The 144,179-nt window shown below is 40.8% G+C and overlaps 1 protein-coding gene across 1 annotated transcript; it reads left to right on the forward strand.

Moving 5' to 3' along the window:
- Positions 1–10,064: 10,064 nt before the first annotated feature.
- On the forward strand, positions 10,065–95,041 carry ARHGEF28 (Rho guanine nucleotide exchange factor 28). The gene is made up of 32 exons (XM_058044442.1): positions 10,065–10,231; positions 11,461–11,643; positions 14,680–14,750; positions 18,439–18,485; positions 20,614–20,674; positions 40,784–40,914; positions 43,368–43,669; positions 46,150–46,294; positions 47,587–47,698; positions 51,979–52,018; positions 52,558–52,681; positions 54,023–54,155; positions 54,533–54,588; positions 56,081–56,132; positions 56,661–56,808; positions 56,918–57,039; positions 57,916–58,056; positions 58,520–58,770; positions 59,668–59,790; positions 60,184–60,301; positions 61,181–61,435; positions 62,318–62,394; positions 63,033–63,211; positions 64,488–64,582; positions 65,474–65,656; positions 68,234–68,365; positions 68,991–69,073; positions 72,380–72,418; positions 72,508–72,555; positions 74,369–74,848; positions 76,998–77,298; positions 93,734–95,041. The coding sequence occupies exons 1-32, from the start codon at positions 10,083–10,085 to the stop codon at positions 93,892–93,894; spliced, it is 4,542 nt and encodes a 1,513-aa protein (XP_057900425.1). The 5' UTR covers positions 10,065–10,082; the 3' UTR covers positions 93,895–95,041.
- The last annotated feature ends 49,138 nt before the right edge of the window (positions 95,042–144,179 follow it).

Here is a 144,179-nt window from a genome sequence, read left to right on the forward strand (position 1 = left end):
GCCTGGGTAAATGCAAAATTGGTTTTAATAAATAGATGTATTACTCAGAATTAATTTTGCAGGCCACAACCCCACTCTTTTCAAGAGCATCTAATTTTTCTTAATGCTTTATTTCTTTCTACTGTGGTTGAAGAACCCTCACCTAAAAAGACTGGTTCTAGAATTAATCAAGTTGGTATAATTGGGAGGACTATCAGTTCAAGTCTAGTTGAATCCAAGTTCATCAGTATAAATTCTTGGTGGATGTCTAAGACGAATCAGTGTAATGAAAGGGAAGAACAAAATAATTCTGAATGAGCAGCCACAGCTCTTAGATAAGGATGAGATGAAAAATAACTGATGTATTTTCTGAACACAGATGATGTTAGTGATTAATTTACATTATAATTACAGGCCACGGATACCAAGAAGCAGTTTCTGTGCCTTGTCAAAGTACACAGTGGGTTTCTCACCTGTGGTCCTCAGCAGCTGTCCCATCACTTACAGAGAGAATCTGTCATGCAAGTTGTCTCGCTTTCTGGTTGATCATGCAGAATGTGTCACTGCCGGTAGTCACAAGATGTTGCTGGATAAGTTTGGGCTAAGGATGAAAGATCTGCAATCACTGGATAATGACTTGATGATGGCTGTTGCTTATGAAAAGTTGCCTTCAACTTGGAACATCCTTGGAAGCTGTCCAGAAGGTGGTAGAGTTTTATTTGAAGTTAGAAAGCTTTTATCAGTGGTTTGGTGCACGGTTCAGAGCAGAATATTTCACTGTTTGGTCCAAATTCTCTACTCTTGTGCTTTATTTTGAGGTTAATGTGAAAAATTGTTCAAGTGCAAGAGGGGTAATCAGAGATTTGGTTTATGCCCAGAGAGTTAAAAAGGATGGTTGTTGTACCTCTGTCTCCCTAGAAGGTTTTTCTGCCTTGACTCACTGTGAACGCAGTTCTTATTTATAATTAGAGCTGTTTAAAAGAAGCAAGAACTGTATCATGAAACTTTGCAGCCATAATTCTAACCAAGTGAGATATTTTGTCTTGGGAGTAAAAGGTGATAGAGGAGAGTATGTTACTGTAGGCATTCCAGTGTGCAGAATGAACATAGTTTTTGCCATTGTTCTGTCAATGTTTATCCTTCATTTATGACTGTGGTCATTCTTTGGGGAAATACCATTAAATAAGTTTCTAAGTGGTTTTTATTTTTTTGTTTTTAGCTGCAGAGGAAGTGGAATGAAAATACCTGTGAAACATTATGTTAGGGTATGCTACTGAAAAACTTCATAACAAAATCAGGTGGGATTTTCCGAGTTTCAGGTTTCATTGCAAACAAAGAACCGTAGATAGGGTTTGCTGAAGAGTTTATTTTTCTTTTGCAGAGTCAGCTGATTTATAGCTGAGGGTGGAAACTGTGTTATACTTGATAGCTTCACATGTTTTTCACCAAAAATTTGGTAGTTTTGGCTGTTTTTCTTTTAGTACTTTAAATTGCTGAAAATTAGAAGACAGGCAGTTTCCATGTCAGCCAAATTGAAAGAGATGCATGCAAGCTTTTGGGAAATAAAAACATGTCAGTTAAGCTCATTTCTTTGGGTAAGGGCTTTTTTCACATCTTAAATCTTTCTAATTCTAAATGACAGATAACTTAAAGTCTGAAGAATGTTTTTTGTCTGTCTGTTGCAAACAGTTGTAAAACCAAATATCAAGTCTCATTCAAATTGGCTAGACAGGAGAGGATAAAAAAGGCTGTTAGTTGTTTCATTTTGTGTGGAGTAAATATTTGCTCAGCTTCTGGAAAAACTGTTGTATTTTAGCAGTGAGGACTTTGTATCAAAACCTGAAGAAATCAGCTGTAGTTTTGTTCACAGGCTTATCTAAGCATTTAATCAGCTGAAACCCAACCCAGAAGCATCAGCAGGATGCCAGGGGTACTGAGAGATGCTTGGGCATAGCCAGCTGGGTACCTGCTTGCTTGAAACATGGGGAAAGGTTATCCTGGTTGTGTTGTGGGCCCAGAGAGTCAGAGATCATCTCAGCCGGTATCTCAGAGTAAGCTCTGCCAGGGCAACTGCTATCCACATAGCAAAATTGTTTAATTTTCAGTTGTCCTAATTGTTAATTTTCAGGTGTACTGCAATGTTTATATGGAAAAAGAATATGCTGCCCTTGCAAGACTTTTATAGATCTTGTATTTTTTGTTTCTATGTATTTTTCATACTTTGTTCACTTTTCAGAATTAAATACTATACATAAATGAAATTTCATTGCAGCCAAAAAAGTTGGGATATGTGCCCCTATTGCTATACAGAGTCTCTGAACATCTGAAGTGTTAGACAAGCATGTCTTCAGCATACTGTGGTGGGGTTGCCTCATGGGCACAGTTGCACTTGAAGAAGTGACATCTCTTTTTGTGCAACAGATGCTGCGCTTAAATGAAACCAGGGTCTTTTGCCTGGTTTCTGAATAAACTAATTCCAGGGACCTGGTAGCAATGCTTATTTACAGTGGGATCTGTCAGTGCATTCCTGCCTGGGCAGTGCTTGGGCCCACCTCCTTTCAGGGGGACTCCTGAAAGCTTTTGGACAGCTTTTCCTTCAGCCCAAGGGAGGCTACTCCTTCCCGTGTCTCTCTCTGAGGTCCAGGCTTGGGCTGGGCCTCATATCTATTTTGCTCTCCTCTAGACAGTTTGTATAATATTTCTTAAACTTCTGTATCCTTTCTTTTTCCTTTTGGAAAGTATAGTTTTGATCCTCTCTCCTGGGTCTGAGAAGCACCGACTGGAGTTGCATCCTTGTGCTGTCCCCATCCCTGTATTTTTGTCCCCAAAGCCAAGAAAGCCCAGCAAAGCCAAGAAAGCCAAGCAAAGCTGAGGGCTGTCTGTGGCTGAGGGAGGCCTGTGCACAGAGGGGAAGGAAGGGGAGGGAGAAGGGGATGGACTGAGTCTGGAGAGCTTCATGCTCAGCACATGAGGAGAAGTCCTTCATTTTCAACAGTGAGCTAATCAAAGGTTATCCCTGTGCTTTTCTACATGCTCTGAAAGTTCAAAATGGGTGAGAAATAGGATCAAGAAATTTATGAGTATTTAGAAGTAGAATGAGAACTTTCCCTACCTGCTGTACCTACGATTCCTCTTACCAAAGATTGGAGATACCTTGACACTTGACATTGTCAGGACGTTCTTTTTAATATGCATGTTATAAAATATATGGGTGCTATCATCCAGCATTACTTAGGGCATAATACTTTTGTGATTCAGTCAGTTTTCAGAGCTGCAGGGCTATTTTTGTTGGAAAAAATACTTTTGAGTGACATGTTGCTGGAGAAAACTATTGCACTATCTGCTGTTTTTTGACCTCATTGATTTTTATGAGGATTTAAAAATGTAAGGGTTGATGGAAAGATAGAGGAACTCTTTGGTCATAGGAGTTTTGGTATTCAGGAAAAATGTTTGAATTCCTTTATAAGGTATAAGAAGGATTGGATAAAGAGAGCCAAAAGATTATCTCGAGAGCATTGCAAATAATTCAGGAATTTAGTGTAGTTGCACAGGTCAGGAGTTGTTTGCCACATTATAGGAAGCCGGACAAAAGAAACAAGAAAGCATGACCCTCTTTGTAATCCTTCCCCTTTTCTTTGTAATTAATGCTACTCTTTTCACTTGGTAGTCTTTCTAAAGTGCATAAGCTCAAACCTGACTGATGCATGTCAGGATTGTATTGTAAATTAAAGAAAATTCTGTCTGTGTCTCCTTTCAGCTGGTATTTTAGATTACTTTTTTTTTCCATTGGAGGAAATGGAAAGGAGTGCAAAGTGCTTGTTCTCCTTCACAGAATTAGAAAAACACTGGGAACAGTGGATAAGTGTGTCTGGGTCTGGTGAGATTTGTGAGGAGAGGTAATTGTATTATGGTCAAAGAATTCAGGAAGTTAGAGAAACAGATAAATCTTTGTCCCAGTTGGTGTTTTCCTTTTGGAAACTGTGCCTGGCAGAGGGAGGAGGATGCTAGCCTGTGCGTTGTGAAGCAGATGTGTGTCTTCTAGGGCCTGCTGCTGACCCAGAAACCTGCATGGGGCAAGATATTGTCAAGCACATTATGATTCTCATCTCCTGGTCAGTGGAAACAATGGCAGAGAGGAGGCATTTGGGGTCCCTTTGATCATGAGGAGGCTTTTCTGGGAAAAGTACTGAGCACTTGGAGATACACAGAATGACAGGAGAGTGACTACTCTAAGAGATACAGAAGATAAAGTTTCCCATTGAGGGCAGTAGAGAGAAGTGGGGCTCTGAAGCCACTCTGCTGCTGAAGATACAAAGCTGTGCTCTGACCCAGACCACAGCCTTCAATCAGCACTGGGCTGGGGAGCCCTGCTCTTCTCCTGGCTGAAAAGGGGTCCCAGCTGGTACTCTGCGCTTGAATGGTGCTCAGCAAACAAGTGTCTTACACCAGACACCTCAGGGCAGTGTTTGGCTGCAGTACTAGAGGACGAGGACTGTCCCTCCCAGCAGCAGACACCATCTCCTGTGGTGTTTTGCATCCTAGCTGGGGTCACCCAATCTGTAGAGTCAGGTGGAACTCCATCTGAGGCGTAGGTGTGGCTCCATGATGCGTGGGGCTGGTGGATGGGAGCCTTTTCTGGCGCCCCTGCTGCTAAAACTGCTGGGGCAAGACTCCCTTTGCAGTGGACTCCCTTTATCTTTCCTTTCTTCTGTAGGATTGATGCCAGTCTCTGGGAGTTGGTTCACGTGGGTATGCTCTCAGATGGTCTGTCACGTACCTGACTTCAAGCATTGTAGCCTGATGTCCCTCAACAGAACCACTTGTGTGGGTTTTTGCAGAAGTGGGCTGCACTGGAGACAACTTTATAAATAATCTTATTCCTAATGGAGCAATGAAAAAAAACAGCAGTCATGTATAAAAGTATGAAGCCAGGAAAAAATTCAATTTGTTAGCCAGTTTTGATGTCAGCCCCTGCTTTTCAGTCTTGGAGTTTTTAGTCTCCTTCCAGTAAATGAATGAGATTCAGAGCCCAGAAGGGGCTTAGTCATTTCTGTCAGAGAGAAATATTTGGTTTTAGTTTGTTTTTTTGGACAGAGGAAGGGATTCAGGTGCAAGGAAGAACAAAAGGATTTTTTTTAATGTTGAAAACAGACTGTTTGAGTCAGCTCTGCGTAACCCAAACAGAATGTTTTGGCTGGAAAACAGGGATGCAATGCAAAACAGTCTTGATAGTGCCTGTCATTTACAGCCCCACTACGGCTACTTGCAGTAGCTGACCCTGTCGGAATCAGCCAGCAGGAGTGGTTTTGTTTGTGCATTGATGGAAAATGGCATTTTATACCATTGAAATTAAATAGCATTTTATACCATTTAAATATGAATATGTTGAAGAAGTCTTGTGCTTTCCTTCTTTTCCTTATTTTGTTCTTTCTTGCCACAGAATGCAGCTGAATTATGTTGGGTTTTTTCCACAATATTGGTCTATGTGTATGTTTATTTCTGGAGAGTTTTCTTTCTGTTGTGTTTTCTTTGTGGTTCCCCTCACCCTGCCTTTATGCCACACTTGAATTCTTCCCCAGAGGTATGGGAAAATAAAGTGAGAAATGTACGAAAATGCCATTTGTTCTGCCACGGTGGCAGAAGAGAAGAGAAGGTGGTAAGAGTAAGGTGGTAAAAGTAAGAGAAGGTGGTAAAAGTAGAGAAGGTGGTAAAAGTAGAGAACTGAAACTAGAAATTGTTCCTAAGGGAAAGGATTGCTAACCTCCTGTTGTTTCAGAACTTTACCATCTTTTAATGAAAATATTTTCTTTATAGGCAGGTCTGTTTAAAAAGCTTATTTTCAGTCATCATGTCTTTTTTTTTTTTTTTTTTTTTTTTTTTTTTTTTTTGTTTTGTTTTGTTTTGTTTTGTTTTGTTTTGCTTTGGTATTGCTGATTCTGGAATAGGACAACAGCAGATTTTGGATGTAAGTGTCCCTGGAGGTGGCCAAGCCCAGTGTTCCTGGAGGTGATCTGGTCCTACCCTCCACTTGGAGCAGGGCTGGCTTTGGAGTTGTATCAGGTTGCTGAGGATCAGGTTTTGAACGCCTCCAAGGACAGACAGTCTGTAACCTCTCTGGGCCACCTGTCCCAGTGCTTCACCCTCCTTGTGGTGAAAAATCCTTGTACTGGAGAGCATACTTACCTTTCCATTTATCCTTCAGAGTAGACAGCTCAAATTTCAGATTTTCCTTTTGTGAAGGTATTAGTAATTGCTTTATGTCATCGGTTTCTGTTCACTTCTGGGCAAGCCATGTGAGACTAGTAAGAAGAAAGTAGCCTAGCAAACATATTATCTAGAGAGATAAAGGATGGGGAGATATCTGAGTGTTGTTTCCTACTAAGTATATCAGGGCTGAGAGCAGACACTGAACCTGCAGGGTGGTTCGGCTACCATGTGCATTCAAGCTGGCCATGAACAAATTTAGCATGAGGTTAGATGGAGGTTGTTAGGTTAGGCAGATAAAGATCAGTTACTAGACTATTTGTGGCAAGATAGTAGAACTTATTGTTTCAGATGGCGGTTTCAGAAGACAAAGATTAATTACTGTTATTTTTAAAACTTGTTCTTTTGCAGCAGACTTATTCATACTGCATTGTTTGTAAGATTTGGCTGCCAGAAGAGTAACTTTAATTGCTGCAGTGTTGGAGCAGAGAGAAGGCTATTCCTCATCAGGGCTATCTAAGGGCTCCCTTTTTTGCTGAGTGAGAAAGCGCTAATCTTATCATCCTCAGAGCAAGCTTATCTGGCTTTTTTTTGCATTGTTATAGTGGCCACCGGCCAATGTTCAGAGTAAAGTTTACCTTTTTGTTTCAATGCATTTAGTCTGAGGATTAGGGTTACATCTACAGATATTTGGCATGCTTAATATTGAATGATGTATTTGCATGTGTTTTAATTAGATTAGTGTGTCTGCTGTCTTGTTACTAACTGTGTAGTGTAGTGTAGTATGGTCTACTAGAAGCATCTGAAGAACACAGCTTGATGTCTAAAGTGTTAGCACTTTACACATCAAGACTTTAGCAGAGTTTCAGTATGCCAGAACAAGAAGTGATTCTGAAATTATTTTTTTTTTCCTGTGAATGCATAATATTTGTTCAGGGCCTGCATTTTGGACCACATAATTTTCTGTGTATTTAAACATGAACTCCCTGGTGTACATATAAACACTCCAGACCAGGTTTTCTGCTGGGCTCCAGATGGGTAGCACAGCCTTGAGTCTGCTGAAATCCTTTCAGGGGAGACTCTGAAGTACAGAAATAGCACTGGGGCCAGTGCTGAATATGCAAAGCACACATGATGTTATCAATCTGTATTCAGATATACAGCTAGGGAAAGGGAAGATACTGGCACACATTTTCATACTGCGACTGAATTGTTAGGTCATTCTCTGAGTGAGTGAGAGATCCGGGTTTTGAGCATTGTTTTTCACTTCTGACAACAGTATAATGAGAAAGGCATCCACGTCTAAACAGCAGAGACTTCTAGCTGATTGTTGCATTGTAGTCAGTCTGCTGTTTTCTTGCTTTTGTGCCCTGCATCCCCTGGATTTCCCTCTGCACCATGCCCTATTTTCAATTACTCTGCAATGGAGGGACCATGATATGCTTCCATCAGATGAAAACAGGCTATTTTTTTGGAAGAAATTTGAAGATGTGTATGTTCAAATCACATCTGCCTGGGGGGAAATTGTACTGTGGTCTCTCATTTTTCAAGTAGCACATCATCCACAGGTTTTGAGAAGCCGCCTTAACTGTGCTTATTTAAATGTCCTCCATAGAAGAAGGTCTCAGGTCCAAGCAGACCACGGTGTTTGATGAGGAGTGTTTGACTGGGCTTCGAAACAGTGAGTAGCAGTCAGATCTTTTGGGCTGCGTTGGTCACGGCCAGGTTAGATGGTGCTTTGAGAAACTTCCTGTAGTAGAAGCTGTCCCTGTCCATGGCAGGGTCTTTTGGAGTAGGTGGTCTTTGAAGTTTACTTCCGATCCAGGCCTTTCTGTGGTTCCATGTTGCTTGTGGTTCTGTTTAGCAAAGCAGTCTGCAAGGGCTTCAGTTGGATTCAGTGTTGTAAAGATTGCACATGCTCAAAAACTTTGAAACATCTGTGCTGTCTTGTTTCATAGATGTGTAAACGCTATAGATCATATTAGTGTTGGTAACTAAAATGTAGCAATGATCATCCTTTCCAAAGACTAAAATAAGAAACGTTTTGTAGACCTCGGAGGGAAAAAACTCCCCATGATTCATTACTTTCCTCTGTGGCTCTGGATCCTACAGCAGATCCTGTGCCCAGATGGACATATATTTTCCTATAATCTGAAATGGGGAGACCAAGAAAAAATTTTAAAGACTGAAACCTGTGGAGAAAATTGTTGCATAGGCAGGCTAGCAGGTCACATATTGGCTAGCCACAGTGAGATGAACTTTAAAAAATAGTGGTGTGATATTTTATATGTGTGTTCCACAAATACTTAGGTACATATTATGTAAATGTTTAGTGATATTCTGTTATAAAGAATTCTCTCTGTGTCTTGTTAATGTGTACACTTCTGTTAGAACTGCAATAAAAATTGTTTTCAGACACTACATTCAAGTGTGCTGGCTGTTAAAGTGCTCAAGTGCCTGGAATTTCTTTCATTTATTGAAGGAAGCCTGGTGTCTTTTTCTGGGATTTGACTGTCTGGAAGTTTTGATTCCATCTGAAATGGAAGGGTAAAAAGTCTGGAGGGGTTGCCACCAAATACTCAATACCAAATACTCAGGTAAAAAACTGTATTACCAGAGGAGATCCAACAGTGATTTTCCCTCTGTAGTGGTAGGGAAAGTTTCTTAAGTTCCTTGCAATTCTAGCTCTAGATAAAGGATTTTTTGGAATATAATAACACTCTTAAGTCCAACATTTTTGAAAGAGGCTAATGGCTTTCCCCCCATTGCCTCCAGAGAAGACATTCGGCTTTGTAGAACACAACTCTTCTGTTAGAATGTCCAGAGAGGATGTATTTGGCTGAGACATGACAGCAGCCTTCAGTTATGCAAAAGGAAGCTGTGAAGGGAAAGAAATGGAAATTTCAGTGACATTTATTAAATCACTGGAAACCTAACACATTTTAGCTGATTGTTCTGAAATCTGTAGAGCAATGGTCCCTAAATACTTGACCCTCGTGGAGGAACACTTATGTTTAACTTCATACCAAAATATCAGTGTAATAAACTGGTTGAGTGGCACTTGAGAATAATTTATTTATTGCCTTTATACTGCAGAGACCTTTTGTTTGAGAATATATGTATTGAGGCAAATAAATCCTTCCTTGAAGAGCGGCCAGGGAATGGTGTGAATAATGATTCAGCATCTAGTGACTAAGTCATGGTTGTGTACTCCTTTATTTTAAACTTCATCCCATTGAACTTGATGATTATGTGCTAAAAAAGTGGAGAGGAGAGGAAGGATTGACACATGCAGTTAGCTTTTTAGAAGAGAGAAGCAGGAATTATCCAGCATATTCTATGTATGTGTGTGTTATTTTATAGATTTCTTACTGTCCTGATAAGCAGCCTGCCTTGAGAAATTATATCCCTTTTTAAAATATTTTAAAATTTTTTTTAGTTTAGATACTTGGCTCTGCCGCTGGATGTTTTGTGTTGCTGAGGCAAGGCAGATTGCAGGAAAATTGTTTTTTAACTATCTTCTCCATTGGGACATTTACTGGTGCTGAGTGCTATATTACATACAGAGAATGAGAGAGATAATAATTATTTAACAGCTGGAATTATCTAATTTCAGCTGATTTCTTTGATGGAAGAAATTATATAGCATTTAGCTATTCTTTAGCTCTGCATATGCAATTAAGTATGTAACTGGTGTTTTCAGTCAAAGACCTAAAATCTTCTGCCAAAAGGATTTTGTAGGTCTGAACTTGAGCTATATTATTTCTGCAGATGATAATAAGTGTCTTTTGATGCTTCCCAGCAAGTAAAATGCTGGGGTTTGTTACTGATGATTTTGATCTGCTTGCTGTGTTTCTTTTTAAGAGCCTGAACAAAGAGAAACTCTTCTCCACCTTGTGATGGAGTTGGGCTTGGTTAAGCTTTCCCTGTTCTTGGCAGCCCAGCCTGGAGGGTCATCAGCCTTAGCATTACCTAATGAGGATGGAGCAGCACCTTTAGATTTGGCATTGCAGATTGGACACTGCAAACTTGTTGAGATCTTTACAAAGTGTGTATAATGCTTTCTTTGCTCTTTTCTTTGAAATGGTCTTGTCATTTAAGGGATGTACTGTTATTTATCTGGAGAGAGTTGCCTATTTTGTGCTGGTTTCTGCTGCTTTTTGCCCGTATTATAATTTTAAATGGTAAATTTGCATTTACAATTGTAGGAAGTTTATTATTTGTGTCCTTCATTACATTTGAAGTCAATTAATAGTTAAATGATAGAGGACCAGCTGCACCATCAGGTACCTCTCTCAGCACTGTATCAGCTGAATCCTGACACACTAAAAACATGCAAAGACCTTCCTTAAAATATATATAAAGAAATATTTATATACGAACAGAACCATAGGAAAGCTCAAGTTTGGACAACAAATAAGGGAGAATTAGCAACGAAGACAGTGCTGCAGTTATGACTCTGTTTTGCCAGAGAGCTGCCACACTGACAAATAACTCAAAGGACAAGTGCTTTCTGGCACCTTTCAGCTGTCTGGAGCTCTGTCTGTACAGTCCTGAGGAGCTGCATGGGGTGTATGTATGTGTCTTGGGATACCAAATGGTAAGCATCAGACACGCCTTCTTACTCTTGGCTTTTCTTTGCAAATAGAAACACACGAGAATTAGGGTGCATTTTTATTTTGGTATGTGGTTCTTTCAGTTTTGGCTCCATGCAGCCTGTAGTTTATGTGAGACTTATCTGTACTTCAGCTTAAAAAAAAATACAGCATGGGTTCAGTACATTATGTTATGACTGTCTCATTTACTTGTTATGTCCAAACAATACTGTATTCCCTTGAGATACTTTCTGTTTTTCACTCTTGTGGGATAATAAATCTGCTAGCTGCCAGTTGTGTCCTACTGCTATATATGGCAACATTGACAGGAAAAGGTACTTTTTTGCTCATTTACAGCAATAAGGAGAAATAGGTATTGTCACAGCTTGTTCGTTCTGGCTTCCTTAAGTAGTAACTGTCTAGAGCTAACATTGTTTTTTCCCAGTTGATAGCTAGAAGTAGCTCTGTGTTCTTAAGGCTGAAAAGAGTCATTGGTAGGTTTTTGCTTGCCCAGCTGTGTTTTCAGTGGCTGTTTCAGATTTTCTGACTCTGGTTTTTGCGGTGGGTGTGTTGGGGTCCTGACGGGCTGTGCTGGAGGCGAGCCGGATGCTCCCTGTGGCAGCGCTCTCATTCTGCCTGTGCAGAGGGCATCTGCTGTGGCTAAAAGGGTTTGTCATTTCAGCTTCCAGGGCAGTCAGTTGCTTGACATTTCAAGAGCGGAGATCAGCGAGGGTGCCTGCATACAGTTTGTTCATTCATCTGGAGCTCTGGCGCTGACGTTCAGTCGCACTGCACAGCACTTGCTGGAGTCAGACAGTAAGCTCTTCAGAAAATACTTCTGGGACAGAGACCTCTTCTTTACCAGGTACCACGGATTTTCTTCATGATTTCCAGCTGTAGACTTTTCAGGCTGGATTTGTTTTCATTGAGTAGCCTTTTAATTTAAGCTGTCGTGTCACTGATCGCCAGTATAACTTTTTGATTACTGGTTTGGGTTTCTACTTTGTGTAGGTGCAGCACTTTGTATGTCTGAAGCTGGAGCATAAGAGGCGTTGAGAACTTTGTAAAAGCCTCTTTTGCCTCCCAAGTTGTTTTTCGATCATGGTGGACTCTAAAGGGAGTATCTTTCCCTGAAATCTCTGTGTCTTCAATTGCATTGCCATTGTATTCATGTTTGTACTTGAAATATTTAATTTAGTTCCATTCTTCTGGTAGTGTAATGCCTGGGAGCCTTTATCAAGAGCCAACCCTGGTCTGTTATTTTCAGCAGAAATACAGAGTACAGACTTTTTCTATGGAGTTTAGTTTAGTTTTTCTTATTTTAATGTAAAATGTCTGAAGCACTGTTGACTTATGCTTCAGGACATCTCTTGATTCAGTAAAATAAAGAGAATGCTTGAATGTATAAGTTCTTTAATAGCAATGCAAATGCTTACCTGTATTTTTAGACTGAGACTGCACAACATGTATAAAACTAGTTAACACACTAAAAGTTGGCTTTTTTCCTGGTCTTGAAATTCAGCTTTTCTTTTCCATTCTTAGCTTTGGGTTTCCTCATTTGGGCACTGATTTTCCTTGTGTTACCTTTATTTCATGCTGCATTTTTTTAAACTTAGAAAATTATTTAGATGTTATGTTTAATACAGAAATTTAAGGCGCAGCGTACTGTAATATCCTTATGTATATTCTTACATAACTACATTATTGAGATTTTGATTTGTTTCCATACAAAAATGTTATTCTCTGTAGTTTGCAGAATCCCTGCAATTTGTGTGTGGCTTTTCCATTAACAATAATGAACTCAAAAGGAAAACCAAAACTATAATCAAGAATGCATTGTTATTTATATGATTGCCTTTTTCTTGCACACACAAAGTCCTTGTTTTGCATTCAGTCTTTGAAATGGAAAAAGAAAGTGGCAAGTGGCATGTTAGGTATTCTCAAAGACTCTGAAAAGCTAGACAATTCTGCATTTGGTATTTTCAGGAAAGAGCCTACTGCCCTGGATTTGTAGGTTCCCCTTTTGCCATTCCTCTAGTTGCAGCAGTCTAAGTTCTGTTGTGGGGACCTTCTTCCCCTCCTGCTCAGCATCAGTGTTGCAGCACAGCTCTTTGGTTGTATCCAAAGCATTGGGAGGCAATTATAAATCTTGGGTAGGTATTAGAGATTTCACAGTACATAGTCTTTTAAAAAAAGAAATAGAATTTACTGCTGTCCTAGAGTATTCATTTAGTTTATAGAAGACTAAGGCTGTACATCTGCTGTCTTGAGACTGTACAAATGACCAACATTGCTACTTTATGCTTGAGTCAGAAAACCATGAACTGAAGAAAGGGAGCTTTGTCTCAGTTATGGTGGCATGTAGTGTTGGATTTGTGTGAGATGATTGCCTCAGACAGCAGCACATCTATTCATGCAAGAAAAGCATGAATTTTTCCCAAGTATATTCTTCGCTCTTTGCTGTGTCAGTTCTTTCAGTTAAAATGGTAATGGAGAAGTTAAAACAAGCTGCCAGTAAGCTAAAGTCACTTGTGTGGGAGCCATGCCTTCATTCAGCAGTTCAAAAAGTGGCCACTCTAGGCAACAGAGATGGGGGAGATAGCTGCAATTGCTGGAAAAGAATGTGAAGTTGCAAAATTCTGTGCGACCTCCTTGGGGCAGAGATTGCTGTGTGGTAGTGGTGTGTGTGCCAGTGGGACGATGTGGTTGGCTCCTTGTGCACCTCCAGTGGAGACCTAGGCAGCAGGAGATCCACGGGCAGTCTGAGCTGCGGCCGGCAGCACAGCCAGGGCAGGGCCCGGGGCTCTGTGGGAGCAAGTGAGATCTGGGGACTGATGGATACATTTGAAATGTGTCAGAGTAATAAAAGAAGCCAGAATTGGCAAGCCGGGCTAATAATCCAAAATGATTACTATAGTTTATGGTCATTTAAGTAATTTTTTTTGCCTGGTGATGGACAGATTTAATAGTTTCCCAACTTTCTTTTGACTTTTTCTGCCTGACAGGTGTTCAAATGGGAAACTGCCTAGCACAGCAAGAGATGAGCAGAGAGAAATGTAACTTGCCCCACTGAGGTGGGACTTCATGGCTTTCAAATTAGTTTGGCTGCAGTATTCAGCCCAGGGTCATCCCTGGCTTTTTCTTTTGTGTTCAGGTTACCATGTCTTTTCTCTGTTTGCAGCTCTTGGTAGTTGGCAAATAGACAGACAGTCTACTAGAGGGAAAGACTAGAAGCAAGCAGAGTAGTAGATGAAAGGACACAAAAGAATCCATTCTTTCTTCCTCCTACTTTGTTTTTAATTTCTGAGAGTAATTTCTAAAATAGGAGACTGTATCCCAGCCCCCTCTTCCTTTTGAGCAGGAGTTGGTGTGTATCTGAGTGAGGGAGCAGCCTGGCCAGAGGCTACAGACACGGGGACTGGAATGTCTCCTGGCCTCCCGACTGGATCTGTCATGTAGTTAGTGTTTAGTCCCAGTTTATTCTCTTTGTATTACCTATCCCTCAAAATTGCTTGCTTTACAGGATGCTTTTAATGTAAACTAGAATTCTGAATGGAGCTGTTGTGCAAAGCTGTTGTGCTGCTTTTCTCATAGAGAAGAAGGCTGTAAGCAGTGAAATGCAAATGGCAAATCTGTTCCTTTAGATCTTTCATGTATTGTAAGCAGGAGGTGACTTCTCTCTGTGGTTAAAAATATTTTATTTCTTTTCCTCTTGAGGGATTGCTGTCAGTTTCCTCTGGAAGGTAGCCAATAAAATATTCTTTGTGGAATTTCTCTCAGTCATCTTAGTATTGCTCATAACATAAGTGTTTGTCAGTCTTCGATACTGTTCTTGAGTTTTCAGATAAATGTCATGGGCATCAAATACAATTACTGTAATTTTGATTTTTTTTTAATAGAGTATTAATTCAAATGAAGTTGAGACAGTGGAAGGTCCAAAAATGCCCTGCAATACAACACACTTTGTAGAAGGTACAGTGTTTTTATTCCATAATGTTGCAATCTTTCAAAGCTCTAGAAAGTTGACACAGATTCATTCATTATTTATTTATTCAGAAAGACTGTGTTTCATATGGTTTTAGAGACCTGTTAGTACAGAACAGTGGAATAGGTAAGTCATACATTACAAGAGTTTTGTAAATCATGATACTCCCCACAGAGCTTGGTTTTCCAATGTCAGACTGAAACTGTTCACAAAATATTATGACGTTTATAGTGACTGGAAAAGCCTTAACTGATTCCATTTTAAGAGCTAGAAAAATGTCAGGTGGTTCCAGGAGAGGGCAGTGTTTAACTGAATGAACTCTTGCAAATTCCAGTAAAGCCTAATAAGTTAATAAAGATAGGAGCAGAGTAATGATTTGTACGGATAGTTCTGGGATCTGGCCTAAACTTCTTAATGTGGCAAAATCCTCATTTGTTTCCATTAGATGTTCACTATTTTGGTGAGCAGTTTACCTCTGCAAGGATTGTGGGACTGTTCTTGCGGGTGAGAATGCTCTTTCATTACCAAAATACCTCCCTGTGTACCTCAGAGCAAGCAGGTCTTAGAGTTGAAGAGAAAATCACAAAAAAGTATCATTCTTCAGCATCAGAAGCACGAGGCTTGGGGATATATGATTCTTAGGAATGAATTAAAAGTTTTTATCAGTTATCCATCAACCTTCCTTGAGGGCAGCAGAAATCTGAGCATCTGCACAAACTGCTGACAGGACCAGGACCTGATGCAGGGAAAGAAAGGACGGGCACTAGTTTGAGGGGCATCAGCAAGTAACTTCAAGTGAATGGGTAAAATAGGGACAAAGTCATGAATTTAAATGTATATGCTGCCATTGCTAGTGCTGAAAAACAGCTTTATACCCAGTTTCTCTGTCCATCTTCAGGCAACAAGTATTCTGCCATTAGAAGTTAAATTTGCAGAGAAATAATAAACAGTTGTTAACAGTTACAAGCTACATATCTGTTATTGTGAGTGCAAGTGAGAATTTATTGTACGGGTTTTGTGAACGACCTTGCTGATACAGTGTGAAAATGCATTTACTCTGGGTGTTCACCTGAGCACTCCACTCTGATCAGGGTGGTCTTTATGCTGCTGCTTGGGGATAGAAAGTGAATGGCCTTCATTGGCAGTCTATATGTGGCAGTCTCTTGGCCAATGTGACTTGTAGGTGGTGATTACTTCTATATTTTTCACAAAAAAGCAGCTTTAACTTGGTCTGACTTGCACAAGCAGAATGCAAACATCAATGGGTATTCATAGCCCAGAGAGAGAGCGAGAGAGTCTCCAGTTCAGGACATCTACTCTCATTTTGGATTCTGATAAGCACCAGAAATATTTGGCATAGCTATATGTGTTTTCAGTGGAAGCTGTATACTTTTGTACCTTCATGCATCAGAGTTACTTTGCACATGTTAAAAAAAAAAAATCATTTCAACACCTTGAAAAGCAGTTTGTAAGTATTGTAAGTACATTTTGTAAGTATTCAGGACCAACACAAACAGATTGTAGTAAACATGTTGCATGTTCTATGCTCTGTGATATCTGCTTGTAGACAGGAGAAGTCTATAACTACTGTTTGTATGGTGTTAGTCAACAAAGTTTTTTCATCTTCTGGTATTTTAATATTTAATCGGTTACCATATTTCTGCAAGGCAGACTGTTTTCTAACCACCAAGTAAAAAAAAAATTAAAAATCACTGAATGGTGGTTACTGGTGTCTAGTGGCTTGTCTTAAAATTACCATTTGCCAGCACTCAGGAGATCAAAAGAACTTTGTTCCAGATTGAGTTAAAATTGTTGCTGCTGAAAGCAAAATTATATGAAATTATCGTACTTTTTTACTACTTTCTGAGTTGCATGCACTGAACTCCTTTATAAACTGTCTGTTAAGTTCAGGATTTTATTTTGGCAGACTCATGTCATGAAAGTATCCCCCTCAGATTTTAAAACTGCTGCTGTTCCAAGAAGGAGTAGCTACTCGCTCCTAAAGTCAAGATCAATAGGCCTTTAAAACCCCATGCTATCAGAACCCCTCAGCTGTTAATGAGAGGAGGCTGATATAGCCAACCTTCTCCATTTCTTGTGAAATGCCATCATATGAAAGCAGTGGGCCAGTGTAAGGTGATGCTGCTATCTTGATCTCCAATAGCAACTTAAATTCAAATATATGGAGTGATACATTCTCCTGACAGGATGCAGAACAAAAAGTGAAGTAGGAAGTTTTTTGGCTAATTTTGTACTTTGTGCTTTTCTTTTCTCTTTTCCGAGTTTGAAATTCCGTAGCTGTGAGTTGACTGAACACTGTTACTAAGAATATAAGCCAATTGTTGCAACTGTATATATTGTACAGAGAAAATGGCTTTTTATTTCTGACAGTTGTGGAACTGAATAATAATAATAATGACAAGTGCATGTCAATACTGTAGAAAAATCTCGTGGAAGCTTTAAAGTAGGTGTCTGCACTAACAGAAGAAATGGTCTGTTCCTACTAACTGAAAGGTGGAGTCTGGAATGTTTAGTTTGACAGCACCAGGGATTTTGTGTTCTGTGGTTGTGCTGTATTAGAATCCAAGGGGAGATGTATTCGTGAGTGCTGCAGGAGTTTAATTAAAGAGGGTGGATTAATTCAAAATGAATCACTTGGGTACTGATCAGCATGGACCCAGTCCTAACTCCTGCCAGTGTCCAGGTGCCCTGCCGAGGTCAGGGACAGCATCTTGTAATGGGCACATAACTGCATCTCAGAACTTGTGTGATTTAGGTAATGGGCAGCATTCTTTGAATGTTTTTTTCCAAGATTATTGATAGAACTCTTTTTTTTAAAACCTTGAGTGTATACTTTGTTCAATGCCAGTAAAGGCCCCCAGGCTCCATATACCTCAAGGCATCCTATGCTGCCTGCTGAAGCATGCTTAGTTTAACTGTTTGCTGGAGCTGGAGAAATGAAGAGGATGTCTGAAAACAGATATGAACCTAGAGTTGAAAGATGCAGTATAAAATGAAGCATATCTACCGTGATGACTCTATCTATATGATTTCAGTATCATTTGATGTTAAAATATGTTTGCTAAACAATAATGTTCCTGGATGCATGAATGAGGCTTGTGTCCATTTACATTCCTGTATCTTTGCTGTTTCACAGTAGTCCTTCAGGCTGCATTTGTGCAAAACTTGAAAAGTGTGGGAGGTGTTTTTTTTGGTGTTGCTGTCTCCTTCTCCACATCCCTTGGAAGAAAATATAAACCAAAACCCAAACAAACAAAAAAAAAGAGCAACAGTGAAGTGAAGATATTTTTTTACTTTTTGGGTTAAAAATGCAAAGTCTAATTTCAGAAGATGCATGACATCCCTGCAAAAGAAAAGCATTGGTGTGAGGCACAGTCCTGGAGCTGTTGATTTTCTGAGTGTGTGGGGGTTAATCAGCCCAAACATAACCGTGACAATAAAATAGCGTTTGTTGTGAATCCAGCTTGCATGCTGCCCACGGGATCGCTGCTGCGGGGAGATGCATGGGCTGCCCATGTCCATTGTTCTGGCTTGCCTGCGTGCTTCTTGTGTCCCCTTTCCTATCTGAAAAAAGAGAGAGACCAGCAGCAGAAACCGAAGCAGACCCAGACTGAATTTCCTTGTTATGAAAGGCAGCAATCTTTGCTCTTGCAGGTCCTCTGAGCTTGGCTTCTGATGAGTTGTCCCAGGATGATACAAAGGTACAGATTTCTCTTTTTACCAATAGCTAAGCTTTATTTAGGGTGAGAAGCAGCAACCTCTGCATGCCTATCTGAGCTAAGAAATAAGATCTAGCCTGCCAGGCAACACTTCCTGCTATTTCTAGGCTGCAGGAGCAGTTATGTATGTGGATTATAATTATTTGAAATAACCTATTATGTAGTTGTGGGTTGGAATGCTAGGTTACAGAAGCAAGCCCTGCTTTTGGACCAGAAAGCTCTTGTGTTTATGGTGAAGCTTAGTGCCTTTAGGGAGCTGGCAGCTGCCAGTTTGGGGTCAGCACCAGACCTGCGTCCAGCATAAGTTTCATCCTTCAGACAGCGTGGTTCCTTACATCTGAGGAGTTAGTCTCTGAGGGAGACTTTGTGGGTAGCTGTGAGTCCTTAACAGGATGCAAATGGCAATAATGCTTGATGCAAAAAAATACTGCAAGTTCCCATTGTCATCTAGTTGGAGGTATCTAAACAGCTTAGGGGAGAGACCAAAATATGTGAGAAATGTCATTACATCTGTATTTGTGTCAGTTGTACTTGATCTCTAGTCTTATATTCTGCTTTTTATTTATATGTATTTGTTTACAAAACTAGAAAATCTTTGTCTTGGTATTTGTTAAGTACCTTTAAATCAGGAGCTTGATTAGTACCTCAGTGGGTATGAAGCTAAAATAGTAATTTAGATTAAGAGAAACAAAATCTGGTCAAACCAGGTAAATCTAGTAAAAGTGATATCCATACCAAGTGACTACTGTTGTTTTAGGTTCTTTTCATAACATTTGAATGTAGTGGAATGTTGCTGAGCTGACATGTTAGGTAATTTTTATAAGTGTGATGACCTCTTTAGGCTTTTTTTGTTTGGTGTCTTGGATTTTTTAAATTTTTATTGCCAGCTGTGAGGGAGATTGACCATTTGTTTGGAACTCACATTTTGGTATTGTAATCTGTGACATCTCAGAATTAAATTTGCAGTATGCACACATTTTGGAGTCTATACTGAAAGTGTGTGTTGGAGCACAGTGTTGCAGCTCATGAGTCTTGTTGGGGGGAAAATATTCTGGTCCCATACTGATTGTCTCTTGTTTTGATCTAGCAGAAAGAATTTCATGAAACTCTAATTAGTGAACTGAACTGTGACATTTCTATAGGTATGAACAGCTCAGGCATTAGAAATATTTCTAATCTTAGAAAATACTGCTGTTTTCTCCATAGCACTGTATATTGGCTATAAGCCAATAAACTTCGTAAGAGGCTGAAAATCAAGTTTGTATAGGTGTCGGTTTCTCGGCTGTTTAGGTGGCCTGGAAAGGCCCAGGGTGGCCTTGGACAGCCCGTGCTTCAAAGGACGAGAAGAGGCTTCAGATCTTTTCTCGGTCTCGGTGCTTATTAATTGTTTATCTAAAAGATTTTCTCTTGGCCCAACAGAGGTCTGCACAGCAAGTCAGCCATGAGCACACTGAGAGCCCCTGGGGCGGTCACCTATCTTTATACTCAAAATTACATATACAATATTTATCATTTTTCCCCAATACCTTTTACCCCTATTAACCAGTGCACTTTTAGTAATAACGAATCCCAAAGTGCCAACATCACCACAGAAGATGGAGGCCAAGAAGAAGAAGAAGAAGGACAGGACACGCCCCAATTCCTCCATCTTACTTCTTTAGACCCCCCTGTACAGAAATCCTAAACCCTGTGTTTCACTCTAACTAACTTATCCCTTCACCATTCACCCCAGTGAAATCCTCCCATCCTCATACAGGTGACGTCTCCTGTGTAGGATCAAAGTCCTGTCACCAGACACTTCTGGCAACATTCCAGGACTCCCGAGCCCCCCAAGGGTGGTCTCGGTCACTCTGCACCTCAGTCCTGAGGTGTTGAGATCCCACACATAGGAAGTAAGATATGATTTGGTCTCTCCTTTGATTATGGTTAGGATTTCAGTCCTTGGAGTTTATTTGCATATGGAAGTAGTGTACTGTATCAATCGCATTGATGAGAATGCCTAAATTGAATAGTACTTGAACTGAATTATGAAGGCCTGTAGCACAGTTTGCAACTGAGCTTAAATACAGTGTTTGTCTTCAGAAATATAGCTCACTTTTTCTGTTTCTAGCCTTTCCAAGACTCTGGGGTTCCTTCTAAAGAAAATGAAGATAGTGTCTTGGTAGCCTTAGGTAAGAAAGAATTAAAAATTTTTACTTCCCGAAAACTGCTGATAGGTAGTGTTATGTCAGTTACACACAAGACAGTTTCTTTTAAAGAGGTGAAGGTAATTGACATTGCAGAGTAACTTGCTGAAAATCAGCCAGTTGTATCTATGTCAAAGAGGAAACCTCTTTTGTCCCTGGCTTACATAGATGGTGTATCTAACAGTACTGTGATTCCAGGACTTTTCAGTAATGTGTTAGGTGTTGTAGGAACAACCACCTTGAAAACAATATCTGATGGAGCAAACATATGTGACTGAAGCCATATAGGTGACTGAAGGCGAAATAAAGTCTGTAGAAATATTTAAATGACACAGCGAGTTGTAGGCCTGGTAGGATAATATAGCCAGCTGTGCTAGACAGCACATTTATAGGCTGAAACTCCACTGGAAAGGTTTTTTCAAACCTTGTGGAAAGCTACAAGAGCAATAGACAAACACGGGCTGGTGGAAAGCACAGCAAGTTGGAAAATATAATAAAATAAAAAATATAACTAAGCTCTGCAAGTGGGAGCTGCCACTCTGATGTCACTGCTTTGTGGTCCCGTGCTGAGCTCAGAAAGAGCAGCCCAAATGGAGGCATTCTGTATGCAGATTTTGGTGCTGCAAAGTGAATATCCACTTGGTGTGTGCCGAACAGAAGGGGATAGATGTGCATGCATAGGGGGGATATATGTTGGAGGGAAATGAGCTGACATAAACTCAGAGACAGTTCTAAGATAAGAAGCTGGCAGAGTGTTTTATTGCCTCTCCCTAAATCAGCATTTAGTTATCTATTGTTTTAGTTACTGTTATGCCAAATACCTGTACTTCAACTATTTGATGATGATTTTCTCACTGTCCCATACAGGGAATACGAGAGCACCATGAGGGATTCAGGACTAGTAGCAAAAGCCCTAATATTCACAGTCATTCTAACTTTAGTACTTTTGAGAATAGGACACCGTACCATTCTTTGCCTTGCTCAAAAATGCAAGGTATGTGTGATGTTAGTGCCCATGGGTTCAAATCTGTTTTGTCAAGCAAGACTTAAGTATTGGACTGTATCTCAGTGTAGGAGTGTGTGGAGCCACTGGGGAGTGATTATGGTTTGTTAATATGAAAGCCACATTTGCTTTGGTCTTTGTTCCAGCTATACCATCTGGACAGAACATAAAGTAATTTAGAAGCTGACAAAGTAGAAGTTCTCCACCCTGAAATGATAGCTGATATTTCTTTTTCTTACTTCTGAAATGCTTTTTCCTTCTAAGGCATCATTTGCGCAGAATTGCTTGTGACAGCTGAAACAGAAGCCAGGCCCTCTGGTTTCAGACCTGCTCATTCTGTTGTGCTTGCTTGGGCAGATGCATCAGATCCTGAGTCCTCTTGGAGGAACAAGCAAGTGACTTTGGCCATGGTTCATACTGTTAGGAGGGGTAGTGCAGATTTTTAGAGGAGCTAAGCGGGTAAAAAGAGTGGTGAATTTGAGTATGATTTGAACAAGTTTTAGGTGCTTCAAATTTGATTTAAATAAATTTTATTAGGCATCTTATTTGCATAAAAGTAAAATTATTATGTGTAGATATACCTATACGTGTTCATACATGTGTGTACATCAAATGTGTCCTCAGCACAGGATTATCTTGTATTAAACTAAGAAAACCTCCTTGTTGTAATACCTATATGAGAAAGAAGCAGCCCTCTGTCACCCTCTTTATCTTAATTACTTTAGAGTGTATTTAAGGAGTTGACTTGTTTGTGTAAAAACTGCAGTGAAATCAGTTCTACTCATTTTAGAAGTCTCTGTAACTGAGAGTTTGACTGCCCTGTGTAAGGACTGGAGCATGGACTTGCTGCTGGCCCTACTGTGAGCTGTCCTTGCCCATCTCCGGGTTGTGCTCTCAAGTTGGCCAAAACACTCATTATGTAGACATCCAGTGGGATTTTGCCATTGACCTCAGTGGGGCCTGAAAGGCTTCCAGTGAGCACTGTGCATGAGATCTGATGGGGCTGGATTGCAGGCTAGGGAATGAGTGGACTATTGGGTGTGCAATAAAAAGTGGATGCAGAGAGGGATGAAGAAGGATGGAAATAGTTTGATGACAGCCAGAAATTTTTAAGTTTACCGAAGCTGTGTTTACTGGTTTATGTGAATGTAAAAATCAGCATATGTTCTAACCTGACTCATTTAACCATATTGCTGAATATCATAGTTTTCTTACCCTGAATTGTTTCAAACTATTCTTAAAAAAAAGTTTGCTTGGCAGTGCTGTTAAATGGCAGTGGTTTTGGCAGGAGAAGCACACAGTGGGGGATAAGAAGAGAAATTCAAATAGTTGTCAGTGGGGGAGAGGGAAACAGCTAAAGGGGATTGAATGAAAAAGAATGAATAGAAACAAACAAACTCTGGCATCTCACTAGTAGCTGAATGTGCAAATCAGAGAGTACTTGTAAAAGTGAGAATGTGAGTGCTCTTTGAATGGGGGTACAAAGTCCCCCACTTCTGTTTCTCACTCCTTTTCCTATGTGGTTCTTGCTTTAGAGATCTTCACCAAAAAATCAATGTTGTCATGGAATGGTTTTCATTGGAAGGGACCTTTGAAGTGACTACTGGAAGGGCTGTCCTGTTCCTGCTCTCTGTGTTCTTTCTCAACAACCCTTTCAAGCATGTTGTTCATTATGGCACTTTCTCCACAGAGTTTGGGAAGTGCCTTTGCAGAAGTGCTATCAACGTTTGGTTGGGCGCTAAAAGGGCACCAACACTCCCTTCTCCCTGTTTTCTTCATCTTTGGATTGGGACCTGGGCTGCCTTAGGCATCAGGTCTAGTAGTGAGTCTTGTAGTTTGGTTTTGAGAATTGTAGTTCAATTTTTGTTACGCAAAATATTTCTCCTCCTCCAGGATCTCTGAAGAGCCCCAGGGATATCAGTCCAGGGGGTGATGGGCCAATAAGAAGCCAAGAAAATGATGAGTTTTGGGTTTGCACTATTTAAGAATGGAAGGAGCAGGAGTAGGGCACAACAGGATGCTAGACCATACTTAAGGAGAGGCTGTAGGGAGATGCTTCAGTGCTAGTCACGCCTGCCCGTGTTTTTTCCTCTCTTTCTGTCTCCTTTGGAAATTGTTAGATATCTGTTTTATGTATACAAGAGAAAAAATTGCTAAACAAAACCCAAAACCAACCAACCAAACCTCACCACCCCACCCCCCCAAATGGACTTTTTTCCTTTTTATCATTTAAGGTAAATGTGCTGGCAACACTGTGAGAAAACCAATATCTGTTGGGAAGAATGAATAAAAGAAATAAATGGAAAGCAACAAAAAAAGGATTTTTTCCCCCCTCTCAATATTATACATGTGTTTTATTGCCAGGCATTATCATCCTTAGAATCAGCAACCCTGTATGTACATTTTGGGAAAAGTCTAGGAGGTGACAGCTGTATGCTGTCCCTGCTGGGCATGTAACAGTGTGAGCAGAGCATGGGTTTTTAAACATTTTTAATTCCTTACTGTTCTTCATAGCTGGTTGGGAAAGATAATGTTCACAGGGCCATTTATAAAGCTGCAAAAGTTTCTCTTTCCCATTAAGAAAAAGTGACCCAAACATCCAGTTTTTCTTCCAAGGAAATAAAGCTTTCCCCCACATCTCCCCTAAACTTCAGGAAGGGATGATGATGACAATTTTTCAAAATAATTTCCATAATCTCCACGTTACATTGCCAAAAACTTAGTAGTGTCTGTCTCTCCTATTCTGTTTGCTCTGCCAGTGATGAAAAACTCCTGGAAGCCATGTTTTGCCAGAGATGAAATTACTGATGCCAAATTTTTGGCAGTTCACTGTGTTACCAGGCAGCTACAAAATATTTTTAGTAGAGTCTGCCCTTTGATTTTCATGATTCCACAGAAATTCTCATTTAACCACGGATCAGTTTAAGGAACAGAACATAATTGCCATAATGATCTTCTTTTCTGTATACCAGTGGGCCTGTACTGAAATATGCAGAAAAATCTGGTTTCAGTGTTGCTGTTTTGTTGCTGTTTTGTTCTTTTCTTTGATTAGATTTCCTCACCATGGTGGGTAACACTTAAAAGTGGTAATTTTTTTTCTTTTAAGATAGAAAAAAGCATGTTCCTGCTATCTGGAATTCTACCTTTGTGCACTTTTTGTTATGCCTGTATATTTATTATATTTTGTACTTAGTACTTACTGCAGTAATATATTTTGCTCCTTTTTTTTTTTTTTTTTTTTTTTTTTTTTTTTTTTTTTTTTTTTTTTTTTTTTTTTTTTTTTCCTTCTGGGGTTTTTAGGGCAGAATGTTTGCATTTGGAAGTGTTTGGAGTCAAGTGTGCCTGTTTTGACATTGGAACTACAGGAAATAATTTTATGGTTACTGATAGGTAAGAGTGAAAGTTAGTGTGTTAAGTGTTGCCTATTTGAGACAGTTTCAGGAGTTCTCTGATTCAGCCTGTGCAGATCTTTTCTGTTTGCAGTCCTTTTTATGTTCTTCTGGCAGCTTTCCATCCTATCTTTGCTTTATGTATGCTTTGAGAGAGGTGGAGCGATCCAGAATAGCATTTCTAGTCCAGGACCTGCAGCCTTCTGCTTCAGTTTCTCTCCTTAACAGATTTCTCACAGGACTTTGGGCATAGCGCTTATCTTTTCTCTGCAACTCATTTTTTCCTGAAAGTAAGAGGACTATAGAGAGCAAGCTGATAAAAAGGCACTACAGTACTTGGATGATTGGAGATATGCAAATACTCAGATTGGTTGTGCCAAAGATGTTCAGTGTGTGGTAAAGGAAGATTTAAACCGCCTAATTTTTAGTCAAAAGGTAGATGATTTGTAAGTTGCAGAGAGAAACATCAACTGAAGAAAATTTCACAGTTACCACTGCAGCTAATGACAACTGCACTCTGGCATTTTGGGCTGCAGCTGTGCTGCTTCTTCCACTTTGCAAAATCTTTGCATGGTTCCTCACATTAGAGGCATACCTTGGGGTTAGTCTGTCACAGTACTGCCAGCACCACCAGCCTTTGAACAGCATTTAAACATGACAGTAACGTATTTCTGTAGATAAAAATATTCACATTTGTTTGGAGTGTCTATAAACAATGCTATATTGAAAACTGCAGAATAGTTAAGAGCTGCAGAAGATACAGGAAGTCACATTTTCCTGGGAAAATGTTCCACAGTTCAGGCTGTGAGCCTGAACTGAGTTTAATTAAAAAGCTAGGGAGAAATCTGGAAGAAGCAACATTAGGCATTGAAACAAGCTTGTTCTTGTTGCTTGGAATTTCCTCCACTCTTGATTTTCTGAGGCAGTATAATTCAAGCTAACCTCAAAAGGAAGAAATAAAGGAAGAAAGAAAAATCAACACACTACAAACATATGGTTTCTGGCCTCCCAGAACTTGTTCTATTCCTCTGCCTAAAATCCCAAAAAAATTGGCTCAACAAAATAACCCTCCATAAAGGCGCTTTTTAAAAATGGATGTTTTAATTACCTTTTTTTCAGCCTGTCTTCTACCCAGTTTCATTTCATGCTAACATAAATGAGCAATCTGGGATGTATCTAATGTCAAATTACTCTGTAAATGTGAAATATAACCCAAAAATATATTATGAAGTAAACAGTTGTAGTCTTGAGAGTGCACACAAGAAAACATTTCTCAGCTTTCTTCCTCCTCAAGAGGCAACCTTCCCTTGAAGTCTTCCCTGAAACATTGAAAAATTGATTTTTAATGAGGTGGGTGTTTGGTGAACTTTTTGGCATCACAGTCTGCCCGTGTGAGTGTAGACTCAATACCCAAGTCACTGCCAAGCTTCAGTAGATGCGAGGTCCAAGTCAAACTTCGGTTTGCTTTCACATGAGGCAATATGCATATTCCCCGTTCCTGCTCTCACAGGCCTCCATGGACCTGAAACAAGGAAGACTAATCCCTTAGTCCTCCTGCTTTTGCAAATAATCTCTTATTTTCATCAGGGAGCTTTTCATCAGGATACTGAACAAAAAAGTGACGAGCTTTCCACCCACATTTGTTCTGTGTTTCCCAGCTAGTCTTTTGATCTGAACAGATACTGGACAAGGAGATCATTTAGGCAAATTATCTCTATATGTGCTGTGCTTACTGGTTGTTTCAAGAGTCAGGGCATGCTGACCGCTGCCATGTGAAAGTAGTATTTATGTGCTTCTTATCCTTAACCGAGCTTGCTTGCTACCCTGCAGTGATACTGGTGTTTTATAAAAAGGATATAAAAAAGAAAATATCTGCCATCAGCCATGAACCAGACATCAGAAAGGTCTGGGTTGGAGGAATGCTGTGAAATCCTAGCAGCATGTGAGTGAACTGGGCAACACAAAGATTTTGAGACAAACCCCAAGATTTTGTGTGTGCCCATGGGCTTTTTGGAGCTATGTTGAGTCAGTACTAGGCACAGGTCATGTTCTTGCCTAAGTTTTGTAAAAATATTGAGCCCTTCTCTATCCCAGTCTGGCCAGTGTTTTCCAAGGATCTTGGAGTACTAGTACAGTTTGTGCAAAGCTATTTTTTTTTAATTTGTGAAGGTATATTGCTTTTTAGTTTATCAAAGAAAGCCTGAAGTCCCACCACTTACAAACTGCTGCTTTTCAAAAGAGGTACCTATGGCTAAGACCTCTTTGTAGGAGAATGCATCATTCATTGAATATCACGAACATAATATTTTTATCATTTATAACAGTGTTATTCTTATTATAGGTGTTCTAAGTGTAGTTGTCACCCTGCTTTCAAAGAAAGCAGTAAAAAAGTAGCCTCAACAATTAATTTAGTAATTCACATTAAAATTAGAAATGTATCTGCTGGGGAATAGTAAGGAAGTCGATGGAAATTTAGATAGTATGGTCTTCTCTCAGTCTGGATGATTTGCTGCAACACAGTGATTCCATATGCCTTGTCTGGGAATGATAAAAAGATATCACTACCTTTGGAAGTGGATATATAACTACCTTTGGAAGTAAATGCAATTAAGTACAAATACTTCTGGACTGGAAGTCCAGCTTAAAGCAATCCAGAAAGCAGTGTGCACAAATTGTCTCTGCTTTTTCTGCAGCCTGCCATGATTGCAGAGTGTTTCAGTGAACTTGCTGTGTCTTAGAACAGTGCTTTTGGAGATGGATAGGATGCTCTCAGCAGAGTGTCTGTGAAGGCAGCAGCTACTCTGTATTCTTTCCAGGCTAGTGTCCAAAAATTGTTCAAATAAGTAAATGAAAACTTGACCCAATTTCTAGTGCTGTATTGTTATCTTATGTTTTTCCTTATTCTTTCTGTTATCTGTCTACACAAGATCTACAGAAGATCTACTTGTTACAGTAAGAGGTCCCAAATGGGTATGAGTTTTATCTTCAGCTGTTTGAATGGAAGAGTGATGAACAGAACATGAGGGGGACATGTGAGCAGGAGGTTTATGGGCTGGCCATTTAATCTCATGTCAGAATGTGGCTGGCTTTGATACCTAAGTCACCCAGGACTGTGCTTTTCTGGGAGTGCAAATTCTGCTGCTTTAAACTTGTAGTAGGAGGAGCAGGCTCTGTGATGATGAGTGGCTATGATCCTCCACCCTGTTGAAACCTGTGGCTTCATCAGGGTTGAAAGCATGGAAAACAGGCATATACCCCGTTAATGTGTATAAATTATGAAAGGGTGGGTGTCAAGAGGCTCTTCTCAGTGGTGACAGGCAATAGGACTAGAGGCAGTGAGCAGAAACTGATGCATAGGAAGTTCTACCTGAATTTGAGGAAGGAGTTCTTTACTGTGTGGGTGACTGGGCACTGAACAGATTGCCCAGAGGGTGTGGAGTCTCCTTCACTGCAGATACTCAAGAACCGTCTGTGCTCAGTCCTGTGCCATGTGCTCTGGCATGACTCTGCCTGAGCAGGGAGATTGGACCACCTGACCATTGTGGTCCCTCCCATCCTGGGGTTCTGTGATTCTGTTTGCAAGGAAAGCATGCAGTGCAAGAAATTCTGTGTTCTTCCTTCCCCTGCCCTTCCCAGCTCTGATCCCCTCTGGGTCATGCCGTGTGGGTGGGCTGCCACAGGGTGCTGGAGAGGGAGAGGGAGATGGAATCCACCAAATACTGCCATGACATTGAGTAGTGGTGATGGACAGAGACTGCCTGCATGGACCATTTGAAATCCACTGCTGAACAGTTTAAATCCCAAACTGCTTTGTTACTTGTGGGAGACCTCTGCTTGCAAAATAAGAAAATAATGGGTCAGTTCCCTAAAAAAATGCCTGAATCTCCCATCAGAAACTTAGCAGTAAGGACCATCATAAAGAATAGGTGAATGAGGTTATCAACTAAGATCTCAAGGATCTGGACTTGGTCCTTTTTTCTTTAGTGATTGGTTCATCAATGATTTGGGAAAGGGAGAGGGAGAGAATAGTGATGTGGTGAAGCTTTTCTAACTATTCTTGTATAGACTTCCATAAGAAAGACCCTGGTCTTTACTAGAGAAGAGAAATGGTAAAACTCTTGTCTGTGACAAGCCATCTTTCGAGACATATGAAGATGTTGTCAGCCACAGTCTGCATAGCCATTGTGTCATTTTTGTGGGCTAATAGTGTTACAGTTGGCAGTTGCTTGGTGCCTGGCATCTGGTTGGTAATGTTTTCCTTTAGTTGCCTTTTTGCTGAGTCTTTTTAAGTCTAATGTAGGGTAAAGCAGATAGTTTGTGTAGGTGCATTGTCTGATCCTCTCTGTGGGAAGATATGCTCTAATTAGTAAGAACAATGGAGTGAAGAAGGTAGGGAAGCGATGTGTGTCTGTGGATCACAGAGACCAGTGGTGGAGATCACCTAACCCTTTCTACTCCATTTTATTTGTCAGATGCTTTGATGTACTTTGGGAAAGGATTGCAGGCTCCACTGGGTCTAGGACAGAATCAAGCTGGGGGAAATAAATTTCATTGCTGATACCAGAGGAGACTATTCCCAGAGCAAAGTGAACAGGGTGGTTTTGGCAGAGCTTTTGTTTAGGTGGCTCTCATTCTACCAAAAGTGTCCAAAAGTGACCCCCTCCTGCTCTGTTTGTGGTTGTTAACCACATTTTCCATCCTGTATATGTCCCTTCTCCGTCTGGGGAGGGGGTGGTGGCTCAGGGTTGTCCCCTTCTGCTCTGCCTGAGAGAGAGAACTGCCAGCTGTGGTTTAGCAGTGTGTGGGGACAGGCAGCCCACCCACTTGGTACCACAGTGCTGTTCACTGCACGTGCAGGGAGGCAACAGTGCTCTTGCACGGAGTCTGCGGATGTGGTGACATTCCTTTCCTTCCTTCCGTCTTGCCGTGAACCACAGGAATGGTATGACAATAGACAATACACTGTACTATCTCTGAAAAACATTTAGATTTTATGAATGTATTTAGGTAAGCAATGGTTGAAAGAATTTAAGGCATTACATAATTTATCAAAAGTGTTAGCTCTAGATAATACACATGTTTATGTGTATTATAGTTGTTCTTTATCTTCCCATCTGTGTCTTGGTATATACTATGAAAAATATTTTGTCAGTGGAAAGAGAGGCTAATATTTTCCAGCTAAAAGCACCTTTTATCTCATAAGCGGTCAGATCTCTTCAGTAGCTGCCTGCAAATGCCACTACTTTGGAAGGAAGGAGTGGCAGGTGAAAAGTGGGTTGGATCACCCTACAAAGTGCAAGAAACTAAATATTTTTAGTCAAAGACTGTACGGCAAAGCCCTTCTTTGTAGCAAAGAACAGCATGACATCTTTCATGGTTGCATAAAGGAGTTTTACAAATAAGAAAAAAGAAGCCTTTCACAAGGCCCAAACAGAGCAAGTAATGTGAGTGATATTCTATTAACCCTTCAAAAGTAGGGGTTAAGGTTGACAATTTATCTTCAGAGTGGCATTGACAAATTCTCGTGCAAGATCCTGTTCAGGAGAGGTTGCGGTGTACAGGTGAAAAGCCCAAGAACTTGGACAAAAAAGAGATGATAAACAGCAGGAGTGCATGTTCAGGGTTTTATCACTGCTGAAATTTAGTTGTTGGATTTTCTGAGAATTATGTAATAGGGCTGCTGTTGAAAAATTATTTAACAATCTTAATTACTTGTTTTTGTTAGAATGTTAAATGAACACGGCTTGCTTAAGGAAGGTAGGGCAGGCAGTAACTGAGCAGTCAGTGCAAACATTTATGCAGTGTACAGAGGTCATTCAGGAAAGTAAATGTCTAGGCATGTAAAATATTTTAATGCCATTAAATACATTGGCTGCATTTCCTCATGGTGAGTGTTTTGTTCAGCTCTAGTCACCCCTCCCTAAATTGAACAGAAGTCTAGAAAGGCCAATGAGAGTGAGTTCTTTTAGCTGAATCTGTAAGTGAAAAAAGCCAGATTTGCAGAAAACATTCACAAATGGAGGTATCACAGAAGTAAGCAAATTTTACCATTTCTTGTAAAACAGAACAAAAGAATAATTGATGAAATTGAAAGGTGAGAAATTTTACAACAGCTCTCTACATTTAAACTGCCCTTTGTCCATGGAACACTGCCATTTGTGCATGTCTGAAACGAAAACTTTTATTCTGGTTGGCGTGAAATATATCCAATGAGCCAGACAGCACACTTGTGTAGAGAAAGTTACTGTGTAGAGGGGAAATCTTCTCTGTTGGAGCAGTTAGGAAGGCTTTCCTTGATATGTTTTGTGCTATCCATTTCTCAAACTGTGGCCATGGTGGGAGGCAGGCGAGTGCCCTGGGTGGTGTGCAGGTGGGAAGGGCTACGTCAGTGCCTGCGTTCCTGTATGCCCAGGGGAGTTATCAGTGCAATTTGAACCTGACATTCCAGGGAGTGGAGATATTTTGAAGTGGATGCTTAAAGCATGGATTTATATCCTCCCTGTATTTTCCATTGTCTGTTGTAATTCCCTGGGGCTGTTAATTATACATATAAATCAAACAAAGTCTCTGAGAGTGTCTAATATTTAAAGTGAAAGTCTAAGGCTTCCAGTGTCTGGGGTGAATTATTCTTTTCAGGCCTAACAAAGCTGGCAGAACTTCAGTTAAGGGAAGGGCAGAACAATGATGTGTTTCAACTGTGTTTTATGTAATTTGTGCACTTTATGAAGGGTTTGTATAATTATTTTATCCCTGAAAATATGATGGATATTTTTCTAATGGGTTTTGAATTAAATTTGCATTTGAATTGCATTATTTCCTTCAACAAATACATTGTTATCTCTGACTGAAATGTGGATCAAAGAATCAGTTGAAACATAATACAGGAGTAGCGCGGCCGACCCTAGCAGCCTGAAAAATAATTGAAGTGAAGTAAGGAATGTTAACAAGCTCAAATGTCATCATCTTCCAAAACCTGACATTTAAGCTGATCTACATTCCCTCTCCTTCTTTATGTGGAATACAAAACCACATGCATTGTGGGGTAACTAAAAGAAATGTTTGCTGGAGTTGGTTAAGAAACAGTGGACATGTTATTTTTGTATTAGCTCTTGTATAGCCACATATAAGCCTGTTTGAAAAAAATGTAGTTTGTGTAGCGTAAAGATGTTGGGGGAAGGGATAATGAGTTCCTACTGAATACTAATTGCCTGTGAGTTGTTCGGGGAGACTGTATAAGAATGGAAGATTTGTTGTAAATTAGTCACTAGCTGTATTGTGCATTGCAGTGAGGTTAGACCAGAGCTGTAAAGGTGCCAGCTCTACAAAATCCTGATGATTCACTGTCTAACTTGGTGATTGTGTGAAGGAGAAATTAGTGTGCAGACTAAATATTATTGGAAAAAATGCTCCTCTAATGACAGTGTAATCTTTCTTCAGGACACTTAAGTTTTAAGATCATTTGAGCTAGAAAGATGGGAGTGACAGATTTTGAGTGAGTTATCACTGCTTTTCCAGCTGCAACATCCCAAGATCTGCCAAAATGATAAACGCTGAGAGGAGGGGTATTGCTCTGGAGTGATATAGAGCTCAGCAGATTGATTAGTCCTCATAGCTTGGTGTTCATTTTTGGCTACCTTAGTTCCAGCATTTTGCCTGACCTTAATTTGAGATCTTCTAACCCCCACTTTTAACATGGAAACAAAGCTTTGCAATAGTTTATTTGCTTTTGAGAAGTATTTTCTCATTCCTTACTTGGCTTCTATTGTTTTCATTTGCATCGAAATGGAAAGGTGAGTTAATGATTCATTGGCACACAGTGACCTTTCAAATAGTTCTGGACCACGATGCAGCAGCTCAGCTCAAAGCTCTCATACTTCAACCTTCTTGCTTCTGCTTTAATATTTGCAGCCCGATCTGTCTTCATGCCTGGACGCCTGAAGAGAGCAAACATTTACAGCTTCTCCCTCCCCTGTGTTTAGTGGGCAATTTGATCCTTCTTTGTCCATTCGTTTATTCCACATTACTCTTAGGCTTGACTTGCTGTTGAGAACAACAAAGTACAACTTTGGGAACCTGCTCTCTGTTTATTTAGCACAAAAATGGACTCAGACTCTGATTCACCTTTTAATTACTCTTGGCCTTCCTTACCTAAAATGAGGATTCGAAGAAGGGCATCCAAACCAGGTAGAAAAAGCTATCTTCTTTTAAATGACTCTTGCTTTACAGCTCTGACTCCTTTTCATTTTCTGCTTCTGTGAAGGTGGCTCTATAAACTGCTTGTGTGAGGTAGATTTTTTTCCTATCAAAAGTCCATCTCACTGTTTTTAATGCCTTTTTAGATAATGGAGTTGCAATTCTTTAAGAAAAAAGAAAGTATTTTTTCTCCAGATTATGTACTGTTCTTTATGATTGTTTTTATTTCTTTACTCTCTTGAAGCTTTTTTTTCACTTCTTGATGTATATGTAGCTCTAACTGAACAATTCTGACACCCTGGAGCTGCACGGGATGGCAGCAGCTGAAAAAGTTCTGCTGGTTGCAGTTATTTTCACTTAGGGAGAATTTGGCAATTCAGTTATGCCTCAACAGCTAACAGGTTTTTGGGTTTTTAAAAATAATTATGAGAAAAAGCATACCAGAATGAAGAGAAAAATGAAATGGATCAGTTACTGTCTTTGCACAGTTAGACATTATCCTTCTTTGTGGAGAAATCTTTGGGAGGTAGGGATTACAAATGCTGTCAGTATGGGAAAGGGGGGTTTTAAGGAGGCTCAAAGACACTGACTGGTAAGTTTATGTAAGGAAAAGCTATGATTGGAAGTTTTAATGAGGAAAGAAAAATTTTTACTACATATAAAAGGAAAAGAATGAAGAAAAGAGTGGCAAAAATATGATTTATGCTTCCTTTCTTAGAATTGGGAGGGTTTTTCTGTTTCAGAAAGGGAAAAAAACAAATCAGAGAAGTAAGATGCATCAGTGTCATTAAATACAGTAAGCCAAGAGACTCATTTTTACACAGACTGAGACTTTGACCTAGTTTAGAGTGGAAAATGTGTACAGAATTCATGTTTTAATGTGCAAGGCACTTCCTCAACTTTTTCCTTCTTTTCATGAGGAAATCCAGTATTTCCCAGCTGCACAGGAGTTTGTGCTGTGTGTATGAATGCACATGCAATTTGCAGAGACAAAATGAGTTGCAAGTTGCAGAGTATGTGTTTACTCCATCTCAAAAGAGGGCTTGCTTTATCTGTAAATGCTGTAGCTGTGCGCTTAACCGTCACTCACCTTTGTTTAGACAGATCTTTTTAAAATATTTGACCAGTTGTAAAGCACTGGATACAGATGTGGTGTTTGTGTGTTACAGTATTGCACCTTATTTTCCACCCCTGCTAATAGTATACCAACACAGTATATACACTGCTGACCTTATATGTGGGGTTGTTGGAGCAAGAAGGTGCTTTTGGGTACCTGTGCATATTTCAGTGGCAAAGTTCAAGGGTTTGTTTGTGCTTGGCTGATTGAAATTCTGTGTGTTGATGTGGTGGGAGAAGTGCCTTTGCAAGGGGAGAGCAGGCTCGTGATCTAAGCACGTGATCTGTGTTATTTTCTGCAAGTGTTTGAACGTGACCAGTTGATCCTGGCGTGTAGGTGTGGGGCACCTAGCTTATGCCTGCATTTCATTCCTGCAGGGCTTCAGGTCTCAGTGAACAAGAGACTTGCAGTGCCTGGCAGGAAACAGTGCAGGGTTCTTCCAGACACTCCACAAATCATGAAATCTGTGCTGGGTGCTCCAGCTGTTCTGGACCATGGCATTTCAATGGCCACCCTTCCCATCTGGAACATCAGGCTGTTGGTATCCTGACCTAGGGCTGCTCCTCTTGAGAGGCCGGGGTGCTGCACAGACTGTCCCACTCTTCGGAATGGAGAGTCAAAGTTATCACACATCACTTCCCATCATGTACATCAGCGTTTTCACGTTTTAAGGCCCAAAATTTCATCGCTGCTCAGGAACCTTCAGACTGTGTGTTCAGCTCCTGCCCTTCCCCTGAACTCCTGGAGTTGTCAGGAGCCAAGTGCAGACTTATCTCCTTTGGGACATGCATTGCAGATTGCCCCCTCCTGCTGAAGTTGCTGGGCATGGAATATTTAAAGGGTAATTAGGCTATACAGAGAATGTGAACATGACTCTGTCTTAGTGATTGGACTGGGGAGAGGATCTAGGATTTTCTCCTTGTTGCAAGACACCAAAGATATTTATTTTGTTTTTTTATGTGAAATTGTCACCAGGCATAGTCCTTGCTCTGCACAGTCCTACCTGCTCAGAGACAGTGACTCTCTCAGGCTTTTTGTGAGCTTTAAAAACCTTCAGTGGTGCTGAGAGTATCTGTCTCTGATAAGTCTGTCCTACCGCACTGAGAGGTGGGAGTTACACACTGAGTTCACTCATGCAGAGGTGTGAAGTGAAACCAAACATCCCATATCATGGGAAAGTTTGTTGGGTTTTTTTGTATACTGTTCTGTAAAATGAGACACGAACTTATTTCTGTTTGCATATTCATTTGTGTAGTAGGTAAGGTGCCTTCTTCAGGGAGGGAGTCAAGACTGTGAATCTCATGTTGAAAACAGCCCACATTTAGGTGAGCCCACATTTAGATGAGCAAGACCAAAAGTCAGATTGACAAGTGATTTTATTCTTAGTGGCTACTTTGGGATTACATTTTGAACATGTTGGCATTATTTTCCAGCATCTATGTGCCTGATCCTCCTTGTTTAGTATACAGGTAACACAGTGCTTTAGTTCCTACTCTGTAGATTTAAGACAGTTAAATGTTCATCCATGACAATAGCACTTCAAAGCCTACCTCATTTTTCCTCCATGTAGGCTTATTCTCAAGTACTTGCTTAATTTTGCTGTCAGAAGTTGTGCTGTCTGAATGAAGGCCTAAGAAACCTCAAATAAGAGTGCAGTTCTCCCCCTGAAACTGATTGTATGGTTCATTCTGTAGATGTGCATGTTTCTTCAGTTGGACCTCTGCTAGGAACTTCTTTTTAAAAATTCGGGTGACCTGTTTTTAGAGCAGTAGTTCTGCAGTCCTACATGACCCATGCACTTAGCTGTCTGTATTTTTCCCTGACTTCCAATGATACATTAACCCCTGTTCAGATTGCTGGGGGTAAATGTGATGAGCTGTCGGAAAACTGTTCATGGTATTTAGAGAAGGGAATTCCTATTTTCTTTCCTGGCTCTTGGCTTGGTCATGTTGATGTATTTAAATGCTCTTTTACTGTGTGTTCTCCCATGAAACAGGTTAAGTTTTGATTTTTGTGAAAAAAAATCAGTGTTGTATTCTTGCCATTTTCTGACACAGGCCATTCAAGGCTATGTGTTTTCTTTCACCAACATAAACCATGTTTTTAATTACTGCTATGATGATCTTTAAAGTTACAGTATTTGTATAAACGTTGTGGCTGGCAGAATACACAGACCTTGCTGTGTAACTCTACAATACTAGACAAGATGTAGAGAAGAGAAATTGTGCTTAGTTAGTCTTTGATCAAGGTCTTTTATTTTACCCATGTTTGGAGATTATTCTTTCCAGCATGACATCTAAATAACACGTACATCTATCTTGACTGTTTATCAGGCAGATGGCAGAGAGCCACAGGGTCTTCTAAAGAAGGCATGTCTTTATTCTTTTTCTGTGATCACAGTGTAGAGCCAGAGGGTGTTCAGTTCTGGCAGAAGGATTAGCTTGTTGAGCTGTGCTTGCTAGGTTGTTTCGGCAGCAAAGGTAATTCTCCTCTGTTCTATTCAGGTAATTCTTACTGTAGTAAGCATCTTGAAATCCATTTCCAGTACCTTACAGAACTTAAACCCTTCTGGGGGCACCTTTGCCAGTTTGCTTTGGCAGTTCTGTCTTTTCGCAAATGATGCTGAATTTTTGCATCTTCAATGTGAATAACTTCATTGAATGCTCAGGGAAGATTTTTGAGGCATTTTATTTGAAAATGGATTTTGTTGATATGCTTCATATTTCAGGCAAGTTCAGCCTTGCTGCATATTACTGCTGGCGCCCAGTACACTGAGCTGTTACCTGCTGCCATGTTAACCTGGAGGGAAAGGTGGGCTGATGGTCCCTGTAAGATCAAGAGCACTTGTAGCCAGCAAGGCAGGCCGGAGGCAGTTAGCAAAGCTGTAGGAATGCAGTGTGTGATTTGGACATTTGCATTGTCACTTTTTAAACTATGTGGGCCTTTCCAGTGGAAATAAGTTACTAGCACAGTCAATGTGTAATTAATATTGCTCTCCCCCACATTCAGCAAGGCTTTAAACTTCTCATGTTACAAAGTTAGTTTGATGTTGTCATTCCTTCACATGTTTGAAATTGAGGGGGCGAGGCGGCAGAGTGGGAGTAAAGAGGTACAGTGGGGTCATACTGCCATTGCACTCAATGATCTTGAAGAACTTTTCCAACATACATAATTCTATCATTATATGAAGCCTGAAATAATTTGTTACCATTTAAAACTCCAATGAATATTAATTTAGTCATCTCACATTTAACCACAGGCTAACTGGGGCATCTCCAGGAAAACATATGACATTTAATGTGGATAATTGATACAGGTTTACAGACTGAAGATACTGCAGGTAGCATATTGTGCTATAGCTTGTACTTGCAGCATCTTTCTCCAGAATTTGTTACTTAGGTTTTTACTCTTGTACAGAATTTTAAAATAATGTAACATATTATTAGAAGGGGGATGGCTTTCTGGCTTGGGATGTTGCAGTCCACTAAGTGACTGTGAAGACCCAATGTGACATCCCACCCTGAAGGGGAAGAGATCACCCAAGATGCTCATAGATGGTCAAAATGAATGGCAAAAGCCCATAAAAGCTTACAAAATTTTAGTAGTAAATTACAATGTGGCATGGAAGATGTTATAAGGTAGTTCCTGGTGTCATCCTGTGTAAGCACACAGCAGTGGGTTTTTGATAAAGAGGTGGGTTGAAAAGGGAGATCACAGTCCTGGCTTCTATGTCAGTCCAGGCAGTGGGCTGTCCAGAGTCCTGGGGCTCATGTACAACCCAGGTTTAGAGAAGTATGTTTATTTATATAATTTTTTTCACACCCAGGAGCTGAGTTTCTTGCTTTCTATATAAATGAGTTATCACGCACAGTCCATTTTTCTAGGTCTTTCTTGACCTGGGTAAGAGGGCTTTGGCGGTCTTGGGATGTCTTGACCTTTCTCCTACAGTCCATGCCTACTTCTTTACCTCTTTCCTGCACTTGAGCTGTATTGTGTTGTGCTTATCTCCAGGATCCAGAAGAAGGATATTTGTCTCAGAAAAGTGCTGCCCTACCTCTTGAGCCACATCCTGTTCCTTCTCACAGCGTGTCATTATGGACAATCCTTGGCTGGCTCCACAGCTGTGTGTCTGTTGGTGTTTGAGACATACACATCAGCCCCCTTATCTTTGAGGTTTCTGCACCCAGCAGTAGGGACTATTGCCGAAATCAAGAAACTGACTTCTTAGGGTGAGGTTTACGCTCTGGTGTGGGAATCCCTTAATGCCTGGGCTGTTTTTCGGGGTATGTGTTGAACCTTTGCCAGCCTAACACTGGAGGCGTACACCACCCTTGCCTCTTGTACCCCATGGGTTTATATACGAGAGGGAGTGCAGGCTGGAGGCAGCATTAGGCATACAAGAAGCGATGGAGACTGACACTTTTTTGCCTCGTTGTTGGTTTAAGACCAACCCTTGGAAAGCTTTATACGCCACAAGAAAGTACTGTCAATTTTGCCAAATCACATTTCCTTATGATGTGAGCTGCCAGAGTTTGATGAGCTGCTGTAGAAAACAATGCTTTTATATTATTTATAAACAAAGGCTTTGGGATCTTGTCAGACACAAGGAAATGGTTTGCAGCTTTAGCAGTTCTCAATATGAGAGTCACTAAAATCATGTTAAAATTCTTGCATTGACGGAGAAACAAAATGAGATGTGTAAGGATGTTTTAATGGTATGAGATCCCACAAGGCCTGCCAGGACTTGAAACCAAAAATTCATATTGTGCCATTTCTAAATGGGAATTGCCATCTTTCTCTAAGTATAGAAGTTACTGTTCTTAGGCTTTATGAGATAGAATCTTAAAATTAAATAAAAGCTGTGGTGTATCATTGCAGCTTTGGCAGTGGTCTTGGTTTTTTATTTTTCAAAGCAACAAATGCACCAGATCTTAATAAGTGTTGTTTCTAATCCAATTCTATTTTTTTTTATTATGAATTTTCTTGCAATCTGATTCCTATAAGCATCTTGGATGGGCTTTGAGCAACCTGATCTAATGAAAGATGTCCCTGGGCATGTCTAGGGGGTTGGATTAGATAAACTTTAAACTTCTCTTTCAACCCAAACCATGCTATATGGCTCTGTGACCTTCCAAAAGCAGTTACATTGCTATATTAATATAGTGTGAGGAAAGTCTTTAGTGGTATCTTTTCCTTTACATTTCAGTAGAAAATAAATTTCTGATGCAGCATAAAAAATATTTTAAAATTATATTCAATAAAAGACAAACTCAAATTAAATTTATTGAGTGGTTTGATTTTGGATATTTTACTGTGTGGAATAGTTTCCTCTATCACATCATTCTTATGCTAGTGTGTCTCCATTCACTTCCAATGGCAATGCTTGCCTTACAGCGTTTTAAGGAAAACGGTATTATGAACTGTATTTTTTTTAGCCCATTTTCACACAGTCTGTAGCAGCCTGGTTTTGTGCTTTGTTAAATTTTACTTGTTTTACATTCGGAAGATAACCCAGCTCAAATGGTGGACCCTTCATTCTTATAGCCAGTTTTAAGAGAAATGGGCCTGTAGGACAAGATTTCTGCTGCTCAAAGGCATAAAATACACAGCCTGTCCAGCTTTTTTTAATATTTGTAGTCACGAGCACACTTTCAAAAACTAAACTCTGGCTTTCTGTTAATAATTTCTGGTGAAACTGTTCAAAAGCAGATCAGATGCAGTATTCATCCTAAACATCCTCTTAATGGATCAAGTCTTGCTTGATTGCTGTCACTCTGTATAGGCAGTATTAGTGATATTTTATTTATATCTCTTTTGAAATTTTATTGTGTTTTTCTAAATTTTGTTTTTTTGTTTGTTGGTTTGGTTTTGTTTTAAGAACATGAATTTGATTCTTTGGTCTAAGATTAATATTTATGTAGGTAGAATACTTTAGTAGAATCATTATTTGATTGCAGTTGATCAGTATTTCATTTATTTAATGTATCAAGTGTCAGGCATTTAATGTATAGGCAGAATCATGCATAATTCTTCCCAGCCCATAAATCTTGTCCTGTGTTCTTCTGCAACCACAAATCTCTGCAAAGTTCTACTTAGGTGTAAAATAGTAGCTTTTGCTAGCCAATACACAGGAACGTTTATTTTTTATTTATGTGAATTATTCTGTGGTACCCTTGAGAATCTTCAGCTGTAAGCTTCCTGGAACATATAGCAAATGTTGGGCAGTTGTGAAATGAGCACATTTTGCTGTGGTAGCACAAGTATTACTCAAATTGTAATGCTAAGATTTGGTTCTTAATGCTTAACTTTGCATTTTTTATGGTAGTACATATACATGAGAAGGAAATGGTTTGAGATTTAATGGAAAATTTCCCATACTTTTTATTTTCCAGAGCACAGACACTCTACCCTTGATGTTCTTAGGAAATTGAAGTCTGCCCCTACTTTCTTTGCTGCAACCAGACTTTCTCCCATGCTGAGTGGAAGTGATGAAGTATATGCAAACTGCATGGTAGTAGACCAAGTAAGCTTATATTTGAACTTCTGGCTAATTTTTCTTCATTTTTGTTTAATTTAGTTGCATAATAGTAGGATCTTCTGGATCTGTCAGCAGTGCTGCCAATTAATAAAATTTTAAATTAAAACCAGTAATATCTTACTCTTCTCCGCTATATTTTGTAACCTTTGTATGAGGTCTCTTTTAACAGATTCAGTCAATTATAGGAATTACTCTCCCTAGACTGCAAGAAGAACTCTTAAGGCAGGCTGTCTCTTCTGTGTGTTTGTGAGCTAAACAACATGTGCTTCTCAACAATATTACTTGTTTGTGTGCATTTCAGATTTCTGAATTCTGTGTACATTCACAGTACAGATGAATTTGCTGGATAATTTTCAGAAGTTAATTATAAGCTCACAGTGAGGCCTATAGGCTCAACAAAAACAAGACATTGGTGAAAAGGTGAAGTTGATGTCCTAAAGCTCTCATTCTGATATTGGAGGTCCTCATTAGAATTCCCATTTCTGATTTGTCACCAACACTGGAGATGACCTAAAGTGACATTTTACATCACTGTGTTGCACCTGGAACCTTTCTTTCATGTCGCACTCAGATACCATAATTTAGAATGTAGGCATGAGTCTGACTAGTCACAACTTGTGTGTGGTGGCTTGGTCTAGCTAAAGAGATGTCAGATTCTGGTGGTGTGTAGCTATTTTTCAGTGATGGTTTAAGATATTTATGTATTTGTAACCTGCTTTGAGCTCTCCCTTGCCCGAATGTTGGAATATAGGAGTAAGAAATTATCAGATAATGTTAGAAGTCTAAGATGTTGCAAGTGTGATTTTCCCCCCTTTTTTTGCCTCCTGCCCACCCCTACCCCATTGCCTGAAACACTTCGCCCAGTGCATTCACTGCAGATCCAGTTCATGTGACAGCTGAGATGGAAGTTTGAGTCAGAGGCTTTTTTGTGTTCAAAATGCACAGAAGATTACATATATATGTATAGTATATCTATATATTTATCTATATAAACATATCTATATATCTGTAATATATATTACAGATGAATGTAAGAGATGAATGTATGTAATAATGATGTGCATAAGTGAACATCTGTCAGGGGACTATAAAGTGCAGTCTTTGAACCCTTGATTTGAACAATATTGAGTTTGGAAGGACAGAGCTGCATCTCCATTACAGATGGAGATGTTACCCAAGTGTATTGCTCAGGGGGCCTTCAGCTTGGGTTGCTAACCTTTGCTTGCCATGTGGCCACATTCTGCTTTTTAAAATTACTGACTGGGGCCAAATTCTCCCTTAAGCACCACTCAGCAGGAGCCAGAGTGGCTGCTGGAGAAGATCCCTCTGGTGCTGAGGAGGAACATTGCCCAGACAGGAATAACTTTTCAGGGGGAAACAGCTGCATAAGACCTGGGAAAAGCATTTTACCTTCGTGCATGTCATGTGCACAGCGCAACAGAAGTATTTCCAGACTTGCATGTGCTGTAGCTTTGAATGCATATGTGGGCTGCTGTAAAAAGGCCAGCAGTTCTTCCTGTCTTTTACTAAGAGAAGCATAATTAAGATGGGAATGAAAGCACATCTCAAGAGGAACTCGAAAAGAGGAAGTAGCAATCAGAAACAGCGGGGCTTTAGAGATGCTTGCAGTCCTTCCTTTATTCTTGCCTTGATACAGGTGCTTTTTGTAGATTGAGTGTTTTAACTGGCAATGTGACTTTTCAGTATTATTCAGTATCTAATTACATGACTGTTGCCTCAAGCTAAAAGACTAACAGTGAACTGTATTTTAGTATCTTCTGCAGAGTCAACAGGGAATTATTTGTGACTAGAGTCTAAATCCTGATCCCTGTACCTGAGAAAATAGAATTTCCAAATCCATTCCTGTCTTTTTGCAAAAGGAGAGGTGCTTCAGGGCCCAAATTGCTTAATGGCAAAAAATAAGAGTAATTTCCCTTCCTTCCCTGGAGAAACTGTGTTCCAGGTCATGTATATTTATCTCAAAGCTTAGGAAACTGGTGCTGAAAAATTAAAAGTGCATGATGTGTAGGCTGATTTTTCCAAATTAAATTGCACAATGTTTGAATTCTCTTCCATATGTCTCCCACATGAATGTATTATGCATATTTTTTGCTCAACTTAAGGATAGTTTTTAAATAAAATCTATAAATATTTGTATCAGTACATTTAATAAAATGTATGAATATGAGTGATAAATTCAGAAGACTTGGAAATACTAATTAATTGCTGCTCTAATTAGGAAAAAAAAGTAATGCAAAGTCCAGAATCCCTTAGTCATATGAATTGCCTTAAATTCATGTGGTGTAGAAAGTAATAGGGAAAAAACCCACAAAACATACAGCCATAAATAAAATGGCAAACTTCTCAGGTCCTTGCTTCCTGACAATATGTCAACAATATGTTGTTGCCTCTTACCAGCACTCATTTTTTACCTGCAGGCTGGAGACTTAAAGCCTAACTACATTCATGGAGAAGGTGTCAGCAGTGAAATGTGTCTGAACCCTACCAGCTCAGTCCCGATGGATGTGAGCTCTTCGTCTCCCTCCCTTGAGGAGAATGATCAATTTATGTATCTCCCAAATGAAGAACGTCAAAGGACAGTAAAGAGAGAAGAAAACACGGTATTAAGACATGGCATTTCATCTTCTCATCTGTATGTAGCAGATTCATATCTTCCATTCAAGACCCATGGATTTATTAAGGATCGGAGCCAACTTTATGCTGACATGAAAAGAAGAAGGTATGGAATTGACTTGATGGTATGGCCAGAATAAGCATTATTTATTACCACCTTTTGTTTGAAAAGGTGGAGCAGAATCTGAAGTGATAACTACTATTATTGGGGTGAAATCTCTGTTTTTCTTCACTAATATTTATTGTCCTAATAATCTGTTTTCATAAAATAGCTGTGAAGACCTTTTTAGTAAATGTATCTTGAATGCAAATGGATACTTTTATACCTTTATTTCTTGTATATAGAATAGTCTTAATAAATAAAATAGTCTTAATAAATAAAAAAAAAAGAATCAGCTCTTCACTGTCACTGCCATTGTGGCATTTTTGACAGATAACAGAATTTCACTGTGGTTTTCCTCAGTTATATGTTCCATTCAGAAAATTATTAAAAAATCTGTTGAAGTCTCTGGGAATCTTTCAAGTCTTTAAATAGGCCTGTAGAAGGCCTCCTGATTCCATAGGTATTTATCTCAAAAGACACAGTGCAGAGTATATCTGCTGTTAGGTTCAGACTGTTTTCTTCTCCATTGCTGGTACACAAGGTTTGCTGCCATTTGTCTGAAGACCCTCCTCCAAACGGCTTCAGAAATGCAGAGAGCTTTGAAGATGGAACTATAATTTTGGTCATAAAATGTGGATTTTTAACAATTAATTTAAAATTAAACAATAATAAATTTTCTTGATGAACAAGCTTTATTACTTCTCTGAATAGAAGAGATTCCTTCTTATGCAGGAGGAAATCTGAATCTTGCTCCCACCTTCTGGGGAGTATTAGGATTAGTTGGAAGTAGAGCATCAGATCTATGTAAAAACAGCAAGGAAGAGAAGGGCCAGCCAATTATTATTTAAAATGGGCAATAGGATTTTCTCTACCTTAATTCTGAGTTTCTTATGCAACTATGAAGTGCCACTAGCAGGAATATTTAACACAGATAATATAATAAATGTCAGGCAGAGGTTTTCTTTCACACTCCTTTTTTGGTGTTTGTTGTTGTTTGGGTTTTTTTTTTTGTTTGCTTTTTCTTGCTAGCTATAGGAATGTCATGTAGAATACTATAATCTTCCTGTGCCTCTAGTCAGAACCATTTTTATCCTATGTATTTTTAAACAGCCCCACCCTTTTTAAGACCTTGGTTAGGTTCCTGTATGAGAACTGTATATAAATATATACACCTGTATGAGAGTGTATATAAATTTTCAGAGACATGTGATTTGCCTTAACATGTCATATGACATATGTAATTGATCCAAATATTAGGCATAAAATAAGACCAGTAATATGTTATTCTGTTTTTAAAACAACTGCTTATGTCAGAGAATTTCCCTAGAGAAGTTACCACAGTAAGTCATGGACACTTGTCTGTTGACACAGAGATGTACTGCTTTTTCAATTTTAACATGTGACAGTAACTGATAATGCATTTATATAAGTTGCTTCTGATATGTCGTGTGGGCTGTTATTCAGAAACATTGCAAAATATTGTCCCCAGAATTGTAATAAGGAAGCAGTTTCAGACAGTAGTGATAGATTTGTGCTTCAAAAAAGTAGTGGTGTGTGAAGGAATTTTTGTGCGATTATCCGTGGTAGGAACTCTGGCTATTTAGAAATACCACACATAATTTAAAGTTTTATGTTGTAAGGCTGGAATGCCGTTGCAAGCAGTCAACCATTCCTTTCAGACACTCTGATGAAGAGACCATGAACTTGCTCTTGCAGGTAACAGGCCTGATCCTGGAAAACTCTGATACTGCTGAGCAGCTTTGGTGCACTCCCCTGTTCAGGAATCTTTTCCAATAAAGTAGTCTCTATGTGTTTGACATATTGATTTAGCCAGAGATTTTTCAGTCTGCTTGTTGCTCTCTATGTTTTTTGAAGTCTATCTTTTGAACTGAACCTCATAAACTATCTCAAGACCCTCCTTAATCTCTTCTTTGTGTTTTTCTCTTCCATCTTCTGTCATGAAGTCACAGATGTAGATAAAAATGTCTGTTAACAGCCATGTCATATCTTCCAAATACACACACATACATAGTATCCATCTATACTCACGTATACTAAAATCTAAGGTAGTTCTCTCAGTTCCCCTTACTGTCTCAGCTCTCCTTATCTTCTTTGATGTGAGACAGGTTTATGCCTGGAACAAAAAATCTCATTTTTTGGGAGATGCTGAGCATGTGTCTAAAACTCATGATCCAGAGGTGGCTGGCTGTGGTGGGAGTGTGTGTGATCCTGGGTGATGCAGATACCTGCACTGTAGATCCGTGAGACTGCGTCAGAGGGTCCTGGACAGGGAAACTGACTGCCTTGACCAGGTGGCTGTGGACCTGAGAGACACATCAGGACATGGTTTACCTGACATAGTCATGGTGCTTTGGGCTGTCATTGGTCAGAGGATTCAGCCAGAACTTTGCTTAATGCATTAAGGTTGAAGTAAATTGCTGTGAGGAACTCAGGGAAGTTAAAGACTTTGTTGTCTTCTTCAGTTCAAGTCTCGATGACCTTGAAGTAGACAATGCAAGTGGAGGTGTGTCGGACAGATCCCATGTTCACTACCATCCCCTCAGCTCTTCAGTGGCCATGGCTTCTAGCAGAGATGGATTGGACTTAACTACCAGTCTGCAGCCCAAGGTATTTGACCCTGTCTTGGTTTGAATTGTTTTCCTTTTAAGTAAATCACTGAAACTATGCGAGAAACATCTGAATCTGAAGGAGAAAGATGAATACCCAGCTGGCAGTCCTAGTCTCTCCAGGGACCACTCACATTGAGTTGTGAAGCTGAAACTGGCTGTGGCTGAGCTGGGCACCTGCCATGGGAAGAAAGTGTCCATCAGAGATTTACCTCAGCTTTAAAAAACACACCATCTAATGGAAATGTTTCAGAGGAAATATTTCAGGTTCAGTGAATCAGCATTTTTTTAACCAAAATATATTTAGCGAGAAAATGTTTAACCAGCTCTAGTTATGTGAGAGAGTAATGGTTTGTAAAGAGTAAAACTAGCCTGCTGCCTGTTTTACAACAATTTTTACACTCAGGGAAATTCAGTTGGGGTGTCCACTGATTGATGTGAATCTCTTTGTTATGGTTTTCTGAAGTATCCTATCTACATTAATTTTCATTAGACCATGGTATCATTTCTGAGGTCTTCAGACACGTACATAGAGTTATTTCTTGTTTGCAGAGATTCTTTATGATTTTTTTAGATGCACTTTCTGCCACTATAGAACTTTATCTGACCTTCAGCAAATGACTTCATGAAGGGAGAAAAAGAGTTTAGCAAAAAAATTAATTATGATAGGGCTTCTTTAAAAACCAATAAGGTAAGCATTTTACAGGAGTTTTAGTAATAGTCTCTATTTAAGTATAAATGATGTATCAAAAATTAGGGGATTTCCTTTCAGGTTTTGTTGTTGAGATATTTGGTAAGTGGAAAATGTTTTCAAATATGATAATGATTAAAAAAGCAAAAAACAACGTAGAGAAAAGAAAAAGAGGTCAGCTCCTTTCTTTGGAAACTCTGACATCAGTAATTACTAAGGCATGGCCAAAGTCTCCATGAAATGTTGTTCAAGTATTAAAGTAAGATCAGTGCCTTCCTTGGTAAAAGGAGATAGCTTGGTCATCAGAAATAATGGCCAGCAATACTGTGTGGATGTCATCGGTTACCAAATTGGAGAAGAATGTAAGCTTTCTTTTTTTTTCTTAGTCAAACTTGCACCCACAACTTATTTCCTGTAGCGTACAAAAATTTGTCATGGTGAAAGTATGGCAGACTTCCTAGGAATTCACATGAAGTTGTCAAAAATTCAACTTGAAGCCAAGAAAATTGATGCGACTGGTCAGTTGTTCCTGATTTATTTTGGTTTTGTTGCTGATGCAGTTCAAAATGACACAAGATTTCATTTGCTGCAATTTCTCATAGGAATGCACAGTGTTTGGAGTTCGGTCACGCTCCTATTCCTACTCCTCATCCAAAGGTGTGGTGGGAAGACCTCGCATTCCTCGTGATTTTGGAGCTGGGGATTCAAATGGAGGTCAGTTCTCTGGCTTTACATTATTCAATACCTGCCTACTTCAGGCCCAATGCTGATGTTACTTTACAGAGCTCACCAGTGTGTATGTTTGGTAGCTCCTTCAGGGCTAGTAGTAGCTACTAGATGGTATCTAGTAGCTACACCATCATCCCTCCATTTTCTCCCATCTGCAGTCCCATCATGCCCCCATGATACAGCAATTGTCCTTGACAGGGCATACAAATGGAGAGAGCAATAGCCACAGAAATGAATATAGACAAGGGCAATAATCCTCTCATTGGAAGATCCTTACCCTAGCCTCCTGCTAAGTGTCTGACAGAGACCAGGAGGAAGCCCGGAATGATACAGAAGAGGCATCAAAGAGGACAAATGGTTCCAGCTTCCCACAGATCCTAAGCAATCTCTGAAACACAGGTGGGCTGTGGTACCTTTACAGGCTGGGAAGTAAAACCCACCCACTTCATCAAGTAGAGTCAGAGATGTCTCTGAAAGAAGTTTGTAATTTTTTATGACTTGTGTCTGACATGCTTTATTTCCAGACACATAGTTTCATGTTTAGAAGACAACACACACTTTTCTCAGTAAGGATATGGGTTATATTTAAAAAAAGCCTGTCCATTGCCATACTTCCAGCTTGTTTCTCACTCCATTATACCCTCAGTTTTTCGCTAGAGACAGGACATGTAAGCCACAGTGGACAACTGGAGAAGTTTTGGATGCTGTACAATTGGACGTGTTCAAGGCCAGGTTGAACAGGGCTTTGAGCTGCCTTGTCTAATGGTGACCTCTCTGCCTGTGGCAGAGGGGTTGGAACTAGATAGAATAATCTAATTAAGATTGGAAATTACTCCAAGGTCTACCCATTCAATGAGGAAATTCTTCCTTCAGGATGTCCAACCTGAACCTCCCTTGAAGCAGTTTGAGGCCTTTTCTCTTGTGCTGTCACTTGTTGACTTGGAGAGCAGGCCGACCCCCACCTGGCTGCATGCTCCTTTCAGGCAGCTGTAGAGAGTGAGGTCACCCCTGAGCCTCCTTTTCTCCAGCCTAAACAGTCCCAGCTCCCTCAGCTGCTCCTCATATGACTTACTCTGTAGAATCGTCACCAGCTCTGTTGCCCTTCTCTGGACATGCTCCAGCCCTTCAATGTCCTTGGACTGAAGGGCCTAAAACTCAACACAGGATTCCAGGTGTGGCCTCACCAGTGCTGAGTGCAGGGGGTCAATCCCTGCCCTGCTCCTGCTGGCCACAGCATTGCTGATCCAGGCCAGGATGCCATTGCCCTTCTTGGCCACCTGGGCACAGCCTGGCTCATGTTCAGCTGCTGTCACCAGCACCCCCAGGTCCTTCCCAGCCACTCTGCCCCAGCCTGTGGCACTGCCTGGGGTTGCTGTGACCCAAGGGCAGGACCCAGCACTGGGCCTTGTTGAACCGCACACCACTGGGCTCAGCCCATGATCCAGCCTGCCCAGATCCCTCTTCAGAGCCTTCCTGCCCTCCAGCAGATCAGCACTCCCATCCAGCTCAGTGTCTTCTGTGAACTGACTGAGAGTGCATTTGATGTCCTCATCAGATCAGTGTTAAAGATACAAAACACAATTGGCCTCAGTGCTGTCCCCCTAAGGAACAGTGTTGCTGACAGACTCAAAACTGGATATAACTCCACTCACCACCAGTCTCTGGGCCCAGCCGTTCAGACAGTTTTTTATCCAGCAGAGTGCACCTGTCCAAGCCATGAACTGCCAGCTTTTTCAGTTGGCTGGGCCTGATGACCTGGTTGTTGTGTATGTGCCTGTCATCACTCTCAAGATACTCTGTTCCATAACCTTCCCCAGCACTGAGGTCACCAAGGTCAGGCTGACAAGGCTGTAGTTCCCCAGATCCCATTTCTGACTCTTCTTGTAGATGGGCACCACACTTGCAAACCTCCAGTTATCTGTGGTGTCCCTGGTTAAACTAGGATTGATCATAAGTGATATAGAGTGGCCTTTCTAACCCTAACCACTCTGATTCTTTGACATTCAATGTGAATGAAACATACAAAAAGTGTGAAAATGTTGTCATTAACTTTGAAAGCATTTAACAACTTCAAAAACTGTTGGAGGGGGTGAGATACACAATGTCTGCAGGCTTCTTTTTTCCTAAGAAACTGAATTAAGCAGTGCAGCAAATAACTTCTATCATGTTACTCAAACTCACGGTATGATTTCATGTCACCTTGTAAGGAGGAGCAAGTATTGCAGCCTGCAGGATGCAGCTATGTTGTATTTTCATCCATCTCCTAAAGTATTTGTAAGTATTTATATTCAACGCTTTAGGTGAAAAGTCTTTGAAAAAGACTAGAAGAAAAAGATAGAAGCTCACAGAATTAAAAGCTAGCAGAATAGTAAAGCCCTGTGTCATGCTTAAAGTTAAAACAGAATTCCTTTGACACCGCAGCTGAGGGACTTTCTTGGTGTCACAACCCCTTAAGTTTCACCCAGACATCATTACTTGCCCTGATTTGATATGGGCTTGAGTCCATTTTCTTTTCATTCTTTCTCATCTTCCTTCTGGGACTGTCATTGTTGGAGAAGGTGGAAGCCCATTCTTGTCCAGACTTTGGAAGCAGGGTGTTCTACGCCTGCACCACAGATGCAGTATAATGCTGGGAGGGAGGGTGGTGGTTTGCTGAGCTTCCTGCTGGCACTTCCTTCCACCAGCACCTCCTGCACTGTGCCTCTTTTTGTCAGCATTTTCCAAGTATGGGAGCATTGAACACAGTGTTTGGCAGCTGGCAGTGGTGATTACTGTGTGAGGCAGGCACACCTGTGCTCACTTTGAGCAGTTTTATCTGGGTGTGTAACTAGCCTGGGAACTTGGTCCAAGAAGCTGGCTTAGATAGTTCATCCTGATCTCTGTAGACTGTAGCAGGATTATGTCTGGGCCTGTGCAGGAGTCTGCACGTGGAAGACCTCCCCCTTCACCTCTGCCTAGCTGCCAACACTTTGGACATCTTGCTTAGGGCTTAGCTATGCAAGAAGGAGATGCAGCTGCCCTTGCACATTGCAAAAAAATCTAAGCTAAAGCAGATGAATTCAGAATGACAACAGGACCTTTTTTTCCACACAATATATGAGGAAAAAAGAGGCAAACCACCATCCTTTTCTTGTGCAAACTTTAAAACATGCTCAGGTTTAAAACATATTACCTGCCTTTATTTGAGAGGGTTTTACCAGGCTGTAACAGTAAAGGATTTGTGCCTGCTCTGTAGATGGTGTGCTCATGAACAGAGGTTCATTCCTCCTCCAGGCCCTTACACTCTCCAAGTCTCAGCTCCACGGTGCTGTTTTGCATGAGACATCTCCTATGATTATGTGGTGTTGGTTTCTTACAGAAACTTCCTGTGGTATAGATTGTGCCTGACAGCTAACTGAAATGCCCATTTTGTTTTGCTGCCTCTTTGGTAAATATTCTAGCTCTTGCTAACCTGATGTCTGCATTTCTCTGAAGAGATGTGGATTCAGCAAAGAGTGTTTAAGCCTGTATCTAACTTCAAAGAAAGCACAGTCTGGTGCTTTGACTTAGGCAAGCATGTATCTTTCTGAACTGTACCTGTGGTAGCTTTGCTAAAAACATCTGCAAAAGGGAAGTGGCTTTTAATTTGAAAATGGTAGTGTTCTCTACAGTTTTGGGCTTATTTTTGTCCAAAACAACCCAACTGAGTTGTTTTTCTTTTATTTTGCTTTTTAGAGAGCTTGTGAAAAGTATTGCCTTGGGTCATGTGTTTATAGGATTGTAGAATTGTAGAAGACACAAATTTGTAGAACATTGAACATCCTAGGCAGTACCTAAGGTAGTAGTATTCCTCTTTGTGTAGAAGGATTTTTTTTTAAATAAAGCTGCATAAGATATGTAGCTGCAAATGATAGAATAATGTCATTAAGATATTTTATAACAAATTATATGAAAAGCAAAATGAAGGGAGAGTCATTCAAGTCTATGTTGTTAAGAAAAACAAAAGAAATAATTTATGCTGTTCTTAAAAACAGCATAAATTGTTTGCAGGGACTGGCATTCAGTGATACCCTTCTCAGTTCTGTCAGAGCCTGTCATCTAAAAGCTTAGTAGGAAGTGGTCTTAACCTAGAAAAAGGTGTTTCTAATGTATGTATGCTTTTGCCTTCCTGATTTTCAAATGACATTGCAAACCCTCCACGGTAGCCTTATGGTGGAGGTTGTGAGTTTGAAATGAGCCAGATGAGCTTGCAGTGTGAGTGCCCTGTGGCTGTTTGTGTCTTGCAGAGCGTGTGTACAGCCTGCCCGAGCAGTGCCGGGAGCAAAGGTACGGGTGCGTGTCACGGAGAGCCGGCAGCAGGTCTGTGCCAGAATGCCATCTAGGGAGCCCTTGGGCAAGAGGCCTTCCTTCCACATGGGCTTTGAGCAGTGGGGTAGAGGCCCCTGGCTTCTGTGAACTCATGCTTAAACCGTGTGCCAAGCTCAACCCAGCTCTCACCGCACGCGTCCTGCAGCAGGGATTTACTGGGATGTGCAAAGCAGGGATGGGCTGCTGCCTGCTGCTGGGGCTCCTGTCCACTGTTGGAATGTCCAAACCACTGCAGTAAAAGCTGGGCGGCTTTTGATACCAGCTGTAACATAGGCAAGCTTGTTACACATTGCACAGGCAGAGTGCTTATTGGCAAGTGTTACTTCTTTTTGTATAGGAAGAGCAATCTTTTTCATAATACGTTAAACCCACAACAAAGCATGTAATTGTAAATGTTAGGTGAAACAAGCACTGTCTGGATTCTGCTATATGTTAATTAAAGGAGTGTTGCTGTTAATTAAAAGAGTGAGGAACATCTTTTCACTGGTCTGTTTTAGGATACAGGAAGAGGGATGGAATAAATATGTTGTACCCTCAAAAAATGAGTCTGAAAAATATAAAGTGAGTCGGACTTTCAGCTTTCTGATGAACAGGATGACCAGCACACGGAATAAAGGCAAGGTAATTTGGGATTCATGTCCATATTATTACATATGATTATGTCACTGTAATTAAGTGTATTATAGATGGAAGCTGATTTTTCATGTAAAGATAAATTGTTTATTACAAAACCACAAAAGTCATAGGAAGACTCTTTTCACTTTTCTTTTTTTAAATTTAAAACACGTGCAGGTTACCCTGAAATGGCATTTGTATTAAAAACCAACTTTGCTTTGATGTCATTAGGAATTCTGTGTAGTGATTTAGCAAATATTTAAATGTATGAGTTACATTTAAGAAATATTTTCTTTCTTAAATAAAATTAAGAGATATGGGCCTGTTCTTGGAATTGCTCTCAAGACATAATTGAGTATGTAAAATTCTACATTAGGATGTAATTAGTTGAATTTGCCTTATTTGAAGTTAATGCGAATTCTTGTATAAGTAAACAATGAATAGTGTTAAAGAGTTTGAGAATTGAGGCCTGCACAGGCGAACAGTCCTACTATAGAAGGTAGATTACAACACTGTAACTTAGTTCTAAGGCATATTAATTTTAGATTAATGACATCAGTCAGCAGCTCGAAAGACAGGCTTGGCCTCCAGGCTCTTTCTGGGTGGCCTTTTGATGGCTTTGCAGGCTCCCTAGTATGCCCTCCTGTGCCCCAGGACAACCTAACAAACACAGATGTGAAGGTGTTTGTCTGAGGCAGTGCCTTCAGGAGTGTCAGGGCTGACCATGAACATGTGAACATATATGTCTGGTTGTGCAGCTTGTGTCTGAGGGTTCTCCTAAGGTATAACAGTCAGTAACTAGAAGTATAAGCTGTATACCAACTAGGGTAGTGGAAAAATAGGCAGAATTTATTAAATTTTTTACCACTCATTAAAAATAAGTTGTTTCTAATGTCTTCTAAGATCTAAAGATAACTTTTCTAAATTTGCATAACTGCACCTCTATCTGCAGAGGCATGAGCTATATACATGTGGAAGATATATACAGTGCGTACAGTGAATGATCAGCACTTCTAAAATTTTGTTTCCTGTCCCTCCTCTCTTTTTAGATTTCTAAATGTATTTCTGCCAGTCTTCCTTGATAATGCTTCCAGGCCTAGCTGCCAGTAAAAACAAGGCCTATGTGATTTTAGAGCTTTAGCAGTATTGGGTATAAGAGTACAGTATGCTGTTGCAAGTCTTCCAGGACAGGGACTAAATATTCTATTATCATTTGGTTAGATAAGGGAATATTTTTTTTTTATTTTTAAGATTGAATAATTTTTATTTAAATATTTATTTATTTATTTATTTATTTATTTATTTATTTATTTATCTATTTTCCTGCCTCTGTTTTTGGGGATGAAGACAAAAAGTAAAGATACCAAAGATAAGGAGAAAACAACCAGGCACAATTTTACAAATGGGACTTTCCCAGGAGTTATCCCATGTATGGTCTGCGAAAAGGCCCTTCTAGGAAAGGAGTCACTGCAGTGTTCTTGTAAGTAGCTGCTGGCTTTTACTTGTGCATTTACAGTGCTCTAAGTGCTGTTCTGACATCCTGGTTCAGTGTGATGTTTGAAACCTTGTCATCATTTGGATGTACCTGCTTTATGTAATGAGCTGAGGTTGACAAGGGAGAGGGAGGAAGGACAGCAGGTAACAGATTCAGAAAGACGTGTTGATCTCCTAGCCCTAGCACATTAGGCAGAAACTTCCTTCTAGCCTATATCTGTACTCAAAGAATCCTGAGGATCATTTTAATAAGTGAATATCGAGTTTTCTCTGAAAAAGGGAAAACTGAAGCCTCAGAGTACATTTTCTGCAGACTGGGGACCTTGTTTGGTGCCAGGCTTTGAAACATACCTTCTCTTTCAGATTGCAGTGTGATTGTGCATAAAAGCTGCAAGGAGTGCGCTCCTGTGTGCACCAAGGTAACATCCTACACTGATCTTACTAGAGGATACTTGCTTTCCAAGGGGCTGGAAACAATGAAGGAAAAAAGAAAATACACTTAGGCTGCCCAGACCAAGCGTCTGTGTGTGAAGGGCTGCAAGGATGCTAGAATGGCTAATGTGAGCAAGAGAGCAAGCACTGTTTGCTCTGTGTGCTTGAATAACAATTTTTACTAGGGGGTCGAAAAACAGTTTCACAAAGTGTTTGTATTTTTGAAGCTCAGACTGTGAAACGGTGTGCCTGGATGGTTACAGAACTGGTTGAAAAGAAAGGCTTCTCAAAACCTCGGAGAGAAAGTGCCCTTGTGTAGGGGGGGGATTTCACATGTTTGGAATAATGGAAAGCAGAGATGGAAGGGGCTCTGGCCGGTGACCTCATCTAGCTCCCCACCCTTGGGCTGGCTCACTTCTTGGTAACAATTTGGGCAGACGTTTGCTCTAGGTAGCAATTTGGGCAGATGTTTGTTTCACCCATTCTGGGAAATCTCTGGGGGAGGAGACTCCACAGCTGCCTGCCTAGGCAATTGCTCCCAGTGTTCAGCTGCTTCTGAGCAGGGCAAAACCAGCACTGGAGCTGATGGATACTACCTTAACAGTTAAGAAGGAATGCATGCATGGTGAAGTTATCATAACAAAGGCATAATCTTGAAAACCAGGTGTAAGGCTACTGCCCTCAAGCAATAAAATGGGACTCAAAGAGAAATGTGCCACAATGATGCAGGTCATTTTTCACATTTGTGGAGCATGTCTTTCTGGTGTAGCTGGGTTTTGCATCATGGTGGCTTTCAAGGAGAGCATGATTCCATACTGATTCTACAAGCCTTAAACTGTACGTAAATCAAGCAGGTTTAATTTTGTTTATAATTTTCATGTCATGGTCTTGCACTAATTTCTGGGAAACTTTAGGCATTAAGACTGCTGAACTGACAGCTTTGGTTCCTGGGGATGGTGGGTTACTTGCAAGATGACACAAGAGCCCACAACTCATCTCAGCAAGAATGCAGTGCAGGAAATGTTCACTGACACACCTGAAGTGAAGTATATGCCCAAGTACAGCAGGCTTTTAGTACAGATTTTGCAAAAGTCCCCTTTGGAAGGGGGAACGGTTCTGCTTTTGGTACCCATGCTTCAGATAGTGTACTACCCAAATACTTTGATCTTATTTGAGTATGAAGCCCTGAATGTGCACTTTTCTTGCAGCCTTTGCAGCCAATACTCATATAGAGAAAGTAGAATGTTGTAACTCAGTCTGCTTAGCAGAAATAGTTATGTATTGTAGTACAAATAATATCCTACTTTGAATATTATTATCTATCAGTGACTAATAAAATTAGTTATTGGAATTAATTAATACCATAATTTAGGACCACTTTCTTGTAGCCCTTTGTGTGATGGTGTATCTGAATGAGTTACTGACTTGACTGTTAAATATATTATCAGCTATGTGATTTCAAAAAATTCTTTTTTTCAGAAATCCCAGGAGAAATACCATAGTAGAAACAAGGTCCAAGTTGGTGTAACAAGTAGGTATAAACCTAGCATTTCTAAGGTAGGCCTTGATTAAAAATCGTGGGACTGACAGCATGAACTTTCCCATGTAATTTCTCTGTTTCTAATTTTTCTTTCAATATCTGTAAGAAAGGGCACATCCTTTCTTCTACTAAAGACACACTCGTCTTCTATTAAAATGAGTATGAATTTACTATACCTTCAGTGAAAACAACAAAAAAAGTAGCCAGTTCTGTCTACGTCATTTATCTTGTGCACAAGTATTCATACACCTATAGAGGATGTATGATTTGAGATTATTTCTTTATCAAGTGATAGTCACTCTGGGGCTATTCCATATTGCCTACAGGCTTATTTTTATATTGTGTGATAGAACATTGAGGTCATGTACCTTGGCAAGTGGGCATTCTTGATGTCTGATGTAGGTCAATGTGAACACCAGATAGCATCTCTCAGTATAAGTGTGCTGTTGGTGACATACGCTGTCAAACAATGACAAACTCAATGTTTCTCAAAATGTTGCATTGTGCTTTGCCTCGCAGATTCCCTGCCTGGAGACATTTCACAGATGGTGCTGTCCTCAGTGCATCCTTCTTTCTCAGTGCCTATTGGACTGTCTCCTGGAAAGAGGGAAGCCTCACAACAGCCCTACCTCTTGTCCAAAAGTGTCCCCAGTGCCAGTTTGGAAAGGTAGAGGGGCAGATGCCAATGGACTATGCTAAATACATCCTTCAGGATTTCTAGGAAGATTTAAACCATGAAATAAATGTGGGTTTTTGTAATTTTATTTCTGGTCTAGAAGAGCTACACAATTTTCTGGACAAGACTCTGAGACTAGCACCTGGAAGTCCAAGTCACAGTCTGAAGAGATGTTACAAGCATTAGGGACCTTTTCTTCAATGGATGCTTTTATGATGGAAGGTGAGAATATTGCACAGATGTTGCACCTTATAGCTAGTATTGGAAAGTGAAAACCAGAAACACTCCTTAGCTGATTTAGGAAGACACTTCATCTTCTAAAAGAAGAGCACTTACTTTTGATAATTACATTTGCATCCCTCTTTACAATGATGAAATCAAACACATTAATCTTAAAAATGAACTTTTCCTTTCTTTCTTGTAACTAACTATTTTATAACTTTTGGAATATTTTAGTATGCTATTACCATTTTAAAGTAATAGGGATAAATGTACTGGCATCCTTTCAGAAACAGAACAGTAATACACTTTTCTTTTGCACTCATCCAGATAACTCTGTTGACAGTGTCCATTGCAAATTGTAAACCTGCAACACTTGTATTTCCTCAGTAGCCCAAATTCTTAACTCCTGATAATAAGCTGTGCTGTTACAATAGCTGCATAGCCTTATGAAGCAAATAGAAATTGATTTTTTGTGTAGCTAGGTGTGAGACTGAATTTGAAAGCTGAAGGGCTTTCACTCACGTAGGATGGTGCACATACCACTCACTGGACATCTGGTATTGGAAATGTTGAATTTTATTTTTAAATTTTAAAAGGTTTATGCAAGCAAAGAGTTATAAAAATGATTTGAGGAAAGAAGAGTGTTTTTTACCTATTCTCCTCCCCTTCTGTCGCAAAAGCAATTCAACACTTTGGTAATAGTATTCACATCTGGCAAACTTTGCTGTAGTAAAGACAATGCCAGCATTTGCAGAAGTCTTACCTGTGATGTTCATCTGTGTGATGTGTTCCCTATATGAATAGATCTACATGTGCCAAGGGACTTCCCTTACTCTTTGTACGTGTGGTGTTAAAGAAATACAAATTTTGTCATAGATGATGTGGATTTGTCTCAGTGGACTGATCTCTGCACAGATGCAGAAGAGTTTGAGGCAGACTCCTGGAGTCTTGTTGTGGATCCAATGTTCTGTAGCAAGCAAGAAAAGGATGTCGTCAAGCGGCAGGATGTCATATTTGGTCAGTATTTCAAAGCTGTGTGTAAGTTTAAATGCTATTTGGTGTATCAAATAGAGAGGGAACCTACATGGTTTATGGCCAGAAGAATGAGTGCTTCAACTCAAAACAATATGAAGGTTCAAAGAACATTTTTATCGCAAAGTATGTCTCCTAAACTAAGGAAATTTATAGTAGTGGCTACCAGAGACATACCTAGCCTGTTCACAGAATGGTTGAAATTAGAAGGGGCCTCATCTGATCCTCAGCTCAAGCTATTAAAACCACAGCATGTTCAGTGGGATACAGAGAGAATTGTGTCAGAGCCAGATAAATTAAGTCTTCCTGCTGACATAATTGATTAGGTTTGAGGCTCACACCCAAAAAGGAGTTATGACTGTGTATTTGATAGAGTAAATTCTGTCTTATAAGGTGTGCAGAATATTCAGGGGATTACTACACTATCCTTTTTTCTTTTATACCACAGAGCTGATGCAAACAGAAGTACATCACATCCATACCCTGTTCATTATGTCTGAAATATTCAGGAAGGGGATGAAGGAAGAACTGCAGCTTGACCACAGCATAGTGGACAGAATATTCCCCTGCTTAGATGAGCTACTGGAGGTGCACAGGCAATTCTTCTGCAGAATGAAGGACAGGCGGCAGGAATCATGTACGGCAGGGAGCGAGCGTAATTTTGTCATCAGCAGAATTGGAGACATCCTTGTGCAGCAGGTAGAAGCATCAGTTCTGTTAATCCTTTAAGTGCTCAGAGTTCCAAATTTAAACAGTTTTTTTACTCCAAAACTTCTGTGGGCAAGTAGACAATTATGGTTGCTCAAAAAGATTCAAAACCTGTCCTCCCCTGATTATTTCAGGGTGAAAGAACAATGCGAAAAGATATCATTATTGTGACGTAGCTGTGTGAACTTGGGGTGAGTGGCAAGGGAAGTGATGAACTTGGTCATGTTTGCAGTAGAAGGCTTCTGTCATACTACGGACTGCAAAAAATGGAAGTAATGGATTCACTTTATCAGCTGAGGAGAAATGTGAAGAACTGATGATGGAAACTACCCATAAATTTCGTGCAGTAATCTGGCATCCCAGATCAGTTACATCCCAGGATACTGCTCAGTAAGGAAGGTGTGGTTGCAGGGTGTTTCCTGTGGCTGAAAAATAGCTAACTGATGGCTTGGCATTCACACCTCAGTTCCTTGTGAAAGGGAGGTGTCGCTTTTCACCTTCTGTCAGTCTTTTTTAACTCAGCTAAATAAAGAGCTGAGATGTTAGTTTATCGAGGAACAATGTGGAGATGGGACAAAAGTAAATGAACCTCAGAGGGTTGTGTTTGAAAAGAGGTGAAGGAAATGATGTTATAATGTTCTGGCTGTTTCTGGCAAGAGTACAGTGTAGGTTGCTTGTGCTCTCTCCAGCCTGCGTTCCTCTTCTTGCTCCTAAAAACAGCTAGCATATTTTCATTCTGTAGTGACAGGCCTACAGACAGGTTAGTGAAATTCAGAGAACTTGATAAACCCTTAATGTAAAAGTTCCCAATTTGTACAAAATTCACTAGTTAAAAATCTATCCTGTTAGATAGAATGTTGAGCACAATCCACTTATGAATTTCTTCAGTTTTCAGAGGAAAATGGAACTAAAATGGAGAAAATATATGGAGAGTTTTGTAGCCATCAGAAAGAAGCTGTTAATCTCTTCAAAGAGCTGCAACAAAACAAGAAGTTCCAGAATTTTATTAAAGTAAGTTAATGTGGAATCATGAGCACTACTGACAAAGTGCTTATGAAAAAGTTGCATAGCTATTACTTAGATTTAGGGTTGGAATTATATTCAGTAACTCACTTTAAATGGCTAATAAAAATGGCAAAAGTTTTTTTTCTCCTTAACTAGTGAGCTGATAAATCATGGTTTTCTTTCAAATTTTAGAATGCTTTGGCATCCAGTGTGTATTACACACCTGTTCCTGTTACAGTATGCCTCATCCCTCAGCACAGCAACTGTTCCTTGGGGATGGTTCCAATTACCCAGCATTTGTTTTAACTTATTCTAATGCTTTTAGATCATATTTCTTATTAGTCAATTGGTGGTTTAATATGCATTTACTACCTAAGGTATATATTTACATTTGTGCAGCTGAGAAATAGCAACCTGTTGGCACGACGCCGAGGAATCCCTGAATGCATTTTGCTCGTCACCCAGCGAATCACCAAATACCCTGTTCTGGTTGAAAGGATATTGCAATACTCAAAAGGTAAATAAAAGCTAAAGTGTAGCTTCATGTCTGAAATCCTAGCAGAATTCTAACATAAGGAATTTGCACAGCTACAATATCAAAAAAGATTAAATTTACTGCTCTGTAGAGATACAACCAGGGCAACATAAATACCTATTGTTCAGGCAAATGTCACCTGAACAGGGCTGTCTGGTCTATATAGGTCTTGTCAATCTTCTAGGTGAAGATTTCTGATATTCCAGCCAGGTAGGCCATAGAAGTCCAGAAGAGCATACTTGTTTTAGGAAAAGACCTTGACTGAAGTATGTGAACTAGCTCAGATACATGTGTACCTTTGGAATTTATTCTGGAGGAGCTTTTTCTAAGTAGGGCTGGGCAAACATTTTGTAAATTACTCTCTGTTTTTTCAGGCAAAGCTTGAATGCCCTCTGGAACTTAGTATAACTTTTTACAATTACTATTAACTTACAGATATTGCCCCCTAAATGGGCAGTAAATACGCATTGTAGAAAGTTGCATATACAATGCAAATCCTTTGTACTTGCAATCCTGTTTCAAAGGTACTTTGTTTAGCCAGAAAAATAATATGCTATATGATTTACTTGGCCACTGATTTATTTCTTGAGCGCTCGCCTCTCATAAATATGTCAGAAACTATTCAACGTGGTTTTTTGGCTAATGAATAAATCTGAGGTACTGGCCATCTTTTAATAGGTGAGTAAAAGGTATATACCTCTAATAATTCTAGTAAAATGGTTGCAAGGTTCAAATTTAAATTGATAAATTTATCAATTGAGTTTTGCATCATGCTGATTGTTTCTAGAAATCAAGGAATTATATCTTCTCTTGAACATGGTGACTAGTGTCACGTTGTTTATTTTTTTTTGTTTCATACAGAAGGAACAGAAGAACATAAAGACTTGTGCAAAGCCCTTAATCTAATTAAGGATATAATAGCAACAGTGGATTTGAAAGTGAATGAGTATGAGAAAAAGCAAAAGCTGTTGGAAATTCTCTGTAGAACTGAAAGCAAAACATACACAAAGCTGAAAAATGGCCATGTTTTTAGGAAGCAAGACTTGATGAGGAAAGAGAGGATACTTCTTCATGAAGGCTTAGTGTATTGGAAGACAGCGACTGGTCGATTCAAAGGTATTTCATTTGAGCAGTAAAGTCCTTTAACTCTTTATTTGCAAATAACATTCAAAGACTGGTTGAAGAGTGAAAATACTTTCTTGTGCTGTATTGAAAATAAGAATGTTTGAGGTAATGGTATTGCCAATTCTGGATGATCAGTTCCAGAAGCTGTGAGTAAACTGTGTAAGAACACAAATTCACATACAATACCATTTGCATTTCTTCTTCCAATCCCCTCCTTCAAGTTTTTTGTTTTTCAATTTCATTTCATAATATAATGTTTTCACTTGTACATTTTATTGTTCGCAGTATTTGCCATTGAAAATAGCTTATTAACAATTCAGTGGTAATGAGACATCCGTAGTAGAAAAGAAATTCTGAAGCCACAATTGGCTGGAGCACAATTTTTACATGCGAGCTCAGATTTTGATTTTTGGTGTTAATCTTGTATTAGGGTTTGGGCTTTTTTTTAGGAAAAAACACTAGTACAGTTTTTGCTGTACAACTTTATAAAGCTGTCTGTTGATCATTATTCTAGAAATGCTTTTACCAGTGTAATACTGTGCTGTGAGTTACAGCACAGACAAAGCAAGGTTATGTAAGAAAGTCTTTGTCAGGCTTAGGGAAGTTGTACTGCTGGTGGTGCAAGGATTTATTTTTTCCCTGGGCCTGTTGCAGCATGGTGCACTGTCCTGGGAGATATCAAGCAGGGATGTGCAAGTGCTTCATGCAGACCATGGGCTAATTCAGATATTTCCTGTTTAGTTTGCTGTAGGATTCTACAAGATATTTCTTCATCAGGGCTTCTCCCTTTATTTTAAAAAGATAAAGTAAGAATTTAACACTGATTGCACTAATTTTAATTAAAAGCCATTATTTTCCATTTCTCATTTTAAGACACCTTAGCTCTGCTTCTCACTGATGTACTACTGTTCTTACAAGAAAAGGATCAAAAATACATCTTTGCAGCTGTTGTGAGTATATTATCAGATATTTTAACACACATGTTGCACATTTACTTGTATCTTTCTCAAAACTTAGGTCGTTATCCAGCTCATTCCCACATAACTTATGTTTTTTCTAAAATCCTGGTATTGTATGTCAGTATATAGAAAATTTAATTTCTTTTTAAAAGTAAATTTTTTGTGGAGAAGGATAAAAATAACAGAAGTTTATCTTTAATATTGTGCCTTACATGACTGTGAAGGTGGGAAGTAATGCAGGCTCTTTCAGTTGTCTAATACAAATTTTAATTTTTTTGTAAAACAAACAGAAGAACAGTTTTTACTGAAAATATAGTAGTAAACACACATAAAAGACATGAAAAGTCATGGAAAGAAGTTTCCAAACTATATAAATACAAACATTATATGAATATTGTGTCTCAGTATCAGTGAGCCTCTGAGATTTTCTTTTGAGCACATATCTAGCGCTTAATTTGTTTGTTGACAGTGTAACATATTTTAAAGAATAGTTTAAAAGAATGTCTGATTACTCAAAACTTTCAGTAGTCTGACTATACCAGAACTAGTGAAAACTCATGTTTTTCCTAGAATGTGGTGTTTTATAAGAAAGTAATTTATTATGTGTGTGCTTTGACTGTTTCCTGCAGGACCAGAAACCCTCAGTTATCTCCCTTCAGAAGCTCATTGTAAGAGAGGTAGCCAATGAAGAAAGGGGGATGTTTCTAATCAGTGCTTCATCTGTGGGGCCTGAGATGTATGAGGTTCATACCAGCTCCAAAGAAGAACGTAACAACTGGATGAGGCATATTCAAGAGGCAGTGGAAAGGTAGGGAAAAAGGAGTTTGGTTTTCATGCTGGTAGTCCAAAGCAGATGGGAGGTTGGTTGGATATTCATGGCAGGATGTTCTTTGTTCTCCATTGTACTGGGTCTGTCTGTGAATTTGGGTTTTCCTTTGAGCTCAAGGTGCTAAAACCTCTTAATCACCCCTGCCATACTTCCCATATTCCTCCTGGTTTCCCACTGAATCAACAGACCCTTTCTGTTCCTCATTAGACATCCTTACCAGCCATTTTACCAGCCTTCCCCCACCTTTGCCTTTGGCACTGTCTGCCTTCCAGGGTCCTGCACGTGTGCATACAACCATTTTGAGAAAATCACAATTCATGCCTGTTATCTTGGCATCAGCTCATTAAGAATGGTGGGGAAAACATTGCTTCTGATGGGCCCAAGGTTCTGCTTGGGACAGCAGACCTGTGGGTGCGCACCAGCCACTCTCTCTGCTCAGTGCAGCCGTACCAGAGTAATAAGTGTTGTGGTGTGCTGTGATGTCCCATTTTGGCCTTCCAGGTCACTTTCCCAGGTGTGCCTATACGTCTATCCCTTCCCCCTTGCCCCCATGCTGAGTGAGTCCTGTCAATCAGGCTAAACGTTCCAGCAAGGCGTCATGTGGTTGGTCAAGTTCAAAGGATGCCACTCAGGCCCAGGGGTCATTGGCCTGTCTGGGTGTCATCTTCCCCTGAGACCCTGCCCCTCTCACCTGGTTGGTGGCTCACCTGTACCTCCCCTCCCCCTGTCCCTGAGCTTAAAAAGGTGATCAGAGCATGCGGTCGGGATTCTGTTGGAGCAGTTGCTCACGTTCAGACCTCTGTAACCATGGAATAAACCTCTGGACATTAAACCCTCCAGCAGAATCCATCTCCTTTTTCTCTTCACCATCGCCTGAAGCTATTCCTCTTGAGGTAAACGGGGTCCTAACAAGCCTGGACTTGTTCAGTGCCCAGCTGCAACCACCAGCAAGCCAAGGTATCTCTGGGGTGATACACCGCAGTTGCTGCCTTTGGCCCAGCAGTGAGGGTCAGACTGGCCCAGGCACAATCTAACTGGTAATATTGGGAGCCTTTTTTCCAATAAATAAGGAGTCCTTCAGTCTGCTTGATGTCCACTTGATGCTTCTTAAAGAGGCAGACAAATGGCATGCTTCTGGATTATTGCAAAAGGTGCTGGTGTTGTGTTCTGTTTATTGTGAACAAAATACTGTATTGAAGATGAATATATGATGTGCAGATCTTGCTTTATCCACCTTTGTCTTTTATCTTTGAAGTTGTCCAGAGGAAGAAGAAGAAGTAAAAATGAGTCAATCTGATGAGGACAGACGTATTGCTGAGGCCAAGGCATACAGAATTCAGAAATATCAAGGTGTGGTATCCTTTCCTGTTGCTCTGAGAGCTCCAGCATCAGATGAATTCAGCATTCAGGATGAATTAGTCATGTGCCTATACTGGCTGATGTGTTCAAAGTGGCTCAACAAGCAGAGTCAGAGCAGAGACAGATGAGGTGGTCTGATGGTATAACGTAAGTGTAGTAAAAGAGAATGTTTTTTCAAACACTTTAATGCTTTTACTACATTTCTGTAACTAAAAAATAAAAGTAAAAATTGATGTTTTCAAAATAAACACTGAATTTCACAGATTAGCATCAGGACCAAGTAGTTCTGGGTTTGCGAAAATACCTTGAATCTTCGAAATTGTGTGGCTTTGTACTTGTTTATGGCACTTTGTCCTTTGCTGCTAATATTTTTATCTGCAAATAATAGCTAATAAGGATAAATTCTGGTTCCTTGATGCCCCTACGCCTAACTCCCACATCTTTATACTGCAATGAGGAGAGAAATTGCAGCAATGTCTGTCCTATTGAGAGCCACATCCTCTGCTGAAAGTAGGTGTTCTCTGAGGTTGAGGCCCTGAGTTATTAGCACACATGAGCCAAGTGCTTTTCCAGGAGGTAGAACTAGCAGGTTGTTGTGAGACAAGAGCAGTAATAAGGGCCAGAAAGGGCAGCCAAAGGCACTTCATTGGGGTAGGGCTTTGGCCTAGACTCTGCAAGGGTATATGTTAGCTTTCATTTGGACAGACTGTGGGATGAACTTGGATGAATTTGGGTCCTGGCCACTTAAATGAAACTTAACTTGAATTAGCACTTCCTATATGGCATAAAGATTAGAAAGGTTAATGGGGAGCATGCTTTCCCTGCAGCATAAAAAATGACCACAGTTTTCAATTTTTGCACTGTTCAATTTTTGGTTGACAGAATCATTGAGTAACCAGGACCAGCAAATCTGCAGTTATTTAGAAGAAAAGTTGCGTATCTATGCAGAACTGGGAGATATGTGTGGGTTTGACGATGTCCATGTAGAACCTCACCTACTTATCAAACCTGATTCCGGAGAAACTCCACAGGCTGCTTCACTGCTGGCAGCAGCACTCAGAGAAGGTGAGTTTGCACTGGAAGAATGGATTGGTGGCTCTTCATGTGGGCAGATATTTTAAGGTAACCAAGTGCAGACATGTGGCCTTGTGTTGCAATTCTGCTAAGTCTCAAGAAGTGGCAGTGTCAAAAATTGCCAAAGGGCATAGAAAAAAATCTGCTGCATTTATTGTCAGATACAGGAGATGGTACCTGCCAGATTTTAAAATAGCGGATATGTTTAGGGCATAGCATCAAATATGCAGGCAGGGGCGTGGTGTTAGGTTCTTAGCTGTCCTCACAGTACAGCTCTGTGAAGCACAGCAGGGGAGAAGCTTGGATGCTGTATGATATTGTACCTGATCCCCAACTTTCACCTACCTTGGCTGATTTTGATGTCACTTCAGAATCTTGTATGATCACCTACAGAGAAAATCAAATTTCTACCAAGAAACACCTGCCACAATTGCTGTAGGAGCCCTGTTTTTTCTGCCTGCTATCTCACAGGATATTGGTAGATGGCCGCACCATCTATAGTGCTGTCCTACAAAGGAAGGAAGGGAATGGTATTTGTAGATACCTTCCCTAGCTGGATCTTCAACTAAACTTCTCCTAAACTTAGTGGAAAGGAGCACTGGTAAACAGAGTCCTGATTTTAGCATCACCTAAATTGGGAACTGTGTGCTACTAGCAACATTTCAACCTATAAATCAGTGGAACTTGGTCTTCATCATCATTATAAAGTCAAAGAGCATTTTATTGATAAAATTGATTAAATTTGTGTAGGGTAGTAAGTCAGTGATGAAACAGAAAATACTTGAAATGGAAGCCTATACTTATTACACACCTTATTCTACCCACTTCTGTACTTTTCGCTTTCTCTCACGCTGTTGTTGATGTTGATGATGTCTTGGATTTCGGGACTCTACAACACTTTCTGTGAGCTTACAGTTGTTTACATTATAGACAAGTTGTGGGGATCATTTTCCAGGATGGAAATACTAAATTCCTGAGCTAATAGCAGGCTCTATGGGAATAAAGCATTGCTTACAGTAGACAAAGACAGAATTACACAGTACTTAAGCAAATTAGGTATACACAAATCCATGAGATGAGATTGGATAAATCCAAGGCTGCACAGCAAGCTGGCCAATGTCACTGTGAGGCTGTTTTCTGTCGACTTTGAAAGTCACAGTGATCAGGAGAGGTTCCTGATGACTTGAAGAAAGCAAGTCTCACATTCCAAGAAGAAATATATAGAGATCTAAAAAACAGTCAGTCTCACCAGCATCTCTGAGATAATCCTCCTGGAAGGCATTTCCAAGAACCTGAAAGACAGGAAGATGATTTGGAACAACTGTCATGGATTAATTAGGGCAAGCTGTGTCTAACTAACCTGACAGGTTTTAAGGTGAGAGAAGGGTCCATGTTGGTTACCTTGACATTTCTCAGACCTTCCACACTGTTTGCACTGTCTGTAGTGTGCTTACATCTAAATTGATGTAAACTGCTTAGCTGGGTGGAAGACAGGCTGGACTGCTGGGCTGAAGGGGTCAGTTGTATGACATATGACATCCAGTTGGTGTCATGTTATTAGGGGATTCTTTTAGGGGGTGTATCCTGAGACCAGTAGTGTTCAACACTTTTATTAATGCAGTTAACCTCAGGATTGAGTACACTCTTAGAAAGCCCCTGACTGTTATGGCAAGAGGTGGAGCATTCAGTGAGCTGGAGAGACCCCTACAGATGGGGAAAATGGTAAGAGGTACACTTAGACATTTGACAAAGAAAAATGAGAAGTCCTGCATCTCCGGTGATGTAATCCTGCATGTTGGTACAGACTGGACACTGATGAGCTGAAAAATACCTTTGTAGAAGTGGACCTGGGAGTGCTACTCGACAGCAGGTTGACCATGAGGCAGCATTTGCCCTTGTGCCAAAGATGCCCAACTGCTTCCTGGCCTGCTGCAGTAGGAGGAGAGTTGCCAGCAAGTTGAGGGAGGTGATTCTTCCTCTACTTAACCCTGGCGAGTCTTGTCTGGGCTGCCATGACAAATGCTGCACTTTTCCTGGCCAAGGGAGACATTGACAAAGTAGAACAAATCCAGTGAAAGGCACCAGAATGACTAGAGGGTGGGAGGGCATGATGTCTGAAGACAAGCTGAGGTAGCTGGCTTGGTGGGATCTCATTTCTGTCCACAGCAGCTTAATGGGAGGATATAGAGAAGCTGCATTTTTGCAGAGGCACATGACAATAAAAGAACACATGGACAAGAGACAGTAGTCCTGTGATGAAACACAGGTAATTCCAATTAACTAAAATTAAAAATGAAATGCTATGAGAGTGTTAAAAAATTGGAACAGATTGCTCAGGGAGACTTTGAAGTTTCCATCTTTGGAGGCATTAAAGGCTTGTTATGCAACGCTCTGAGCAACACAATTTAGACTGACCAGGTTTCAGTGAAGTGCAGGACTAGGTGACCTCTGAAAGTCCCTTACAAGCTAAATTATTCCATGTTCAAACATTTCTATGTCATTGAGTGCATTCATGCACTAAGGAGCTATTTAAGGGATGTGTGTAATTCTGCATGTTTTCCTCTTTAGTTGAAAGTCTCCACACTGCTGTAACAACATCACAAGTGAGTGAAACAGACAGATCACCAGAGGAAAGTACTGAGGAATTAAGTGTCAAGCATAGATTTGCTACCAATGAAATATTGGAATCTGTTCTGGGTGGTGAGTAAAATTTGATGCTTTTACATCTTTAGAGTGCTAAAATAATTGATACCAGACTGTTTTTTTGGGAAGCCTCCATGGTTTAGGACAGAATCAATAGAAAATAATGTAATAGAAGTTGTCTTTGGGCAAATGCTCAGGTAGTGTAAATTGTTACATAGCTTTGTTGAAAGTACACTTTCTTGTCATTGTTGTTAAGCTCTGAACCAAGCTCTGCAATATAGGCCATTTCTCTTATTGTCAGGAGGGTTGAAAACTGGGATTAATATTCCAATAATTTCAGCTGCAAAGGGTGGCATTAATTTCTCACAACAAATTTGTGACTAAAGTTGTGTAAAAAACATTGCTACAGAGCATTTTTAGTGTTATGGTTACACTTATCTCCAACCTTTCATAAATGAAATAGTGCTAATTTGTATGGTAGGAAAACTGAGTTGAGCCATGTGTGCCATCATGGCTTGCAAATTAGTTTTTCCCCAGCCTAGGATCCATTATGTAACTACAAACTATAAAAATCACTTTCTCATAGTCCTGAGTAGCTGTAGAAAAGCATGCTCTTTGTTTTTCTAGTCAATATATGCTTTGATACCTTTCTTATGAATTTTCTTGGGGCTTTATTTGTTAGATGCAGAAAGAAAAGAAACTGAAGAATCACCAGAAATTGATCTCAGCATTGAAAAGGAAATGGCAGGTGATCTTAAGGATAAGGTATTGCAAACAGTTTTTCTTCCTGCATTGCACACAGCAGTCTGGGCACTGTGCATGTACATGCTATTCAAATTTTTATGGGGATTTTCACTCAGATCCGGGTAATTCAGACTAATAGAGGCCGCAGCAATTGATAATAAAATTTTAAAAAGCAGCCATAAACAATCCAAGCACAGAACGATTTTTCTGCAAGGCTTAAGATCAGTGAGTTGTAATAGCAGGCAGTGTTTTCAAACCACTTGTATGGGCTGTTCCTGTTCACAGGATGATGAAAGTCTCCTGCGGTGACAGAGTCCTCAGCTAATGCAAGGAACACTTGTGCATTGGAAGAACTTCGTCCTCAGAACAAGCACAAGATAGGATCAATGTTTTTACACCAGCTTGCTTCAGAATTTGAATCAAAACAGAATAGAACAATTAGAGAATAGAAGAGAAAGTGCCCATTTTTCAAAGTCCTATAGCTAATAAGCAAATCTGGGGAGAAAAGCAGACTCAAAAATCAGTTCTGGGCAAGACTAGGAATGACAAATTTTATGTAGCAGTGGAGTGTTGGAGTAAGCAACATGAATTACTGTGTGAAGATAAAGTGAACTGTAACAACGTAGTTCTTAGGTGGAGAATAAGAATCGCAAAAGGAATAAAGGGGAGAAACAAGAATGTAAGATACAGACTTTGAAATGGAAAGAAAACTTTGCTGAAAAGTTTAGCACTAACATACTGTATTTGCATCAGGTCTGAAAGAGGGCTTGTGTGCCCAAAACCTTGTGTTTGTTTGTTTTCTATATTGAGAATACTCTTGCTAATACACTAATCTCTCTAGTGCTAAGCAAATATATATGCTTAGCACTAGATCATCTTACTTATCAGAGTGCTGATACAAAGGAGCAAGATGAAGAATGTGAGTGGAAAAAATTGTTTGTAAACAAAGTGAGGGAGCAGGTGAAGAGGAATAGAACCTAGAGAGGGTGGAGGGGCTCAGATATAGCCGGCTAAAAATTGCAGAATCTCTACATGAAAACTTTGCCATTGGGGTTATAGAGAAGGTAGAGATGGGCTTTTTTCTTTTTCAGAAGTGTGCAGCAAAAGGATTACAAGTTGCATAAGGGAAATTACAAGTTGCAGCAAGGGAAATTATGAGTGTATATAAGGAAAAAAAAAATCAGTGCAAGGATGATCAAGGAGCAATGCTTGTCCAGAGAGGTTGTGGGTGTCTCTACCATTGGAGGTTTCCTGGATTTGACTGGAGAAGGCCTTCAGCAAGCTCCTATAACTTTGAAGTTATGCCTATTCATAAAGCTGGAGGGACCTGCCTCCAACTCTTCCACTCTAAGTCATCATCCTGTTATTTATGGCCTATTATTTGGGAAGGCATGTATCACATCTTCTGATACCATGTCAGAATCAGAGTTACCAGGAGGTGGCAGAATGAGCAAAGAAAACAAGCAAGGCAAGGGCTTTCCAGAGAGGTGGGTGTGCTGTCCCAGGGTTGTGGGGTGACGGCTCTGAACTCAGCCCAACTAGCTTGGGAAAACAGGAGCTGGACAGGGGGCCAAGAGCTCCCAGCTTGGAGGTTAGATGCTGACTAGATACTGGAAGGAAGAGCATTGTCCTTGCAACGTGAGGGCTCCCCAGTGGGCAGCTGTGAGAAGTGATCCCCGTCTTGTCTCCCCTGCTCTTGCCTTTTAAGTGTATCTGCCCAGGCATTGTTCAAAGCACAGCGCAGCCTGCCCTGGAATCTGACCATCCTTTTCTCTCTGAATCAAGGTGATCAGGAGGAGAGGCAGAGAGGTGGCCTTCAGCACATTTAAACACCTGAAATTACTGCTTCTCTCCTAGCTGGACTTGCAGGGATGTGCCAGCTCAGCTAAGCCTTCCTCAGCCTCATGTCCTAGCACTCAAGTGGTGCTGCAGTGAGGGGACCATGGGCACTGGGACTGGCCACTTGCAACTCCTTGGTCAAGCCAATACCAGACAAACCTTCCCCCTGTGCGCATCCATTTTCAGTTAAAAAGAGCTTAAAAACCTGAGGGAAACCCTGCTCTTGTTCAGTGTGCAGGCTCTCCCTTGTTCACTCTTCCTCACCCTTCCAGCATTATCTCCTTTCTCTCCCTCCTGGCCCTGTGCTGCCTCCTTACCCACTGCACACCCTACAGCTAAGGAGGAGCAGAGCTATCTTGAGTCCATTGTTGTGCTGCACAAAGACATCCACACAAAATACTCAGCTTTCACAGGAGAGCTGAGCTTTTCTATGGCTTGGGGATACAGTGAGAAGGAGGAGGTTAAGATGTGGAGGGGGAGTGGAAGGAAATACTGAAGAGATATAATGAGAGAAAGAGTAGTGGAGGAAATGATGCAGCTGGTACTTCCTTTGCCTCAAGGGTGTCTGTGCTGGGTTGTGTTTAGGGGGCTGGTCTTTCTCATTTTCATTTTCAGTTATTGCATCTAAATGTAGCAGATGCTTTGCTCTCTGTGGCGGAAAATGAGACTCAGTAGAGAACTTAAAAGAATCAGAGAGAAAACAAATATTCCCCAAACTCTCGTCAGCTTCTTTGAAAAAAAAAAAAAAGGAAAAATCATACAGGAAGTCTTGTCAGTGTAGTCTCAGAAGGGATTGTATTTGAAACAGTTCTCACCATTTCATCTTATCTTTCTCAAAGGAGCTGTTCTTCATGCTGAAGGGATTATGGGTAGCTTCACCCCATAAATTTCAGGAACTTCTTAGGAAAAGGGAGCAGGATGGAAAGTGTGAAGCAGTTGTGCATTGCTGCAGAGGACAGTAGTGACCATGCTGGTGCCTTTTGTAGCATGTACTGGGTATAGCATCTCACAGGGTACCTAAGGCATTTTTTGTGATCCAATAACGTGTCTTCTTGCTAGTTTCTTAGTACATTATTATCTCTAATTTTGAAGATTCTTATGCTGTTTCGTCCTACTGTAATTAATCTTAACCTACTGGGCTGTATATACAGAAATCTATATATACAATAGATATATAAAAACTCTCAAGTAAACAAAGAATTAATTGAAATGTCTTTTCTGTGTAGCATTACTCATAAGGGATTATGAAATAGTTTAATTTGTACAGTTGTGTTCAGAATCTCTAGTAATTTCCATGGAAACTCTATTATTGATGTATTATTAGTCTTCACAGATTGTTGCTTCTGCCTTTTTTAATATACCCACATAAAGGGTTGACTCAGTACACATTTCCTAGCCACATGTCCCCACTAGTTTAAAAAAAATTAACTTGATGATACAACTTTAAAATTTAAAACAACTTTTTAAACCTACATGTGTTTATTTTAGGGAGCAAATATGAATTTTTCAGAATCTACAGGGACAGAGGTGAGTTAATTTAAACTTCAGACAGAATGTGGTAATTATTTAGTTAACAATGGTCAAACCTTTGAAAATCTTTCTCTTTTATTTTCTAGATTGTACAAGCAATCCAGAACTTAACCCGTCTCTTATACAGCATGCAGGTGACTACTCCACTACTAACTTCAGAGAGTAATTAGTTTGTCCTAATAATTTACTTTTAAAGAATTGTTTTCATGTTGTCCTACTTTTAGACATTATGTTAATTGATCCTGATCTCTTTTGACTGTTGCATAAGTTGTCACAGGATACAGTTTTATTCTACATCAATGGTAGGTTTCTTTTAAGACCTGAATAATACTAACCTGCTTGGAGATCAGTCCCTCCTCCCAAAAGAGGATGTCTCTACAGTCCAAAAACCTAGCAGGAAAATAAAATGATGGCTCCACTTGAACTGATGTGTTTCCACATACAGATTTCTGAAATTATAGTTCAAAGAATTGAAAAAAAAATTATATTTTGATTAGACTGTTCTCCTGGCTAGTAATCAGCAGTAATTTGGCCAGGTAGCTCAGGTAGCAAACTCAGCCCATTTTAGGTGCTTAAATCTCACTTACTTTGGGCCTTACTTATTTTGGGCGTTACTTACTTTATTACTGACTTCACTTACTGTAGGGCCTTAGTATGAAGTATTTATCTCTTTTATGCTAAGCTTGACTATCTTAACTTACTTCTTATTTAGCTGCACTTTTATAATTCTATTTTAAAATGTTTCATCTAAGTATACCTAATTTTTAGACCCTATTGCCCTTAGCGTATTTCATAATAATCCTGGAAACCTTGTGCTTAGAAGTTAAGTGTATTGAAACAATACAAAAGCAAAATAAAAATCCTGTAATTCACACAAAAACATTTTGAGTAATTGAAAAACAAATAGGGACAATAAAGTAAGGTTAGGATCATGCCTTAACTGCTCAGACCATGAATGAAGAGTCAGGTGCTGAGAAACAAGCAGAGGATCTTGTCTTGTAAATAAAGTCACTGGAAATGGCCCAATACTGGAGGAAGAGCGAAGAAAAGTGCAGATGGTACATTGCATGAAGTAAAAAAATTTCTGGGGTGAACAGCATGTGGCAGTGGGGCTATGTGAGTTCTCTGGGAATGTCTCATGAAATAGATTCCCATGTCAGCTTTTAAACATAGTGCAGTAAGTACCTCAGCAGATCTAGGGTTTTCTTGCTTTTCTTTCTTCTTAATCCCAGCTATTTGTTTTTGCGTTACTGGAGGATGTCACAACCTTTATTGCAAACAGTGTCAAAACATCCTTGTGACGGATGGAATATAGAACTCCTGACTGTAAAACAGGAACATCAAACCTGAAACCATTACCATCCTGCAGGTTTATGCTTGCACTGACACCTCGGTCAGGTGTGTGTAGTGGTACAGTCCTGGTGACCTGGCTGTGTCGGTAGGTGCCGGTCGGACTGGTGTTAGTTGGACTGCAGTGTTGCAGGTTAGCAAGGAGAGCCTTAAAGCCACAGTGAACTCACTTGGAAACAATACAGTTTTATGTGTAGAAGTCACAGCTGTGTTAGGAATACTTGGGTGAATATAGCATTCCCAGTGCCTTATTGCCCTCTTCAACCATGAAATATCATTTTTCCTGTGTGTCTTTACATCCTCTGACAGAACAGGACCCCAGCTGTAATTGAAGTGCATATGCACAGCTGTAACATAAACATGTATTATAATACTAAGTGTAAACCAGAAATTTTTTAAAAAGTGCTCAAAAAAGTTGAGTTTTATTTTAGAAATACCCCTATGTAAAGGCATTATCACATAATTTTATCTATTTGCTTGAGGAATAACCTCCCAAAAAAGTTCCAGCATTTTTATATAATGATTCTATGTAAAAACACAGAAATGTATTAATGCTGATATTTAAACATTTGTGTCTGATTTTGTTGTGGTGTCTAGGCAGCACTTGCTATCCAGGAGAGCCACAAAGAGCTCCATAGGTTACTACTGCAAGAGAATGAGAAGACCAGTCGGAGCCATGGTTCTCGGCTGAACCTCATTTTGGAACAAGAGAAATATCAGAATGTGGAAAAACAAAGGGTGGAACTGGCCAACATAGACAAAACGAGGCAGCAGTTCCAGCAAGAGCAGCAGCGGTGGCTGCGAGAGTGCGACCAGCGGCAGCGGGAGCAGGAGGCGAGGGCGGGCCGGCTGGAGCAGCGGGAGCGGGAGTGCCGGGCCCAGCAAGAGCTGCTGGAGCAGAGCCGGCAGAGCCTGGCGCTGCAGCTGCACGAGTACCAGCAGAGTCTGGACAGGCTGCGGGAGGGCCAGAAAATGGTGGAGAGGGAAAGAGACAATGTGAAAATGCAGAAGAAACTCGTGTGGCACTGGAAGCATGGTCAGCAAAACGACCTCTTTTCACACACAGGGGACTATGAGGTTTGTGCTTCCCCGTTGTAACTATACCCCTGACTGCATTCCTAGAAACCTGCCTTGACGAATAGGCCAGGATCTCTGGGTTTTGTTGGTTCTTAAAGCAATGAGTGAGCATGTGGGAAGCTGAGATTCAGGCATATCCTAGCGTTTTCTTTGAATGTCATGAAGTTTAAGTGAGGAAAGTGCGAAGTCCTGCCCTTGAGAAGGAGCAACCCCATGCATGGGTAGATGGTGGTGGTCACCTGCTGGAAATCAGCTTGACTCTCTACAGCTACCTGAAAGGAGGTTGTAGCAAGATGGGAGTCAGCCTCTTTTCCCAGGCAGTTAATGAGACGACAAGAGGAAATGACCTTGAGATATGACAGGAAAGGTTTGATTTGGACATTGGGAAGAATTTCTTTGCTAGCATTGAAACAGGCTGCCTAGGGAGGTGGTGGGGTCACCGTCCCTGGAAGTGTTCAAAAAGTGACTGGACATGGTAGTTAATGGTATGATTTTGTTGATGTGATGGTGGTGTGTTGGGTCAAAGGTTGGACTTAATGACCTTGGAGATCTTTTCCAGCCTTTATGATTCTATGATTCTGTGAAAAGGACTGGAGTCCTGGTGTAGAATATAAGCAAACAACGGGCCCTTCTAAAAGGGTGGCACATAGTGTCCAGGGCTGCTCTGAGTAAAGTATTGCTAGTAGGTCAAAGTGAGGGGATCCTTCCTCTCTGCTCTGGACACACCTGGAGACTGGCTCCCCCAGTACAGGAAAAGCACAGAGCCTGGGGTGGAGAGGAGGTAGAGGCAGGAGGATGGGTGTCTGGTGAAGTGCCTGTTTGAGAGGCAGGGATATCTCTCCAGTAAGAAAGGCTGAGACTGTTCAACCTGGAGAAGAAATGGTTCTTATTAATGGGGATTCCTTATTAATGGGGGTTCCTTTTAGTGTATAAAAACACCTAAATGGAGGTTCTGAAGGAGATAGAGCAAGGTTCTTTTCAGTGGCACCCAGTGACAGAACCAGAGGCAATGGGCACAAACAAAAACACCAAAGATTCGTTTTGAACATCAGAAAACTATTTTGTCTTGTGGGGGTGATGGAGTCCTGGCACAGGTTGCCCAGGGAAGTTGTGGAGTCTCTGTCATTGGAGATATTTCAAAAGCCACCTGGATGTGGTCCTTGGCAATTGTCTCTATGTGGCCCTGCTTCTGCAGGGGGGTTAGACCAGATGACTTCTAGAGGTCCTTTCCAACCTCAACCATTCTGTGATTTTAAGCTAGATACCTAGAAAACCCAAAGTTAGGCAAGTGTTTCTTAAATTGAGAAGACAGAAATTATAAATATGAGAATCTGTGTTTTATTCTGCTTTACTACTGTTTGTAAGACCCATTGTGTCTCTGCATCTTGTAGAAATATTTAATTATTGTAAGGCTTAAGCATATAAAGCACTTAATGAAGTTTTTGGTTGCTGTTTTTTTCCTGGACCACTAGCTCCAGGGAGGAAAAGGTGCACCTCCAGGAGTAACAAACATCAGGCTCTTGTTAACACCACACATCAGGCCCTGCTGTCCTGTTCCTTGAAACATCCAGCCCCCTAGGGGAAGAGGTTGGTGTGTGGCACCATCTCTGACAGTATAAACCCTTGGAGATGCTTATTATTTGGGGGTGCAATTTAAAGTAGCCCCAAAACTGCTTAAGTGTTTAATAATAAAAATGATAAAGTTTTTGTTGAGGTTGAAGGGTGCAGTCTGCCTCTGAACTCAGCTGTCTGGTGCTCACCTGCCAGGTAGGTCCTCATCTCTAATACCTGCTTCGTGGCTGTGGTCTTGATTTCCATAACTGTTCTCTAAAGTACCTGAAAATCAAAACATTTTGTCTGGCTTTTCCACGTATGGAAAGCTCACTGACCCAGACAGCTTCTTTTTCCCCTCAGGTTCTCGTTTTCACAAGACAGTCTGTAGAGCCTTTCTTCAAGCCATCACCTCCATAATTTTTCAGCTGGCAACTCAACCATAACCATTTGGCATCTAAGATTGTGCCCGCCTGAGGGGTTAAAGGATTGGCCTCTGACCTCCCCCTTTTCGCCTGGCTTTTGTGAACACAGTGTGTACATGACTTACCCATATATGCTTGCTAGCCCAAACAATTGGTTTTTTCTCTTTCTGCAGATAATGGGACATAATCAATTGGACAGCTTACATGGTGAAAATGCATTCTACTTCAATGAAGCTGTAGTGTGTGTGTCTCTCAGAAGAATCAACAGATCAAATTCTTCTCTCATTTATGAGGATGGTGTGTCTGGGATTAATATCTCAAATTCTGATGTAGCAGGGACTAGTGAAAATCAGATGGACCTCAAAATGGACACTTCTTGTCAGCCAGCATTAACTAGTGCACTGTGGAAATCCACTAGTCCTTACCAGCAGATGTCTTTTTCCTGCAAAAGCAACAAGGATTCCTTTAATAATGGTAATTAATATTTTATTTAATTAAGAAGTAGTACATGCAGTTTGCCCCCTCTCTGGCTGAATAGTCCTAGGAACAAAGCTTAGTAATAGCGGAAGCAAGAGATTTTGGTAAAACAGTTGCATGTTTCTTTGCAAGATTTTTCATGATAGGTGAGAAAAACAGCAGAACAAAAATACAGAAAATTACTGAAAAACCCCATGAAACTCCTTTTTGTGTCTGCATAGTAGTACTCAGAATGTGCTTTTCTCTCAGTCTTTTCTCAATGCTTTTTGACTTATTTTTTTTGTGAGCAGAAATCACTCTTCGTCAAGTGTATTTTATTGATTCTTTGAGAATATATGTGCATTACTTGATAGTTTCTGGTTAAAATAGCTTTTGATTTCCTGTCTTAGGATGACAGTCAGTGTTCGAACACCTTTTCTTACTTCATTAAGGAATGAAAATATCTTGAAAGATCTGTGGACAGACAGTGGTATCTATCTCTTCTAAGGAATAATATAATGTTTGAATAAGTTACATCAGTAACTCTTACTGCCTTACCTTTCTTTATTCCTGCATTTTACCAGTACCCCCAAAGATATGTAGGCTGCATGGCAGTTACTGATGGTGGCTACCAAAATGGGTGGAAGAGGCTGCCTATCTGAGCACTGCATGCACTGAAAATTCCTTGAAGGTCTTAAAAACTTATGAGAAACTCTAAATTATCTGGGGTTTATTTCTCATTTTGCACAATATTAGTTTTGATCTACCTTCTTTCATTAGTGTGAGTTGTAGACCAGGATGTAAAAACACAGCTGCTAAAAGTCTTGGGGGCCAACGGTGCACTTTTGGGGTAAGGGATTAAATGATCTGGTGGGGTTTTCTCCACAGTTGTGAAATTCAGGAGACGTGGCATGGCAATGCTGCAGCAGTGCCTGAGCTCCCATTTTTGTGCAGTTGGCAGTGCAGAATAACTTCTGTTGTCACATTAGCTTGCAGGTCACAGCAAAGACCAGTGGGCAGCAGAATTAGGAACTGAAAACATACACAGGCACAATGGTAAATTGTCTTACATCGGTGGTTAAGGAACTTGCTCTTTAGTACTCCTTGTAATGAATTAAACAGACATCCAGTACAGCCTTACTAGTCTTTGGTATGTGGATTGCCAAAATAGCATGTTATAACCAAAGGTAGGGCAGGCTAGTCACATCACTACAATCAGCAAACCAAGCTGATTAGTATAAGAGATTAATATTTCTAAAAATGCCTAAATAAGTAGCCTGGTGAAACTCATTCTAGTTTGGCTGCGGTTGTCATTTTAGTTAGTGTGAATTTGAAAAGGAACACATATGTGGGTTTAAACCTCTCAAAAGTGGCTTAGCTTGCACTGGCAGACATACAGATAGAAACTAACCAGGATACTTTCTGTTGAGCCCACATGAGAGCATCTCTTTTAATTAAACTGGCTTGTACCAGTTAAATTGCACTGATTCTGAGATAAGCTGGTGGAGCGTCTTTGTCTCAAGACACAATGGACCAGCTTTGTGTTCAGCTGTTGACAATGTGTAGACATTGTTATCTTGCTCGGGTGGCAGGGCACCAAGGCAGTCCCATCACTCTTGGGGACAAGCTCTGGCTCCAGAGCCCACCCAAGAGGCCAGTGTGTCTGACCAAGTTGTGTTGGCAAAACGTGCAGGTACTGCCTGGATGGTGACACAAGACACCTTATGCAAAGGAGTGAAGCAAATCCTTGCAGCATTCTGATGGTTCAGATGATGCTGTGAAGCCTACCACTGCGTTGCTGGAGCAGGCAGGGCTGGAAGCCTCCCCTCAGAGAGATGTAACATCACATTCTATGGTTGCATTTGTTACTGAGAAGGTGACAAGAATTTTATGCTCTGATCATGCAGTGCATGAGTCTGCATGATTCAGACTTGCTTCTGTCTTGCATCTGGACCACTGTACAGGGAGGGACTGGGGAATGAGAAGAGTGATGAATTTCCCCAAGGGACCATGCGCGTGGAAATTATGCAAATCGCTTGTTCCTAAGCAATGTCAATCAAATCGAACAATACAAACATTTCATACTGGGAAACGGATTTTTTTTTTCTTGAGTAATTTTGGACATGTTTTCTTCCCCAGAGAATTTAGCAGAGTTTCAGAAGATCTCCAACTTTTGCCTCCATTTTCTGACACCTCTGCAGGATATAGTCAGTTCCAATCACTTTGAAAGAAAGCCATCTTAAATTCAGTGAGGGAAAGAACTTAAAAGTTAGCTAAAATCATCAATATTTTCACGTGGATGAATGTTTCATGGCATTTTTGTGTGTTTCCATGCATCTTCCACCTAGCTTTGTGTATAAAGTCTCATAATCATCTTTAAAAAAACATTCTTAAATAATTTGTCAACATAGAACTAAGAAACAAATACTGAGTATGGTTTACTGCATATAGCCATTCACCACATACATACATAGCCAGAGCTAGTATATAGTTAAAGTTTTGTGTGCACACAAAAGAAATTTCTTGGGTTTGATTAATTTTCACAGAATTATTAGGCATTTTGTAAGAAGTCTGCTCAGTCAAAAAAACCCCCTTAAATTATTTAAAGAGAAGCACCATCTAAACTTGTTTCCAAGGAGTTAATCACACTGCATTCTACCATACATTAAGTGGTATTCAATTAAGCTTCATAAATATACAGAAATGGAAACGGCTACATTACTGTAGTGCATAATTTTCCATTTGTATTTCCTAAGGTAAGACATAGGTGTCTTCCCATAGCTAACATCATGATTATGTATCATTGTTCTATATGGGAGGGAACTTCAGTAAAGACCTTCAGGCAAGTTCCCACTGAACTGAAACTGGCATAAGTAACCTCACTGGAAAAGGTGTGTCAGTCAACAGGAGGAAAATATGATTGAAAGAAAAATGTGTTAATGCTTTACAGTAATGGTTATGAAATTATCTGCATGAAAGAAGCAAGTACTTTGGCTAATTAGGAAGAAGGGGAAGTATAGGTTTTGTGTCAGACTAGACTGAGAATTGAATAAATTAGTGTTGCATTTAATTGACATGTCAAGTTAACTAGCCAAGGTGATGCCTGAGGATTTACCTATGAATTCACCTCTTTGATTTCTGGAATCAGGGCAAGTTTAATTCTTTTAAGCTTTGACGTGAATAGATTGTTTGCTGCTGCTACCTTAACTTCATTAATTCAGACACTGTAGTTGCAGAAATAGAATTGAAAAGTGATATATTTGGAAAACTGCTGAAACTTGAATGTGAATGGAAGGTTTTACCTAAGACATTTAGTATGAAGGATCTATACATGTGACACAATGATAAACATAGTTTAAATCTTTATGGGGAACATAGGAAAACCTGTGATCTTCATAAGGAGCCAAATGCAAACCCAAGGAGCAAAAAGAGGACTGTATTTGACTAATGTAATTTAAATATTTTTTAAAGGACAGAAATTTGTACATAGCTGAGTATAAACAAATGAGATTGTTTGATTTTGGAAAAATTATTTATTTATAGTGGCTTTCATCAAAGTAAGTGGTTTCTAGAGATGTAGAATCTTTAATTTGCAACAGAAAAAGCAAAGATTCCAGAAACACTGTGTAGTATCCTGTAACTACATATAGTTTATATGAAATTTCCTTCCTATTCCCTAAGGCAGATTATGCTAATGGTGATTACTCTGTTTAACCTGATCTTAAAACTGTGTATCAGATTCATTTGCTTTGATTTCCCATTGTTAATTTAGACGGTATTTAGAACAGTGCATTTTTGTCTGTGCTGGTTTCATCTGGGGTAGAGTTAGTTTTCTTCTCAGTGGTTTCTATGGGGCAGTGTTTTGGATTTGTGCAGAACACAGAGTTGGTAATACAGAGATGTTTTTGTCATTGCTGAGCAGGGCTTGCCCAGAGCCAAGGCCTTTTCTGCTTTTGGTGCAGCCACACTGGGAGGAGACAGAGCCAGGACAGGTGACCCAAACTGACCAAAGGGATATTCCAGACCATGTGGCACCAAGCTCAGAGTATAAAGTGGGGACAAGTAACAGGAAAGGAGGGGACATTTGTGGTGATGTCATTTGTCTTCCCAAGTAACCATTTTGCATGATGGGGCCTGGCTCTCCTGTAGATGGGTGAACACCTGCCAGTGCATGGGAAGCACTGAATTAATTCCCTGGTTTGCTTTGCTTGTGTGCACAGCCTTTGCTTTCCCTATTACGCTGTCTTTTTCTCAGCCCATGAGTTGTCCTGCTTTCACCCTTCCCCGGTCATTTTGGTAAGAATGGGGGCTGTGTGGGTCTTGGTTTCTGGCTGGGGTTAAGCCACCACCAAGGCTTAGCTAACCTAAGTTGTGGTGTAATGGCATTGTATAAAAGTATCTGCTCTGTGTTTACATCAGAGAGGTTGAGAACAATAGGCCCGGCTCTTTTATCCTATTTGTGTTAAGGTGAATTTGTTGCAGTCAGGAATATATACAATGTAAAACTGATGCAAGTGTGATAAAAAATAGGTGAAATATGCTTTGCACCCCAGTGTTAAAAAGCCATCTGAAGTGGTACAGGCTCTTTGTCTATGCTTCCAACTCAACACTGGATTTTGGCAAGGAGCCTTATTCAGATAGCATAGTGCTGCTGCCAGTGCTGGAAGTGGCTGATGGGATACCATGATGAGAACTTAGTTAAATAAGATTACTTTCATCACTTGGAACCTGGTAAACAATGATTAGCAACACCCCCAAAAGAGTCACCACAGTTCTGCATATGTAATCATTGTAAACTAATTTTTATATTGTTGTTGCTGAAAGAACTCCTTCTGATTTTTCTAAGCTGGAATGTAACTGTGTCCCATACAGCACACATTTTAAAACAGCATCCTTTGGAGTCAGTGACAGGCCAGCCCCTTACTACTTGCAGAATTGCATGTGAAGATATGTTTCAACCTATTTTTTTCTGGTATGTCTAATAATATTTTTAGTAGCCATTTATTTCACTGTCTCACAGTGACTGAATTCTTTCTGATATTTTCTTTCACTTGGAAAGATGGAAAGAGGGAAATTTTTAAAAAGCAAAGGGTGATATGACCCACAGAGCTCCCCGTTTGTCAGGGAGCCTCCTGAACAGGTGTCATATTTTGTGCTACTTTAATTTTTTTGATTTTTTTAATTGAGTAGATGTCACATTGAGAACAATTCTAAATTGATTTTTCTGTGTTTAACATTTCCCTACTAATTTAAGTGCAGATGGCTACAGAGGTGAGCACAGGGCCCATTCAGTGCTCACTGTAAGTTATAATGAGAATAAAATTAAATGGAAATATATAAGAATATGAAGTTGAGGAACATCAGCACCAGCATCTTCCAAGTTCAAAATCTCCTTGATTTATTAGAACAATTGAGCTGTTACTTTTGACTCTGCAATAGACAACAGCAAATTCTCCATACCACAAAACACTGATTTTCATGCTCTGCTGAAAGATTTCCATGGCTCTGAGATACTTGGAGAAAATGAATCAGAGAGGAAGTTTTTTTTTTCTTTCTCCTGAATAACACTGCCATTTGTTTAAAGCAAATGGCAAAAGGGATTAAATCACACAGCAGTGTGATACCAAAGTCAAAAATATGTCATTATATGTCACCTGCAATTAGTATATTTCAAGACACACTTGCTTTTCAGCTCTGTAGAAGTCAGATTTTGTTGTTCTGTTACTAATTTTCTCATCTCAAAGCACTTTTCTAATTTCTGAAAATAACCACAGTAGATGCAGCACTGTAACATAATCCTTTAATTAAGGCAGCTAATGTTATTCTGGTTTTATTTTGTACAGTAATGTAAGTAATGCCTATCCTGTGTAATGTCTGTCTGATTTTATTCTTTCTATTATCTTCTCCTTTAGAGATCATTCATTTGTGGAGGGAAGTTTAAAATAGTGCACATCTTTAAGGTTACAAATGGAGTAAAAAAGATTGCCTGACCCTGTCTTTTGAGATACTACTGGTGTTGATGTAAATCTGCACACCATATTCAGGCTCCTTAACTGCAGACTTACTAAACAGCAACAGGATGATGGCTGAATCTTTCTAATTTTTCACACACTTATCGTTCCACCAACTACATTGTAGTGGTTTATGGAATCAGTGGAATTAGTGGTATCAACAAAATTGGAGTTTTGTGGATTATCCCCCTTATATGCAGATTTATTCTGTACCTGTATTGTGTTTTTTCCATGGATAGAAGTTTCAGGGAAGTAGAGGGATGAAAGGAGAAAGCAGAAAACCATGGGCAGAGGGTTTTTAGTCAGACAACTGGTTTATAGTGAACTGGATCCTAAGCTCCAGCTCTGGGATGTGCAGGGATGTGACTTGGATAGCAAGTCTGCAGGGGAAGAGGTAATCTCAGGAAAAGGGCCACAAAACAGCAGTCTTGCTGGTTGTTTGATATTAAGAAGATTCCTCGGGAGGTCTTTGTTTTCCTTGGGAAGTGCTCTCTGTGGGTGGAGACCTGGCTGCAGTACCCTGCTTTAGTACATTAAAATATTTTGTATGTATTTTGTAATGAAGTTAGAGCCTGAAATAGAAGCACTAGTGTAAATAATTAATTCATTCTAATAGCTGAGTGAAGCTGTTTATGGATGATCAAATTTTGCAAGATATTGAGTATGCAAACACACCCTGTAAAACCATGTAGCTGAATCACCAAGTGTATCTGTCTGGCTTAGTTTGGAAAGTACAACCTCATTTTAATTATTTAGTATAATACTTTACATATTCCAAGAAATGGCCTGTAGCATGTTGTACAAAAATAATGAAGTGTTAGTAATATGAAACCTCCTCCTCATCATCTGCTGTTAAATATTTATTAAGACACTGGGGAAGATTGTCTGTCTTGTGCGGACACAGGAGCCCCCAACTGCCTTCCAATAAATTTCATTGGCTGTCAGCAAACTGGTAGAGGAGATTTCACGGAATATATTGTTCCCCCTTGACAGATGCTGTAGAAAATTTCTTTTGGGTATGAATTTTTAGTGGGGCAGTAGAGAGGAGAAGCCTTGGTGCTGGTATGGAACTTAGTTATAGTTTAATCAGATAGGAAGACTTCCAACAGTCACCTGCTGAGATTCCTTGAGTGTTCCTCAGAAGTTTGATCTAAAACTGGGACATAAATGATAAAAAATAGATATGATTTTTCTGTATTTGTTTAGGATCTGTTGTAGAAAAATCAAACCCATGTAGTTTAAAAACAAGTCATTAAATATATTCCATGATAAAGAATACATGAGAGACTGGGAAAGCAGGGTTTTTGGCAAGGATGATTTTTTTCTTTCTCTTCGTTAATTGAATTTTAAAATATAAGGTAATTATTGCTGACAGAAAAACTGCAGGGAAGCTGTCTTCTGTGCAGAGCAACATGCCATTGAAGCACAGTGCCACTGGGGAGGGGATGAAGGTCTAAGGAAGGCTCCTGCATTAAACACAGGCAGTTTAGAGCTAAAGTGAAAATGAATATAGGCAGGTGTTTTAAAACTTGTAGTAAAGGTGAGGTAGAAGGAGGAGGTGATGAATTCAAGCTTAAGGGTAAGACCAGTATTGCTCATACACACGAGGAGTGGGAGCAGAAGAGAGGAAAGTGGATCCAAGTGCTCTCCACACACTCATGGGATGGACACACATGCTTATTTGAGAATTGTGTGTACAATTTTTGGTGTACAATTTTTCCTTTACGTCTTGTGCAAACTGTTTTCACAGCAGTTATATGTTCACACAACTTTTAGCAAACAGTTAAAAAGGGCATTCATTTCAAAATATTCAATCACACTGAAAATTCCTATGCTTACAATGCAAAATATGGGGAATGTGCAACTTTTCCATTTTTTTCTTGATTTTTTTCAAGGACTCCAAGAAGAAAACATAAGTGCATATACTTCTTGCCAAAAATGAATAAAAATGGCTGTGCTAATACTCAATATGCAATAAAAATGTAGTGAATATTTCCCTCAGTTTTGACCTTGGGAGAGAACAAGTATCTTTGCGACTGTAGATAATAGGCTTCTCTCAGATGCTCACTCATATAGTCGTGCTTGTATTTTTTCCTGTATTAATCAATAGCAGCAATTTCTATTAAAGGGTAAGATTAGCATGTAATTGATTTGAAACAGGTGCTTTGCCTGATTTTTTTCTTCTGCAGCAATTCTATATATTGACTTAGTGCTCTTCTGCTGGTCTCTTTGAGTTTTGATCTTGTCAGCTTTTATGAGTAAGAAGTGGTGGATCTGGTCTGTTGTTGGGAAATTACCCTATAAAACCAAAGTGCTTAGGAGGAGACTTGAGTGTTTTATAAATTACCTCACCCTTTTGGCTCTTGTAACAGAGCTGTGCCCTTCTGCTACTCAAGAAAATGTTTGCCAAAGTCCAGAGCACTCTTCTTTATGTTGCACCTGAAAGACTGGCCAAACGCTGGGGACTAAATTGATTTTTTGCCAAGGTCTTTGATTTCACGTTTATTTCAAAGTGAAAAAAAAAAAAACCCCAACAAAACAACCCGCAACCAAAGAGTGTCCATAAAATATGAGGCAGAGTTAATCAACACTCTAACATCTGTCTGTGGTAACAGTTCAGAAGAAGAGTTTTGATGTGTAAATGTCCCCTTTTTCAAAGGGAATGACTTAATGTTCCAGAGACTGCTTTTTCAGGGCTAATGCTGGCTGTTTCTCTTTTTTTCGGAAGGGAAGGAGATAAAACCTCACTGCAGTGTTTTATCTTCAGGGTGCAAATTGGGACAGTGGGTGAGGGAAGTGTGTGGATGTGCTGGCAGGCGGCAGAAAGGGGAACTGGTTCATTGTCCCTTGAGTCTTTGGTAGTGCTGTTTGTGTCTGTAACTTTATGGGGTTTCTGTTTCTCCGTTCAAGCAGGAGCATTCCCTACTGATGGCCGTTTTTTTTGTTTTGACTTCAGCCTGCTGGCGAAATGACTTCAGCAGATGATGGGCTGGGAGGAAATGGTTGCAGACCACTTAGTTCGCACCCGCGTTGGACACCTGAAAAAGAAGGCCGAGGGGGTTTTCAGTGCTTGCCCACCACCGTTGTCAGTGGGCAGGCGAGCTGCCCTGCCCCTGGAGGGGTGCTCTGTGTGGGTGTGCTGCTGCCCTGGGCGCGGCAGGGGCCCTGCGGCGGCTGCTGGTCACGTTCCTTGTGATCCTGTGTAGGAAGGGTGTTCTTGGGGTTTTATGGCTCTTCCCTCTTGATCATCTGAGTGCAGCTGTGTTTAATGAGCTGGAAAAGAAGTAGGTCAATAAAACATGTGTTCGTTGTTAGCAGAATACCTGTTGGACCACGTGTTTGTCTGTAATTCACCATCTAAAGCTTCAAAGCTTAGCACAAAGACAATTTAATAGGGAATTCTTACTTAAATAAATTAATAATAAGCGGAAGCAGACAGCTGTCAGGCAGTCTGCCCTCCCAAGGTGAGACTGTGGGTATTTAATGCACAGACAAATTATGATTTCAAGTCAGACCTATTTTTAAGTCTCTCTTATTGATACGCATTAGAAAAACAACATGCCAAAAATAGCTTGGAACCTGTGTGCTTCAAAAACCAATACATCTGATAACATAGCCATGTAACTTGGTTAAAATTTTAATCAACCTAATCAATTTTAATCAGCATGCTATGAATTTGATGTCGAAGTGACACTATCAGTATTTGAGCTTGAGTTAGTTTTAAAATATTTTCTTTGGTAAACACCAGTGTTAGAAATAATATATTTACTAGGCCTTAATAAAAGGAAAATGACTGCATTACTCCAAAACCTGGAGTATGAGTTGGAACTTTATGATAAATGCAATTTTGCTGGAATAAATATGTATTTTGTGTTTCTGGTGCCAAGAATTAAGTCCAAATTGTCTAGACGAAACTTCTCTGAAGACTTATGAGGCAAAGCCTGAAAATGGACCTGTATTGTTTTATCTAAGCCAGCAATTACACAAAGAGTGGAAACATGCAGAATAATGGCAATCCGAGTAATTTTACCCTGATCAAAAATGCAGCATTCAGATACAGAGAAGAGTTAGGTTTCAGAACCTTATTCATCATACACTTTGAATTCCTTCTGTTCTCTCTTATAACAAAAAATGCACCAAAATATGCAAAGACTAATTAATGTAGGAGATCTTCTGAAATAATTTCTCATCTGATTTTTTGTGTAAAGATCTCTTACTCATGAAGGTGCTTGTTTGCTTAAGAAATACAGTGGCTGCTTTTTCACAGGGTTGGGCTGGTCAAAAGTAAATAACAGCATTACAATTCCCAGACCGATTTTCTTGACTTATTCAGTCAGCTGGAAATGGATTAGGCTCCTCTTTCCTTGGAAGCTTTAGGGTCAAAATATTTTTTCCCAGTGTTTTTTTGAGACCTGGTACCAAGTTCAGTTCCTGCTGTGAAATCAGCTTTATTGAGTTGTGAAGGGCCTGGTTTGTGATGGTATGTGAGCCATGTTCAACTGCCAGTGAAACTGTTGGGAATTGTGCTCAAATCATCAAGGCTCACACATAACTTTTCTATAGCAAGTGCTGTGTTCTGGATCAGTAGCAGCAGTATCTTGGTTGTTCCAGGTGTTGCCCTGGTGTTCCAGGTGCCCAATACCACTGCATGGTGTTCCCTTTCTTCCACTAACTTTAAACAACTGAACCTGCAGTATGGAAATGCTGCATTCCAATCTGGGAAAGTCTTAGTAGGCCTTAAAAAAGGCAATCAAAACAGGTCATGTTGCCTTTCATGGTGAGGAAAGGGAGAGAGGCTGAGGTGCTTGGAGTTCCCGGGGGAATTGGCTGTCTGTTGCTAATGAATCTGCATGGAAACCGCTGGGAGCATCATTAGAGACAAAGAGCTGCTGTGGGATTTGCCAGTGGGTTTTTCAGTGGATCCCATGGGGAGTTAGGCTGCCATTTGCTGTTGAACTGTGGTGGCAAATGAGAGCCTGTTACCCTTGAATTCCTTTGAATATCCCAGACCCGGTAGACACTGGTTGTTAGGTGTCTGCTTGTGCTTTGCATTATGCATGAGTGCCAGTGTGGGGATTAAATAGAGCAGCTCTGCCATTTCAAATAGCTGTGGCCTGAAGCTGATGTGTCAGCTGTCAGTCCAAATGAACTTGGTACCAAAAACCAAAACCCAACTCTATTTATTAATTCAGAAGGTTAGTGGTTTTGTCACTCTTCAACATATTTGTTGCTAAAAGTGGCATAAATTGCTCTTCATTTAATGCAGTTTTATTATGCAGTTTTTATTTTGTAAAGAGGGCCAATGTGACAGATCTCAGAGAGTCACAGCAAGGTAATTGTGGTGCATTCCTTCCACCCTCCCTGCCCCCCCTTCCCCCCCCCTTTTTTTCTTCCCTTTTTTTTCCTCCTTCCTTTTTAGAAATGACTAAGAAGTAAAAAAGTATCCAGCCTGCCCTAACCTCAGAGCTTACCCTGCTTTGAGGAGGAGTTTGAATCTGAGGCCTTCTGAGATCCCTTCCAATTTGAATTATCCTGTGGTGCTGTGAAATCAGGGTCAGAGCTGAAGGAGGAACACTAAGGGCTTTCTGTTCAAAACACAGAGACTTGAGAGGTTTTTTGTTTGGAGTGTTTCTTAGTGCCTTGGTTCTTCTGTCCTTCCCACAATCTTCACTGTGTGCAGTCTAGCCTTAACATCAAGAGCTCTGATCCGGGGGGAGAGAGAGGAGGGGTGAAGGGGGTGAAGGAGAAAATCTGTGGCATTTATTTGATGTGGAAGTGCTTACATCCTATGACAACAGACAGGAGGTGAGAATCAGTGTGAGTAATGAGTTGTTTACTTGGCTTTTGTATCCCCTGCCCCCCCCCCAGGTACATGGGCTGTGTTTGTTTTTGTATGCATTGATTTCAGATTCCTGCAAATACCATTCCTTTGTCCTTCACCTTGTCAGCAGTTTGTGAGATACTACTAATCCTGTCTCTTAATGCTGTGGAAAAGGTAGGGTAGTCAGGATGCAGAATGCTACTTGTTTTTTCTTTCTTTTCCTGTACAACAGTAACATGTTTTCAGCCAGGAGCTGTGGTTTCTCAGAGTCTGGACCCAGACCCTGTTTGAAAATCTGAGGTCCCCTTATAAACTCCCTTGAGAACTGATCCCACATACGACAGGCCTGCCATCTGCCATTGTTTTTATATTGAGGTGGTCTAATAAAGATGGAAAGAGTAGAGTGCCTCTCAAACAGTTCCTGATGTTTGTCCTCATGGTACCAGACCTAAACCCAAGGAAAATGGGGAAAAAAATTTGAATTTTAGTGTTGAATTTGACAGTGTCTGTGTGAATGAGACATTTGTGATTAGATCCAGAATTTGTTAGAAACAGCCTCTAACTCCTTTTGCAAAAATTGGTGAGGAAGACTGCTGGGAATGCCTGGGGTTTCTTTATTCAATGAAATGGTCTTGGCTGAGATTAAAAGGAGTAAAAGCTGTACTTTAGGAGTATTTAGTACTGTGGTGTGGCACAGGCTACAAGTCCCAAAAAGGCTGAAGTGCTGTCACAACATACCTAACATTTGGTCACCAGCCTCAAGCACACCCGTTTTTCCCTTGGGTGTTTGACCAGCGCAACTTTGAGAGTGGATTTCTCTGGTCTGCTGTTCACTTTTACCTAGGGTATCCATGATGCAGCTGTGGATCTGGCCTGTTCTTAAGGAAAGACTTACCTGGAATATTGTAGGAGAAATATGTTTTATGTAAGTGAAAAACAGGTGAAGGGGGTTTCAGTTTGTGCATAAATTCTGGGGGCCATGGTACAGAGAGATGCTGACAGAGTGAGAGGGAGCAGAAGGCCGTGTCAAGAGTGGACTGTGGAAGGATCTGAGCTACAGCTCAGATAGTCAGGGAAATAGTCAGGGAGTATTTTCTGCATTTATTTAACTGTGAAAGAAAAACAGTGCAGATGAGCAAGTGGATGGCTATGGCCAGGTACAGTGCTTTGGTTTGTCCTCTCTGCGAGGGTGTGAGAGCACGGCAGCAGGCAGAGCCCAGCCCGGGCAGCAAGGGTGTGGGCAGGGGCTGTGTCCCGCCTTTGCCCGGTGCTGGTGATGGGGGTGCTGGTCTGGTGGGCGCGCTGTTGAGCCAAACACAGCCTGCCAGAGAGAGCGTCTGCTGGTTGCTTGGAGGACAGCAGAAAAAAAGGGTAAGTAAATGCTGAATTTAAACAAAGGGGATAACACAGAACTCATTTTATGGCTGATTTTGACAGGTGAATTACAATCACATTGATGGAAGCTCATAAAAGGCCAATGGTCTGTATTTGCCTGACTCTTGATCCATAGTGATTCTGATGTTTGCCTCAGTGCAGCAGAGGATGGGCCTGGAGAGGGACTGGGGATTTCCCATGGGTGCCCCAGCTGCCAGGGGATCTTTGGAGAGCTTCTTGGGTGTCACTTTCTGATAGCAGCCCCTTTGCCTTGCTGTCTGCACAAATAATCAGTTTGTTTTCCTTTTTTATTTTCATTAAGCATCCTCAGCTCTCAGAGTTGTTTAGTAGACATCAGCTGATGTTTTCAAGTCTTGTTTCAGAAGTTTCCTCCTTGTTTTGCGAGAGCATTTCAAGAGGAAGGTTTCTCCCACCTTTCTCCTGCTTGGTAACAAGGGCAACTCAGTTTCCCCATGCTACACCAGAGAGCTCAGGGGAGGCTTCTTGGCTGCTGTTACGTTACAACAACCAAGGCTGACTGGCCGCTCAGTCCATTTTCTGTCTCCCTTCACCTGAAACTGTTGTTACCATTTTTAGCACTTCTTCCACACTAGCCTTGGGACACATCACGCTGCTGCCTGTGATACCGGCTGGTCTACTGTCTCAGCTGCTTCCAGCATGGCACTGAGCAGGGAGACAGCAGCCGCCCTCCCCGACGGCAGCCTGAGTGTGTTGGCCTTGGGGACATATTGTGCTTTTGTTAGGCAGAGTCTGTGTTGAGTGCCACCTGAAGAGCATCCAAAACCAGCCCCTTCCCTCCTCAGTTGGATTATGCACAACCTTTCCAGCTTGAAGCCACTCAGTGCCCCAGCAGCAGCTGTGCTCCTACCTCCTGGGTGCTCTCCTGCTGTTCAGGTTTCCCAGATGCAACATACTTAGGAAAAAAAAATAAAAAAGAAGCTGAACTAGTGATAAATCATTTATTTTGATAGTGACAGGGTCTGATTTGTTTTTGTAGAATGCTGAGAGTTTTCACTGCTCAGCTCTGCTGCTGGTAGTTATGACAGTTAATGAGAAATGGTTTGGAAATAGCTACTGTTTTAATTGCTGAAGCAATTACTATTTAGTTTTGATGGTGGAAAATTATTGCATGTAAGGTGTTTTTTGTCTGCGTATTTTCAAATTTGTAATTAGGCTTCTCAAATTATGTACTTCATAAACTTTGGAAACAGATCTTTCAAATAAGTGTTTACTCCCTGGTATTCTTATGTACATAACTTGGGTAATGTGAATAGACTCACAGGACTTAAAAGAAATATTAATGTGGGTAAAATTACCCAAAAATGTAAGTGTTTAGAAGTAGAGGAACTTCTGCTAGTAGGGCTCTTTTTAATAAATAAACAATGCAAATGCATCCAATTTCCATAAAGGTAACAGACAGACGTATTTTTGCTTTCTTCTGTGGGCTGGAAATTGCAGTAATTTTCTAATATAATCATCAAAAAGAAATAAATGCAGACATCATCTTCAAAAAATCAGGCCTGTTTGACTAAATTAGGGAGTCAAGATTTTCTGTGTTATGTATTGCAAATAACTCACAATCAAGCAAGACTTGCTCTGGATTTTCATTAAGACTGAAACTTAATTCAGAATAAAACAGTAAAAGAAAGACAAATGAAGACTAATTTTTGTAACATTCTGTGTCATCCCACTATGACTAAGCTCATTTACAAATACCTTGCTCCTGCCATTGGCTGTGCAGTCTTAGCAGCAAGAATAAGATGCATGTGGTTTATGCTGGGAGCTGCAGCCCCAAAGCCTGTTTGCTCCCCCCAGCTGTGAGAATATCAAAGAGGAGAAGATGCTGAAGGCAGAGGCTGCGATATGATGTGTTCCCACATGCCCATTGCATAATCATCCCACACTGCTCCACACAGCCCATGCCAGGGAGCAGCCAGAGAGCCTAGGCTTTTCAGGGTGCCAGCAAGCTTGTTTTGCCTTGAACTCCTGCCTCAGCAAACAAGACTGATGAAAGTCTCATATATTTGGGGAATGCCAAATGTGGGCACGTGTCACTATGAATTGCTACCAGCTAAGCGACACGGTGTGTAAAAACACAAATAGGTCCTTCATAGCAGATTTCCATTGCACATACACGTGAGAAGTAGGGACCAGAGCAAGCATGAAATGTCTCTCCAGCTCTGCATGAGTGATCAAGGCTCAGAGAGCCCCAGTTCTTGGTTTGTGTGCTTCTGGCCATTAACATGCTGTACAAGGAGTTCAAATCTCCCTTTCTTTCTACAGAGTCCTTTTTTGAGAGGGAAGAATGAAAATTTAACCCTTCTGATGTAATAGAAGAGTCGGTCAGGCTAAGATTACAGTGAAAAGTATTGCAGCATATCCATTACAGATATTTTTCATTGCTATGCATGAGGATACACATTCTTTATTACCTAGCTTGTTTTTATGGTAAAGTTGCTTTGAAGAAATACAGATGTAGAAAAGTCAGGTACTGAGATGCAGGTCCTGAGGGCCCAAAGTGCTACAAAGTGCTGACTAGGAGTAAAACTGAACTGTAGTCATGTTGTTTTGGTTTATAAAGCTATATATGGATCATCATAGAAGTGTTCATTGTGGAATGCTGGAAAACAAGTACCTGATTCTCTGCATTTGTGGGAGAAAATTGGAAAGATAACAAGATTGTTGTGAAATAATGTTCTAGTGTTTGGATGCAAGTGTTTCTCTACATGTCACGCCAAAAAGATCAAGACAGAGTGGAGTAGGTAGTTTATGTCAATAAACACAGGTAAACTTAGTAGAAAAAGGGGAATGCAAATACCAGCCATGTAGACTTCTAACTTTGGTCACTTAATTCTTTTGCATCTATAAAAGGAAGGCTTACGAATAAAATTCTGTGTAATGATGAAAGCTGTATTAATGTTACAACTGTATTACTACTAGCAAAGATACTGATTATATGTTGTGTGCTTCCCTCCAGCTCAATTCTGACCTTGTTTATGTCTTTTCATTATTGTGTATCTGTTTAGTAAAGTATGGCTACACATTTATAATAATTATTATTGTTAAGGTACCTCTCACCAGGCCATAGTATAATTTGTACTAGAGTACTGTTTTCCTTTCCAGACAGATGCAGCAAACTATAAAATGGTGCTAATGAAAAAGTCAGAATTTGCCCTTTTTGATGGCAGGGGCAGAAAATGCATTGTCCTTCTCTTGTGTGTTACAGATCTGAGCACATCAGAGACCCAAGGTTCCCAGACAAGTGTTCCAAACCAGGGATCCATCCAGTCACCACAGGTAGATGAACTGCTGCTGAACCACCAGCCTGAGAGCCTGCAGGATGCAGAGAGTGGAGCCAGAGTAGAGGAAAAGATTGTTTACCTCTGATAACTTGTTTTCTAATCTCAGTAGCACTTTGGAAAGACAGCTGTATTTGCTTTTCTAAATTTCTGTAATTGTTCTCTGTATGACCATCTGGCTTTAAGTGTAGTATTTAATAGTAAATGCAAAATTTTCCCCATGATAAATATAGCAAGTAAGTTATTTTGAAGCCATTGTTGTATAATCTTTAATTTATGACATGATTTCAAATGCTTTGCAAGAAGCAATGAGTAGCAGGGGAGACATAACATTTTGAAATTGTAAAGGTGGCACCAAGGACTGTGAAAGGATTTTCTTGAGTCCTCTTCTTACAAGGATGAGCTAAGAGAGATGGGTCTGCTACTTGAGATTTCAGCGTGTATCAGTAACAGCTGTGATATGAGAAGACAGCAATGTAACAATGATGGCTCAAGTCTTTGCTGAAATGTGCTATATACCCTTAGCTGGTGGGTCATTTTCCTTATCTTCTAGCTCAGGAACTGCTCAGAAGGGGATGTTTTTTATGGTCTGAGCATAATTGCATAATTGTGTTTTCTCGTGTCCCAGGGCTTATTACTATTTTGATACTACTGCCAATTTCTGTGCAGAGATGCACTAAATCAGTTATTGTGTTATAACTGTTCCTCATTTCAGTAAGTGTCCTTACACGTTAAAATTTACCAGATGAAACTATCTCGCTGGTCAAAAGAAAAGAAAGGGGATAAATAGTAGGCTTCAGTTAACTGAACTCTTCTGAAACTCCACTGCTTTCCTATGTAGAAATCAGATAACTTTCTGCTTTCAGATTCCTGGGATTCTCTGTCTCTGTCCAGGCAGTAAGAAACCTGTCTTGTGCCTTTTTGTGCCTTTTTGTCTTTCTGAAAAATACATACACTTCTGTCAAACTAAATAAATGTTATGTGCATTTCTATGAAACTGTAATTTTGATTCATTTTGAGATCCTCCAGAGAAATAAAAAAAAAACTGGAGGAAAAACAGGTGTCTCCAGGCCTTGTTTGCACTGAGGTGTGCTGCAGATGTGTGCTGCTGGTCCAGCATAGCCAAAGCCGTGTATTTCAGCTGACAAAACCAAGGATGTGCCTATCACCACTCAGCATGGCTGATGGCATTGGCAAGGGTGCAGCAGAAATGCAGCTGCACAGCTCCTGGATGCTCCTGCACAGCTGCCTTATATCTGCCCGCATCTGCCCAGCTCAGGGAGCAGAAGAACACAGGATTGCTCCCACCCCTTTGACTGGGTCAGCCCCAGGTGCCAGTGGTTTCCATTTTACCCTAAGCCTTGTGTTATGCAATGTCTTTTGCAGGGCACAGAGTCTTTCTTAGATGTCTGCATTTGTCAGCAAGGGTGTCCTGACTGAGAAGGATTCTCTTCCAGGGACTTGGGTGCTTCAGGGAATACCCGAAAGCAGAGCTTTCTGAGCTACATCTTACTGGCCTCCAGAGTAGTAGTTCACTTGGTATTTTGGGCAAACAACCAACCACCTGGTGTGATGAGCAGGATGTGATTCTCAGCTGTATTAAATGATGTGCAAATGCCATCAGGGAAAGCCTGGGCCTGCAGATGTGGTTTCTGGTGTCTGTGTTCAGCTTTCAAGACTCCTGCTAACCTGACAGCACTTTAAAAACATGTCTCTTTATAAGAGAAAAAAAAAACAAACCAAAAACCTCTTTTATAATATCTAGAACTGTTTTGTCTTCTTTACTTTTCACAATTAGATTAAAATTAAAATGTGGATCCAACTTCTCTTAAGGGCCCTGCAGTAGGGACAGAGAGTCAGCAATGAATTCAAGGTTGCCCCCTCAACAGCTTCTTGGCAAATTTCTGAGTAGCCAGACTAATTTCTTGGGATGCTGTATACCCCAGGATATGTGCCTTGCCCAGAGACCCATGGGAAATTGAGAAAAAATGAGCAGTTTTCTCCACAGTTACTCTCTCTGCATTTTATTATGCCTTGGCTGTAACATCTGGTATTGGTTACTGTCAAATCGAAACTGCTGTATGGATTGCTGCTTTCCCAGTTCGGTGTGGGAATTCCCACATAAGCGTCTTGCCACCGAGAGAGGAAGAGATGATGCTGCTTCTCTCATCAGTCTTAATTGAGGGGCTGGGAGCTGAAAAGCGGCTGGCCCAGACTTCAGCTGTTGTGCAAATTCTTTAAGTCCCTTAAAATCAGGCAGCATCTTATTTTGCTCACCTGTGTTTACAGTAAAACGTCTGGCATTTCAGAAAGGCAAAGGCAGGAAACAGGTGGCCTCTAGATTTAGGTGTTTTAATTGTATAAAATGTTCTAAGTATAGGCCAGTACGGTCTTGGCAGGTGCTCTTTGTAACAAGATGTATTATGCACCCCTGAACTCTGTCCATTATTTAGGCATTTCTTAATACTTAGCAGAATTTAAACACAGCCCCAGTGAGACTCAGCTATTTTAGCAGTCTGTGTTTTCAGTTGCCATCAGGCATATATCAATGCTGGGTCATCTTTTTTAATTAGAAAAATATATTCAGAAATTCTCTTCACCTTTTTTATATTATTTTGAGGCTGGCTTACTTGCAAAGCCTGTTTTTTTTTCACTCATCCCATATATGGTGTTTTCTTTTTGCTATGCTTCTCAAAGCATCTTGCCTCTGAAAACTCAGATTCTAATTTAATCATTAATTTCAGTGCTTAAATTAAGGGAACAATTGCTGTACTACAAATATCTATGGTACCAGGATGAGGTTTGTTTGGTTTTTCTTATTTTAATTTTTTTTCTCTATCTTCTAGCAAAGAATGGATTTCTTTGCTGTAATGCCTTGACTTTTCCAGCATTTTCTCCTTAATGTTGTATGCTAGTGAAGTTGTCATATCAAGCAACTTTAAAAGACTTTTAAGAGAAACTTACAACAAATCTTTTCTTCAGCAAGTTTACAGTAATGGTAGAGAAGAAATTAATGAAGAGCTTGAGCTTACAGTGTGCTGGATCCAGACCCTTGGAGTTGTGCATTCAGTCATTCCTAGAATGAGGCCAAAAGGAAGGAAATTCTTCCCTTGGATGCTGTTTGAGTGTTAAGGTAAACAACACACTTAGCTGCATTTCTAAAAGATTTTTCACAAAGGTCATACACATTATTTTCAAATTACTAAATTAAATACAGATTAGGCTATCAGCAAAACTCCCCAAAGTTTGTTTACTGAAATGGTTGAAAAAAACATGTTGGTGTTCCATGTAAGAAACACAAATAATTTTACTTGGAGAGGGCTGTTAGCCGCATTAATTTATATGCCACCCACTTAGTTCAAAAAAGTCAGTAAGATTTTTTTGCTGCATCCTAATGAAGTAGGTGCCAATTTTGTAATGTACCATATTGCTGCTAAAAACATTTTTGCAGTGTGATGGTGTTCATTCAAAGAAAAAGACATTGTGCTTTGGTAAATAACATGTGCAACTTGCTCAGGCTGAATTTTGAAAGCACTGGAGAGTTGCAGATGAGGCAGTTTTCCTTGTGCATTTGATGACAAAATGGGAAAATAGTGTGACTATTGATGACTAATGGGATAGGGTTTGGATAACTTCTAATGAATATTCTGTGACAAGAATTCCAACCCCAAATCCTTCCCATCCAAAACCTTCACTGTGACCCATTTATATTACAGAAGTAGAAACAGCACAGATTGTGGAGCATTAGCATACTGTAACAGGCTGGATGCCTGCTTTTACAGAATTGTGGGCCTGCAGTTGATTTCTTTCATTTTTCCAAGGCAAATTGATACATTTGTTGTTTTCTCATCCCTAGTAAAGATTTGTATGTAGAAGCACTGAGAAAGTATCTATGAGTGTTCTTGATAATCTTAGTCATAAGGACAGCTACGTGTTAACCTCCAAAATGATTTTTTCTGAATTACTGCAAAATAGTGAGATAAGTCTGTGAGGATGGCCTGAATTCAATGGCTTGAATTTTGCATAAAGGCTCCCTTTGGCAGGCTGATGTCAAAGAGTGTTTCATTTCTTCAGTATAAAGGAAAACCCTCAAAGGATAACCTTAGAGGCATTATTCTAAAGTGAGGCTGGCATTATCCTAAAGTGTTGGCATCGATCCAGCCCTTTGCTCTGAAAAAGCGCATCAGACACTAATCTACTAGACTTCTATGAGGAGCTCATCAAAGACTACACAAGGAGCTCATCAAAGGCTTCCACATTGTGGAAGAACTTGCAAGGGTGTGAAATGATCCAGGTATCTCACCTAGAAATGTCAGTGTCTTTCCCTGACATGCAGAGCAGAGCTGGAAGCAGCTCTATGCTGGTCAGTAGTTGGCTCACAAATTCCGGGAGAGCTATGTTTCTTATTCCATGCATCATCTCTGCCGAACTTTCTTCCTCTTCTCCTCAGTCCACCTCAGGCCCAGATCAGGATGTTGCCGCCTCTTATATGGAAAGGTTCTGCCAGAGGGAGGTCTGCAGCACACACCAAATTCTGAGCTTGAGTCATAAAATATCCTGGGTGGAGACCAGGAGAAGAGAAAAGAAACATTAAAAAGCTGCTCTGGATGTAGAAAAGGCAGGAAGAGTGCCCACTCTAATTAGATGTTTCTAAGCTCCTTCATGGAACAACATGGTTTATTCAGAGAAAAACCCCTCTATTTATCACGCTGCTATTGATTCCAGTGCCAGAGAGACCAGGTACGCTATATGTACGAAAAGGACAGTGAAGAATGTAAGTTCAAATAAAGAATTTCTCCTGTGGAGGCCTAACAGACCCAAGGGAAATTTCTTATCAGATTTCTGTAAAACTGCCAAGCCCTACTACAAGAACTATGCAGAGACATGAACCTTCCACTCACCCGGATTACCACTGCTAATAACAAGGACCAGCATGGGTAAATAATTGCATGAACTGAAGACAGCTTGTGAAGATCAATGTGAGCCCTGGCCTTCCCATGCAAGGGAACAAACAGGATGTCTGAATTCCCTGTGTTTAGCCCATTGAAGATGCTCAGGCCAAGCTGTGAATCCACTTGGGCTCCTTTTGAGTAGTACAGGAAACGTGAGAAATTGGTGTTGCTCCTGATTAAAGTAAGTAATGTCTCATCTGAAATGAAAACTGTCCCCATTTCCTACATGCACACAGCTGTACTAGCATTGTTGAACAAATGCTAAAACAAGCCATTACAGGTAAATTCCAGATACAAAGCAGCCAAGTGGACAAAAAGAACTTTATTAGTACTGACTGAGCATCTCCTGCTTTCAGTCAGTGGAGACTAGCTATCCTTATCCTCTGGGGTTTCTTTCCAGCTTTTAATTAAGGAGCAAGTTTTCACAGTGTCATCCTTGAATTGTCAGTGAAAAGAAAAACATTAAGAGTGAAAGCTACAAGGATATTCCTCTGGATGGCCCCTAAGAGAAATGCTGGGTGCTGAGGGAAGAGCTCCAACTCTGGGGTTTGTACATGGATATCATCAGTTCAATGGTGCTGGCAGATTGGTAATCCAGAAAACCAAATCTGGCTGTGGGACCAAGACATTTGGTGTCACTGAAGCTGATGCCTGGAAGCATGGCTGCATGTTCAATCCTGCTTTGGCACACAGCAGAGTGATGGGCTTAACCTGTGCATTGCTCCGGTCACCTCCCTGCCTGGCTCCCATCCTTTCAGTGCCTATCTTGAAGCTGAATGGTTGTGTTAAGCCTGTGAGAGATGGCTTGCAGCCTTGGGAAACCTCTCTTGGCATATAAAATAAATGCTGAGCACTGAAGAATATTTCACGCAAAGAAGTTATTGACAGGAGTAGGATGCATCTGCTGTTTTACTGAAAGTCACCATTTGCTCAGCAGAAGTTCAATTTCTAATCCTGACTCCAGCTGTTCTCATTTAATTTACAGCATATTCTTCAAAGGGATCAGGATAACATCTTTCAAGGACAAGATATGGACCCACTAAAAGGCAAAGAAGTTTAGTTTATTGGTAGATGGTTGGTTGTCCTACAAGCAGGACTGTTGGAGTCTCATGAACTAAAAACCCCATGAAATGGCATACTTCCAACATATTTCTGAAGGACACTGATCATGTGTAACAGCATGGTTTGCAGACACCAAACTCAAAATATTCTTCTTTCTGGGAGTTTGAAGTTCAGAACACCTAGACTATTGAAATTCACCAGAATGCAGTCCTTCCATCTATAGTTTCAATTAAATGGAAGTCAGCTATGCTCACCACTTAATTTCACAATTGCCTTCTGATAAGCAGAAACATTTCCCTAAACATTGGTCAGATGCTTCCAACCTATTATTTCTGCCACTACCATCAACAGTTCTGGGGTAATTATAGAGATGGGCCTGAACATAAAAGAGATGTCAGATACTTGGAACATGCAAACCTGGGTCCGAGCTTGACAGGCTCAGACAAAATACTTCACTTCCACATAAAGTTAGATTATTAACTGTCAGACAAAGTGATAAGGACTCAAAAATAAGTGTCTGTAGAAATAAGCAGCACAAGCAATAGTGGAAACTGCTTCTTTTGTACAGCATTCAGGGACTCACTGACGAAAACACCTGTATAGGTATTCTGTGAAATTACATTATTATAACAATGATGTCTTATTATTTGATTAGGGATTTTGTTAATGTGTATTTAGTGTATAATTAAACTACTAGGTAGCTCTAGTGGTGAAAGTAAAGCTGAAAAAGATGGACTGGGGTATAAAATTTTATAGCCAAGTAACAGGAAGTATTTTCATGGATCAAGAACCCACAGTGGGCAGAGAAGGAGAATGAGATTACATTGTCTCATCTCCTGGAGATAGTCTTGCCTTTTTCTGTCTACTGCTATGTCTCAGTTGCCTCCCCAACACAAAATCAGGGTGCTCTGGGCCCATTGTAGCAAGCACCTGGTCTGGGTTTGTCTCCCCAGGGACAGAGATGTTAGGGTGTGGGGAGCCCACAGATGTGCCCCATTCTGGTGAGGATGGCTTCCCCTCTATGCTAAAAGGGGGATTTTGCTCTGTATTGCAGAGAAACTGTGGACTACACATATCACACACTCAGCCTTCTCGTGTATTTGGTGCTCTCTTTCATATTGCCATGTAATAAAATGCAATTGACAAGGATATTAAGTACTACCTTCTAAAACACGACGTCTCTGTGAAAATTCAAAATGTGTTCAAATTATTGCGAAGTAACAAGGGTCAAGTATGGTTATAATAATTAACAACATGTGTGTTGTTTAATCTTCAAAGCAAGCTTTACCTTTTGACGTCCATAATTTACTCAGTAAATATTGTTCCTCTTACTTCAAAAGGAAGCAATAATTAGATTATGCCTGGACTCAGATTAACATTTAATTTGTGCATAGTTTCAGACCAACATAGTTGTCTGCATACAATAGCAAAATAATTATTTTTAACTCTGTATGTTGCCAGTGTTTAAAGTTGTAATTTAATACCCAGAGGAAAAATATGGCAGAGTTAGACATGCAAGCACTCAGAGGTTTTCCAAGCCAACAATCTCTCCATCCAATTGTCACTTGTGCACTGTCACAGACTAAAGTTACCTGCTCCTGCCTCCTTCCCATCCACTGTTTTATCAAAATCCCTGCTTGAGTCAATTGTCAGGGATTTTTTTGGAGATTTTTCCTGTTTGTTTTTTTGGTTGGTTGGGTCTTGTTTTTGGTTTTGGTTGGGCTTTTTAAAGGGCTTTTTGGGGGGCTTTTTTTAATGTCCTGCTCTAGCCGCACCAAGGGAGCCTGGCCCACAGGCACAAGAGTCCTGGCTGGTCCCTTCCTACAGCTGGCCCTGAGAAAAGGGCTGGCTGTGCACAGTGGGAAATAGCTGAGATAGCAGTCCTCCGTGCTCTGAGGCTGGCCCAAGAGGATTTATCTAAACAGCCTCCCAGTGCAGTGCTGGCTATGGGAAAAGATGGCTTGTGGGCAATGGTTTGTGACTGACCTTTGGCCACCAGGACTGCCTTCCCTAGGCAGGGCTGAGACAAGATTGTACTTCCTGGCAGGGAGTCCTGGCACTGTCATGATGGAGAAATCCAATTCAGTGCCTCTTTCAATGTAGCTGGGTACAAAAGGAAACTGAGAATGGAGGCCCATTGCCCACAGAATAACTGAAATAAGCAGCTTTTCCATTAGCTGGAACAACCTCTCTTATTCCAGCCTCTATTAGCATCTAAATGATGGGGATCACACCTTGCCAAAACATGTATTTGGAGCCTAAGCTGACAAGATAAGAGGACTAGTGAGATAAGAAATACACCAAAGAAGTTCTTATTTGCTAAAAATATTTTCATAATCACCTTTATGATTTGAGTTGCAGATGCAATGCAAAACATTCCTATCCATTTTATGAAGCCTGATTTTTTTTTTAACATAAAAAAGTGGTAATGGACTTCTTTCTAGGCTTTGAAAAAGAGCGTGTCTGCTTTAATGTGACTTAGCTTGAATGCTATTATACATTTTAATGAGGTAATGTACGAGGAGGGGTCAAGTAGAGCAAGGACTCATTCTGTTCACATCAGCTCTGACACTACTTTGCTGGCACAGAAGTAGTTCTGCAGCCACAATTTGAATAAAATATGGAATGTAAAGTGGTGTATTGAATATTCCAAATCAGGGTAGTCTGTTGAGCATTGTTGCCATGGGGACTGCGTGAAGGTTGGATTAATTAAGGCCTGAGCAGATGCTCTGAAGTATGTAGTGTCATTTGTGCTTTCTGCTTGTAATTAACATGCATGTGTGCAGGGTGAGAAACAGGGGAAGGGAGAGATACCCACCTTAATTTGTGTGTGACAGCTTCTCAGGTAACACGAATTATTGGTATATGGAAAGCAATTCCTCTACACATACGAAAAATGCAGATTAAAAAAGAAAGGAAAAAAGAGACAACAAAAATCAGCATCTAGCTGAGTCACTATGTTTAGTATGAGAATGCCAGAATCAATGATACAGGCTTCCCTCCTTGTTACTACAAGATTTAGGAATTCAAAAGAGCCACCTCATCTCTGAAATAGATTAAGATTAAAGAAGAGCATCTTTCAATGTTATCATATAAAGTTAAAACTTGTCATAGCCTTGAGGGGTATTTTTATGCATACACAATCTTATGCACACAAAAAGAAAGGGGATAGTTTATTCTAGGAGGGTGTATGTAAAGTTAAGTCTCCTTTCTGGTTTTTGGAAGTCTGTTTGAGCTGCTGACCTCAAAGGAAGCAGTGAAATAAAATTTCAAATCACTTTCCCTATGCTCAGTAAGCATTCATTGTTGTCATAGCAGGGCTTGAAACCTTGAAGAAAATGCTAAATCTTTTCTGCTTTGCCTGATGATGGAAGAGTAATGTCCAGCTCTTTATGAGTACTTCAGAAGATGCCCTGAGCTTCACAGGGAATGTTTTTGGGATCAAACATAGGAGCACCTAAATAAACACCTGCCAAAGAGGGTGGTGAATATGGTGGTGAATATGAACCTACTCTTCCACGGCCACTCCTGTTCTCTCTCTACCTTTACACAGGGACGTGGAGATTCCCAGTTTTTCGAAGCGTCATTCAAAAACAAGAGAGAGGAAAAAATTCATAACTTATCCCATGAAAAAGTATTATATGAACTTTGTCTTTTGAGCTTTTAGAAGTGGGAATATAGTACCTCAGATGAGGCACAGTTGTGATGTGACTACCTGGTGGCACTGGAATCACAGCTGCTAGAAAAAGAAATGCAAAGAAGTGCTCACAGTGTTTCCTATGAGTACTCAGTTGAAAAGAAATCAACCTCTCAAAGCTGCACACTTTTCGTACAGTGAATGAAAAGTCATCACAGTGCTTCCAGGTGAAATTTTGCAGAAGCCCAACAGCTCCCTGTTTTAGGACAAAAAGTTTCCAGCCTTTCATGATTAGAAGATGAGTTTCTACCATTCCTAGTAGTAAGATAAAATTAGGCATTTTCATCTAAATATGTAGAGGGCAAAAGCAAGGATATTAACTTGCTGACTGCTATTAAATGAAATATTTCTGTAGGACAGTTATCATCCTGGGTTCTATTTTGAGAATTCATTTTGTAGGCACTCTTGGTAAACTTTTATACCTGAGCCAACTGCTTATATAGCAATCAGGGTTTTGAAATACTTTTCTTTTAAAAATAAATTTATTTCCAGTGTAAAACTCTCTGACTTGACTGTGTGACTGTGGAATGAAAAGTAATGGATGTTTTTCTCCAGACTGTGAGAAAGAATAGTCAAGCTAATGAATGCTGAAGCATTTCTTTCCCAGGTGCTCCATACTCTCTCACTCTCTAATTTGCCTGCGAAATCTGCTGCATTTTCCTCTCATTTCTTAACGTTTAAGGATTATCTCATATGCTCTCTTGGGAAATGTGGCTTGCTTAGGGTTATGGAAGTAATTAGAAAAGATTGCAGCCTGCTTTTTGAATGAGTCTGGATTTATTTCTGTTTTTCTTTTTACTAATGGGAGGCTTGCTTGTTCTTGCTTTGATTTAGAATTTTTTTTCCAGAAAGAAAAGTACAGTCTAATTCACAATGTGAAAAAATAAATGTTTGAGTGAAAGCTGAAAAATCCACAGAAATTGCTGGATGCTTTTGACCAAAGGAACATGCTTAAATTAAACATAGACACCCTTTTAAACAGAAGGGACTGGAAGAGACTGGAGGTATTGATTCAGTTACCATGTCACTAGGAAAGTAAGAAGATAAATTAATCATCTAGGAAGAATATCCCCAGATTTGTGATGAAATCCAAGTAAATTTACACTTGTCTCTGTCCCAGCTCTGAACCTTGAAGCAAATGACATCTGTACTCTCTCTATAAGCACATGTAGACTTGTCTCTTTAGACACATAGGACAGTTTCATCAAAAGTGTACTTTCTTACTCCGGGCTTTCCTTATGTGAATAGTTTCTGAACATGTATATTTAATTACCACCTTGATTTCAATGACAATTTAGATATTTTCTCTGTTTTAGATAAATGTCAAAATAAATTTTTGTCCTGGTTGCTACTTCTTGGCTCTGGTTTTGTATGTTGTTGGCTGATCTTACAGATACTTGCCATCTTTTCTGTAAATAACTATTTTCCCCTTCCATTAGTAATACACAGAGGGATACTGTTATGTTTTTATAATATTTTCAGGAAAGCCTTCCTTGAGTTCATTATTAGATCAGCCTCACATACTATTCTTCCTTCCTGGCCTTCAGATTAGTCTGTATTTTCCCTGAGGTCCTTATTTGTCTGTCTTCCTGAATGAAACAGTAACTGAATGGTAAGTCTTGAAATTATCTGTGTCTGAAGGTCCTTGGAATGTACCTGCACCACCTTTAAAAGGATTAGAAGCCTTCAGCTAGGTATAACTCAGCTGGCTGGGAAACCAGACAAATTGTAGCTGTGGCCAATGTGCTTGGCAGGGAGAACGAGCTGTAGTGAGTGCCATACAGCTCTGTCTGCAGTGTTTGTGGTATCCAAACTAACTGGCTGAAATAGAGCTTGAATGTTGGCAAGGCATTTTGCATCTTACATGTAAAAAACGCCCCAGGATGTCTCAGGAATTGTTTGGTGCTAAAACTGTTACATAGGGCAGGCATTCATGTTCTGTATTTATGCCTTAATTTCTTTCCTGGCACTTATTACTAAATTTATTACTGGACTTATTTGTCAAGACTTTTGACATGACTTCTCAGGTTACATATCCAATCAAAATGGATGGGGTGTTTGTCAATAAAGAAAAATTCAAAGCCTTGCGTCTGTGCTGGAATAATGCTAAACAGCAGCAGAAATCTGAGAGATCCAGACTCAAGGGACCTAGAGACCCAGAAAAGGAGTGGTGGGCCCCAGTGGAGCAGCCAGTAGGTCAAACAAAGCAATTATTTTTTCTCTATTTGATACTTGCCAGGCCATTTTAAGATGCTATGTCCAGCTAGGGGACCCAGCACAATGTAGTTACTGAAGCTCAGGAGCCCAGAGAAGGAGGCAGTGGGTGCTGTACAAGAAGAGCCTAAGGTAACCCCAATGCCTTGGTCCATGGACAACAGACCTGCGCTGGGGTCTTACTGCTGTCTTCACCTGCCTAATGGGGAACAGAGAGGAGGGGGAGCTAGATTTCTCACAGTGGAAGGACAGGAGGCAACAGATGAGAACAGCAGCAACGGGAATTCCTACAGCATTTGAAAGAAAAACTTCACCAAGGTGTAGAACTCACCAGGTGTAGAACTGTACAGAGAGGAAACAGCTTGTACAGAGGCAGTGCCAGGTCTATCCCTAGATATTTTCAAAACATCTGTAGCCAAGATCCTGGGTTGCTGGACTTAACCTGGAGTTAGCCATATTTTGAGATGGAGATTGGATCAACTGCTTCTAGAGAACTCCATCCACTAAGATTACTTTCTGATTTTGTGGAAACTGCCATTAAATTTAATCTGTCCCATCCCCTGTACAATCATATCAAAGCTTTATTGTCTGTATTGCTCCATTACAGCCTTAAGGTTCCATTTTGGGCCTTTACCATCTCCCTACCTCTGATTCTGATTTAGAAGCCGTTTAACATACATTTGCTGCTGTGAACAGATAAGTCTTTACTCTCAATACAAATTACATCCTCTGCAATTACACAGAATTATTTTTTAAATCAATACAATTCTAGTGGTCATCATTCTTTACCCTGGATTTTATTATGCACTCACTGGTCTCTGAATAGAACAATATGGATCTGTGTTACCTTAAATATAATGCCAAAATGGAGATTTGCTTCTCTGGATGATTTGTTCTGTTTCATTTTCAATTTTGCTAATCTTCTGAGGACAGTAGATTCAGGAGGTGGACTACAACATTTTCTCTTAAGATGCCCTTTTTGGACTCAAGAACACAAGCCTTGGCTTCACATGCTATGTAGAAATAATACCTAAGGCAAACAAGGATCTGTAACATGATAAACATCAGTCTACATTGTTTCACTGAATAAAATCTTAGCTAACCTAGTCTTTGTTGCTGAAAACCTGTGATCTTAATAGGTATTTTTGCATACCAGCTATGGTATATACTCAAAGCAATTTGTGCCTCTTTTTTATCATTTAAATCCTACTAATTATTTTCAAAACAGAGTGTTGAATTTCAAGTTCTTTCACTTGCCCCAACATGTAGTTTGAGGTTATGTAGGGTTTTCTTTAAGCTTTTAAAGAAATCTAATGAAACAAAGGGGAAGAGTCACTCTTTAATGAGCCCAGCACAAATACCTTTGGGAACTTTTGGGAGAGTGTCAGCCAGATACTCAGTTGTCTCCTTATTTACCAGGGACAGAAACAGTAGTGGCGCAAAAGCCATTGCCAGACCACACCTGTCGCCCATAGGGGTGACAAAGACAGTAGGGGAATTTGGTCCTTCTTCCACTGACCGTGAAGGGAGTGCCTGGGAGTGCTGGCTGCAGCCACAGCTCAGCGCTGAGTTTCTGCCTCCCCGGAGCAGCATGGAGATCCCTAGCTCCCATGTGGAGCTGCCAGAAGGGGATGAAGTCACGTTATTTAATGACCAGCTGGCCAGTGTGTGAGGAATTGGTTTTTCAAGGAGGTTAAAGAATTTGGCCACTTCTGCTGGGGCCTGTTCAGAAAGACAGATCTCGACAGCTGGACCTAGCACCAGCAAAAGGAATGTCTGATCCCACATGGTGAGCATGGGGAGAAAATTTTCAGACTCCTCCTGCCACACTGTGCAGCTTCTACACTGGGGTTTAGCACATAGCATTAGGAGATGCTGCTGAGGCCCGGGGCATGTGAGCAAAGACTCCAGCATTTGGGTACTACACTGTTCTTAGCTGGCGGCTTAAGGATAGGCTTTAGGGATGGATGAAAGAAATTAGCAAAGCATAGCAAAGAGGAGATTATCAGCTGTTTGACAGACAGTGAGCAATTAGTAACTGTTTTTTGAAAATCAAATCACCTCTACTGTTTGTTGCTGTGAAGACTAGGATGTGAGCACTGCACTGATCTGAGATGGTGTATTGTTTGATGATTTCAAGATGTTTTTTCTCATTAATCATGAAAGTTGGGCATTTTCCCACCTTGCCAAAGGAAAGAGCAAAGGCTAATGGGGGTATGTCTGGCATCTGCCACATCTGAGGATGATGTATCCATTTGTTCAGTTTCTTAAATGTTACCACTTTTGATATTCGAGTATCAGTATCTAAGTGAGTTTCCCTTTTGACAGCCAGGAAAAATTATTTGGAAAACAAAAGCAGTTACAAACTCTAAGGATTCTTGGGGGTCTGGCCAACATAACTGCATGCCTCTCCCCTTGAAGCCCAAGTGGGCTAAGATGTGAGAAAGAGAGAAAATGGACACTGGTTTAGTGGTGGTGTATCATTCAACTGTCCACATGCTAGAGGGAAATATGGGACATCATGCTTCCTGTCTTTCTATAGAGGGAAATATGGGACATCATGCTTCCTGTCTTTCTGTGGTTATAGAGAGTCAGGGAGGGTAGGATTTGCCTCATTCCTGACTCATCCTGGCCATGGCTTGTGTGACCCTTCTCTCACCAGTTCTAGTTTTCTGCGGGAAGTAGGGTGTATGATTAATCCTCATTGGGTTGCAGGTTGCAGACCTGGGTGTCTTGCTGCAAAAACAAACTTTATGCAACTGCAGGAGCAAGGGAAACTAATTTTCACTTTATGCTTGAGAGCTGAAGAGCTGATTTACTAAAGAAAATAGTGACAAAGTTTTCAGCACCCATGACTGATCTCTAAGTCTGGTATTATTCATCACAGAGCAATGTGATGAATAGCAACGCTTCCTAGCACAGAGCCACTGGGAGGCCATGAATGCTGTAGAAGCAAGGGCCTGGGGAAGCTTTGATGAAGTTCTTGGGTCCATTGAAGGGCTAACAGACAGGAAATCTTCTACATGGATTTCCCAAGACTTTCCTATCTGCTTGATCACAGCCTAGCTCTTTAGCATGCGAGACTATCAATTTTTCAGGAAGCACAGAGATAAGGTACACTCAGGGAAACAATTGATTCAAAGTCCTGCAGGTGTGTCCTTTCACACAAGCAGGTGCATTTTACTAATAGAGAAGGAATACATATAAACAAAACAAAAATCAGAAAAAACCACAGCCAACAGTAAACCTCCTGCACTTCCACTAGCTGCAAGGGTTTTAACCTGCTATTTGCATAAGAAAGCTGATGCTTCTGCCTTTAAGCATTCTCCCTTCTGCTGATTCAAATCAGCATTGTATTGGTCAGCTGGACCTGCTGACAGAGTAGGTATGAAAATTCAGGTGTGTTGCTTTCTCTCTCTTTCCAGCTCTGCTCTCTTTTCCTCTCCACCTCTGTATTAGCTTGTCTGACCATGTTTTACTGAGCAGATATGGGACCAGCCTTGATTTATGCTGGTGTGAACCTGTAACTCTATCTTTGACTTCCATGCCCATCTACATCTGTGGAGAGTGACACATTTGTTCCAATAATTTGGCACTTCTCAAGCTACCTCCTGTCACTCAGATGGGAGGCATGAAATAACAGACTAGTGTCTCTGCTGAAATGCTTTCCCTCCATAGGTTATCCCTTGGTGAATGTATCTCAGGCTACAGAACAAAAAAAAATTTGTTTCTGTTTTAGCAGTTTTTTAGTTTTGTTGCCTTTGAACACTCTCTGGAAACAAATACCTTTCTTCTTTATTTTCCTCTGGAGGTTTTCAGGAGATCTGTTTTAAGGCAGTTTAATGAGAAACAAGCCCCTGTTGACAATGTTTAAGGAATGTGATTAATTGCTTGATTTGAGAGTTTCAGCATGCCTCCATCTAATACCTAGAAGAGCAGGGGTAAGGGGCAGGAGTGTGCCTTTTCAGCAGTGTATCTGTGCCTTGGTGCAAAATAAGCCCACGCATCCCCTCCTTCACATCCCCAAGCTCTGAAATGTCATGCTGCAAATAGGCAATTACTGCCCTTTTTGGGTCCCATCCCCACATCTTTCTCTTGCAGGTTTTCCACCTGGACATTTCTGTGCCTTGAGGACTCGGAGCTGTGCCTGCATACTGAATGTCCAGGGGAGGATGGGCCAGGTGAGTTGCAGCAGCCTTGCTACAGGGAAGTGAACAACAGCTTAAAAATCCTGAATTCGTGGAGAATTGACGGGTCCTTGGTTCTCCCAGCTCTGCTAAAAAGCATCTGGGCAGGCTCAGATCATGCCTCTAAATTTGCATAGGTTCGAGGATAAACTGAGTAAGCTCATGCTCCACGATCACCAGGATGTGAGGCTGTGGTTCTGCTTGGGCTGAGGCCACCTAGCTGTGGGATCATTCCTGTTTCCCAAAGCAGAGCCTGGCACACTCCTACAAACAAGTACCATGGAAGGAAAGAAGACTATCACTGGCTTGCCCCCATCACCAGGTCTCTTTAGAGACTAAAAATTCCTGGAAAATACCAACAGTAATTTGATGACCTTGGGACCTTCAGGACATCACTTCTGGTACTCTTTCCTGATGTGTGATATTCCTGGTACTTCTGAGATAGAGGAGACCCTTAGAGAGGATCCTTGATATTTCAGAGGCTGGTTTCCTCCAGGAGTCAAGTTCCCTCTGTCCATACAAAGATTTTCCACCACAGAGCTGAATCAAAAGTTCTGGGGTCTATCAACAGGGTTTGAACTTCTTCTGACTTGTCTGCTTAGAGCAGGGATGCATGCCCTGCACACCAGCATTTTCTTTCCACACATGTGAGCATTTTTAAAATTAATTTATCAGTTTTCCCCATCTTGTGTCAGCATGGCAAAAATGGCTTAGTGTTTGTATTTGATTGATGGCCTAGAAAATGAGGGGACAGTTATGATTCTTCTGGCCTAAACCAGACTGTCAACAGAAACGTTGCCATTTATTTCCATAGGGACCAAGTCTTTGCCTTTGCCTGAAAGGAAGTGATCAATCTTTGAGCTGGGTGTCTGAGGTCGTGGTTTTGCAAGTCAGTTTCCAGCCCTTCAAACCAGGCCGGATTTGTTTCCTCCTGAGGAAGTGTCCTTCTCTGTGCTATTTTGGAGCTGGAACTGAATCACAGCATTGCTTTCCAAACAAGAACTCCCAAAGAATATGTATAGATTGAGAAAATGGTGAAAAATTCGACAGAGACACAGTTAGAGAAAAAGTCTCTTCTGGTTTTCTGCACAATTTTAAATCATCATAAGGCACCAGGACATGAGTCCTTACCTCTAACATAACTCTCTTTAGTTTTCTTAGGGACAGTATAAAGTAATTTATTTCTTTTCACCACATGTATTATGCTTGAGGGAAAATAAAAAGCAAGAAACAAGTCTGCAAATATTCACTGGTTTTCACATATGATTACTGGATGCAAAACATAATATGGTTCTTAAAATGGTGATTGACCAATTTGGATTGAGGAAATATGTTGGAAAAAGAGCTTCTGAAAGCTCTTTTCATTTTCTCTCTTGCCACTGCTGGCACTTACTGACATAGAAATCAAGAACTATTATGAGGGAAATGCAAAGGCTGACATCTGACATGAAGAAAGCAGCACAAACACTGGGTGTGAGGGAAAGGTGTGTCTAACACTGTTTGTCTCTGTTGTGCTGGATTAACTCACCCTAGTGTCTATTGCATGTATTTTAAAATTAGAAATGATATTGCAAAAATGCTACTGGAGCAGGCAGGAAGATTTTCAGAGCCAGGTGTAGAGTTTGCTTCATTCATGGGACATTCATTAGGACTTAGGCATGTAGTAATTCTTAGTTATTAATATCTGATTCATTCTTCTGGTTGTGTCATACAGAGTTATTTATGCTTTTGGGAAGAGTAAGCTCTGACTGTAAAACATGGATAGGTTTTACATTCTTTCATTGCATATGGATTGCAGAAAGCTCAGAAAACACATATATATATATATATTTCTGTATTAATTATATCCACCGTAAATTCTATGGCATGCTTAAAAAGCTTTGATTACTCATCCCACCCCAAGCTGAGAAACTGCTGATGCCCACAAAAATAAAAGGGGAAGACTTTGAAGTCTTCCAACATTGGCTTGTCATAGAGTGAATGAACTTGAAAGAGAAATGTAAGCCCTTACTTCTGATATAGTAAAGAGCTGGCAAGTTCCTACAGATTTTTACTCCCAGATGACATCACTTACTCTCCAGCAACTTGCAGCTTGTCTAGCACTGCAAGGTAAATATAGCCATGCCACATAGTGCTCATCACCTCAGAAAGCATCTTCATGTCTTCCCATTCTGAATCCAGAAAGCCAACAAGCTTCAGAGCAGATGGTGTATGAACCTGCAAGGGCAGATCTACAACCAGTGGGCAGTGGCATATCTCCCATGTAGTGGAGACAGAACTTATGCTCATTTATACCCTTTGAGATTCTAGCCCAAGGTAATGGCATCTTCATTCCTGACTTTAATAGGAGCAGGCGCTGGTGTTGGGAGTGAGGCTTCCTTCCACCAGAGAAAAACACAGCTGGAACACAAAGTTGAAGGAAGAGTAGCATTAAAAAACTGCCACAGCAGCAGTGGTTAGATTTAAACACTGTGCACACCTTTAATGTTCCTAAGAGCCAAGTTTCTGATGTGTAAGTGCATTTTTTGTCCGATGCCAAGAAAACAGATGTGAGAGTTATTTCCCAATAGCCAAAGGCATTGTCACATGACTAATTCAGCATCTTCCAAAACTGGGTGCGTGCCTAGACATGTGATGGAAAGATGGAGGGAAATTGCCTGGCTATGTGGATTCCTTGTGGTAAGGCAAATTTAGCTCAGTGAAGCCCATGACTAACAAATAACCAAGCACTCAACTTTTCAAATAATAGAATCGCAACACCCTGAAACCTGTTGATAAGCTCTCACAAAGCTTGGAATTTTTGGATGAAAGCAGAGCATTATAGGATTCAGAAAGAGAATTTCATGGTGACAAATAGGTGTGTGCCTTAGATGTTCTATTTTGGAATTAAGCCACAGCAAAATCCATTCGAGAGAGTATGTTCTGCAACTGTAACTGGTTTAAGAAATAATATTTAAAAAAAGCCACTCTCTGCAGGTTATTCTCTGCTTTGTAATTGCCGTGAAACTCGTAGAAAAGAATTTGATGGTACCACCTTCTGGCATGGAGCTGTGGGAGTAGGTCACTCTCAGAACAAACTATTTCATAGACCATTAAACTAAAGTTTTTTCATTTATGATGAACCTAGATTAACATTAACATTAACATTAACATTAACGATGGACCTAGAATATCCTCCTCTGACTACCTTACAATTTATCGTTCTCTAATTACCCAGTGAGGTACATCCTGCTGCTTCATCAACTGTCTGCAGCACTCGGTATAGCTCTGCTGTTGGCCACCCTTTTGTTTCTCTGCACCCCTTATCTCTGAGCATGCCTGGCCAGGAACAAAAATTTAACCCAATCAACTCTGCAATGCTTCTTGATCTATGTCCGTGCTGCAGAATCTGGTTTTTGTAATGGTATCTGACCTCAAGTGGTTTTTTTCATAAGGAAATGTAACAGTGTATTTACATAGTCTCTGGAAAGGCTATTTATATCCGCATGCCTGTTTCCTTCTCCCTGTCCGAGGCCTCACAAAGGTATTTTTTAGGATAGAAGATTCAGCCTTTTGTAAGCTCAGATGGGCTTTTGCTCAAGAGGCAGGACAGCATCTGAGAAACAGAGAATAGGAATCCAAGTGTTGGGTAGAGGCTGTATACCAGAGGCCTCAGGGTAAAAGGAAGGTACCTAGGCATGGCTGGACTCAGAAGCTCTCAGACACCCTGGGAAACAGGGATTGGATCTCACAGTACCTAGGTGATGAGCAGTAAGGACATTTGGACAGATGCCATCACAGGTGAATCATTACGTGCAAAGCTGAGTTATTACTGGTCTTATTTATAAAAGTGGCTACTTCAGGAGCATGTACAACACCCCATTTAAAATTTCCCATTTAAATAAACATATTGACATGTGAAAAAAATTGTAGCTGCTTATGTTTTTGCCCTGCCACACCATTGTGTGCCTGATGCTAGACTAAAATGCATGAATCTAGTAGTCACTTGTCAAGAAACAAACTGTGCTGCTCCTGGAACTGCAGCAGCTCTCCTCAGCAATTTTTTGCAAGAAGAAGACCAAAAAGCAAAGCTCATCAAAGGAGAGAAGTGAATGCAGGGCTGATATTCCCCATTACTCCCTGTCCTGCCTTCCTCTTGGTGTCATGTCCTCAGAGCTGCCACATCACTGCAGATCCTCTGCAAAGGATTGTAAGCTGGTCTTGCATGTCCCCAGCAGCTCATAGCCCTCCACAGCATCCCCAGAGCCCTGGCAAGGGAGACAGTTCTTCTGCAAAATAGCCAGACAGGTTAGGTAGTTTAGTTTCTATTCTTTTGAGCCCCTTTTAAAATATGCTGTAGGGTGATGGAACAGTAACTCACATTTGTTGTAGCCCTGATGGTTTTAAGGCATGAGCAGGGCTTAGGAGAGACAATGCTGTGAGGCTGTCTGTAGAAGGCTTTGAAGTGAATAATACTTTTGTTTAAACACAGAGTTCACATCCCACCAGTTTTACCACTGTTTGAATACTGAAAAATAATAGATTCATTAGGAAGCCTGTTAGTGTAACGAGTGGCATTTGTTGCATCTTGGTCCAAAGGCATGTCACTCTTCTTAAAGAAAATGTCTTTAATTTTGGATGAAAACTTTTGAGGTTTCTTTTAAAAGGACTACAGTTCCCTTGTTGAGGTAGGAGATTTTTTCTTGCAGTGTGCTTCATCATCTCTGCTCTCATGCATAATTTTTCAAATCTTCCCTCATCAAATTACCACAGCTTTAGGGGTCCTGAAGAAATTAGTATAATCACTCACTGTAATTAAATGTTTCATATTTTATTAGACACTGCATGCAATATGCTGCATGGAGATCTCATACGAGGCCTGCCATATCTTTGTATATCTCTCACACACCCGACTGAATCAGTAAGTGCAAAGATTTATTTCCCTCACATCTTTTGTGTTGCGGAGATGATGTACTGTATTGTGTCAGGGAGGATTTGTCTTAGAAATTGGCAGCTGTCATGAATGGCCTCACCTGCAGCAGAGCGTGAGGCAAAGTGAGACAACATGAAGTCATGTTGTATAGACAATAGCCTGCCTTTCTTAAGGTGGAGAGATAAAAAGGACTAAGTAGAGGGCCACAAAAACACAGCTGCTTTGTTGTGCATCTTGGTATAAACAGCAGTCCTCAGCTGAAGTTTTAAACATCTCTAAAAGGGATTTTTTTCCTTCATCCAGGACTTGGTCATCCAGGCTAAACAATGAAAATTGTCCTTGTAAGTCTCAGAAAACTGTCAAGAAGTTAGGAGTTTGGCATTAAATTATATTTCTGGGAGGATTTTGGTGGTCTCAGCTTTCAAATGCTGAAGTATAATTAGTGAATTTATGGGGTACTGTGGAGAGAAATTTTCGTTGTTGCAACATAAATTACTGAGAAGCCCGAGAGAACCGGTTCAGAAATAAACTAAGAGCCCACAACCATCAGCTCATAAAATAAGGAGAGAGTGACGTTAGCTATAAATGCCTCATCTCCTGTGTGGGTCCTGAAGGACCTGCCCAGGAGTTCCTAGGAAGTGATGGTGTTGCTCCAGAGAGAATGAGCCCCTTCCCCACATTTATTTATCACTTTGGATATTTTCTTTGTTTTCCAGATCTAGTTTTCTTTATCTCCTGGCTGTAAAATAAAAAAGGAGAAACAATGTGAGAGCCACATGAAATGTATTACTTGAAACCATGATCTCCAGAGAGAGAGGAAACCATGCAAGCAGACCAGTAAAAGAGAGGAAAACAAAAGCAAATTTAGTAAGTTGCAACAGAGCAGGAAGTTCAATGACATCAGCAACAAGAGGAAAAAAAGAAGAAAAAAAAGAATCAGAACTGTAAAATTCAGAATGAAAGCAAAGAAACAACATGAAATATTTATTCCAGAACAGAAGGAGAAAAACTAAAGGAAAGAACAACAATAAAGGAGATATATATTACAAGTTACCTTAAACATAATGTTGAATTTATACCATCACATTAGTTTGCTCAGGACCTTTATTTTGTGACATCCGCACATTAAGCTCCGGATATTGCCTCAGAAACCTGAGCTAGGGTTGTGTACTCCAGCAACTGTGTCCACATCATTGCTCCTGAAGTCCTGAAGTCCAGGCTGTGCAGTGAGAGGGCTAGTATCCTCCTCTTTGTGCATTGCCAAAGTTCTCAGCCCTTTTTTGCAGCAGTCATAATTTAATTACAGCACACTGCTTGAGTTACAGGTTGCCATCATTGTTAATAAGCTTCTTTCCCATGATACTAAAACGTGCAATCCTGATGACAAGGCTGAACTGGGAAGCAGGGAACCTGCCTGCTCTACCCAGACATACCCTTGGCCTGTTTTGGGATTATGGGTACACTTTGCCACCTTCTTAGCAGGATACATGCTATGATTGTGCTATACATAAAATACAAGGACATATAAAAACATCTTTGTGTGGATGCATATATATATACATAAATGAATATAAGAAGTATTATGTTTTTTGCCTTCTTGATGCTTAATGCAGGTTGCTTGTATGAATGGAAAACCAAATTGCATCACCCATTGTTGTTTTTGATTTAGTAGCCCTCTTTAAATCGGTAATACTCAGGAGACGCCACACAGATATAGGACATTTCCTAGATACTGTGAATCCCAGCAGCCATCAGATCGTGCTCTCCTGCAGCTCAGATCCAGTCTGCTGTCTGTGCTGGTGCTGGCTGGAGATGTCACGCCTCAGCACTGATGCCCATTTGTGCCTCCACACCTGGGAAAAGCAGGGAACAGAGATCCTGTTACTGAAGAATTACTTCCATCACTCCCTCCTTTGCAGGTTTTTCACCCAGAGAAAGCAGTTGAAAATGTCTTTCCTAGGTAAGAAATCCCGTTTCCAGTCTCAGTCCCATAATCAGACAGGAGAAAAAAAAATTGGTCATTTCAAGCTGCCAATGCCACTGCCAGCAAATCTGACGTAGGCAAAGACGGGCTGGGAAAGTTGCTGGCTCAGCAGGTACTGATAAAATGCTAATTTTAACAAATCATATTTTTTTAAAGCATTTGGAAAATACATTGTGGTCAGATGTCTTATTGTGAGAGCGTTTTAATAAAATCTACAGCTTTACAGCTTTTCCTTATTATTTGCTGAGACCCAGTTTGTCACATGTTTGTTTCTGGACGATAAGCACCTAAACATGTACACAGTGCACTGGAAACCTGAGTTGCCTTATAGAGTATCCCTGTATATAACTTTCCAGAAGAATACAGGGCCAGACATGGTGAGGTTGTGCAAATAATGTGATAAATTGATGGGTACCTTTTTTCCTCTGTGTTTGTATCACAACACACGCACAGACAAGCAACCATGCTAAAGCACATTATTAAGATTGTTTTATCAATAAACTCAAATGTATGAAATGCCAGAGTGAAGATTGCCTGTGTGCTCTTATTTCTGTTGCTCTTTTTACCTTATGAAGTATGCACAATTTTGAGAATATCCTGTATTAATTTTCCCATATGCCTATGCCTTATTAAATGTACAGTGTAGATGAGCCCCCTTAGTGAGCAATTATTCAGTGTTCTATTCCAGCCTTGCTATTTAATATGAGGTTTTACACCTTACTTATTACTCATCCCTATAAATCCTGCTGCAAGAATGAAGTTATTAATGACTTTATAGGCTTTTCTGTGGTACGTGCAATAATGAAGCCTGAATGTTTTGCAAACAATAATGAATATATTCTCCCACTAGCTCTGCAGGACAATAGTAAGACTTATCTCCATCTTAGAGTGGGAAATTTGAAGTACAGAATTAGAATCAGAAATATGCCCTAAGTTTTAGAGGCTTAGTTTTGAGTATATGGACTACTAGACAATCTACTGCAGATTTTCTATGTCATTATTGGAACAATGTGTGTTTCACCCTTGAGGGTGAAATGTGCAAATTAAATACTGTTGGAAAAAACATATATTGTTACCACATACCTGAGGTTTGTACTATGTTGTAGTTGGTGCCCAGATGGACAAAACAGCGTTCCTTACAGTCCACTGCTTTTTGCATTAGGTTTTTTTTTATTTGTTCCCCTTACACAAAAGATGAATTTTAAACTTTTTGGCAGCCAATAGAGGATGAATAGCGAACAATTACGGCTTATGGCTTAGATTGTAAGCCGCTCACCCGATCTCCACTTTTTCCCCACACCAAAATTCCAATCTCTCTTTTTGAGGTACTCATGCTGATTCTGTCTTTTATCAGTCTACCAGTATTGCTGCAGCCTACAAATGCAGCCAAGAAATGTAGCTTCTTTCCTAAGGTTAAAAAGCAGCACTGGTGTGAGAAAAAAATATTTGCCAACTTTCCACTAAGACATTTAGGCTATAATTTAAAGAAAGATGCCTAAGTACCAGAAAAATATGCATAGAATGGACAAAGAAAGGCTCTTTTAAGATGCAGGTGAGTGAGATTCAAGATAAGCAAGTGTGTCTGTGGCGTCCCCAAGGTCTGGGGTATCTTTCCTTACTGTGGGCACCAGTCCTTTGCTCCTGCCTCAGCCAAAACAGGTTCCTTGGTCTTATCAGGTCCCTTCCATCCCAAGAAAGGTGAGGGCAGGTGCTAAAGTATGTGCGTCTTGGTAGGGATCGTCTTTTTTTGCTTGTATCTAGTGTTCAGGGTCTGAGTCTGTAGTCATGGCAGGGAGATGATTGAGAGCTTTATTCTCCCTCTGGATTTTGTCAGTCAGCCACTGAAGATGGATGGACACGGGACCCAAGAGCTCTACAGGTGTGCACATACCATGATGTGTGCAAGACAGTTTTTGCTTAAATAGTCTTGAGAATTTCACAATAAATAAATAAAATAAAGCCTCCATTTGTTAGGGATGATTTTTGTCCACTTACAAGCCAGACAAATTTGGGAACAATTTCCCAAGAAGGTAGATGTGTAGGAAGGAAGTAATCTTATTCAACTTGTCAAATTTTGCCTAAAGGTTACAACATCTTGGTTGCCCAGAGCAAAAGGCTCAGAAAGACTTTTTCAACAAATGCAAAGATATCATCCCTAGTGTCATGGCTTAACTCCAGCTAGAAACCAAGCATCACACTGCCCCTTGCTCACTCTCCCACCAGTAGATCTGGGTAGAGAATTGAAAGGGTAAAAGCTGGGAGGTTTGCAGATGGAGAAAAAGACAGTTTAATTGGGAAAGCAAAGGCCACACACACAAGCAAAGCAAAACAAAAAATTAATTCACTCCTTTCCATGAGCAGGAAGGTGTTCAGCCAAGAAAGCAGGGTCCCATCACATATGATGGTGATTTGGGAAGCAAATACCTTACTCTTTCTTCTCCTCCTCATTTTATACACTGAGACAGATGTCGCATGGTCTGGAGTATCCCTTTGGTCAGTTTGGGTCACCTGTCCTGCTTGCATCTCCTCCCAACCTGCCAAGCACCCCCAGTTCCCTCCCCAGTGTGGCTGTACCAAAAGCAGAAAAGGCCTTGGCTCTGCAAGTCCTGCCCAGCAACAGCAGAAACATCTCTGTATTATCAACTCTGTGTTCAGCACAAATCCAAAACATAGCCCCAGACTAGCAACTGTGAAGAAAATTAACACTCTCCTAGCTGAAATGAACGCACCTAGTCATGTAATTTTAAGTGCCTGTACTACAGCTTTCTGCAAGTTATACAACTGCAGAAACCATTACTGCAGAAACCTGATGCAAACATCTGGCATACATAATGTCAGTCCAGGCAATGTTTGGTGTATGAGGAATTGAAAAGAGGGTCTTACAATGTAAAGTGTCTGGTAATCTTAACAATGGGTGGAGTTACCAACCATATCTGTAATATTAAATTTCATTGCTTCAAAGCAAGTCTAAAGTGCTCTGTGTCCTTGCTGTATGTCTTGTCCTTTTGTTACACAGATCCCTCATATTATTACAGTAAGATCTCTCATTCTCTACATGATCAGGCTATACTCATATGAAGATACACACTGTATGTCATTTTTGGGGTGTAGTTTTTCCAGTGGGGTTCACCAGCTGTGTACTGGATCACAGTTCTGTGTGCACAGAAGGAAATGCACGTGTGTGTATATGCAATTCATGTGAGCAGGTGTGCAAGCATGCTGGATACTTACCCCATGACTGGTTTCATTCCAGGGATATGACTGTGTCTTGGCATTTGACAATGGGCTTCAGAGCAGAGAGTTTCACCCTGCTGTTCCACTCCCCAGTAAATACATGCCCCATGCTCAGAACAGTTTCTTTGCTGTGCCCCCATACACCAAAGGTAGGGGCATGGCCTTGAGGTTCAGAAATTTCCCCCAGGCAAGGAGGCATGGTGTAGCCAAGGCAGCAGTGCACTGTATGCGTCAGAGCATTGGCAACAGTTCAGAAACTGCAGAGAGAACTTCCAAGACAAAGTGGCAATGGGATGACATTTGGGCGCCAAAGGCCTTGCTTCAGAGATACAGAAATGTGGAAACCCCTTCTATGAGCTGCAGCAAAGTAAGGCACAACAGCAGCATCATTCAAAGTGGTGCAGTATCACTGCCAAGCCGATAGTAGTTGGGAGGTGCACCAGTCTCAGCCTGGGGAGGCTGAGCAGCAGCTGGGCAGGCAGAGCATCACTGTGTGCTCAAGTCCCTGCAAGGGGGTGATGCGCCAGGATTTCAGGCACGTTGTAGAAACCATCCCAAAGTATGATCCCACCTTTAAACAACCAGCTCACTGACAGCCAAGTGGCAATAGTATTCATGCAGGAAGGGAGATGTTCAAAAATTTCTTCACAGAGGTGAATGAATCTTCATTCTCCACACCTCAGGAGACTGTCCCAGCCAGTATTCCCACTCTAGGCCATGGGAAAGCCAGCGATGCTTTCCTCTCCCCTCTGCCTGGTGCAGCTGCAAGGAACACCCAGCCTCTCCTGGTGAGCAAGAGAAGGGTTGCATGCTGAGAACTCAGGGAAGGAAAAATCTCAGCCTCTGCTGCTAACACTACCTCTATATTTAATCGATATCTGATCAATGCAAAATACAGAAATAATGCAATTTTTACTTACTTTACGCTGATTTAAACTACAACCCCAAATGCTTTTACAGGATTTGTGTCTTACTCCTATTGAAGATTCTGACCAGGTAGTGAATGGGAAAGAAGTCTTTGACAATACCCTCCAAAGGCCTGTTTAAGATAATTTTAATTTTTTCTACAGGCAGACTAAATCATGAGACTTTGTTCCTAGCACAGTGACTATAAAAATAGCCTGACCCTCTCACTCTATAAACCTATAGCAAATGAGAAAAATAATTGCTTTAAAGTAGATTTTTTATAAAGCTTCTTCTTGGGATAGCTTGAAATGAAAAGGAATTACTTTATCTAATCTTGCCAGGAAAAGCATTTCAGCACAAAGGAGTATGAAAGTGAATACTTGACCTTCCTTAGAGGCCAGTTTCCATATGGGGTCAGGCAGAAAGACAGAACCTGATGATAGCTGATGATAAATCCAGGATAAAACACGGAGGCTGACTGAGAGTTCGGTCTTTGTGGTTTATGCTTGAGCCTTATCACCACTGAAAGAAAATTGAAGTGATTATATAGTACTTTGAACTTAATGGAAAGAAGAAAGATAGTGAATGGTTGATTACATCTCTTCTTGAAGTCCTTCAAGCACAGGCCACTGCCCATTAAACTGTTGCCAAGGCAGCTTTAGCTGGCAGCTAGTTAGCTCAGGGTCCTCTCTCCAGTCTTCCCTAGTAAAGATTAACCATATCATCTCACTTGCCTTCATCCTCAGAGCCAGTCAGAGCAAAAAGCGCTGCAGGAGATTTCTGCTCTCCTCTGTTGCCTTCATCTGGGATCCAGCTGCAATTAAACCAGTGGGACTCCTGGGCTCCTATGGGAATGGGACAACCTTTGCACAGGAACATAAGAACAATGCTTCCTACATTTCTATAAAACAAGTTGCAAGCCGTAACACTCAAGAGCTCCTCAAGAATAAAATTACCAAGGATTACTGATGTTTTCCAAGAGACTCCCACACAGTGTTGAGGTCTGACTCATGGCTGGGAATGTTCGTGCCTGGCAGGATGCAGCATGCAAGGAGCAGCCAGAGATCTGTGTGTTGGGTACCCTGAGGTGCTTCAGGAAGGTGTTTTCCTGGGATCTGATGTGAAGACATTGCTAGGAACAAAGGTGTCAAAGTGTTAGCCTCTACTAACAATAAAATAACTTTTTATGCAAGTTATACCACTGCCACTCATTCAGACATGACAGATTATGAACTTGCCTATGATGGAATTTTGAGAGTCATGATGAAATTTTAATAGAGTGGACGGGTAGCAGAAAGAGAACAAGTGATGATAGCAATCAAGGGACACTGTGATCACGATTAAGTCACTGCACTTTGGTCTCCCAGGGTCACCATGTAGGGCCAGCTCAATGCCTAATAATGGTGCCTATTGTCAGCATTAAGGTTGTCACTGAAGATGACACAGGCTGTACAAGTGGTTTCCAGTTTCCTCCATGATTCTGCAGGAGTGCTGTGGGTCTCCACAGAAAAATACTGTTCTGGGAGAAAATAAAACTGAAGCTTGTGCTGAACTCCATATGGCTAAGAGAAAAAGGACCCAGGATCCAAATGATAGTGAATAGAATATCTTTGTGCTGATGCAGGCAGAGCTCTAGTGCTGAAAGTGATGTATAGACAGGTATCAGAGCTTACCATGAGTGGCAGCAGCAAAGATTTAAGCCTGTCAATCAGAGACAGCAAGTGTTAATGCATCCACTTTCACACAAGAAATTCAGAAGTATTGGTGATCTTGCTAGCATTGAGTTGTCCTGTTTGTGAAAGACTTGATCTGGAGTTGATCTACCAGTCAGCAATGTCCTCTTCCCTTCTGTTTCAAAAGAAGGGCAAAAAAGACACTTGCACTACATTTCATTATAAAAGAGCTGAAGTCAGGAATCTGGTGAGAATTTTTTTATTCTTCCACTGCAGAAATATACTGAAAAGAGAGAGATTGTTGGCCTGTATATAAATGAACTCCAAGTTTAGCCACAGGAAGCAGGCACTGTAATGTAATTCAACCTACCAAGAAGATACATATAAAGCAAAATTCCTCTTCATTCAGAAGTAGAAAAATTTCTTCCAAGTGGTACATTTTTCATCTGTTCCCACTAATACTGACATAGGTGGGAGTTTGTTTGGTGGAATAGAAAGAGTGTCTGGGAACAGTTTAGGTACAATAACACTGTCTTTGAAAGGAGTGTGATACCATTTTCTTTGCATGTTTACGATATGGTTAGGTTGTGGTATGTTTCAGTATATGAGAACAGCCTACCCTTATCCCAGAGCAACACCATAAGTACCTCACAGTCCTGGTCCCCCAAAACATTCCAACTTCTTCTTCTGCCCTCCATGCACTCACTCCCCGGTCCTCCCTTCTCAACTCCCTTGCTACACACCACCATCAGAAATCTGGGGGGCTTGGTGTTCAGGAGAACACCAAGCTGGCTGGTGGAGGAATTGGTACCCCTAAAACACACCTTTACTGAAGAAATTATTCTTTTCCTCGAAGTAGGTACTGATTTTATCAGAACTAGGAACTAAGACTTTCTGTCCCTTTGTCAAATGTGGTTTCAGTGGGCAATGAATGGAAAAGCTCAGAGGAAAGACAGTCCAAGAGAAAAGTAGCAAAATCAAACTTTCTTAGGACACGGGAGAAATAATGATAAAAATAACCAGTTTTCAAGCTCTTCATTTGTGACCTGCCATATGCAGGTATACATTCTGATTTTTAGGTATTAAAAGAAGGCAGTTCTTTAAAAATATACAGACGGAACGTACATGCATGTGTATACATAAATACATATGAAGAAAATGGTAGAATAACTTCAAAACAGAGTTTAGACAGTGAAGTCCAAGAGAAAGATTTCTTAAAGCAAACTCAAACCTAAGTCCTATTTAGAATATTTTGTGGTCTTTATGGCAAAGATGATGGAAACCTAGATTCATATTTGAATGCCCTAACTCAGTAATAAATTAAACATGGCCCAGAGACCCTGACATGCCTGATGGGATTTTACTACTCCTCCTCATAAAATACTCCAGATAGAAGCCAAAAGTCACAGCACTAAGACCATGGCTCATTTCTCATGATGACTTTCTTAGTTTTACAGTCACATTTGCACTTCCAGAGAATGTCCACCTATCTTGACTCCTGGAATCCAACACTTACTATCTCTTCTGAAAAAAATAATCATGTGTTTGTGAAACTGCCATGGCCCTGGGCCCCATTAAGTTAAGCAATGTGTCATAAATACCAGAGGTGTTTCAGGGTGTTGCTCTTGTAGCAAGAGCTTCACCTTGGCACAAGGGTCATAGGAGGCATAAGAACTCTGTAGCTTAAAACAACCCTCATAAGGGTGAAAAGTTGAAGAAAGAAAGGTAAAAGACACTTTGTTTTCTGATGGCCCCTTTGCAGGGCTGTGCACTTCTGTGCCCACACAGAAAAGATTGTTACTGATTTCTTCCAATGCTGGCTGTTGGGTCAGACTCCCACAGTGTGCAGCCTCTGAAGGTGGTACAAGAATTTCTACCTTAAGCTCACTGAAGGCTTTGATATTCCTTTTCTCTGTGAATTGTTCTGAGGTGTTTTTTCAGTCAAACTCTGTACTCAAAGGCTTTCTGCCTTGGAAAATACTCTCCAGAGCATCCATGCTTCTGAGGTATTGCAGCACATCCCGTTGTTGCGGCAGCCTGCGGGTGCCTTGCACCAGCCATATGTGTAGGCAGCGGACGCATGTGCTGGGGGTGTTTGGAGTGCAGGGGTCCTACACACCCGTACGGTTGGTTTTTGCTGCACTGAGCCCCAGGGCTGCTGTATTTGTGCTCTGTGTGACACATACCAGGGCAGCCAGGGCTCTCCTCTGGATGCACAGTAGGTGGAACAGCCCCATAATGTTCCCTTTTAGCATTTTCCTTGTTAATGTACTTTAGTTTCTTCTAAACCAAGTTTGTACCCAATGAACTCAGAATTATTTGGCTTTAAGGAGTTTGCTCTACTGTTTGTTTCTTTATATTTGGCTTATTCCTGGATCTGCAGGACTCCTCTTTGTTTATCTATGTCTGCTGAGCCCTATTACACGAGTGCAAACAGAAAAATGTGTAGGTGTATGGTAAGTGAACTCCTGCATCAAACTGGAATATGTAATTACTTTGTCATTTCCTAATGGGAGGGTAATGAAAAGTGAAGCATTAAAGTCAATGAAAATATCAGGATAAGAAATCAAGCTCTGAAACAGGAATTATATTTCTTAAATACATATTGCCAGCTGTAAAACAATAACAATCTTTGTGGTCTTGCTACATGTTGATGATAAGCATATCTCACAGAGAGATAAATGGGACAAAATTATTTCGGCAGTGAGGTCTCTGATTCTTGAGATTTCCTGGGATCTGAAAACTCTCTTTTTCACTCTTAATGGTAGTTGTTTACTTTTATTTTTTTCTGTTTTAAAGGTTGAAGGATGGAAAGGAACATCTGAACTACTTGGCACTCATAGTACATACATCCCATTGGCTTAATCTGGTCACAAAGCTTACAAGCTCCATCAGCTACGCCAGGAGACCTTGTAAATTTTCTGTTAAATGAAGAGTTTAGGTTTGCTGAACATGCAAAAATTTATCATCTTGGCCAATGGAGCTATTAAACTCTTTGATCCACAGCTGTTTGGCCTGAAATCTCTCACAAGCAAGCTGATCTTCATTTTCTATCATGCCTTTTGCCAGGTGCAATCCCCAAAAGCATCTGAACCCCAGAGGAGTCCAAGTTCCCATGACTGGGATCTTTGTGTGTGAAGGTGCATGTTTGTCCCACCTTGGTGTTAGCTCTCAGACATGGGGTGTGACACCTCAGCTGGCTTTCCAGCTCTGCCTGTAACCAGCAGGGATACCTGTGAAAACAGCAGGCTGGTCCCAGTGTGGGACACTGATCCCGTTCCACCTGGAATGCTGAACCACCCATCTCCTTTCCCTGGCCATGGAGACAGCAGGAGAACTAGCTCCAACTTGATGCCCAGTGGTGATCAGGTGTGATGAATTTCCCCCAGAGGGCTAACCCAAATGATGGACAGATTAAATGGATAGATGGGCATCCATTTCAACACCCATGTGTGTATGGGATTCACAGCCTCTGTGTCTCTAAGTCCTTTGAGGGTGTGATCCAGATCATCACATGATTCTGTGCACAAGGACACATGTATTTCCATTGCAGGTCCTCTATCATCTGTTTAGAACACAGATCACATCACAGATTGTATTCCTGTCTCCAGGAAAGGTCTAACTGTTCCTTTTAATTAACTATTTCAGTTTCTTTAGGGAACAAGATTCTTAGCCCTGCCTATCAATATTTTCAGACAACCCCTTTCAATAAGCTCATTTTCTCTGTCTTTCTTCCTCCACAGCCTCATAAAGATTCAGTTTTCAGATGCTAAGTGACATGACTTGAATACAAAAGGTGAACTATCTCTGTGCCCCAGATTCACCTTCAGTTTGTGGGTTAGGGCTCTCACTAAATGTTGGAGTAATAGACGTCTGAGCTTTTTAGCCCTCCTCACCCTTTGCCTAGATGGTTACTTTAGAAATTAATCTATTGTATAAAAACTCACTGGGATCTCCCTCATCATGTTCTTTGAATAAAAAAGCATAATCTCAGATCTAACCTTCAATGTAGGATCCATATCTCTGACAGACAGGCCTGTTACCTGTACACAGAGGGTTGTTTTAGTTTCCTAAATCCAGATATGATGACAGATCTGATTTCAAACCAACATCTCTGGACCAGAGACCTTTCCATACACCATTCCAGACCAGATCAGACACTTTTCCAGGTGTGGACTTCCTCACCTTTCCAGGTGTGATAGGTGAGGAAGTCCAAACTCTGTAGAGAACAGGAGGTACCTTACCAGAGACAGACACCAGCAGGTGCACACCTTTCCTCAGGTCACCACCACTCCAGAGATTTCTGAGGAAACTAGGACTAGGAGCTGAGGACTAATCCATAGGAAGACATAGAAGGAAGGACAGAAGTTTTATGAACCCAAAAGGAACATTTGGGCTATACACTCAATTAAGTCATCAGTATTTTAAATCACATAAGATCTCTTGGTTTGGTAGACAAATTGAACTCTCTGAGTCTCTTTGCACAGAGTAAAATTTTTCATTTTACCTCTGGTGTATGAATTTCTTTCTCCAGGATGTGAGTTTTTTGCCTTGTTCTTGTTATTCCAACTCATGTGTTGTGCAAGACTTTGAACACTTTCCTATGTCTACTGGAAGTACTTCCCTAAAAATGTCTATGAAGACATTTGCATTTTGTACAGCCCTATCACCCTGGGCTCTCATAGTTACTCCTGTAAGTGAATAAAATAACCCTTTCTTTCTCCTTCTCTTTCACTTCTCCAAATTCTTGGAGACATGTAGTAGCAAATCCCCAGACTACTGCAGAAATCCTCTTGTAAGATATTAAAGACAATGTCTTGAAATGAGTGTTACACTTCACTCTACCACTATTTTCCCAGATCTGTAGGTTGTCTGTTTCTATCTGTACCATGTTCAGAAGTACTTCTGTGCCATGCTCTCTCCTACAAATGTCTAAAGGGCAAATTTCATTACCACACACCTACTTCTTCAATCAAAGTTCTTTGTGGAGACAGCTGTGAAAAGATTTGGCTCCCGGAAAAAGCAGAAAGTTGTCCTTTAGCACAACTACTTGCCATCTGCTTTTAGAGCCATTTCTGACTTTCTTGCTACAGTTTGTGTATTTTTCCTTTATGTCTTTTCCATTTTACCTAGAGATTTCCCATATCACAAGTGCTACTCAGATGTTCGTACAGCTTAACTTTGCTGCAATTACTTTTCTTAAAGCAATCAATCAGTGCTCTTGCAAGCAGAAGCTTTAGGCTGGCCTGGTACCCACCAGCTGGCAGGCACAGGTTGTTGTCCTTTTATTTTTCATTAATCATCATATCATTCATTATTTCTTTCACTTAAAATCCTCCATGTACCCTTGCATACTAATACAATCAAGCTAACAGGCCTTTAGATGCAAGTACACTTTCTTAATTGTGGTTACTATTTTTACTGTTCTCAAGTCATGTGGATACCTCTCCTGCACAGCTTGACAAAATTACATAGACTGGCTGCCAGGTATTCAAGTGTCCTGTAGTGAAGGATCCTGCTGGCTGAGCACATCCAGCTCTCAGAGTTTTGTACCTCCCCTGAGGAAGTATTTTTAAATTTCCTGACAATCATCACATATCTATTCTCCTTTTCTCCAGAGTTTAATGTTCTTATAGAAAACCGAAGCTGAGCTTCACTTAATGTTTTCACACACCTATGCCAGCCTTAATCCTCTCAGGATAAAAACATCACTTCTTTTCCTGTCTAAACTCTTTTTACTTCGATAGCTAAACAACTTTTTATGATTTCCTTTTATTATTACTATTTAATTTCCTCTGCAAACGTCTAACTTGGTTTGACTTTTGGCAATATTTACCTCAGCCCTGTGCTCCATGGCCTCCAAAACTAAGTTTTCTTTGCTGATTAACTGTGCTGGACTTTATAAGGATCCATTTTGGTCTATAGCCCCTTTCTGCAAGTTTTCCTCCTTTTCTTCTGAAGTGAATTCCACAGAGTTGCTTACAGCTTTTATTGAATATAAATTATATGTCTCCTTCAGCTAAGTACCTTACAATTCTTGGACTCCCTGGACTCACTAATCAGTTCACTTTCTGAAAACTGTTATTTCAGAACTGGAAGTCTGACTTGTTTTCATATATGCCTCCATTTCATCCAAAAGCTTGGCTAATGGCTCAGTTTAGCTCTGAAATTATTGTTAGTCTTTCCACTGGCCGTAGAAACTTGGATCTATCCTGTTTAAATGTTCTCCAGGGCTGAGGGTGTAAACACAATGTTATGGGCCATGGTTCCAGCTGGTTTAAATTGCTAAAGCTCTGCTGGACTGTGGCCAGTCAAGAGGAGCCTCTGTTGTCTAAGAAGCTGAAGTTTTCATCAAAGTATTTTGGAAGCAACTGCAGTCTCTTAAATTACTAGCAAAGAGGTATTTTTGCCATCTTTCCACAGAAGAAACTGCAATAAGATCTGTGTTTTCACACCATTTATAGTAGTCTCCAAATTAATTTACTATACCTGTCACAATGTATTATTAATGCCTTCCATGTGCGTTGCCTCATTTGAGAGCCTCATATTGTTGCATGCAGCAAATGGCAGGAAAAAACCAATGTGGTACCTACTGGTACAATGTGTACAGAGGTACAAACCTTTGGATTGATTAAATTCTGCATGCCTATACTCTCCCAGCCCTCCTACTTGCAGTGATTGAAACTTACAGTTCAGACAGTGGCAGCTGTAGTGAGACTGGGAGACGAGTGCCAATCTTCATAATCTCCAGTATGCTGAACAGAGCAGGCTACAAAGGGGCCAGGGGCTAGTTATTATACCAAAGTCTAATTAAGTGATAGCATTCTGGACTGGACAGCAAGATTACACAGTCTATGAGTCTGAGACCCTTACTGCATCCTCCCCTCCACCACACTCCACCACATCTCTATCACCAGGCGTGTCTAAAGACATGCCAGTGGAGAGGGGGGAGAGAAGCCAAAAGGACTATAGTACAAGTGAAATGTGCCAGTTACCTCTGAAGACACTTCGTATCCTAGGGCAAAACAATACACTTCTGCAAGGTTAAAGGTGAAGTTTTTATATATATAAATATAAATATATATAAAAATTTGTTATTTATAAATAACAAACTTTCTGCCACCCACCATCCAAGGTTAATAATTTCCTGATAGCGTGCTGTTACTCATTCAGTAATAACAGAGCATTAGCTGAGGCTAAATAGTTGCTTACACTTGACATACTTTGAAGTATTTGCGTGTGGCTCCTCTGCATTGGGATTTAAACAAAGGGAGCTATGAACTGCAGAACTCAGCCTGTCCTTTCCTTTCTGCATCTCCCAATTTATATCTACTCTGCAACCTCACTAGCCTCACCAGGGGCTGCTCAATTCATTGTAACAGGCAGGCTAAGAAAGAAAGCATGGTCTCAGGGATTACCTGCCTGGCATAGGAGCAGAAGCCAACCAAAAAACCAGCCACTTCATTTTTGTAGGTGTAGACAACTGAGGAAATTAAAATACCAGCCATCCTTCTATTTTTAACTCTCTGACTGACACTGTGCGCACTTCAGATTGATTACAAGCCCTACTGCTGAGCGCTCTGCTGATGGGGAAGGGAGTGCTGTAGGACAGGAGGAGGGAGCTGGGGCCAGCAATGCAGAGAGGAAAACAGAGGCAAAGATGAATCCCTAAAAGGCATTCCTTTCAGTGATGGATGACTGCTCTGACTCTCTATATGCTTCACTGTCATCAGAAAGGATCAGAGGCTGAGCTGAGGAGAAATAATGGAGCCTGAAAATGTGTCCATTTCTAAATTGTTCTTATCTTGAGGAATACAGTTCCATGTTAGGCTAGTGCCAATTAAACCACTTGCACCACTCCAACACCAAGCTCAACATTCAGTGATCATGTCCGTCTCTTAGCAGAGGCCGTCACTCCGGGGCACTGGTCACATACAGTTTTCTCAATATTGAAAATCCTCAAATTAGAGAGAAGTCATCAAAACTCAAACACTCCTTGATACAGTGTAGTCTATACTGAACTAATTTCTGACATTGATTTTAAATTATTATTAACCTTAAAGAGTGGACAAATAGAAAACTTCACTATCTCTTTCTGTCCTGTTTCCAAAGAGGAAACAAAACATTGTTTCCTCTTTGGAAGTAAAGTCCTAGATACTAAAGCAAAACAGGTCATTGTAGTTTATATTTAGGCTATAGCAGTTGTTAAGGTTGGTTGTTTTGGGAGGGATTTTTTTGGTGTTTTTGTTTAATTTTGTTTAGTTTTGTTTTAGTGATTGCACACATGCATATGTAGTATAATTTAGCCTGCTGACATAGTCTTGCTTTCCTTAGTCGCCTTCTGCAGACTCTGTAGAGGAAATCCTTACATCCCTTGGGATTTCTGGGGTCCTCAGTCTAAAGAAAGTACTGACTGTATTATGCAGCAACACAGAGATGAGCCTTCAATACACTGTGGTTCTGGACACAATGCAGCAACAGCAGCAATGCATAAATCTGAATTTTAACCCCTTTTCATGGGTAAAACACTGTGAAAAAATGAAGAAAATTATATCATTAGGATTTATCCTAGATAATTTGTGGGATTGGAAAAGTCTGACAAAATGGAAATTAGTTGCTTAATGTGTTTGTTTTAGAATCTTGGCACGAGGTATGTAGGGGACTGTTAGTGTGTAAAAGGCAAAAGTGGGAATTTAAAATTCAAATAGGTATTCCTACACTTGCGCTGATCTGGTGTGTCTTCACTGCTATGCCTTGTAATCTGCATATATCTTACTCTATGTAATATTTATGCATATTCTGTATATGCATAGAGTTTAGCCTGATATTTTCTGCCAGGCAGCTTAATCCAGTTTGGAAAAACCAGAAAATACACTGCAGTCAGTACTGTGCTGGCTATTGCCCACCAACTATCATGCACTTTCTTCCTGCTCTTCAGCCAGAATAAATATATCAATTCTTCATTTTCCCACTCTGGTGCCAGCTGCAGTGCCAGAGAAACATGCAGCTCTCAAGTACAGTAAATGAGCAAATGTGTCTCTCAGGCTGAAGGCTTACCAGCTGTGATGGCTGGACAATTTGACTTTTGAGGACTGCTGCCCTCAAAGCCATAAGCTTTGGGAAGCAGTGGCACCATGGAGTCTTGAGCTCTCTTGGCAGAGACTGAGAGGAGAATGCATCAAATCCTGGCTAGAGCACTCCTATCATCTGTCCATAAGGAATGTTACAATTGTCCTTTCTCCTCAAACAATTGCTTATGCTTTGGAAAGACATGAAAATGTTGGTATGCTGTCATGTGGTCAGCAAACAGCCTTCCTTATTTTACAGTTCACACTCAGAAGTAGCTCTTGGAAGGGGAACAAGTCACTGTGGTGTAAGGCAGGGTGTGAGCTGGCAGTGCATCAGCTGTGCTGCAGAAACACAGCATGCTCCTGTCTACAAAAACACAAGGTAGACCCTCACCCTAAGGAACAGGGTGATTTTCTTTGTGTTATGATGTGGGGTCTGGAGAGCTGCCTGCGAGCTCATCTAGTCATGAAAGCAGTTTGAAGCCTGACAATCCATCTCTGATGCCCTTTATTGTCCTGTTCCTATAGCTTGATGTGATGCTGTCATACTGCTTTTTACACGGATGGTATTGGTGAAAATGTTATGGTGGAAATTTCCAGCTATCAGGCTTGATCTTGACTGTTGTCTCAAACTGATATTCCAATGCCTCATTTTAGTCAGCATCCATTGCTAGAAGGTTTTTTAAAGAAAAAAACAAACAAATAATTGATGCAGGAATTTGTAGAATAATTTATCATATTAAGATTTGGCTAGTTCTTTTATGTCCTTCTTCCTCATGAGGAAAGGTATTACGACTCTGCAAAATTTCCCATCTTCCTACTCCCAGCATAGAGCACAACATCTGAACACAGTAACAAGCAAACTTTCCTATCTATTTCCTTCATGGCCTTGTGCTTATTCATAGGTCTGAGACAAAGAGAGGAGGACGCAGTCAGAGAAGTGCTGAGCCACTTGGATGCCCATAAATTCATGGGAACAGATGGGATCCATCCCAGGGTGATGAGAGAGATGGCAGGTGAGCTTGCAAAGCCACTCTCCATCGTTGGCCAACAGTCCTGGCTCATTGGTGAGGTTCCAGAGGACTCGAAGCTGGCCAGTGTGACACCCATTCACAAAAAGGGTGAATGAGAAAGGAGGATCCTGGTAGTTACAGGCCAGTTAACCTGACCTCAGTACCAGGTCCTTACCTTATAGGACAGTTTATACTGGATGTCATCACACAGTGCTTACAGGATGGCCAGGGTGTCAGACCCAGCCAGCATGGGTTTAGGAGGGGCAGGTCGTGTTTGACCAATGTGGTCTCTTTTTGTGACCAGGTGACCTGCCTGGTGGATGCAGGACAGGCTGTGGATGTTGTGTACCTGGACTTCAGCAGGGCCTTTGACACTGTCTCCCACAGCACACTCCTGGAAAAGCTGGCAGCCCACGGCTTGGACAGGAGCACTCTGTGCTGGGTGCAGAACTGGCTAGGTGGCCGGGCCCAGAGGGTGGAGGCGAACGGTGCCACATCCAGCTGGGGCCAGTCAGCAGTGGTGTCCTCAGGGGTCTGTGCTGGGCCAGTTCTGATCAGTATCTTCATTGACATGGATGAGGGGATTGAGTCTTCCATTAGTAAATTTGCAGGTGACCCTCAGCTGGGATCATGTGTCCATCTGTTGGAAGGTAGAAGGGCTCTGCACAGAGACCTGGAATGGTTGGATGGATGGGCAGAGTCCAGTGGGATGGAGTTTAATAAATCCAGGTGCTGAGTCCTGCATTTTGGCCACAATAACCCCCTGCAGTGTTACAGGCTGGGGACGGTGTGGCTGGAAAGGGACCTGGGGGCACTGGTGACAGCCGACTGGACATGAGCCAGCAGTGTGCCCTGGGGGCCAAGAAGGCCAAAGGCATCCTGGCCTGTGTCAGGAACGGTGTGACCAGCAGGAGCAGGGAGGTCATTCTGCCCTGTACTCAGCACTGGTGAGGCCACACCTCGAGTGCTGTGTCCAGCTCTGGGCCCTCAGTTTGGGAAGGACCTTGAGACGCTTGAGCGCATCCAGAGGAGGCAACGAGGCTGGAGAGGGGCTGGGAACACAAACCCTGTGAGGAACGGCTGAGGGAGCTGGGGGTGTTCAGCCTGGAGAAAAGGAGACTCAGTGATAAGGTCACTCTCTACAACTCCCTGAAAGGTGGCTGCAGTCAGGGGGGGTTGGTCTCTTTCTCCAGGCAGCAGCTGACAGAACCAGAGGACACAGTCTCAAGCTGCACCAAGGGAAATACAGGTTGGATATTAGGGAAAAGTTTTTACAGAAAGAGTGATAAAGTACTGGAATGGCCTGCCCGGGGAGGTGGTGCAGTCACCATCCCTGGATGTGTTTAAAAAAAGACAATGTGGCACTCAGTGCCATGGTTTAGTTGAGGTATTGGGGCATGGATTGAATTCAATGATCTTGAAGGTCTCTTCCAACCTAGTGATTCTGTGGTTCTGTGATTCTGTGAAAAGCTTTCCCTTGGAAAATATTGGCTCTTTCATGAGATCAATTTCTTTCAACATGGTAAACAATGTACCCAGAAAAGAAATTGTGCATGCTTTCTATTCTTTTTATTTTGCTACTGTTTTATTCTGCTCCTGAAGGACCCGTGTGGAACTCCACTAGTCACAGGTCACCAGTCTTAGGTCACACCATTCACTGTAACCCTTTGTGTTGAATCCACCAGCTGTTTACCCACCATGCATGAAGTATCCAGAAGAATCCTGTGAGAGATAGTATTGAAAGTTTTACTGACATCCAAATATATTACATAACTGAGTTCCCTTGATCATCTTGGCAGATTATCCAATGACTGTAGGATGAAATCAGATACAAAAAGCAGGACTTTTACCTCCTGAAGCTGTGCTGGCTGTGACTGATGACTTTCTCTTCAGGTATTTTTCAATATCAGAATACTCTTCTCCATACTTGTACCAGTCACTGAAGTGAGACTGACAGGCCTGTAATTTCAGGTGACGCCTCTCGAAAATTGTTACAACATTTACAAGCTTCTAGCTGACTTAGATCTCTCCATATCCTCAAGAATATTCAAAATTTATTGAGAGAGACTGTGTGATGACATCAGCCATCTTTTTGTGTATTCTAAGATGAATCCCATCAAGATTAATATATTAGTGATTATTAACCCCTCCTTAGACTCTTATGTCTCTCCAGGTGAACCACTAGAAACTGAACACTGAGCTCACTGCGTTGAGACAGGGTCTAAAATCTGACATCATGGTTAGATGTGATTGGGCCTGACTAGTTAATCCCACTTGTGTTGATGAGAGATCAGACACTGGAAAATAAAGGATTCACATGCACTCGCTGCTGTTAACAAGTCCTCAGTGGGATGTCAGCTATGAAAGGAGTAAAAGAACTCTGTACTGGAGTGATTATTACTCTCCCAGACCAATATGGATGACTGCCTGAGAGCAGTTTACACTCATGGGGCAGAACAAGGATCTCACTCCTGTGAAAATTGTGTCTCCTTTGAAGTCAAGGAAATTCCATTAGCAGAGAACAAGTGTGAGATCAGAATCAAACACCAAAGAGTTGTGATCTTCCTGCTGCTAAGAGGCAAGCACAGAGACTGCATTTTTCAGAGCTTGCTGCTGTGTGAGCTGACTTTTGCTTTGCATAATTATAATTGACTGCAGCCATATCCAGGGAAGGGAGTGGTGATGTTCAATGCAGGCACACACAGACAAAAGCCAAGGGCAGACGCCTGCAGAATATTGATAACAGAATAATGCTGGTTGGCAGAAGAGTGGATGTATAGCAGCAAATCTCTGAATCTCATTCACATGCACTTTGAAGGCCATTGGCACAGCTGGTTATGGAAATTAAAAGAATTATAACTCCATGGTTTCAGTCTCCTTCCTTCTGGGTTTTTCTTTCAGACCAAACACTGCACATGTGCCAAAGTACCAACATCAAGTAAAGAAGTGCAAGCATGAAGACAGGGTCACCTTTTCATATGCTTTTCCATATGTGGATTGTGAGAGAAAACATGCTGTTGCATGACAGCATATGAGGGAGGATCAAAGCCCAAGATTTAGCATGGAAAGGTCAGGTGCAGCGCTGTCTGAACAGCCTGTTCAAAACCCAGCAGCTTTAGGATTGTCAGAAGCCATACAAATCACCGAGCAGGTAAGTCTGAATTCTCTGCCTCCCTGTTTCTGTACAGACAGCTCCTGGCTGGTGTCCCACCTTGATGCTCAGTGTGGGAGGTGGAAGCACTTAAAGCCAAGACAACATGTTTTCTGGACATTTTATAACTCAGCTCCAGGGTCTCTTGGTTCCTAATTGCTCTTCTCTTGCATTAGCCCTCCCGTCAAACGTCACAGCTGGGAGATTTGAGGGAGAGTTTAGTTCTGTCTGTCCGTATTTTTTCCTCATTTCTTTTCCCCAGAAACTCAAGAAAATGAAATGCTGGCTCCTCTCCCTTTTCAGATTACCAGAGCCAATACAAACACCAGATAATGGCTTCCTCATGTGGAGCTCCTCCGTCTTGGCAGAGCTGTGGCTGTTTGCTGATGTTCCCCTGCAGGGAGGGACCTCACTGTTTGTGGGATGCTGGTGATGCTTCGTAATGGCAATGGTTAAAAGCAACTTGTACACCTCATTTTGACTCAAAAGGAATGATTCTTCTGTTGACAGAGGCAGTGACAATGTATGAGATTATCCTCTATATTGTTCTAGTAGTCTCTGGGACTCATTAAAATGGCCTGTTTTGAGAATCATCTGAAATAAAGAGCTTTTGTCATATCTTTTATTTTCCTCGGCTTTGTTGGGGAAGAGAGACTGTCTTTCAGACTGACACATCTTCTTCAGGAATTAAGAATGGAGATCTTTGTATTATCCCAGCAATGTGATGCAAAATCAAGGTTATCCAGCTAAAATCAGCTCTTTTTTAAAACCCTTGATTATGGTCTAGAGTTCCTTATGTTTTCTTACTGCTACACAAAATAAGTCATTCTGACACCCAAACCTAGCATCCCACTGGGGTGTGTGTGATTTGTATTGGAATAGACCTTGAAGATCATCTCCTTCTAACTCCTTCTCATGCCTCCCACTAGACCAGGTCGCCCAGAGCCCCATCCAACCTGGCCTTGAACACTTCCAGGAATGGGGCATCCAAGATTTCTCTGGCCAACACCTTCAGTGCCTCACCACCCTCTCAAAAGATTTCTTTCAAACAGATTATCTAAAATAATTTCCACTTGTCTAATCAATGCCTGCCCTTGTAAAAAGTTCTTCTACAGCTCTCTTGAAGTGCTAGAAGGTATTTTAAGATCTCCCCAAATCTTTCTGTTCTCCAGGCTGAGCAACCTCAACTATCTCAGTGCATCATCCTGGGAGAGGTGTCCTATCCCTCTGATCATCATGGCTGTCCTCTTGACTCCAATAAATCCATGTCCTTCTTATGTTGAAGACCCAAGAGCTGATGCAGCCCTGCAGGTGGGGTCTCAGCAGAGCAGAGCAGAGCAGAGGGGCAGAATCCCCTCCCTGCCCTGCTGCCCACCCTGCTCTGGATGCAGCCCAGGACACATGTGGCTCTCTGGGCTGGCAGTGCCCATGGTTGGGGCGTGGTGAGTTTCTTGTCAATCAGCAGATCCAAGCCCTTCTCCTCAAGTCTGCTCTCAATCCAGTCTCCATTCAACATATATTTGTGTTTGGGATTGCTCCTACCCATTTGAAGGATCTTTCACTTGGTTCTTAGCACCTGCAAAGGCTGGCAGCTGACATCCAATATCCTGCAGCTGTGAAAAGTCATGAGGCTTCTGCCTTCATCATTTTGAATCTTCCATAACCAATGAGAGATGGTGATTTTTTTTGCTTAGAGTAGAAATACTAAAGGGGCTGTAGGATGGTAACAACAGTGTATGGTACGATAAACAAAACTATGAAACACTCCTGTTATTGTGCATGTCACCATGGCTTTGAAAAGGGTGATGTTACAGAGTGGGGCATGTGACCCAAGACTGTGATGATCATCAAAGGACAGGCACTGCCCACTCTGCTGCAGAGGACAGGACAGCCATGGAGTGAGTCTTGGGGAAAGAGCTGGTAGTACACACTGCTAAGGACCTGCCTTTACTCACTGGTCAAGGGCTTCATTTCAGAGAAAACCAATGAGAAACAAAGAGCCCATATTGAAAGAGAAATTGATGCAAAATGATGGGTTGTATTAAATTTGGCACTGACTTGCAGAGTCTATCGAGAGTGGGGATCACAGGGATTGGCTGTAATATTGACACATTTTCTGAAACATGGCACTGTCTAAATTATTGAAGGAAGAAATATTGACTTAGTCCTGCTGTCACCATTCTAAAATATTAGGCCAGTGAGAGTGCTTTCACTGCAATTTATGATCCTTCAAATGAAGATCAAAATGTGATTAAAAAAATCCAACAACAAATCAGAGGACAGTGAAATCTAGCTGCTTGAGAGGCAGCTAGGGTCTCTTTGTACTCATGTCCCCATCTGAAGTCAGGCAAACACCACAATCGAGCTGTGGCTCCCAGACAGGAATACTCATCTGCAGAACTCAGCTTTCCTTATGCAGGATTTTTTTATTTTCTTCAATCCAGAAAGTCTGCTTGTTATTAGTCTAGTGACCTGACACACCAGTGTCAGCTCTTGCCCTTCGGAAGTTTCTTTAGACAGAACTGACATTTGTCCATCTCAGCCCAGTCGCACACAGGATTGCCACCCTCCTGCATGCAGCCTCAATTGCAAGAGGAGAGCTTCAGAGTGTCCTGTTTCTTCCCATCCATCCATTTACATGGAAGTTCATGGGGTCTCTCCCACTATTTTATTTTTTCTTACTGTGAGGAGCCTTTCTAGCTGGTAGGAGCAACAATGACAACAACCCTGGCACTTTTACAAATAGGATGATGTTGAAAAATCAAATTCACTACCCAAACTACTTTCAGTGAAATTGATTTCTTTCTAGAATTAAAACACAGATGCTAAGATGCTCTGCAGAAATGCAGATAAAGATGGGATTTTAATGATATCCACTATGGTTTGCTGTTATAATGAACTCCTGTTCCCAGTGACTCAGAAACAATGAAGGCCGGGGGCAGCCTTGACAGTAATGACCATAAGATGGTGGAGTACAGTATTGAATGAAGAAGTAGCAGGACAATGTGCAAGAATACAACCATGGATTTCAGGAGAGCTAACTTCAGAGCCCTTAGGGATCTTCTTGGAGGAATCCCATGGGAATAGACCCTTCAGGCAAAAGGGGCTCAAGAGCATTGGTCAAAATTCCAGGACCACTTCCTCTGGGCCCCAGAACAATGCATCCCAACGAGAAAGAAATCGGGACAAGAGGACAAGAAACTCCCATGTGTGAATAAAGAACTCCTCTCATTACTCAAGTATAAGGAAGAAGTACACAGGAGGTGGAAGTGTGGTCAGCCCACTTGGAGTGAATGTAGACCAGTGATCACAGTAAGTAGAAATTAAATTAGAAAGGCTAAGGCCCATCTGGAATTAAATCTGGTCAAGGATGTCAAGGTAAAAAAAGGGCTTTTTCAAATACATCAATAACAAAAGGAAAACAATGGGCCCATTAGTAAAAGAAGAGATCAAGGTATCAGAGAACACAGAGGAGACACGAGTTATTGAAAGACTTCTTTGCATCTGTTTTTATTGACAAGACCAGCCCTCAGCATTCTCTGATCCAGGAGACCAGGGTAAAGAATGTTGGAAGGAAGACTTTCCCTTTGTCAAGGAGGATTAGGTTAGAAGCGATCTAGGCAAGCCAGACATTTCCAAGTCCATGAGCCCTGAGTGGATGCATCCACGAGCGCTCAGAGAGCTGGTGGACACCACTGCAAGGCTCCTCATGATCATCTTTAAAAGGTCGTGGAGATCAGAAGAGGTGCTGAAGACTGGAAGAAAGCAAATAGCACCGTGGCCCAGAAATATTTAACTTGTTAATTCATGACTTGTAAAAGGTGGAATGTGTCTCCTCAGCAAATTCACTGAGAACACAACGCTGGGAGGAATGGCCAGTGCTCTGGAGTGCTGTGCAGCCCTTCAGAAGGACCTCGGCAGGTTGGAGAGATGGGCAGAGAAGAACCATCTGAAAGTCGACAAAGGCAAGTGCAGGGTCCTGCACCTGGGGACGAACAGCCCCAGGCACCTGGGGCTGACCTGCTGGGGAGCAGCTCTGTGGAAAAGAACCTGGGGGTCCTGGTGGACAAGAAGCTGTCCATGAGCCAGCAGTGTGTCCTTGTGACCACCAAGAATGCCAATGGTATCCTGGGGGGCATTGGGAAGAGCATTGCCAGCAGGTGGAGGGAGGTGATCCTGCCCCTGTACTCAGCCCTGCTGAGGCAGCATCTGGAGTGCCATGTCCAGTTTCGAACTCCTCAGGACAAGGGAAACATGGAGCTCCTGGAGCAGGTCCAGGAAAGCAACAAAGTTGACTGAGGGACTTGAGCGTCTCTCTTACAAAGACAAGCTGCAAGAATCAGGCCTGTTCAGCCTCAAGAACAGATGACTGAGAGGGGACACCACCAATGTCTGCTAGCTTCTGAAGGGAGGGTGTCAAGAAGATGGACCAGGCTCTTCTCAGTGGTGCTAAACTGTAGGATTGGCCATAGATGAAGCTTTGCTATTCCCAAGTCCTAAACACTTCTGACTTTTGGTATCCTCTAAACACAGAAGTCCATGCTTTAACCTGGATTATTTTGTATTGACTAGAGGATGTGGTTATAATGGAAAAGACAACATAAAAAGATAGTTCAGAAAATAATTTGATTCTATATTAATAATGTAATTCCTCAGTTCTGTGGGAGTTGTATTTCTATAAAGAGGCATGCTTGTAAGGGACACCACCAGTTTTTGGCAAAAGATTTCCATGTTTGGGTACAATTATCTGCTAAAGCTTGCACCAAACAAGGTTCCAATCATTAAGTAGTATTACAAACATACCTGGAAGTTTTCACTTTAAATTGCAATTCTTAACTCTTATACATGTGCCTGTGTGACTAGCCCGGGAAAGTGCAGGACAACCAGCAACTCACATGGGGCAATGGCAGATGACATGAGGTGTGATCTGTGCTGTGATTTCAGTTGCAGCCCTGCAGCAGCAGTTACATCTGGAAAACAAGGATAAACTAGCAGCAGCTTTGCCATTTTGGGACAGTGTTTGGACTAATCCAGTGAGGTCATCATCCCTGTGGTACTGGAATCAACAATATTTCTGTCTGGGGGGAGGGGAGATAGGGTCATGAGAAGCAATGGCTCCTAAATTACAGCGACATTTCCCTATCCCTAAGATCAGGTGATTTTTTACTACTTAGAAGTCAAATTACAGGTCAGCATTCCATAGTAATGCTTCAGGCACATGAAGAAGTGAGACTTGGGTGTGTTTTCCTTTGTTCTATTAATAAACACTGCATAGCTTTGAATTATACATTTCCTCATATTATGAGCAACACCGTGAAGAAGCTATGCTGCTGGCCAACCCTATACATCAAAGTGAAGGTGTGTTGCCTTAATTAGCAGGTAAAACAGACAGCAGGTGACGAGATGCTGCCTGCTTTGAAGATAATGATTGAAAATCGTAGCTCTGTGTCAAGCCAACACCCTTCACTTTACCTCCTCATGACTCTGGTCGAGATGACAAAAGGGAAGGGTAGGAGAATTCTGCTCTGGCATCTGATGCAAAGAACACCCCATCCTTCTGCCTCAGGAAGATGAGGAGGGTGCTCTGTGGTTAGAACAGAAACTACATTGAAGCAAGTTCACCTGTCCTTCCCCGGACTATGGATTGCTCTAAAGGCATAAGATGTTAGTTTACCCAAGGAGGAGAAACACTGAGTACTTTTATGTTTCATGACAGGAGGTTATTCTGTATTTCTTATGAATACAGAGCTTAACTGAGAGGCAGCTTTGATCAACTATACCCACAGAGAGAGATTTTAAAAATAGCTGAACTAAGTAGACCCTCTATATGCAATTTTCCAAAATATTAGATATGATAATAAGTCATGAACATCATTGTCAGAATTAGTCATTGATTGCAAAAGAAATAATTATTGATAAAAAGTGAGTTTACCCTAGAAATCTCATGCCTGTTTATTTCAGATTTAATTTATTTCACTGACAAAAAATGAAATAAAAATTCTTCCTACTCTTTGTAGCTTTCTGTAAGACTTATACTAGCAGGTAGAAACTGTGCCATTCAATAAGCTCACACACAGATGAACTACCATAGTTCCTAAGGTGAACACAGTCTGATGATTAGTAGAAGTTATCTTCAAAGGGTAAGCAAGAAAAAGGATTCTCTTGAGCCACTGAGCAGCATTTTTATTGGAATTGAGCTCGATTGCTCAAAACTTCTTTGAAAAACAACCCTGTATAATTTTTTAGATTCCAGCTATACTTTGCAGAATAAATAAAAATGAATTATTTATGTGTTTTCTGGCATAGTTTGTTCCATATTATGGACTTGTGCTGCAGAGGTATTAGAATCTGTTATTGTGCAGAAATTTTATCTGGGCATGGGAACCCTTTCCAGTTGCACACAAGGCCTGTTAAGGATCTGATTCAGTTGTGAGGATAGGATAAACCCTTGCATTAAGATAAGTGAACTGTCTTATACTTGGTTCTTATGTATGTTGTCGCTGTAAGAGCTAGATAAACATGTGAGAAAATATTCTGGTATGTTTTTATAGAGCGTTTAACAGAAGAGAGGTACATATGTCTACTTTAAAAAGGGGTCCTACAGACAACATATGGTGAACTACTGAAAATATATTATGCATAGACCCTCAGATCACACATGCAGGCTTTTCTTGGTCATATCTCATTGAGCTCTGGTGTAGAGGTCAGGTTTTGAATGAACACCATTAATTTACTTCCACAGTCTCTGCAATGCAGCTAAATCTGCATCAGGGCCTATAAGTGATCACAATGTATCAAACTCTGTTGGGAAATTTATACAAACATTTTCTGAGAAGAGAAATGTATATTTATTTTGCTTTTTACTTTCCATAACAAATTTGTAATGATTTGTTAATGCTGTTTATTTTAACTGCTGACTGAGTCTGTGAGACTGAAATATTCTTTGCAAGCCTGGAATAATGAGAGCAGCACTACAAACCTAAATCCTGACAATGTCCAGTAGTTTGTTTGATTTATACAAGCTTTGTGCCATTTACAGTGTAGGTGCTAAGACAAAACTTGCCACGTGGTAATCTAAAGATGCTTTTGATTTATAGCGGATCTATATGATCAGACTAGAGGTGTTTCAATAAAAGGTTACTGTGTAACTCATAATGAAACAGAACAGAGATTAATGTTTCAAATGCACGAGGAAAAGTCATAGATGATTAAGAAATTTAATGTCCTTGTAATTATGATTGTTACCAGACTGAGATGTCCTAAAAGACAATCTCCACTGACACTTCGATCATCTCTTGATGGATCATTATAACTAAAAAGAAAAGAAACGGAAAATAATGATAAATAAGAACTAGTGGTTCTTTTTATAAATCAGGTCTACAAAAGAACTTGCTCAGTCTGGTACCACCAACCTACCTGAAAGTGAGAATATGTGCTAGTCACCCTCATACAGCAGGTTTGGTTTCAGTTTCAGTGAAATATTTCTTATGGTTCTTATACAAAGTCAGCCCAGGAAAGTTGCATATGACTGCTGTACCTGATGGCAGTCCTCCAAGGACACTTTTACAATCAGATATATTTTCAAATTAACCCAAACAAAGAAATAAGGCAGTTTGCTGCTACTCTGCAAGGCCTTTTTTTGAAATAAATGGAGCAGATGCCACCTTAGTTTCTGAGCTTTATTGATTGCTTTATAAAATATGCTTTTCTTTTAAAAATACACTCTGAGTTGGCCTGCTGACCCTGGGAATTCAAACCTTATTACTCCAGTTTAAACACTGCCAGTGTATAGACAGTTAACAAAGCTAAATCCTCTCCCAGCTGAACACCAGATTCCCTGGGGAATTCAATCAGGCTACTTTATTCTGGTCTTTTAAAAAGTCAGGTCAAATAGCTGTTTGAATTGTAATGATCTCTATGTGAATTCTGGTTTTGATAGCAAATGCTGATACCTCTTCTCTTCCAGACAGATTTATTAATTGGCTATCTTCTGTCATATGCAGTGTGATGCTGCTGCTGCTGCTGTGCTGCTGGTTTTTTACTCACATCCAAACCTTTAGTTGTGTAAATAAGATAAATGAGGGAGCCATGAGCCCTGCTGTCTTGAAATACCAGCTGATACCGAGTCTTCTGCTACACTTAGTAGCTGTATTAAGAGTTATGACAGAATAAGTTGGTAAAAGCCACTATCCATGTCTGTATACATGTCCGCATTCTGGACCTGATCAGTGAGAGTGGGCAGGACCAAGGTTTTGTGTTATTTGATACCATCTTACATCGTTGCCAGGGGCAGGGAAAGGGACTCTCACTTGCAAGAAGA

This window comes from Melospiza georgiana, chromosome Z (genome assembly GCF_028018845.1).
Source record: "Melospiza georgiana isolate bMelGeo1 chromosome Z, bMelGeo1.pri, whole genome shotgun sequence".
Lineage (NCBI taxonomy): Eukaryota > Metazoa > Chordata > Aves > Passeriformes > Passerellidae > Melospiza > Melospiza georgiana.

Bases quoted from the DNA above. Each gene is read 5' to 3' on its own strand.
- ARHGEF28 (XM_058044442.1), top strand. From the start codon at position 10,083: ATGGAGTTGGGCTTGGTTAAGCTTTCCCTGTTCTTGGCAGCCCAGCCT. The intron at 52,019-52,557 runs GTACGGGTGCGT...GGTCTGTTTTAG, and splicing joins GAGCAGTGCCGGGAGCAAAG to GATACAGGAAGAGGGATGGA. The intron at 65,657-68,233 runs GTGAGTTTGCAC...TTTCCTCTTTAG, and splicing joins GGCAGCAGCACTCAGAGAAG to TTGAAAGTCTCCACACTGCT.